Source organism: Neovison vison, chromosome 1 (genome assembly GCF_020171115.1).
Source record: "Neovison vison isolate M4711 chromosome 1, ASM_NN_V1, whole genome shotgun sequence".
Classification (NCBI taxonomy): Eukaryota; Metazoa; Chordata; class Mammalia; order Carnivora; family Mustelidae; genus Neogale; species Neogale vison.
Window position 1 is genome coordinate 150,042,926 of NC_058091.1, and position 128,488 is coordinate 150,171,413.

Here is a 128,488-nt window from a genome sequence, read left to right on the forward strand (position 1 = left end):
GGGGGCTCCAGCGGCTGAGCAGTGAACTCTTGGTCTTGGCTCAGGTGGTGACCCCAGAGTCGCGGGACCCATCCCTGCGGGGGCTCCGCGCTCAGTGGGCGTCTGCTTCTCCCTCTCCCCCTCCCCACGCTCATGCTCTCTCAAATAAAGTAACAAATCTTTTAAAATAAATAAATAAACTAAGCACAGCAAATACAAACATAGCATATGTTGGAAAATAAGCATCGTGGACCTAAAACACGATGGTTGCTTTTTGAAATATCTTTGTGCCGAGAGAGAAGGAAGCCGCGAGTCCGGGAGAGGGGACGCGGGGGGTGAATCTGCGGAGTGAGGGCTGTGTAGACCGAGGCCGCAGAAGGGGCGCATGCGAGGGTGCACAAACGCGATCTGCCATTAGGCCAACAGCCCCAGGTCTGGGGTTCGGGCGAGGCAGCCTCACGACGGCTGGGCCTGGTTGGGGAGTCAGGCTTGGGGTCACTGGCATTGCTTCTGAGAGGTGTGTCTGCAGCCGAATGGAGAGCTCTCCCGGGTGAAGGGCTGTCAGAGTCAGGGCCAAGCCAGAGACTTGGGAGTCGGAAGTACACGGGCCAGCTAAGGCCCTGGGGCAGGTGTGGAGATCACACTAAGGGGGCTGTGCTGACCCCCGGGCGCTCGGCGTCTGTCCACGGCCGAGGAGGAGCCGGCAGAGACGCGAGCAGCAGCCAGTAGGGAAGAGGCCCAGCGCGGCCCAGATGACCCTCAAGAGGTGGTGGGGGAGGGGGCTGCCCAGGCAGTCATGGAGCTGCGCTGACCTGGGACTCCCCACTTCGCCCTTGCAGCCCAGGGGTGCTTCACACCCCGCACGCATCTTTGTAAACTGTCCCTCTGCTAAGCTGGGCTCAGTCCCCCCTGCTGGTAGAAAACCAGCTCTGGGCGGGGGTGGGGGGTGCGGAGAGAAGGAGAGGAAGGGGTGAGGTGGCCGCAAGCTGGGGCAGGCCTGGGACCCGCACGTTTCCAGGCATGGCCGCAGGAGGCCCAACACACCTGGCTTGAGCTGTTGGCGTGAAGTTCCAGGCCCTTGACTGTAGTACGGAGGGATAAGCTGGTGATGACTCAGGTAGTCTCCCAAGGGGTGTGACAGAGAAAAATCAGGGGCCCCCAGGGACTCAGATCCTGATGCCCGGGGTCCTGGGATGGAGCCCCACACTGGGCTCCCTGCTCAGCGGGGCACCTGCTTCTCCCTCTGAGGCTTCTCCCCGCTTGTGCTCACTCTCTGTGTCCAATAATCAAAGACTATGTTTACCCTTAAGTTCGGGGTTCTTTGTATAATCGTTGAATGAATTATATTTTGTTATTCAAATATGCTCTATCTTTATTAGAAGAAACTTATTTTGTGGCTCCATTATTCTAGATCCTAATCATTTTCTGTGTCTTTGAGTATCAGTGACTGAAAGAAATATCTTTTAAAATCTGCTGTTCTGTTCTTTTTGTAACTGATCCTGAATTGTTAGATGTATGAGAGCTTAGAATTGTTACAGTTTCCAGATAAATTGTTCCTTTTACCAAAATGTACTATCCCTGTTTCTCCAGCTAATAATACTTCTTGCATTGAAATATGTCTTCTCTGACATTGATACAGTTACACCGACTTTCCCTTCACTATCACTGCCCAGTATGTTATGTTTAATCTTTCAGGGTCATTGTTTTATCTCTTGTTTTGTAAACAGCATAGCTGGATTTTTTTTTTTTCCAGTCTAGAAACTGGTCTTTCAGCAATAGGAGTTATTCTGTTTATATTTATTGTGATTATTGAAAAACCAATAAAATTTTATGATCATGTTTTATGATTTCTATTTGTCGTTCTTTTCTGTGCTTTTTTTTTTTTTTTTCTTTGTTGGGTTAAGTTTTCTTAATCCCCATGTTTCTCTGCTCCTGGTTGGGAAGTTACATATTTTCCTTCTCTCCACCCATAAAGTCTTACATGCATGCTTGGATCAACAGAACGTAGGGTGTCGCAGTGTCCCTCTGTCCTTCCAGACGGCGCAGCCGAGGAACTCCTCCCGGTCTGGCTGACGGCGATCCGTCTCACGGCCGCTGTCATTCGCCTGCCCCGTGCTTGCTAAGGACGGTGGCTCTCGGATTCCTCCCTGGGTAGGGCCTACTCTGGTCCTCTGAATTTTTCTCCGAGGTTTTCTTGCGTCTGGATCTGCAGTTTTTGTAGTGTCTGGATTCTAGTCTTTCGTCAGTTCTACGTATTGTCAGTGTCTTTCCCCAGTTGGTAACTTACCTCTTCACTCTGTTCTGGTGTCTTAGTAATCAGAAGTCCTTAACTTTAATGCTGGGGGACTTGCGGTGGGTGCTGTGCTTATTCCTTAACTTACCCACCAGTCTTACTGAAGCGGTCCTCCATTACTGCACGGTCATGGGGTAACCCCCACAGCACCTTCCATGTCCAGTGTTTCCCTCGTGTTTTGATGTTCACCTTATCCGAATCCACCATGCGCCCGCTTTGTTTTCGTGTGCCTGCCCGTGGGCCCTGCTACTGTTGGTCTGTAGGATTTGATGTCTGCACCCCTGTTTGCCGCTGTTATCAGCAGCGACCGGGAGCCTCCCACCGTGCCAGGCGATGTCTGCGTGTCCCCCTGTCGTGAGATAGCGCAACGTGCGTCCGTGGGTCTTGGCCCTGGTTCCTGGCACAGAGCTCCCAAACCCTCGTACTGTCCTCCGTGATAATGGCTCCATGAGTGTCCCCCGTTCAGTGTGGTGCCTCTGGGCAGGCTCCTGGACAGGGGCTGGTCCCCAGAGACCCAGCCACCGCAAGCCGAGCCGTTTGGGAGAGGGGCAGGGAATTGAGCTAATGACGCACGTGCCCTTGTGAGGGCGCCCCCATGAGATCCCAATCACACGAAGTTGGGGGGCTTCCAGGCGGCTGAGCACCTCCACACCCAGAGGCAACACCCCAACTCCAGGGGACAGAAGCCAATGCGCCTGGGACCCTCCTGTAGGATCCTGGGTGCCTCTTCATCTGGCTGTCATCTGCACCCTTTATCAGTTCTTCAGTCACCCAGAGACAGCTAGTCAGCACGTCTCTGCCCACCGGAAGTGCTCCTGACAGGTCAGTGGAGCCCAGGGAGCCCCCACGGGGACCTCTGGTCCACCGTTGATCATCAGAAGCACAGGGGATGCTGTGGGCTGGCGACCGGCATCTGTGAGGCAGCGGGCACTGTCTTGGGACTGAGCCCTTCACCTATGTGATCAGACGCTGTCTCCAGGGGGACAGGGTCAGAAGAGACATGAAGAACAGAACGTCCTCCTGGTGTCGCCGAGAATGGCTTGATGCAGGGAAAACTGTGCACCCGGTGACCAGAGGGAGGTGCCGCCTGCACACAGGACAGGAGGCTCGGCAGCAGCACACAGCAGGAGGAGCTGCGTGGCTCCCCACAGAGGTGGAAATCCCTGCTTCTCCTTACATGGGTGGTGTCTCCTTCACTCCGTACAACAATCCCAAGGTAGGTGCTGGTTCTCGGTTTTCAGACCGGACTAGACGGTTAGGAAGGTTCAGTAAGCCTCTGGAAGCTCACAGAACATGAGCCCATGCTTTCCGCTGAGCACAAGGGGCTGGAGAGACCACGCACGACCTTGGCGCGCAGCCCTGTGGGAAACAAGGTGACGCGCCAGCGGGTAGAAGCCCATACTTGGGGCCGGGAATGGACGGCTCTGTGAGGACAGGTGTAAAGTCGCAAGGTCTGGAAGGTGGGAGGGATCCTCTGTGCCCTTGGGCCCTGGGCAGAGGGGAGGGTTTCCCAAGGCTGAGTCAGGCGCCCAGAGGGAGCCCTCGTTCCCTAGGGCATTCACCCGACTTCTCCAACACCCAGCACACCCTTCTCCCACACCCTTCTGCAGGGTTCTCGGGCCCCACCCAGCCAGTCTCTGGAGCCCTCTACAAAGAGACGCCTGTGAGCCAAGGATCCTGGTGGCAATGGCCTCATTGTCACCATGAAGATAATTAGCTCTGTGTCCTCTTTCAGAAGGAGGTGGACAGGGAGACTGTACAAAGGTAACATTCACTGCTGATAGCCACCTCGTCCCAAACTAAAGGTAGTCTACACTGCGCTTCACTGTTTAGTTTTTTTTTTTTTTTTTTTTTCACTCTTCTGTGGATTTGAATACTTTTTTTTAACTCCCTACTGTGACCCTCCGGCAAGGAAGCTGCAGTGTTCTTTGAATTCAGGACGCCCCCAGCCCTGGACGTGCAGTAAAGCCACTCACGACCAGAACCTGTCCCACCCCCTCTCCCTTCTTCACCCGGGGGCTGTGTGTGAGCTCTGGGCCTCGGTCATCTCTGTCCCGAGTGTGGTACTGGACGTAGCCCAGATTTCTCACTAGATCACAGGCTTTTCAGTTGTATGTGAGAGAAAGAATGGGTAAGTGGAGGTGACCCGGCTTCTAAATAGGGCTTTTTTTTTCCCTTTTCTGGCAGATGAATGGATAATGAAGAAGTGGTATATAAACACACACACACACACACAATGCAATATGACTCAACCATCAAAAGGAATGAAATCTTGCCATTTGCAATGATGTGGATGGAACTAGAGGGTATTATGCAAGTGAACTAAGTCCGAGAAAAACAATTATCATATGATCTCACTCATATGTGGAATTTCACAAACAAAACAGATGAACACAGAGGAAGGGAAGGAAAAATAAAATAAGACAAAACTAGAGAGGGAAGACAAACCATGGGAGACTCTTAATCACCGGAAACAAGCTGAGGGCTGCTCGGCGAGGGCGGGGGATGAGGTCGCTGGGGGATGGGCATTAAGGAGGGCAGCTCATGTGACGAGCTCTCGGTGTTGTAAGCGATTGATGAGTCACTGACCTCTCCCTCTGAAACCAGTAATACATTATATTAATTATCTTATGTTAATTAATTAAATTTGTTAAAAATAAAAATTTAAAAATAATAATAAATAGGTCCTCTTTGGTGCACATTTCAAGGGTCCAGAGCAGTTTGATTCCCGCTCTGCAGACCACACGCTGGGCCTCCTGCGAGGGTCTCCATCTGAGCGTCTGCCCCAAGTCTTGGGCACAGCCGAACAGCATCACCTGTGGAGCCAACGCCACACTCTGCACCAAGCCCGTTGCACGCCGTGGCACTGTGATGTATAGGAACTATGCGTTTGACCAAAATATATTTCTCGTGTATTTTTGGTCTTTGTCCACGGTTCTGGCTCACGGCTTCTAAAACCTTGGAATTTCCCAAACCATCTCTTGTTACAATTTTCAGTCTCTTGTTCGAAATCTCTTCAGATCCGTGAGGGCGATGGGTGTTTTGTTATTGAAAACAGGCTCCCTTTACCCCAAGTGGGTTTATGTTAACAAGGCAACTTCCATGACTGATTAGAAGGTTGAAACTCAGTCCCACACCCTGATTTCTGGGGAGGGGAGAGTGGCTTGAAGTTGAATCCGTCACCGATGACCACTGATTTAATCATTACCCTACGTAATGAAGCCTCCGTGAGAACTCGAGAGGAGGGCGTACAGAGAACTCCCAGCCAGCCACCAGGACGCTTCCCCCGCGCTGCCGTGCTGGTCTTCAAGCTTCACGAAGACAGAAGTCCCTTTGCTGACCACCCCCCTTATGTATCTCTTCATCTGGCTGTTGATTCAGATCCTTAATATCTGCAATAGGTCAATAATACAGTTAGTAAACAAGTTTCCTGAGTTCTGTGAGTCACTCCAGAAAATTAGTGGAACCCAAGGAGAGGGACATGGGAACTTCTGATTTATAGCCAGCGGGTGAGGCATCTGACGTGGACGGCAGTCTGGGGGGCCTGAGCCGATAACCCGGGAAATCCGACGCCGTCCCTGTGTAGGTGGTGCCAGAATGGAGTGGCATCTGCGGGACACCTAGCTGGTGTCCACATCATTGGCGTCAGGGTCAGGAAAACCCATCTACCCCACACTGGGGTTGGGTTCCAGAACTGCATTACACCTATTAATCCATTTAAGCCACAGAAGACTAAGACTCTGAGAAATTAAGTAACTTCGTCTGGCAGAGCATAGGGTTTGACCCCATCACAACCAAGCCAAAGGGCTACGAGCCGTAGCAGGAACCGTCGGCCACAGTGATCGGCCCCACGGAGGTTATCAAGGGTCCCCAGACACACATGGGCAGTCTGGCAGTCTTGCAGTCTGGCACACAAGCCAGTACCAAAGCAATCAAAAGCCTTTCTCAGGAGTCTGGGATTGAAGGTCCACAGTCGGGTGTGCGGGGTGGGGGCAGCCATGTAGATCCCTGCTTGGAGGGGTCTGGTTGCAGCCCTCGCATCTCCCGGGAACTTTCAGAAAATCTCCAGTCCCTCCCTACACCTTTGTAGTCAGAACTTGATTTGAATAAAACTCTCAGAAGGTGTTTAATTGCTACGGTTTGTAAAGCACTGAGGTAGATGGTGGCTCAGCCAAGAGGGTCCTGGGCAGGTTAAAGAATCTGTATGTGATTGTGAAATACGTCAACAGTGAACTGCGTCGTTATCAGGTAAAGTCATCGGAAAAGTCGGGGCGCCTGGGGGCCTCGCAGTGAAACGTCTGCCTTCGGCTCGGGTCATGATCTCGGGGTCCTGGGATCGAGCCCCAACATCAGGCTCCCCGCTCAGTGGGGCAGAAGACAGTAACTACATGTTCTTTGCTGAAAGGAAGTATAATGAGACGTAGTTGACGTGTTCTGTAGAACACTCTGGCAATTAGAAGCCATAAACTAGGGGCTCCTGGGTGGCTCAGTGGGTTAAGCCGCTGCCTTCGGCTCAGGTCATGATCTCAGGGTCCTGGGATCCAGTCCCGCATCGGACTCTCTGGTCAGCAGGGAGCCTGCTTCCTCCTCTCTCTCTCTCTGCCTGCCTCTCCGTCTACTTGTGATTTCTCTCTGTCAAGTAAATAAATAAAATCTTTAAAAAAAAAAAAAAAAGCCATAAACTAGATGTATGTACAGCAACATGCCTGGATCTTAAACCCAAGATCGTAGCTAAAAAAAGGTAGAAACAGTCCTGTACTAGGTATCTGTTCAGAGCTCCCCCTGTAGCCGAGGACGTGTGAAAACACGAGAGTCGCGCCCGTGGGGGTGAGGAGAATGGGAAAGAGAATCCAGGGAGATGGGGGCAAGTGTAGGGAACACGAGGGGACCTGGCCTGGGGTGCTGCGGATTGCTCACCAGGACCCGTGGAATATGACTGAGACAGTTCTCGGCCCTGAAGTCCGAGGAAAAGGGGGGAATTGGCAGGAGTGGGAAATAAAGGGCACAAGGGAAGCCAGCAAGACTGCCCACAGACAGGAAGGCCACCCTGCGTGCAGAGCAAAGCAAGGAGAGGGAGACCCGACTGGGGCTCGCAGGCTGCTGTAATCACGGTTCTTGGGCTGTGGACCGAGTCCTCCTACACACCCCACCTGGGTCGTCACAACCACTGCTCTGGTTCTCTGAGGCACCCCAAGGGCATGGCGGCCCCTCACATAAGCCAGCAGCCCAGTGCTCTGGCCGGAAGCGGACAGAGCTCAGCGCTCTCCCAGTCCCAAGACCAGCAATGCTTACAGAAGCACCGAGCCCAGGGTTCACCCGCCGAGGCTACCCCGCGGGAGATAGAGGGTGGTTTACATCACAAACCCTGAGTTTCACATTGCCCTGTGGGATCACCAGTGGGTGATTTTCCCCCCAGGCAGCTCCCCATCCTCCTACTCCTTAAGCTTTCAAATTCCATTTTCTTTCTTATGCAGAGCAGTTTAATTTTGGCCCGGAGCCTCCATCTGTGCCTACCCACACCCCTAAATTACCGGAGCCACTCACCTTAAATTTAGTCACACTTGGAAATACAGTGTAGGTGGCTCATTCGCTTTTTCAAAAAAAAAAAAAAAAAAGTCTTGGTTGTCCAAAGCACTAGGTCAGAGCGCAAGAAGTGAACCCAAGCCCCATCATCCAGTAATAATAATGGTAATAACCGTGACTATCCGGGAGGTTCCTTAGACCTGAACAGCATGTCATCTTGGGGAAGAGTGCCATCAGGGACGGGACTGCGTCCCGGTCGCCGAGATCCCACGGACCTGCGCAGATGAGACCCAGGCCGTGCAGAAGTGTGACGGTTCCTACACTTTATTAGACACTCTCTACCAGAAAGAAACGTGACCTAGTGTCAGAAAGGAGGGGACGTGGGCGTCCCGGGGCAGGAGGAAGAGGCCTGCGCCTGCAGCGTCTCCAAGCGCGGCGGACAGGAACCCACCAGTCCGCTCTATCAACTAGAGCTCGCCCGGCTCAGCTTCGCTTCCCCGCGGTGATTGTTCCTGAAGCTCCGGCAGTTTTCGGCGTGGTGTTTTGTTCTCTTTTTCAAAAGCGCGCGGGCTCCCCAGCTTTGCCCGTGTGCCCAGGCAGCCCCCTGGTCTCCGCGGCAGCGCCCCTTGGACGCCGCCCCCCGCCACGCAGGCCGACCGGAGCCCGTTTCCCCGACGGCCGAAGCCGGGCACTGAGCGGGCGAGCGGGCGCCGAAGGCGGGGTGCCCTCTGCGGCGGGGCGCGGCCGGGCGGGGCGCAGCGGGAGCAGCAGGTGCGAGGGCCTCGGGTCTGCGCTCAGGCCCCGCCCCCTCACCCGCCCCGCCCCCCCGCCTCCCCAAGGGCTCAGGGCGGCACCTACCTGCGGGGGCGCCTTGAGAAGCAGCCGGGGGGTGCCCAGCGCCGCCGGGACACCCTCGGAGCGCAGGGGGCCGTGCGGCAGGTCCTGCTCATCCCGGATGAACGTCGCCGGCTTCCTGTCCTCGGTGAGGGCCCGGCTTCGGCTGAGGGCGCGCGGGTCCGGCGGGGCAGGCCCTGCGGGAAGAGAGCCGGGCTCGAGGGACGCGCCCCGGGGCGCACGCGGCGCTGGGGAGGCCGCGGTCTGTGCCCGGACGCAGGACCGCGGCCTCGCGCCCGGCGGGCCAGTGCAGCGCCCCCAGGGTTTGCGTCTCCGAGCGCGGCCGGCCCGGCAGGCCAGGGGCCGGTGGATCGGAGTCTGCCTTGGAACAAGATGCCCCGGGTTCCTCCGGCACGTAAGTCAGGTCGTCCAGGAGGGCAGACGCTGTGTTTTAGAAACCATGCATTTGTTCCAGTCGAAGAGTCTGGCGCAGTGCTGGGCAGAACACGCGCAGCCCAGAGTTTCGTGACCCTTTTTGGGGAGATAACATCCGTACAAGGACAAGCATGGACAGCACTAAGCCCTGTACGTGTGTGCGCTCCCCTAGGTCCTGGCCGCCCATGGGGTCCGAGCCAGTGCGTGCTCCATTTTAAGGAGAAGAACCAGAACCGGGAGGCCCACTGGCTTGCCATGTCTCATAACCAGCAGAAGCGAGAGCAGAGCACCCAGTGGTCAGGCTCCAGACTTCGTGGAGGGAACTGCTCTGGACTGACTGGACGGAGGAGAGAAGGAAGCCCCAACCCCCCAGCTGTTTACCTGAGTCTGTTTCCAGATGATGCGCCAGGTTTTCTGAGAGAAACAGAAACAAAAAGCTGTGTGACTTGTGATTTCCCACGAGCATTCCCGAGAGCAGAGCCGGGAACCGTGGGAGCCCAGGGACGGGGGCTGGCCCTCCGCTCTGTGCCCTCTGCTGTGGTCTACTGAGACACAAGCTGCCGCCACCTGCCTGGACACTCGGCCCAGTGCGGGTCCCAGGGGAGAGAAGATGCTCTCGGGACCGGTCCCACTGAGCAGACCACCAAGGGAAGGCTTAAGGGAGGGAAGACACCGAGAGCCGGACTTGGCAGGCAGGGGGAAGGTGGTGATGGGAGGAGGACACGGCTGTCCCACCAGTAGGGAATGGGGAAAGCTGCCGCCCCTCCCCTTTACCTGAGAAGGCCCTCAGCATCTCTGGGAGGAAGAGTGTTTTCCAGTGGAGATCTCGGATCTTCTTGACAAGGTCTGGAGAAATTGTCTCTGGACTCACAAAAGTCCTTGTCTCATACCTACAGACAACCAGCCCTTAGGAATTGGAGGTACGGGCGCCTGAAGGGTTCAGGGGGTTAAAGCTTCTGCCTCCGGCTCAGGTCACGATCCCAGGGTCCTAGGATCGAGCCCTGCATTGGGCTCTCTGCTCAGTGGGGCGTCTGCTTCCCCCTCTCTCTCTGCCTGCCTCTCTGCCTACTTGTGATCTCTGGCAAATAAATAAAATCATTTTAAAAATTTAAAAAAAAAAAAAAAAAGAGTTAGAGGTAGGTCCTCTAAGAGAATGTCTGGGTCTTTGGAGGCTGGAAGACACAGAGGTCATTACCCTGTTTGCCTCTAGAGGACAGTACAGTGTTGGTGGAAAAACGACCTTAAACTGCTCTTTCCGATCTGGGGCTGTTCATTACTAGGGGAAAGGGGGTGAGAGAAAACAGGTTAACAGCTCCGTCCTTGCCTGTCCCCGACAGCAGGAACACGAGCAGGCTCGGCGCCCTCATCAGACCAGCTAAAGGACTGCACAGCCCTTTAGCCTCTATACCCCAAACACTGAAAGTGTGGGAGACACGGTACGCCTGGGTGGCTCAGTGGGTTAAGCGGCTGCCTTTGCTGGGATCGAGTCCCACATCGGGCTTCTTGCTTGCTCAGAGGGGAACCTGCTTCTCCGTCTGCCTCTGCTGCCACTCAGCCTGCCTGTACTCGCTCTCTCTCTCTCTGTAACAAATAAATAAATAAAATCTTAAAAAAAAAAAAAAAAAAGAAAGTTTGGGAGACCCTTCCCAAGCCTCGGACCCCAGGTCCAGACCCTGTGGCTGAATACCAGGTGCCCTTCGCAGAGCACGGAGAAGGCACAAGTGCAAACAGCAGAGGACAGCACGGAGCCAGGGGCTGCCCTTTGCAGTGGGTCTGCAGACCCTGAAGGACATGGGGGAGCCGGGAAAGGACTGGAAGCACATGCCAGTCTCCCACGCACCGTGCCACCGCCGTTCATAGGCAATCTCTCTGCTCAGAGTTACAGTTTACGTGCTGTTCTATTTTTTTTTATTTATTTTATTTTATTTATTTGAGAGAGAGAGACAGTGAGAGAGAGAATGAGCGAGGAGAAGGTCAGAGAGCGAAGCAGACTCCCCATGGAGCTGGGAGCCCGATGTGGGACTCGATCCCGGGACTCCAGGATCACGCCCTGAGCCGGAGGCAGTCGTTTAACCAACTGCGCCACCCAGGCGTCCCTTACATGCTGTTCAATGCTGACTCGAGTACCAGTAGTTTTGAGAGCTAAACAGGTGTTCCTACATCAGCCTAAAAACACGATTATGGCTTATAATTTCACCTCCAGGGGAAAGCCGTATCCCTGATACCAAACAACTAGTTTAAAAACGGACTCTCGGGGGTGCCTGGGTGGCTCAGTGGGTTAAAGCCTCTGTCTTGGCTCAGGTCATGATCCCAGGGTTCTGGGATCGAGTCCCGCATCGGGGCTCTCTGCTCAGTGGGGAGCCTGCTTCCCCCCCTCTCTCTGCCTGCGTCTCTGCCTGCTTGTGATCTCTTCTCTGTCAAATAAAATCTTTTTTAAAAATAAATAAATAAATAAAAAACGGACTCTTGGAGCACAGCCCTTTAGGTGGAGACTGTGTGTCTGTCTGTCTGTCAAAGTGAATTTGCATTTCTGTGGGGGGCAGGGTAGAGAGGGCCCCCCTCGGTCTGTGTCCAGGGGAACAGAGGTGAGAGGAACAGAGTGAACAGCCGGGTGTCGAGGAGGCAGGACTGGGGAGAAGCCCTACCTGCTCTGGTCGGCCTTGACATCCTATAAAAGAGAAGGAACATGCACTCAGCGTCCACACGTCCTTCCCACCGGGGGCTCCACACAGCCTGTTCTCCTTATTGTCCGGCCTCAGAGCTCTCTTCCTGAGCCCTGTGTCTGCTCCCTTCCCTACTCCTCACACATCCTGCGTCCCGCCTCATCCAGGACCCTGCTCAGGTCATTAGAGCTGGCTTCTTTGACTTAGCCTTCTCTGGGGACCGTGTTCTGCCTCCAGGGCTTGAGGGCTGCTGGGGAACAGGGTCCAGGTGCCAGTTACCCGCTGGACCCGATGTGAAATGGGATAGAAGAATGATAATCTGTGTGAGCCAGGGACCATGCTAAGCATTTCGTATGGACTGTTTCCTACCATCTTCGCAGGAGCTCTGTGAGGGAGGTGCTATTGTTATCCCCACATTTAAGGGGGCTCATGAGGCTCGCCCCGGTCACATGGTGGCTGGAAGAGCCTGTCCTCAAACCCAAGGCCCCCTGACTGCAAAGTCCCTGACGCGACCACAGTGGGTGGACAAGTCAGCCAGCCTCCCTGGGTCTGCAGTCTGTAAGCTCTCTGGGCCGGTGCAACCCGAGACCTGGCAGTCCCTTCCAGTGGAACCAACGGCCGCTTGCCCTTCCCGCCTGTCCCAGCATCCCCGGCCCTCCGCCCATCCCCCTCCTGGTTGGCCCCTCTCCTAGCCCACGGGGTGGGCACGGCCTCACTTGCAGCAGGACGCTGGCCGGCTGCTGACTCTGCTCCTCCAGCTCCTGGGCCTGGGCTCCGAGCCTGGTGATCTCCTCGGAGAACTTGGAGTTGTACTGGTCCCTCTCCAAGCAGGTCTGCACCTCCAGCTCCCGCAGCCTGGCCTGCAGGAGACTGTGCTGGTCTGCCAGCTCCCGCTGAAGTTTCCCAAACGCCGCGTCCACCTGCTGCTTCTTGCTTTCAATGTGAGTCTGCGTGGGGTAAACAGAGAAACAGGCCAGGAGGAAGATGGAGAGGCTGGTCTCTAGGAGGGTCACCTGTATGTCACGACCCAGAGACACAGGGAGTCCCGAGCTCTCTCAGCACTGTGGCGGAACGGGTCTCAGAACAGACTTGCCAGCGGTGAGGGCTGTGCCCCTGTCTTACCGGAGAGTCTAAGAACAACGCCCCAGAACGCCCTCAGCGCTGTGTTGAGCTTCTGAAGCACCCTTCCCCATCTGCCACACGGCTCTCTCCTCACCATGCCTTCCCTCGAGTCAGGGGGAGCCGGTGGGAGTCGTCTGTCCGAGAGCCACTGAAGGAACCAGGTGGTTCGAGTGTGTGGCATCGCTCTTGTCCCCTGACATCGCCCTCCGCACGGCATGCTTGGAAGGGAGCCGAGGAGAGCTGCGGGTCTCTTCTGCCCCACAACTCTGTTCCCTTGGTCAGGGCACCCGAAATTCTCAGACTGCGGCTTTCCTCCTGGATGACTGTGCAGCTCAGAGAGGTTGCCCTACAGCTCACCCGACGTGCTCAGGCCAGCCCCGAGGTCAGCGACGCTGACACCGCACACACCTACCCACCCCTTCCTATCTGAAGGCAGTGCTTTAGGGCACACAGAACGGGGTGGGAAGAGTGGCTCTGGGCCAAGGCATCTGGCTTCTAGGGACACCTGCTGGCTTGGTCGCGGAAGCGTCTGACTCGATTTCAGCTCAGGTCGTGATCTCAGGGTCCTGAGAGCCAGCTCCGTGGGCAGGCTCTGAGCTCAGCCGGGAGTCTGCTGCAGTTTCTCTCCTTCTGCCCTTCCCATTCTCTCTCTCTCTCAAATAAGTAAGTGCTGAGGGAGAGAGAGAGATCCGGACTGTAGCCACGTCATCTCGACCGTGGGCTTGGCCCTTCGGGACGTCCCGCTCCCAGACCTGTTCTCTCTGTCAAGCGCTGAGAAGATGGGTCCTGGGCCAGGTCTCAGAACCGTCTCCAGCCGTGAAGTTCTGGGATTCCGCAGCCTTGACCCCGAATGCCCGCGCAGAGAGTCAAGGACGTGAATGAGGACAGCCCAAGAGGACCTGACAGGAGGCTTCCCCAAGCCCCCGAAGACCAGGTATCAGAAGCTCTTACCAGAAGCTTTTGGAGCTTCCTGTCTTCCCGCTGCCACGTGGCCTCCATCTCGCTCTTGTCCAGGCGCAGAGCTCTCGACTGGCTCCAGAGACAGTCCTGCGGGGAGAAGAACGGGCAGGGAGCGGCGGCTTCGTTCACAGGGAGCATCTGCGGAGTCCCAGGTGCGCCGATGGGGAGAGACTCAAAGGTGAACAGGGCGGTCCTCGTCCTGCAGACATCACCTGGAGATCACCGCCCGCCCGAAGTACAGGGAAGGCGGAGTCCCGGGTGGCAGCAGCTGGTGGGAACAGGCGGGCGGCGGGGCAAGGGGCAAGGGGAGGCTGCAGAGACAGGAGGTGCTTACAGTGGGTCTGGAGAGGGGCTGTGCGTGCCGCACGCGCCTGGACCGTCCCTCAGGTGGCCCCGGGGCCCAGTGACCATGCCGAGCTTTCCTGGCGCCGGGGACCCACAGGAGGGTTTGGCGCAGGGGAACAACATGGTCTACGGCGTGTTTTGGCAGACTGGAGGATGCTTGGAGAGAAGGGACACAGGGGGAGCGTTCGAGGCGGAGCGAGTCTGGGCGCGGACGGCGGGAGCCATCATTGGAGTGGCCGCGGGGGTAAGGCCGAGTCCAAGGCTCAAGAGCTGCTTCAGAGAAGATCACTTGTAGACCCAGACGCCGGATGGACAGAGCGAGCGGGGGGTGGGCCAGGTGGGCCGTGTCATGCCCCCCCCACAAGGAAGGGGGCGCCTGCAGGCCGCCCTTGCTCGCCCCTCGCATCCCGCTCAGCCCAGCGGTCTCGGCCTTGGCAAGTCCCATACCCTGTGTGGGTCCTGGGAGGCCAAGGTCACCTGCCCACAGTGGGCAGAAGACTGTCCCATGCACTCGTTCACGGATGCAACTCTCTGTGCCCGGTGGCCGTGGGGCCCCGTGAGGCTGAGGTCCCCCGGAGCCTGTGAACGGCCACACGTCCACGGGGAACCATGATCCTTCATCCAGATCCCTCCCCGTTCCCTCCACGGCGGACGACAGGACGCTGTCCCAGCCCACACAGGCCCCCAAAAAGCCGTCCATCTTACCCGGTAGGGCTGAACGGCCCCGTCGAGGACGGCCACAGGGTGGGTGCGGTGGGAGGGACCCTCCCGACAGACCACACAGAGCAACTCAGCATCGGTCTCGCAGAAGAAGTAAATCTCCTCACCGTGCTCCTCACAGCGCATCTGCCCCAGAGGGCCCAGAGGCACCGGGACCACGAGAGGCTGGACGGGCTCCTTCTCCTTGCAGGGCACACAAGGCAGCACCTGGCAGGAGAGCTGGGCCCCCATCCGGGAAGGTGGGGGTAGGCGCAGCCTGGAAGAAGGTGCGTCCACGGCGCGGATTACCACATCCCCCAGGGTTTCCTTGCGGGCTGGACGGAGGCTCCTCACAGGAAGGCCCAGAGGGCATCCCGCTGCCGTCCACAGCCTGTCCGCAGAGGCCTCTGCCTCAGGCCACACAAATCCCCGTCCCTGATATTTGTCACTCCTGTGTGAGTCATGGAGGGAACACAATAGGACGCTTCAAGAAAGCAGGAGGGTTCGGCCTGGGAAGCCACCGGCCACCACCCATCAGCTGAGGGGGTTCAAACTCCAGGGCACTGGAAGTGACCCAGCATTTCCCAGCAGGGGCCTGGTCAGCCTGTCCTCCACTCCTGCTGCGTCCTTCTGTCCCTGGGGTGGGGAGCCCAGCATGCATGCACTCACAGGGAGATGGGTTTCCTGGAACCCCACCCTTGACTGCTGTGGGGTGGAGAGTTCCAGGAGGAAACACAGGGAGGTGACATTGCTTCCTGTCCACTGAGCAGGTGGGAGCCACCAGCTTCCACTCTCAGGTGTGCGCTCAGTGTCAAAGTCCAGACTGCGGAGGGAGGGGTTCTCCGGCCCCTCCTCTGCCTCTTCCCCGCTCACCTTACCCACCCAGGCAGGCCTCCTCACCTGGGCCGCCACCAGCCGGGGAGCCAGTGTCCCCAGACCGCCCACTTCCGTTGTTAACAGCCCTTGCGTACAGGTGTGATACCTTCGTTTGACAGCACGTGAACGGACTTCCCTGCGGTCGTAGAGGTGGAGGCTGCGATGCGGGGGTCAGTCCGAGCCTCCTGGCTCAGGGCACGTGCCCCCAGCCCCTGCGCTGCCCCCATCTGATGGTCCAGGCCACGGTTTGTCCACTCCTTGCATCTGTGCATAAAACCCAGGGGAACCCCATTCTGACGCTAGCCATCCGCCCTGCGCTGTTTCCCTTGCTCTGCCCCTGAGCTGCTGTGTGTACCCCATTTCCTTCCCAACCGCCCTGGCCCTCCCGGTGGGGGGGGGCAGCCACCCCCACCCAGAGCCCGCAGCTCCGCGCCGCCAGGAGCACGAGAATGCGGCGGGTCCCAGCGAAGATGCGCAGCTCGCCAAACGATACACCTGTTAGAAGGGACGGAAAATACCTCTTTCCTAATTCTTAGACTGGTTACACGTGGGAATGATTGTACTGGGGGCTAAATAACATACTAAAATTAACTTCCCTTTTTAAAATACGGCCAGGTGGAAACTTGAATTGCACCGGAGGCTCCCGTGGTGTTTGTGTGGGGGCACAGCTCTGGGACGCTCAGATCTGAGCACGGATGGAGACCCGCACCTCCCCACGCACACGCGGGGCCCCGTGGTCTCAGCGCCAGGCTCGCTCCAGAGCGGCGGGGGGCTCCAGGCTCCCCGCGGACAGACACCGGCGTGAGCGGTGGGTCCTGCACCAGTGCCGGTGGTTGCCGGTTTCCTTCCTGCTCCCCACGCAGGGCTGACTCTCGCCTCCGTGGAAGCCGCCGCAGGCCGGGGGCATGTCTCTGAGCGCAGCCAGCTTATCTGCGCCCTCCCACTCGCTGGGCCGGCCGATACCATATCTCCCTGGGGGCAGCTGGTCCTACTGCAGGAGGCTGGTGTGGCCTCTCTGGTCCCCGACCTGGTCCGCCTCCCACCCCAAACAAGGACTATCTCTGCCAGCTGTGGACGGCGAAGATACGACCAGCGCGGGCTCAGTGACAGGTCAGACGCCGCGGCCTGGGCTGTGGGCTGCAGCCCAGACGGTGCCTGAGGACGGCTCTGGAATGTGGGCCCCTCCTTCCTCCCTCTCCTGGAGCGGGGCGTCTGCTCCTGTGGGAGGAGGACGAGAGGACCGCGGCATCAGGTGGGTGCCCTGTCCTTGGGGGCGCGTGTGTGCGCATGTCTGTGTGTGTGCCTGCGCGTCCACGACCACCAGGGCGTCTGCGCATCTACGACGTGGCCGTGTCTGGCCGTGTGAGGACGAGTGTGTGACCTTGCTGTTTTCCCAGATCCTTCCAGCTCAGCCCCGCACAGAGAGTGACCTTGAGGTGCCAGCGGGCACAGCGGGTCCATGGCCGCAGCTGCCTCCGTGACCAGCCTGGCGGACGAGGTCAACTGCCCCATCTGCCAGGGCACCCTGAGGGAGCCGGTCACCATCGACTGTGGCCACAACTTCTGCCGGGGCTGCCTCACACGCTACTGCGAGATCCCAGGCACAGACCCCGGGGACGCCCTCCACGGGGACGCCCTCCCCTGCCCCCTCTGCAAGGAGCCCTTCCGCCCGGGGGGCTTCCGGCCCAACTGGCAGTTGGCCAGCGTGGTGGAGAGCATCGAACACCTCCAGCTGGTGTCTTCGCCGGACTCCGAGGCAGAGGACATCTGCAGGGAGCACGGGGAGAAGGTCTACTTCTTCTGTGAGGACGACGAGACGCAGCTGTGCGTGCTGTGCCGGGAGGCCTGGGAGCACCGGGCCCACACCGTGCACTTCCTGGACGAGGCAGCAGGGCCCTACAGGGTAGGAGAGGGCACGCGGGGGTCCGGGGCACAGCCTGCCTCCCTCTCCCTGTCCTCCCTCGGGCAGGAGCCCCAGGCGAGCTGCAGCACGTTCCGTGTTGCTCACCTGTGGCACAGTTTCCGGGGCTCCACAAGGCCACGTGGACTGTCTGGGTGGCCACGTGGGTCCGCCCCGCACGTCTGAGGGTGTCTGCGTTTGGGGGACGATCGTGCAGACAGTGTGATGTGCACAGACGCGCCGGTGGTGCGTGCAGGGAGGCCCGTGTGCTCGTGTTGGTGAATAAACCAGTGTTTGCGTGCAGGGGGGCGCACGGGTGCGCAGTCCTCCCCGTCCCCCATGGCGCGTCGATGTCCACGAGCTCACCGGCGTGACGGGAAGCATCATCTGTCTTTCTCAGTGTCCCTGCGTGGATGTTTGTGTGTGGGGACCTGTTCCCACTCTACCCCAGACCAAGCCGTTTTTACAGCGGTGTGTCGGCTATTTTTATATTATCCAAGTGTCTTCTCCCGTCTGGAATCAGACACAGAAAATGGGTTCTATTCACAACAAGGGACTGTGTGTACGCGTTCCCTCTGACAGAGACGGGAGCAAGTCAGAACACGTTCAAGAAGGGCATATCAGGCTCGGGACAGATCCCAGGCCTAGCTTACCAGAGACAAAACAAATTAGGGTTGTTGTTTTTTAAAGATTTTATTTATTGGGTGCCTGGGTGGCTCAGTGGGTTAAGCCTCTGCCTTCGGCTCGGGTCATGATCTCAGGGTCCTGGGATTGAGCCCCCGATTGGACTCTCTGCTCGGCGGGGAGCCTGCTTCCCCCTCTCTCTCTTTGCCTCTCTGTCTACTTGTGATCTCTCTTTAAATAAATAAATAAATAAATAAAATCTTAAAAAAAAAAAAGATTTTATTTGCCTGTCTCTCTGCCTACTTATGATCTCTCTTTAAATAAATAAATAAATAAATAAATAAAATCTTTAAAAAAAAAGATTTTATTTATTTACTTGACAGACAGAGATCACAAGTAGGCAGAGAGGCAGGCAGAGATGGGGGGTTGGGGGAAGCAGGCTCTCCGCCGAGCAGAGAGTCCAATCGGGGGCTCAATCCCAGGACCCTGAGATCATGACCCGAGCCGAAGGCAGAGGCTTAACCCACTGAGCCACCCAGGCGCCCCAACAAATTAGGGTTTTTAAGCTGAAGACAGCCAGCCTCAGATAGGGAAACTGAGTTATGGGCTGTGTTGGCACAGGGAGAGGTTCCTGGAGAGCACAGCGAGAAGGAAAGGGCCTGGAGAGAGCCAGATGCTGTGGACAGTTGGGACACAGGTGTTGTCAGCCAGGGGGTGCTCCCTCCGTCGGGTCATGTCCTCTTCACGAGTCATTGCTTCTGTGTAACATACCACATACTTTTTCTCTCCAGGAACAAATACAGAAGTGTCTTGAGTGTCTAAGAAAAGAGAGAGAGGAGATTCAAAGAATCCAGTCGAGAGAAAACGAAAGGATACAAGTCCTCCTGGTAGGTCTCCGTCTGCTCCTGGACCTTGTCCTCCCCTCCCCGCCGGGATCCAGTGGCCCCTGAAGCAGGGCCACGTAGCACGGGGGCTGGGAGGTCACTCGAGTGACCGCTCTAGCTGACTCCCACCCAAACGAGCGCATCTCTGCCCGGCGTGAGGTGGGAGTAGGAGTTGGCAGGACCTCCCAGACCTGCTTTAAGGCTGTAAGGACCACAGGCGATTCGGCCCAGGACACAGCCTTGTGCTGAGGGGAGAGCGCGCCCTGTGAGAGGCAGGAGGCAGGCTGTCCCACCTCCTCCCCGGCTAGGCTCCTAGAAGCCCAAACGGAAGGGGCAGACGCCGGCTGGGCCGTCAGCTCCCAGAAACCGCCCGGCAGGAGGGAAGGAGGCCACAGCAGTTCCCGCTCCACCGAGGGACCTGGGGCAGGGGTTCCAATTCTCCATCCAAGGAGGAGGCCGTGGATCAGGGCCGGAGGGAGACGGGGCTGAACTAACTGGGGAAGCCTAAGAAAGGGAGGGGGAGGAGGACGAGGAGGAGGCCTCACCCCTCCCGGCCCCCCCTCCTGCCCCGTCAGTGTCAGGTTGCCACCAGGAGACAGAAAGTGGTCTTCGAGTTTGCACACCTGACCCAGTTCCTGGAGGAGCAGCAGAGCGTCCTCCTGGCCCAGCTGGAGAAGCTGGATGGGGACATCCTGAGGCAACGGGACGCCTTCGACGTCCTGGTCAGCGAGGAGATCTGCCGGTTCAGCAGCCTGATCTCGGAGCTGGAGGAGAAGAACAGGAGGCCCGCCCGGGAGCTGCTGACGGTGAGCCCCCCCCACCCGCGGCCGCCTCCGACCTCCGGCGCCCGCCCACGTCCGGGCCACCTCCCCTTCACCCCGAGGGCAAGAGAGGTCCTGAATTCCAGAGCCTGCTGCCCACACAGGCCCCGGTCACTCTGCATCCTGGCTTCTCACTGTCCATGTCCATCGACCTGGGGTGGGGCCCTTTCCTTACCTGCCTCTCGGGGTGCTGTGAGACGCCAACGGGAAGATGCAGTGGAAACGAGCAGTTTGAAAAGCATCTCGTGCTCTGCAAAGACATGTCCCGGGCTGTTTCCGAGGCTGGGGGTGCTGTGGGGACACCCAGCACTCAGGAAGCTCTTCCCGAAATAGCGGGGGCGCCCAGCGAGGCATCAGATGGGCAGCGTGATTGGGGGCCACACTCCCGGTTTACGGGACTGAGAGGAGGGGCCTTAGCCTCCAGCTGGCTGCCAGGTCCCTCTGCTGTGTGGATGCGTGGGATCAGGAGGCGGCCTCTGTGACCCCGGACGCCTCACTAGCCCCAGAACTCAGCGGCTGCAGGATCTTGGGTGCTTTTCCTTTGTGGCAACATGGTGTTTGTCTGAACTCCTGCCCTCCCCTCTTTCTCCTAGGACATCAGAAGTACTCTGATAAGGTAAGCTGCTGTTCCCTTGTCTCCCGCAGAGCACGCACATCGTCTCCCATGGGCGTGCACACACGGCGTCACACGCCTGACTCTTGCATGCCCACAGCCTTGTCCCGTCAATGGCACAACTTCATACACACGCGGGCCTTTGCACGTGCCGCTGCCCAGCAGTGGGCAGTGGGGTGGGTCCCCGAGGCAGTGTGTCTGCCTGTGGGACCTGCTTCCCCTGCGCCTGGTTCACAGGTGGCTAGCCGAGTCTGGAGAGACCCCACTCTTTCCGTGCCCCTAGATGTGAAACCAGAAAGTGCCGGAAACCAGAGGCTGTGTCCCCTGAGCTGGGCCAGAGGATTCGGGACTTCCCCCAGCAGGCTGTCCCACTGAGGAGGGAGATGGAGATGTTTCTGGGTAAGAGGACCCCAGGGTTCCCCCAGGCACGGGGGTCCATGAAGCCCAGACTGGGAACGCCCCCCACAATCCACCATTGAGCGCCCTTTGGCTCATACCCTTCCGGTGCTTTCCTGGACTGTCCTTCTTTGCACGTGTTGGTAAAATCTGCCGGTCGGGATAACGTAACGCTGGAGAGCAGTAATAGAGATGAAGATCTCTGGAAAAAAATTAACTGATCTGAAAAATAATTACACAAGTAAATCTGATCTGCTGACCTTGAATAATATAAAAAATAATGATTAACAAACCCGTCATTTTTGATAATTTAAAAAGTCTGCAGAGGCACTTGTCATACATGGTAAGTTTCTGATGATGAACACGGCTAATTAATAACCAGGCAGAGTGTTTCTTCGTGCTGTGGGGCTGCTGACTCTCTCGCGTCCCCCCTCCCCCCCGTCTGGCCGGCGCTCCAGGCCCCTGTGGGGACTGGGCCCGTGTTCCTGGAACAGGCCGTGCTGGTGGGAACAGGCGTGATGCCGGGCGTGACTCAGGTGTGCGGCTCTGGCAGCGCCCTGTCCCTGACGTCAGGGGCGACGCTGCCCTTTTCCATGTGGCCCGCCCACAGCAGCGTCCCCTGGATGGGCCCACACTGGAACCTGGCAGCAAGCACGCCCAGTGGCCAGGCCGTGAGGGATGCCGTCCGCTAATCAAATCTGACCTTTGTTCCAAAAATTTCCCAGGAGAGTGAGAACTCAATTCGCCCCTTTATCCGTTCTTCTGGTTGATGTCTCTGGCGCACGTGCTCTGCCCCACGTGAGAGGCTGCTCAAGGCAGACACAGCCCCCCAGGGCCAGGCGGCCGCCCCCAGACCCCAGAGTCAGATGCACGCTGTCGCTGCTTCTCCAGACGCTGATGTTCAGAAGCACGGGTCTGGGGGTCCGCCTGCTGTCCCTGTCCCGTCTCCCCCCCGCTGGGGCCAGTCTCCTCACCACTGAGCAGGGTGTGGTTTCACGAGACAAACGAGAGCTCATCCTGGTTTGTTCCTCTTCACAGAGAAGCTGTGCTGTGAGCTGGATTCTGAGCCAGGTAGGCGGCCTGCGCCAGGATGGGCGGGGGCGGGGAAGCCGTGGGTCATCGGGTTCCCTGCCAGGCGCTCCGGAGTCCCCCGCCGCGCGCACACATGTGCACACACACACACACACACACACACACCCTGTCAAGAAGCGCGTGTTCTCCTCTGCACCGGGCGGGCGGGGACAAAGGTCACACCAGCCGGACCAGGGTCATCAAGAAGGGCTTCCTGGGCGAGGGGACTCTGATCTGGGTTTGGAATCCCACGGTTGGAATCACTGCACAGCGCACTCGGTCTCCGTGGAGTTTAACGGCACAGTTAGCGGGAAGGCAGCCCGCGCAGGAGCCACCCAAGGCACCTGTCGGCCAGAGACCGGCGCCTCGTGCCGCTGGGCCCACGGCCACACCTGCATCTAGAACCGTCCCACCTGTGGGCCACACCGTGCAGGGTCTGTGCTGTGTTTCATGCTGGGAAGCGCCCTCTGACTCGGACGGATTTAAAATCACGGAGGCAGCGGGAATAAGCTTCAGGCGAGCCCGAGCACTCGTGGGGGGCAGACCAAGAGTGGGCCTGCCCTCGGGACGGAGCCGAGGTCCTCTCGGCCCTGGAGATCTCGGAGGCGGGAGGGGTGGGGGCCGGCGGCAGCAGGGCAGGCACAGCCTCGGGAGGCCACGCGTTTGCAGGGTCAGGGCTGCCCTCCGAGGCTGGCACAAGCCGAGGACAGCGGGGGTGGAGCCCGGGCATCTGTGGGCAGGCGGAGCACGCACCGTCACCGGTCCGGCTGCTCAAAGCCCCGCCTCTGTCCCGGGTGGTCTGCGGGGAAGTCGGAGCAGCGGGACTCCCGCATGGTCCTTGGGAGACACGCGTGCCGCAGGCATGGTGACGCGGAGAATGACGCCAGCAGGCGGGGGCGGGGCGTCAGCCGCTCCCACAGGTGCTCCACGGTGCTGCCGTCTCTGTCCCCTGCAGCGGACATCTGCCTGGACCCCCAGACCTCCCACCCCAAGCTGCTCATATCTGAGGACCGGCGGCGCGCGCAGTTCTCCTACAAGTGGCAGAGCTCGCCGGACAGCCCCCAGCGCTTTGACCGGGCCACCTGTGTCCTGGCCCTCGGCGGCTTCACGGCGGGGAGACACACGTGGCTGGTGAAGGTGGACCTGGCCCACGGGGGCAGCTGCACGGTGGGCGTGGTGAGCGAGGCCGTGAGGCGGAAGGGGGAGCTGCGGCTGCGGCCGGAGGAGGGGGTGTGGGCCGTGCGGCTGGCCTGGGGCTTCGTGTCGGCGCTGGGCTCCTTCCCCACGCGGCTGGCGCTGCAGGAGCAGCCCCGGCAGGTGCGCGTGTCCCTGGACTACGAGGTGGGCTGGGTGACCTTCGTCAACGCGGTCAGCCAGGAGCCCATCTACACCTTCACGGCCTCCTTCACCCAGAAGGTCTTTCCCTTCTTTGGGCTCTGGGGCCGAGGGTCCAGCTTCTCCGTGAGTTCCTGAGAGAGGCGGTCCCCCTCTGCCGGGACCAGCTCCCTGGAGGATGGTGCGAACGCCAGCCCTGACAGCTCCCCGGGGGACGGGGTGGAAGTCCGGCAGGGTGAGGACTTGGAGGGCAAGGTGGGTGACCCCCATGTGCTGTTCAGGCCTCTTCCTTGACACCGGTGGATGGCCTGAGGCTCCAGGGACACAGGAGTCCTGGGCTGGGGCCAGAAGACTGGGCTGGAGACCAGCCTGTGGCCCCCACTGTGTGATCTGGGACAAGGCACCTCTCTTCATTCCGTCTTCTTCCAGAGAAATGAGGGTTCGTATATGTGTGCCTTCGGGAAACATTTCTTGTGTGGTACCGGTGAGCCAGGCAGGATGGGGCCACTGCTGGTGTGAAAATGAAAAAAGTCTGGCATCTGCAGGAGCTCACAGACCGGACAGAGGCGGCAAGAGGACGTCACAGCGGGGGCGGCGGGAGAGCGCAGGGCACGGGGCCCAGCCCAGCCGGAAGGCTTCCTGGGAAGGGGTGCTGTAGACGCGTGTGCCCAGGGAGGGGAGAAGGTCGGCAGAGGCCGGACTGGCTGGCCCTGCAGCCCTCGGACGCTGGGTGACCAGACCCTGACCCTGCCCGCGGCCTCCCGCCCCCGACACACGTCAAGTGAGGTGCAAGGCCGGACATGGTAACCGGCGGCCCTCACTGTCCCTTACGGCGGCAGTCACAGTCTGGGCTCCAGAACGGGCTGGTGGGAAGGATGAGGCCCAGAGAGCTGCGCTGTGGGGCAGAGACGCGCCCGCGCACAAGGCTGTGGATTCCCCGCAGGGGTGACCGGCAGCAGCGTGGACGAGGCTCCAGGCCCGGACTCACTGGTGTCCAGGGGTCAGCGTGCGGAAGGGAGAGAGCCAGGGTCGCGGGGCATGGAAAGGGAGGGACGTCAGCCGCCCCGGGGTCGGGGTCGGGGGGACTGAGAGGCTGTGTGCAGAGTATGGTTCTCACGCCCTCTGTGGTCTGAGGCTCGTCTTCCGCTCTGTGCAAACGTGCCGCTCCCTGCCAACCTCGTCAGCACTGTTTGCTCTCCTTAAACACAAACTGAAGTGGGGTCACCTCCCCACGGGCCCGGGAGCCCGTGCAGGCCAAGGCCCGTGCCTGGGGCTCTGCTTGTCCTCCTTGGGGCGCAGGCAGAGGACACGTGGGCCCGGGAGCGGCGGCTGCACGGGGCTGAGCGCATCCGCTGGGCGCGTTCACGATGTCTATAAAATATATTCGGGGAAGGCTTGGTGAGTTAAGCGTCTGTCTTCGACCCAGGTCATGATCCCGGGGTCCTGATCCAGCACCGTGTCGGGCTCCCTGCTCAGCGGGAAGCCTGCTTCTCCCCCTCCCACGGCCCCTGCTGTGTTCCTTCTCTCGCTGTCAAATAGATACATATTAAAATATATATATATTCCCAGAAAACGTTCTATTCAAAACTGTAGATGCGTGTAAGTCTCTGAGTGATGGTAATACACACCCGAAGCCCCACACCTGGGTCCACAGAGAACTGGCCTGTGTTTCTGTTGTTGGCGGGCCTGGTAAGACACCAGCGGCCCGGTCCACAGCTGCGAGAGGATGCTGTGTGGTGCGTCCCTAAAGCTGCCCCTGAGGAGTCCTGTCTCACAGGCGGGGTGAGGTGTGTGCAGCCAAGGTCACGCAGTGAGGGCCGGAGTGCCCATCTGGCCCACGGGCCTGAACCACTGTGGGGTGGGCAGGTCCCGGGGAGCTAGCTCACACAGCCACACTCCCCACGCAGGGCCTGCATCTGTTCCCCTCGCTGAGAACAGATGACTCGGTGACTCGGGGCAGCTGTGGGGGCTGCTTGTCCTGGACCGTCCCCGCCTGCCCCACAAGAGCTCGGGTCTGAGCCGCCTTCCTGGCTGTCACCCTCTCCAGGCCCCATGGGAGGGCCTCAGCCTGTCTTGTGGGCCGTGGGTTCCCCTGAGGCTCTTGTTCCCCTGCCCCTCCCAGGAGCAGCACCTTCGTTCACCAAGACTGAGATCGTTCCAAGGAAGAGCTTTGTTAGAACTGACCGGTAAAGAAGGAAAAGGGGTTTTCTGCCACAACCAGGCCTCACGGGGAAGCGATGGCCCCACGGTGGGGAGGGGCCAGGCTCAGAGGGAGAGCTCGCGCGCGCGGAGTGTTCTAGGTGTTCCCTCATTTAATCCTCCGACACCCGTGCGGTGGTGCCCGCGGGAGCAGCCGCACCGTGCACGTGCGAGAACAAGGCCCGTGCGGCTGAGCCCCTACCAGGTTCCCGCAGAGCCAAGGGCAAGGGCGCACAAGACTCGTCGCACACGTGGGGGTTCGGGTCCAAGCCCGGCCAGGGACCACCGCCGGCCTCCGAGTGTCCGGGCCAGCAGGACGCTGCCGCGGGCAGGAGCGGGCACCGCCGTCTCGGTGTCGGGGTCCGAGTGCCTGGGACGGGCTCATACCGTAGGCAGAGCTCATGCTTCTGCAGCCGGCCTGAGGGCGCTGCTCCCTGTGGGCCGAGGCCGGAGGCTGTGGCCTGTTGAGTGGCCGCCTGCGGGTCCCCGGCCCGGCCCTCGTGCTTCATCGGCCCAGCGCGGATGGTGTCCGAGGAGTCCTGCCTGCCATGACCACACAGGGTAGCGCAGCGACCAGAGGGACACTCCACGCCCTTTGCAGTTGCGCAGTCCAGCCACAGTCCTGCTCATGGGTAGGGGTCATGGAGCCCTGGAGCGCGTGTGGGGGACTGGGCGCTCCTGCCCTAGCACGACATGGGGAGAGGCAGGCCCTGCCGTCTGCTCGCGGGCAGCATGGCGGGCTCAGGTCTGACGTGTGCGGGGTCAGCGGCGAGCGTGAGCAAGTCTCGGGAAGGAGGCTCAGGCATCTGGTCCGACTGGCGGGGACGAGCCCAGGGCGTCCTGCTCCGGAGATGCGGGGGCCCAGAACCTCCTGGGCTAGCCTCCTGGGGGACTGGCCCAGCAGAAGGAGGGGGAGTTGGGAGGCGGGGGTGGGGGCTGGGGTGAGCCTGGGCGGTCCAGGAAGCAGCCGGTGGCAGCCAGGCAGGACGGCAGCAGGGGGCTGGGCGTCCTCTTCCGCTGCAGGTGCTCTCTGTTCTGCGGAGCGTTCCTAGAAACCAGGAAACCTCAGCCGTCCTGGGGCCTCGGCCCCGGCGTGCTGCAGGGGGGCCCGAGGCGGCGGGGCAGGGACCCCCCAGACCCCGGGGAGGCCAAGCGCAGGCACGTGTCTGTGGTGTGGATGTGTGGGCGCACAAGGGGGACGGGCGGTCCCTACCTGTCCAGGAAGTCGCCGACCTGCCAGCATAGAGGGCGAGAGAGCGTCAGTCAGTGTGGGCTGGGCACCCAGCTTCCGCCACCTCCAACCCCCTGCGGCCCGTCCCAGACCTCGCAGATCCCAGGGGCGCCTCCTGGCCCCCTGCTCTGTCCCGCGTGTCACCAGGAAGCAGGGCTCTGTCACCATGGCCAGCAGGGACCCCCGCCACGGAGGAGGAGCACTGTCTCCATCCTCGCCGTCCACACCTGCAGCAGGTGGGCGCCCAGGCCCCGGGGGCCTTCTCCAGAGTTCTGCTCACCTTCATGAACTCTCTGAGCTTCAAGTCCTGCAGGCACAGGGCCACCAGGATCAGCATGTCGTCCAGCAGGAGCGGCCTGTTCTTGGGCTGCTCTGGCCGCTGCCCGAGGGGGGCTTCCTGCTGCAGGCTCTCCCGCTCAGCCTCCGCCTGAACCTGTGGGATGGATCCCCAGAGACTCAGCTTCGTGGGGGCCCCTCCACCCCTGGGCCTTGGGTCCCTCCCGAGGCAACACCAGCGCCCTCCCCTCCCCCGCTCCCCTCACGCCATGTGCAGAGCCCACCGCACAGGTGTGTCGTCCATCACCAGCCTGGCGGTGCCCACCTGTCTGGTGCACAGAGCCACAAGGGACAGACTGGTCCCCCCACAGGGACAAAAGCCTGCGGTTTGTGTGTTCCAGGGATGAGCAGCTCACGGGCCCTGACAGTACCTGGGAGCCGGTGAGTGGGACTGGCCTCCGCCGCGGGTCTGAACCCCACGAGGAGCACAGGGCTGGGCTGGAGCCGAGTCCCTGGGCCGGCGGACCCCGGGGCCGAACCCAGCACCCAGCTCCTGGCTCCCAGGACCCCTCCCGACACACCCATCAGGCTGCCCCAGACACACAGGGGTCAGAGCACAGCAACCGGCCACCAGGACCCTCGCAGGCGGCCCCTCCGGGACCCCGCGCCTCCCCCCAGCGTGGCTGGAGGTTTCTGCCCTCCTGCGCCCTGAGCCGGCAGGGCTCTCTCCTGTGTCTCAGCAACCTCCCCAATCTGTTGGTCAGCGATTCCTAGAGGGACACACAGTGGTCTATCCGCCTGGGGCCTGGGCGGCGGGAGGGCCTGATCCCGGACCTGTTACGGGACCGTTCTGCCGAAGACTGAAGGCACGGTGCCTGGGGTCTTGGGCACGGAGCTCTCCGGATGGAGGACGACGGGAAAGCAAAGGCAAAGGCCTAACTACGGAAAATGACAGAGTAGCAGGACTTTGTCCCTGGACTCGGGGCGTTTCCTCCCAACACCCAAACGCTGCGTGTGGACCGCCGTGACCGCCGGCACAGCGGACTGACCCCGCGGAGCCGCACAGCCCCGGCACCCCTTCCCCTTCCTGGACACGAGCCTCGTGGCTCGCAGCCCCACAGCCCCAGGAAGCACAGCCTCTCGGTCTCAGATCAGTGTCTCCCTGGGTCCCTGGGTACCCCCTGAAGCTGTAGACACAGTAAAGGGTTTCAGTGTCCCGAACAGTCTGCTTTCAGGGAAGCAAAGCTAAACAAAGCTGGTGCTGCCACAGACACAGGATTTCATGGTTTACGTGCACGGGAAGGGGGTGTCCCCAAGGGCAGCCCCAGGTGGGATCAGCTACAGGTGCCGGCTCACCTGCGGGGTGACAGGCCCACGAAGCCACACTGGGGACACGGCACAGTCCTGGGGACAAGATCCCACAGAAAGTGGGAGAAGTGAGAGCTCGGGGACAGACCCAGGTCACAAGGAGATTAGAAAGAAAAGGAGGACATAATTGGTGAGAGAAGGGACAGGGTCTGGAGAAGACCACGTTGTGAAAACTGACTCCCAGCACAGAGAAGACCTTCCTGGATCCAAACAGGAAGAAGGCTCTAGACGAAGGAAGACCCCACCGTGAAGGTAAAACAGCAACGTCAGCAGAAAATATCACTTAGAGAACCCGTCGTGACCTGTGGGGTCTGAAAACAAATCTTCATCAACATTCACTATTGCGGTTTGGTGACGACACCGTGCACAAAATTAATGTGAAATGCCAGGTTGAGAGAGGACAGCCCAGGGTCCGAAAGCAACGGAAGACTCAGCTGTGGGATGTAGAGAGGGGAGCTGATGCATCAGGACGAGGACAGGAACCCAAGAGAAGGTTTGCGAAGAACATCAGCCGTTAATTCACAGAAGAGGGCGCGCGAAGGGCTCTCGTGTGCATGAACTGACCCCAAGCTCACCAGGGACCTCGGAAACGGATGGTTACACGGCATCGAAACCTTGTTTGACGCCCGTCAGACTAACACAAATCTCACACCCGGTAACGCCAGGTGAGGGCAGGGGTACGTCTGACCCGCAGGCTGGCCACAGGCGCCCGGGCTGGGCCCCCAGAGCGTGCCCGCCTCAGGGAGCCTCGGATCCTGTCTCCGGGTCGGTGCCCCGGGGGGGCCCTTCCTCACGTCGGGGCTAAGAGGCTCGTGGCAGCACCGCCGGCCACAGAGAGCGGGGGTCCCGTCCATCTGCTCCTGGGAACGCGCAAGGGCAGTGCGGCAGGCAGGAAAAGCGGGAAACAGGAGGCCTACCGTCATGTCGTGTTCTCTCAGCCCGTAAGCACGCAAGGCAGCGTATGTTCCACCAAACCCTCCACAAATAAAGACCCAACAGAGACTTGCAAAGGTCGCCCTGGAGGGAGAGGGACGGTGATTAAGTGGAAAACCAAGCAAGCCCAGAAGGGCGCGTGTGGGCCCAAGATAAGGACGTGCTGCCCGCTGGAGAGCGGGGGCTTCATCCATTAGGTCCCTCCCGCAGGGTCAGGAAAATATTTTCAGATTTTGTCGCAGCTGTTGGCTGTTTATTAAACTTACTGCTTTGCCAGAGGAGAAGTGCACAGGGAGAGGTGGCGTTCGGAGGACGCGACTTGGGAAGCGCTTCCTCACCCCAGGGGTCTGCGGAGGACAGCAGCCAGAGGGCCTCACCTCGGTCCCCGGCCTGCTCTTTGTCCACCCTCCCCGCCACCTTCCAGGCCCCACGTCCTCGGGGCCCTGGCACAGCCCCGGCCCGGGCTGGCTTCTCTTCGGAAGCTGCTCCCTCCGGGTCCGGGGAGCTCTGGGAATGAAATCCACCTGGACGGGCCTCTTTTAAGGCCTCCTCTTCTCTGAGGTGACTGTCCCCATGTCCCTCCCCACCCCCACCCCCGCCCACCCTTGCTTGTCCTGGTCCTCTCTAGACTCAGTCCTGAGGACATTACATCCATCTCCTTGGATGGAAACACCTTTATCCAGGGGATCCCGTAGCTGGATTCTAGGGATCCTACCCCAGGCTCTCCGTGGAGATCCACACGTCTCATCCTGCCGCATGTCTAGGACCCTAAATGTGCCCCAACGTGGACTCAACTTGTCCTAAATGAAGCGATGCTTCCTTCAGACCTGCCCTCCCTTCCATTTCCCACCCAGGTTCTCAACCCGGAAACTCAGGAAGTCCCTCGCGTCCCCTCCATTCCCCGGGCGGTATATCCTGCCGAGGGCTGTCATCATAAACTCCTCGGATGTGACCAGGCTTCTGGGGACTGGGTCTGTGTGCACCGTCGCTCTTCCTCGGTCCCCACACTGGCCAGCTTCTCTGCTAGGTCCCCGCCGGGCGCCACTGGCTCCACGAGGCCCACCCCGGCCCCACACACACGGGCCACTGTGACTCCCATCTCAGAGCCTTGCCGGTCTCCCTCCCTCTGCTGCAGAAGCCTGGCAGCAGGGACGGCGCCTGCCTGTCCGTCGTTTGCCAGCAAACACGGCCTTTCCTAACACACTCCAGGAGCTTACTGGAGTCTTTTGCAAGGAACGAACATTGTTACTTATTGTAGTCTTCCTGTCCTATTAAAAGCGGACCCGAGGACGAGGATTCTGAATCACCTCTGGGCTTCCTTCGAGACCGTGCAGCGTCCCACACAGAGCAGAGCTGGAGAAGCCTCGCCGAGACTGTGCCGGCCTCTTCGGCTGTGGGACACCTCTCCCCGGGGCCCTGCACGGAGACAGCCGGCCTCCCTGGCTTTCTCGATCGTATCTCCACCTGCCCATCGTCCCCTCCGATCTGGACTCCCCCTCCTCATCCTATACCATAACACATCCTCAAAGAGTCAATATCTAAATGAAGATTTTGAATCCTCATCTTTCATACTGAACAGAAAGAAACCCTGGTGAAAATATGTCCATTTTCCACCCAGTCGAATACTAACTGGACTGGGGCTGAAGGGCGGGCAGGTCTGTAACGACAATCTTAAGGCCAAGGGGCAAAATAAACATAGTGGATACCCACAAAAAATCTAACACGTAAGAGGACTGGGAGGGTCCTGAGACCCGCCAACATTAACACACAGTGCCAAGGTGTGCGTTCCGACTGGCCAGGCACCAGGCAGAAATAAACAGAAGGATGGGGCACCTGGGTGGCTCAGTGGGTTAAGCGTCTGCCTTCGGCTCAGGTCATGATCTCAGGGTCCTGGGATCGAGCCCCGAATAGGGCTCTCTGCTCAGCAGGGAGCCTGCTTCCTCCTCTCTCTCTGCCTGCCTCTCTGCCTGCTTGTGATCTCTGTCTGTGAAATAAATAAATAAAATCTTAAGAAAGAAAGAAAGAAACAGAAAAACAGGAGTCAAGAAAATAGACAAGTGTATGTGCGGACACAGCGGATTACAAGGCTGGGATCCAAATCCGTGGGGCCACTCTGGATTATTCAATAAAAAAGGTCGGGAAAAACCAATCCGAATTTGGAAGGTACCTCACACTGTCCCCAAAGTATTCTCTTGGAGACCCTAAGTCCTCTAGAACATGTGTTGAAGGATATTCACCCAGACAGTCTATGCGATCTCAAAACAAAACAATAACCTTGAAACAACCCCACGTCTGCTGCTCATGGCACCCTCACAGAGGGCCGTGCGGTGGCTGAAGAATTCGTAAGAATCCATCTGGACACACTGATGGGAAAATGGGTAAATGTCCAAGGTGTACTTTTAGATGACAAAAAGGAATTACCCAAAAAATGGAGAATCCTTGGGCTAGGTGGGTGTGGGGCGTTCACACACAGTGTTCTGAAAGAAGGATACGCAGAAACCTACCAATGGCTACCTCCGGGAAGCAGCAAGATTCTCATTTTGAGCTCGTTCCTTACAGTGTTGACTGAATGTATTACCAAGAGTCTGTAACTTTTATGATAAAAATTAATTAAGATAAAAATAACCACTGTAAGAAGGAAGGAAAGAAGGAAGGCAGGCAAAGGAAGAGGGAAAAGAGAGGATCATGGACCCATTTCCAGGCTTTAGTACATTTGCAGGATCGACAAATACCATCTGGTTTCATTCATGTGTGATATTTAAGAAACAAAACGAACAAGCAAAGGAGAGAGAGAGAGAGAGAGAACCACAGAACAGCCCCTAACTCTAGAGCACACCCTGACGGCCACCAGAGGGGCGGGGAGGGGGTGGGCCAGCGGGTGCTGGGGAGCAGGGGTCCCGCAGGGAGGTGATGGATGCCTGAGCTACGTTGCACTGCGAGCTCACTACACCCCACGGATTGAAAGACCATAGTTCCAAAGCCTCATGAAATACACGTAGACAGCCGGGTCCTCACCAGCATATGCAAAAGCTGATCCCATTCTCACCAAATATCTGGTTGTATCAAGCAGGGGACCCTAGGGTCTGGTCCTGGAAGAGCTGTGCGTCCTCAGGCCCACGCCCATCCCCCAGATGAGCAAACTGAGGGCCCTAGACCCCGTCAGCGCACAGACGTAGGGGCACCCGCTGCGGGGCAGAGTCTGAGGAAGGTCCGAAGCAGGGGAAGCGGAAGGTCGGAGAAGCGCCCAGTTTCCAAGCGTGTGCGCGGGCGGGGCGGGAGGGGGCCTTACCTCGCAGAGGCCGACTGCGCCATCTGCGGCCGGCTCCCAGCGCCCCCGGTGTTCAGGGGGCCGCGGGGTCGCCCCGCGCAGGAGAGGCCTGCGCTCCTCGCGGACACCACGCACCTTCTCTCGCTGGCCGGGGCGGAGCTGGCCGGTGCCCAGAAGCCCCTCGGAACAAGGCTGCGGGTGCAGGGGGCGGCGGAGGACTCCGGAGGCCGAGCCCTCGGCAGTGGGCAGAAGCAGGGGGTCGGGACAGAAGAGGGGTGCGCCCTCCGCGCTCAGGGCACCCCGCAGGGGCTGCTGGCAGGTGGGGCAGCCGCGCTCTCCCTCGAGGTCCTTCCACAGAGGCACCATGGCCCAGGCGGTCTTCCTGTCCACAGGCCCCCCTTCTCCTGCGTGGTTCTGGAGGGGCCTGTGCACAGACCACCGGGACAAGAAGGCCCTGCTGGACGGGGACAGTCCATGGGCAGCAGAGGAGGCGTGGCTCGGCCCCCCGGGATCCGACAACTGCCCACTGTCTGCAACCAGGGCCGCAGCCCAGTCATGCACCCCATGGGTCTGCACCTGGTGGAGGTCTCCGCTGGGCCCTGACGCACACCCTCCAGCCTCTGAAAACCTCTCTTTATCTGTCCCGCGTGGGGCGCCATCAGATGATTCGCAGCCACTTCTGGTGTCCTCTCCAGAGCCTTCTGTATTTGCAGAGCTCAGAGTGCCTGGAAGGCAAGACACCCTCGGTCTCAAAGCTGACCGTCTCCGACAGGAGGGCAGCGGAGAGAAGGGGACAGTTTCGTGCATCCTGTCCCACCCGGGGCTGCAGGAGCCTGGGGGCCATGGTGGCAGAGCGTGGCTGCGGCCATCGGCATCCATGTCTCCCTCCCTCTCAGTCAATATCCTTTCCTGGGCAACATGGGTTCCACGATGAAACAATGAAAGAGAAAGAGAAAGAGGACAGGGCGTGGAGATCCAACCCCGGGCCGGGCAAAGTCTCAAGGCCTCTTCCCTTCCTTTCAGAGCGTCTCCAAAGAGGAGCCCAAGACGGCCGCCCTGGTCTTAAACATTCTCACCGCCCCATCTCCAGACCACTGGCCTCCCCTTGTGCTGCCCCTCCGTGTCCCAGCTGCCCCTCCAGGTCGTCCCCTGGGCTGGCCAGGCAGAAGGCCTTCGGTGAAGGCTTCTCCCTGGCGCGTGTCGGGAGCCCTGGGGGAAGGGAGGGGCCCCTCCTTCCTGGAAACGTGGGACTGCTGGGAAGGTGAAGCCCGAACCGCCCCGGGGTGGGGTCTAGGGCCCCCGAGCGAGGTGAACTTTGGCTGGGGAGGGTGTGGCTGGTTTGCACCTGGGGAGGGAGAAGGCCTTGGTGCGTTTGGTGTAAACTAACTCCCCAGAGCCCCACCTGCGCAGCCCCTGCCCGGTGTCCCGAAGCTGCCTCTCCCTGCGACCCCGGGACGGCCCCGCCCACTGTCCTGGGGCTGACCCCCGCCCTGACCCCAGGCATCCCCGACACCCGTCCGGAAGGCTCTGTCGCGGGCTGTGACTCTGGACCCTGAGTCCAAACCCCACAGGGAGTGGAGAAGTGACTAAATAATAAAATCTTTCAAAAACAGGAAGAGGCTGGAAACGTCTGAGGTACTTGGGAGGGCCTCACTCCACGGCCCCGAGCTGCCCCCCCCCGCCCCGCCCCGGCCGCAGCCAGTCACTGTCCCCAAGCCCAGGTCCCTGCCTTCCCCTCGTGGCACGAGGGAGTTGGCGTCCTTCGCAGTGTCCGCACCACCTCATCGAGCCGGGGAGCTCGAGCCCTCTCCACCTCCATGCCAGTCCCCGCAGAGCTGCCTCCCCAAACCCATCCGCTTGGGGGCTGTGTGCACCCCGCTTCTCCCCATCCCCCCGAACACCCAGTCCGGAGCCCCCTCAGCTCCGTGACTTGCTCGGTCCAGCACCTCCCTCTGAACCGTGGTAAACCTGGGGTTTTGCCTCCTGAAATCAGCAGCCCCGGCCAGGACCCGAGCTCCTGTGCCCGCATCTGTTCCTGTCTTTAGCCGTGACCCTGCCACGTTCCTGTCCTGTTTCATGATGCCAGGTGGGGAGCCTGCCCACGGCCACACAGGGAACACAGAGAGCCGGGACCCAGATCCCAACATGTGTCGTGCTGACCACATGCTTCCTCACCCAGGAGGTCCCATCCTAGAGCTCAGCAGAGGCTTGGTAAGTGGACCAGGCATCAGTAGCTGGATTCTGGACAGACGGGGGCAGAACAGCACCTGACACCATCCAGCCGTGTAGAGTCACTCGGTCCTATTCTTGGGTTTCCCACTGGCTAACTGAAGGACTACAAGGCAGGCGTCCGCCCTACCCACCTTCACACGAGCTCAAGAACACGTCGGCATGGACATCGTTCAGGGAAAGACAGAGTCGACCCCATTCAGAAAGACGTGCACGGAGGGAGCTCAGCCAGTGACACCTCGATGGCGCTGCACAGTGACTGTCCTCCAGACGGCGCACGTCACACACCGGAGACTACATAACATTCTTGTCCACTCTGTGTCAGTAAGAAACATCTTCAGGCTCTCTGTGGAAAAAAGCCACCATCACAACATCAAGAGACAAATGATCAAATGAAGCTGTAAAAACAAACATGTTTACAACGCTCGTCAAATTCAGAGGGCTGCTTTGCCGACACAGGGAGACACAGGGAGCCTCCGAATACAAAAGCAGTATTAGCTGTCAGCGGGAAAATTGGGCAGCGTATGTGGACGCTTCATAGAAAAACCACAGAATATCTCTACCTCATAAACGATGCTCAACATCGCTCACACGAAGAAAACCCCATTAAAGTGACACTGAAATCAAACGTCCCGACGACTAGAAGACAGGGTGGGGGCTTTTCCCGGGGACCCCCACCTGCACATTTTAACCTGGGACAAAGTTTAAACCATTACTTAAGTTTTCACATATTTTAGAAGAGGGACCATCACGGGCTAGAATGATAGGATTCTAGACTCAGCAAAACGTCTGGGTGTCAGGACTCCCAGTGGGTGAAGCTTCCGGCTCAGGTCATGACCCCAGGGTCCGGGGACCAAGTCCTGCCTCCGGCTCCCTGCTCTGTCTGGAGTCGGCTTCTCCCTCTGTCCCTCGCCCCCGCTTGTGCACTCTCTCGCTCTCTCTCAAATAAACAAAATCTTAAAAAAAAAAAAAAAAAAAAAAAGGAAGAGTGTGACTCAGGTCCTCACTCCGGAGCTGGAGAGCTCCTGTTCCGGGCCCATGACCCTGGCAGGCGACCACGCGTCGCAGCTGGAAGTGGAGGGTGCGATTACCCCCGCCGCACGGGCCACGCAGCGTAGCCCCGCACAGAGCGCGTGCTCCGGGAGGTCTTGAGCGAGTTTAGCTGCTGTGACATATTGCAGTCGGGAGTCCAGTTGGGTGATTTGCCTCGTTTCCGCCTGCTGGGACCCCTGGTTGCCACCTCGCTGGGAGGGAAGGCCCGCGTCCTCCTTGCGGCCGCTCTGAACTACTCACATTAGTGTGAGCCCCGCTGGCCGGTGTCCTGCTCACCCTCGGGGGCCCCGCCCACAGCAGGGCAGGCTGTCCACTGCATGACCGCTGCCTCCCCCGAGGACGGCCGGCGGAGACCCGGCCCCAGGCCCGTCCAGGAGCAGCTCCGAGCCCAGAACCCCTCTGATCTGCACTCAGGCGTGCGGGGCGGGGGGGGGGGGCGCTCCCTTTCTGCCCCACCACCTCACTTACTACCCTGGGACCTTTGCCCAACCCACGACTTCAGCTCCTGCCTCGCTCCCTGAGCGATGGGATTAAGTCTCCCCTTCTTTGAACGCTCTCCTCTACCTAACACAGGGGTGGGCATCTCAAATGCTCCTTCTGAAAGTCTCCAATTAAATCCTAACCGGGAATCCTTGGACGTGTCCTCAGCCTGCCTCCAAACTGACCACTCAGAAACGTTCCCTCGTTGGGAGTTCCACACTGGAAACTGCCTTCTCTGCCGGCGCCTAGGTTCCCTTTCCCCCGCTGTGGCCGCCCCTGGAAGGATAGCTCCCCGTGCAGGGACGTTGGGGTAAAGGCCACAGCCAGCCGTCCCCTTTGTCCCTTGGCAGTGGTGCTGATACGGGGCCGTGGCCTCCCTGAGCCCCAGAGCCAGCCAGATCCTTCCCCCTGCCCCTTGGAGACATCATCAGCACCCCAAATTCAAGGTACCTTCTGAATTATTCTTACCTGGATTCCCTGCCCCCCAGTCTGGCACAGGTGAAGGAGGGGTCCTTCAGCGGTGCGGGGCCCCGTCTCTCTGTGAGAGGCAATTGGTGCTGTCCCAACACATGACGCAGATCCGCGCACCTCTCTGGAGGGGACCACGCTCCACGCTGCCCAGACCCGGGGCGCTGTGACGTTCCTTTCAAGAAGGATGGTTTCCAGAGGTGGGGGATGGTTGGAAATAGGTGATGGGCGCCTGGGCGGCTCAGTCCTTGGAGCATCCAACTCTTGATCTCGGCTCAGGTCATGATCTCAGGATCCTGAGTTCGAGCCCCACGTGGGCTCCATGCTGGGTGCGCAGCCTACTTTAAAAATAAGTAAAATTAAAAACTTAACTAAAAAATAAAGAAAATAAAAAGGATAGCTTTAAAGCTGGCATTGTGGGGGGCCTGGTGGCTCAGTGGGTTAAAGCCTCTGCCTTCGGCTCAGGTCATGATCCCGGGGTCCTGGGATCGAGCCCCACATCGGGCTCTCTGCTCGGCGGGGAGCCTGCTTCCTCCTCTCTCTCTGTCTGCCTCTCTGCCTACTTGTGATCTCTGTCAAATAAATAAAAATATAAATATTTAAAAAAATAAATAAATAAAGCTGGCATTGTAATTCCTCAGGGCAAGAGATTCCCGGCTGAGGCAAGTTAACTCAGTGTGTAGGTTTGGGGAGGAGGAGGGGCACACAGCCGAGCAAGCCAAGCGGAAGAAGGGTCCGGCCCAGGAGAGACAGTCGGCTGGGTGGCCAGAGCCAGGGGCCAAGGCAGGAGGCTCGCGGGTAAAATGTCAAAGAAGTGAGAACAGAGCCTCAAGTTTTCTGCTCTGGAATTAGGAAACGGAAGGTCAGGGGCGCAGGGACTGGAGCCGCGAGACTCAGGAGATACCTCAGGACTGTGGCCCAAGCCTGTCTCCTGGAGGCCCCGGGACTCTACCCGACGGCACGGAGGCCGCGGCCTGAAGGGAAGGCGAGAGTCCTCCTCCAGGTGGTTAAAGGGTCCTGGAGTCCCCAACTCCGTGTGATCCCACTCGTGTGGAGCACATGCACAGCGGGAGGACCACAGGGGAAGGAGGGAAAACTGAAGGGGGGAATCACAGAGGGAGCCGGACCATGAGAGACTCTGGACTCTGGGAACCAAACCGAGGGTCACAGGGGGGCGGGGGTGGGGTGGCCGGGGGATGGGCACGAAGCAGAGCGTGAGCGGTGACGGGCCTTGGAGATACCCGCAAGTGATGAAAGACTGACCTCTACCGGCGAGACCCACAATACACTGCGCGTTAATTTAACTGACTTTAAATTAAAAATAAACAAACAAAATTAGCTGAAGCTGGGGGAAAAGAACCTGCAGAGTAGCTGCTCCCGGGAATCCCAGACAGACCAACCTTGGTGGGTACTTTGACAGTCACGGTTGTAGGAAGGGCTGAGCGCCCCCAGGGGCACCTGTGTGCGGTGTGTGTGTGTGTGTGTGTGTGTGTGTGTGTGTGTGTATGACTGTCAGCTCTGGTTGGAAACACCTGTTTCAAACAAAGGACGGAACTACGCAACTAGCCCCTTCCCTGGAACTGGGGACCTTGTGAACCTCCAGTTCCAGACTTCACGGAGGGAGGCATGCAGTGTTGGGAGGTGAGGCGGGTGAGGGCGGGCAGTGCGGCGGCCAGGGTGCACAGCGGGGGAGCGCACGGGACGGTCCTCCACCAAGCTCCTCATTCCCACTGGCCCTTCCCAAGCCCCACCCCGCGATGTACCCCAGCCACGTGTCCATATGGTCCCGCTCGTTTATGCAACGTGCAGAACATATTAGAACCACAGTGCAGATTGCTACGTCTTCTATTTATTTTCCTTTGTGTCAGGTGGCATTTTGGGGGGCCATCCAGCTGGAGAGAAACAGAGGCTTACGTGGTTTGGCGGTGCTGAGATCAGTTCCTGCTGGGTGTCTTTGTGTAGAAAGGGCTTCAAGGAACACCTCTGCCATCCACTGACACAACTCAGCCGGCTTCAGGGGCGGAAGTGCCGGGCCCAGTGGATGCGTCATGGTAAGACTATGTCCTGTGCCTCCGCGCGCCAGCAAATCCTCCTCACCCCAGACACAGACGACTGAAAGTGCACGATTCAGGCCATCAGCGTCTGGTCAAAGCAGACGTTCCCTTCTTCAGGAATATATTTATCCCGATTTGTATTACTCTATACAATTATCTACAGCATAAAATAAAATTACATTTCACATATTTTTGTATGAAATCAACAGAAGTTGTTCTGATATCAGAAAGTAAACAAAACGGAAAATCAACAGCTGAGGAGGAGATAAATTTTTAACTAGAAGAAGACACTCCTAGAGCCCTTAAAAATCAATTGAGGAAAAAGAATAAACCTACAAGCACACTGAAATTTTTAAAATTTCATGTTGATTTAGCATGAAGTACTGGCATCCACAATCTAGAACTCATAAAACACTTTCGCAACAAGGAATTAAAAACAAACACATCAATGACCTTCAGCAATTTAAGGTTTGTCACTGCTCAAGAAAACTTGAAATGCCCTGAAATCATAGAGCTCATGTAACAATTTCTTTTTTTTTTTAAAAGATATTATTTATTTCAATCTCAAGTAGGCAGAGAGGCAGGCAGAGTGAGAGAGAGAGGGAGGAGGAAGCAGGCTCCCCACTGAGCAGAGAGCCCGATGCGGGGCTTGATCCCAGGACCCTGAGATCATGACCTGAGCCAAAGGCAGAGGTTTAACCCACTGAGCCACCCAGGTGCCCCTCATAAGAATTTCTTGACAGAAGTTTTCCCCAAGTTAACAATACTGAATCGACATTACCAATAACCACTATAAAATTTAAATTAACTTTTCTAAACTTTCCATTTGAAAACCTGTTAACCATGCTAGAGGAAATACCAAGTTATTCACTCTTGTTGGAGAAAATGTATTAAAAAATTGCTGTCAAATAAAGATGGAATCAAAGTTACTAAGCTAAAAATATAGGGAAAATATACAAGTGGTCAGACAGTTTAAAATGTGTCCTTGTTTTGGTATTTGTGGTCAGCTTTTTCACATTTTTAATTTGTCATCATTACAAGTAAATGTTTCCTTTGGCTCGTTTACATTTTCTCATTTTGAGATCCTTTTATCTTTTTATTTTTTTCCATTTTATTTTGCGGGACTTCAACTCACCCCTGAGATCAAGGGTCACATGCTCTCTCCCCTGGGCCAGCCAGGGAGCCCTGTCCTCTTTCTTGACGGGGGTGTAGCCATGCGTCTGCTTCAAGCCCCACCAACCTGGGGCCGCCCCCAGTGCCCCGGCCCCGGGCAGTCTGGGACCCTGAGTGGGCCGCAGCAGGTGCGGGCAGCTGCGGGTGGGGTGGCGCGGCGGGCGGGGCAGTTAGGGCCGCGCGGGTGCAAATCAGGGCGCGCGCCCCGCCAGTGAGCCCAGCGGCCCCGCCCTCAGGAGCCCGCGCTCAGGCGTTTTCCGTCCCCCCGCGCGGCCGCCGACTTCCAGGCAGGGCTCCCCTGCATCGAAAGTGGGGCAGTACTATCGGGATTGCCCCCAAATCCGTTGATTTTTATAACGTCCTGAGTCCCCCGGGCGCGGGGGCGCGCGCCTGGCTCCTTCCCGAGCACGCCCAGCGGCCGCCCGCGCCCCAACCACCCCACGTTCCTAACGGCCACCGACCGCCGTCACCCAACGACAGACAGTCCCCGACCAGGGCCACTCGGCCCCCACACGCAGCCACCCTCCGCCCAGGGGACAGTGCCCCGAGTGTCCGCGCCCGCCTGGCCCGTCGGACCCGCGCACTGCTCTGCGCACCCGGCCCTGCCCGGAGCTGCCGTCTCCGCCCTACAGATGCAGCGGCGCGCCCCCGGGGCCCCGAAAGGCTGGTCACCAAGGCCGGTCCCGTAATGGACTCTGGCAAAGACCAACACCGGCTTTCCCGCAGAGAGGCAGCCTCGGAAAACCGCCTCGGAGCTGGTTCGCGGCGGGACCCTCAGCCCTTCCAACACCCTGCCGCGGTCCACTTAGCAAGAGCTCTCGGAGCGGTTCAGCCCACACCAGTGGACGGAAGAAGCGGCGTCTAGACGCGGAGGCCGCCGAAATCTTTGCTCACTTACAGGTTTTTAATGCATCATTAGCACCACGGGGCGCTTTCTGTTTGGCTCCTCTTTCTGCCTCTAGAGCGGACTCCGCTCCAACCTCCTGTCACATCCTGGTCTGCAAACTGAGACCTATCAGGGGCCCTAATGTCACAGCGCTGCTCCTGATGCCGGTGCTGCACGAAGCTAGAATCCGGGGGCCCCCACCTGCGCGCCCGCGGGCTTCCTGGTCCTGAGCCTGGCCAGGAGGGCTGATCCGACCCCAGCTGTTCTGGACGCAAGATTCCGGGTGCGGGGGCTGTGTGCGAGCTCAAGACTGGCCTGCTAAGGGAAGCAAAGACTAGCAGGTGTTCTGAAGCCAGCCCCCCGGGAAACCAGAGCCTGCGTCAGAAGGGTTTCCGTCTCCACGGTGCGCTGAGGAATTGCGACTTCCTGCAAGTGAAGACAACTAAAAAGTCTGGATAAAATATTTTTAAAGTGTCTGAAAAATTAAAATTCGGGAGAGGAAAGGGTGCTGTAGAGGGGAGCCTGGCCCCTGGGGTTGCTTCTGTGTGGGGACATTTGCTGATTTCTGCAGGCTGCTGAGATCCCACGCTGTATTTCGGGCAGCCTTTAAAGGAGCTAGAAATGAAGTCCCAGGCCCCTAAATGTCGTGCTGACCTCGTTTAAGGTGACTCTTGGCTTGTGTCAAAAAAACGAAAATCGTCCTGGGAAGAAACTAACATCATTGTAGGCTTTGAATGACTTTTTCATATACTTTTCCAAATATCTCGCTCACAGGCAAAGATAAGTGGGCTCCAGAGGGAGGACGAAAGCAGACAGACAACAGGATGGGACCATGGGGGCTTCAGAAATCAGGCTGCTGGACACAGACCGTGCGGCAAACATGCTGATGCTGCACTCAGGGAAATCAAAGTCGAGCTGGCAAGACGTGGCGGACAGCCAGGAATTATAACAAGTGGCAGAGCAGAATTGGAGAAAAATTTTTAAAAAGACTGACACAGTGTTGAGCCCCAAAGTCCTGAAGTCATGGGAATGGATTCTGGTGGGCTCGCTGGCTCTTGGTGAGCCCAGGGAGTGGGAAGATCTCAGCATCTGGAGAGCAGCTCCCCGCTTCTCGACTGGCTTCCTTCAGGACAAAATGACAGAGCCAGAAAATAAAATAGGTAATATCATTCTTATGATGTAATTCAATTTTTTTTTAAAGATTTCATTTATTTGAGAGAAAGTGAGAGAGAGAGAGCATAAGAGGGGGAGGGGCGGAGGGAGAAGCAGACCCCTGCTGAGCAGGGAGCCTGATGAGGGACTCCATCCCAGACTCCAGGATCGTGCCCTGAGCTGAAGAAGTCGCTCAACCCACTGAGCCACCCAGGTACCCCTGATGTAATTTAGTTTTTAAAGAGTTATACACTTACACACTTTTTTAAAGATTTTATTATTTGCGAGAGAGCACGAGGTGGGGAGGGGCAGAGGGAGAGAGAGAAGCAGACCCGTGCTGAGCAGGGAGCCCGATGCGGGACTGGAGCCCAGTACTCTGGGATCATGGTATGAACCTGATCCCAGGACCCCAAGATCATGACCTGAACTCGATTCCAGGACCGAGATCCTGACTGGAACATGATCCCAGGACGCTGGGATCACTACCTGAGCCAAAGGCAGACGCTTGACCAACTGAGCCTCCCAGATGCCTCACACTTAAATTCACTTAGTTCAATAATTAAGACATAAAAACATGTCCGTCGAGAAGATTTACAAGCACCCCGCCTCTACTCACCCCTCGGCCACGACCCCATCCCTGCCACACGGGAAACTCTCTTCTTTTCTGTGTGTCCTTCCAGTGTTTCTTTAGCAGTAAATCAAGTATATTATTTGTGTTTCTCCCTTTTACTAGCAAAATTTTGCACCCTGAGCGTTGTTTGTATTTTCAGTTAACAAGGCAGCCTGAAGATCTTTGTCACCTCAGCACAAAGGCCTCTATAAAATCCTCAGTTAACATAGCAACAAGAATCACTATTTCGCCCCAGGAGCCGGGGTGGGTGCCGAGGACAGCAAGATGGAGAGACGTGGTCATGGGGGAGAGCCTTGACTCTCCCAGTCTTAGAGGGGAAGCCTGCCTGGGATTCAGCTTCGACAGGACGACGCCGCGTCCCCGTGCCACCGTGGACTCATGGCAACAGTCAGCCGAGGTCCCGCACATGGTCCGCTCGTTGGGCTGGCTGGCAGGAGACTGTCGGCCTTGCCCCGCAGACGGGGCCTGTGCAGCTAAAGAAGGGGGGTCAGGGGCCCCTGTCTGTGAAGCCACCAGGAAAGCAGACAGACAGAAAAACTGTTTGTTTTAACAGCTTCTTTTCTGTCTTCATCTAAAACCAATAAAATGTCTTTTTTTTGACAAGTTAAAAACATGACTAAGAACATTTTAGCACAACTAAAAGAAGGAAATCTTGGAAGATTGGAAGATTGAAGTAACTATCCCGTAGATGAGAATAGAGTTTCTTTTCTGCGGGAAAAGTTCAGAGCCCTTGGACATTCACCTTTTTACCCAAGGCCAGGGTCAGAAGCCTCTGATCAAAGGCCATTCTTTTTTTTTTTTTTTTAAGAATCTCTACACCGAACACGGGGCTCAAACTCACAACCCCGAGATCAAGGTCCACGCTCCACCTGCTGAGCCAGCCAGGGTTGTGCGGTCTCCAGGAAAGCCTCCACCATCCCAGGCATACCTTCCAGGGGAGCTGACGGGCTTGGCCTTCTGTACCCCCCAAGCCAACCCCCGTCTAAGTAGAAAGATTGGGAAACATGCAAAAGATTATTCCAGCCGACGGCCAAGGAAACTCACATGTGGTGTCGTCAGATAAAACATGGAGAGGAAGCTCAGCAAAACTTGAATTTCAGATAGATAATTTTGTTAGAATGTCTCAAATAACTGCATTATTCATTCTCTGACATTCAGACTTAACTGCGTGTCCCGTACTTTTTCTCTGCCAAGTCTGGCATCTGACTTGACACATGTGGGTGACAGAGAATCCATCCGCGGGGACAAAACAGTTTGTCCTGAGAGGAGCAAAAGATGAGTCTGGGCAGAGGTGGGGAGGCCGCCGGGGCCGTTAGTGCCAGACGCTGTCCTGCAGACACGGCGAGGGGACGGCAGCCTTGGTGTGTAAGATTTGTTGTGTTATTTTCTAATTGTAAAAGCAAGTACATTAACTGCAGTACATCCAGAGCACGAAGGGAAGATGATAATTAGCCTAATTCCACGGCCCGCCGTGACCGGGTGGACACGTTGCTGTAAAGCGCCCTCCAGCACTGCCGGCCCACCCGCCGGGGCCTGTTTCGGCGCCCTGCCGAAGATGGAACCCTTCCCTCCTGCTCCCCGGCCCCTTCCTGCTTTCCCTTGCCTCCAACATAGTCTCGTCTGGGTGGCTGACGCGTCTGGCTGTCCCCGATGGCCGAGGTCACCGGCGCCCAGAGCTGTGTCCAGCGGGTAGAATGCCGTCCAGAGGGGTGCGTGGTGGGGTTGGCGCGGGAGGAAGCAGCCGGCCCGGAACAAGACTGTGGCGGGGACACGGAGGCGGGAAGCATGACTGTGGGGGGTGGTGCACGGAGCAGGAAGCCCCTCCCTCAGCTCCTCGAGGAGCTGGGCACTGAGAGCTGAGGGGGAGACGCAGGCCGGCCCGCAGACCCATGGATAGGGGAGTCAGTCTGGACGCCCGTTAGAGCTGCCTCACTGCGTGGTGTACGGAACGCACTTATTTGCTCAGGGATCTAGAGGTTAGAAGTCCAAGATCAACGTGGTTTGGGGCCTGTCCCCTTAGCTGGCCACCGGCCAGCTTCTTGCTCTGTCCCCACACGGCCGTTGCCGCGTGCAGAATACGGCTGGTATCTCTGTGCTCACAAGGACACCAGCCAGACTAGATTAGAGCCAGCCTCCGCGGCCCGCTCCTTCCCAATCCTGCAGTTTAGGACTTTGACATGTGGGCCTCGCCCCTGCACCCGGGTCCCCCCTGCAAACACCAGCTCGTCATGCGCCCCTCCAGCTGTGGGATTCCTCCCGAAGGCGGTCCGTCCATCCGTGGGGGCCTTTATGAAAAGGGCTGCGAGCTGGGCTCCGCGAGCTGCCCTGACGGGCTCTGACAGGCTCTGCTGAGATCCTCAGCGGCAGGACAGGCTCTGCTGAGATCCTCAGCGGCAGTGCCACTTCCGGCCGGCCTGCTCGGACGCCATGGACTGCGCAAGTCGTGCGGTGCCTGGGCCGGCGGGGGGGGGGGCGGGCAGGCCAGCAGGTAGAGAGCCCAGGACGACTTGATGCTGCAGCTGGAGAATTCTCAACCCCCACTCCCGGAGGGTCACCTCCCGTACTCCGAGTCCACTGCTTTACGTGTTAATCATCCTCACGGCAGCACCTGGACCAGCATGAATCGGACACCTGGGTCCTGAAGCACGGCTAAATTCGCGGTGAAATTACCCAGTCCAGTGATTTAAACAAATCTGTTCAAGTCTTCTGCCCACATTTAATTGGATTATTTGTTTTTGGAGTGTTGAGTTGTAGAAGTCCTTTATGGAGTTTGGATAGTAACCCTTAGGATTTCATTCATAGGTGGAATTTAAGAAACAAAACAAATGAGCAAAAGGGAAAAAAAGAGAGAGAGGCAGATCCAGAAACAGACTCTGAACTACAGAGAACACACTGATGGTCACCAGAGGCGGGGGGGCAGGGTGGGGGGCAGTAGGTGATGGGGATGAAGGAGGGCACCTGTCCTGACGAGCAGAGGGGGCATATACAGAAGTACCGAACTGCTGTATTTACACCTGAAATCAATACTACACTGTATGTTCATGAACAAATTCACTAATAAAAAGTAAATTTTGGGGCGCCTGCATGGCTCAGTAGGTTAAGCCTCTGCCTTTGGCTCAGGTGATGATCCCAGGGTCCTGGGATCGAGCCCCACATGGGGGGGTGGTCTCTGCTCAGCAGGGGGCCTGCTTTCCTCTCTCTCTGCCTGCCTCTCTGCCTACTTGTGATCTCTCTGTCAAATAAGTAAAATCTTTTTTAAAAAACTAAAAAAATTTATGGGGCACCTGGGTGGCTCCCTGGGTTAAAGCCTCTGCCTTCGGCTCGGGTCGTGATCCCAGAGTCCTGGGATCGAGCCCCGCATCGGGCTCTCTGCTTAGCGGAAGGCCTGCTTCCTCCTCTCTCTGCCTGCCTCTGCCTACTTGTGATCTCTGTCTGTCAAATAAATAAAATCTTTAAAAAAAAATAAAAATAAAAAAAAATTTTAAATGAACCATCCTTTTAGATAACTGAGTCGAGCGAGGACCAGGTCTTTCTGGGCTTCTCCCCCGACCCTGCTAGCAGCTAGGTTGGAGCTGGGGTGTTGGGCAGCCTGCGATTTCCCCTGGCAGAGGGCGACAGGTGAGGCTGCCGTGGAACCCGCCCCCCCATCTGCACTGGGACAGCGGCCTCTACACAATGCTCATGTCTTTTATTTATTTATTAAGTAGGTCCCACACCTAAGGTGGAGCCTAACACAAGGCTTGAACTCACAACCCGGGGCCCAAGACCCGAGATCAAGACCTGAGCTGAGATCCAGGGTCAGGTGCTTACTCGACACAGCCACCCAAGTGCCTCTCCTGATGCGTCTCTCCAGGGAAGAAAAGCAACCACACAGGTGTTGGTTTTTGAATCCCATGACCGTTCTGGTTTTGAGCAGTTCAGACCCTGTTATATTGCACTAACTATTACTTACAAACGGACTTTATGAGCCATGTGTTGACTTTTACGGTTGGTTTTCTCCGGTCTTGGTTTGCATGTGTCGGATTCTGCAGAGGACTTTCGACTCTGCAGTCCCTGTGCGTGGGGTCAGATGAGAACCTCACCCAGTCCACCAACTCCGCACACATTTCAGCCACCAAGGTAGTTCAAACAGAGCTGTTTTTATTTCAGTTTCTAATTCTTGTTTTTTAAAAGATTTTAGTTGTCAGAGAGAGCGAGTGCATACGCACAAGCGGGCAGAACAGGCGGAGAAGCAGACTCCCTGCCCAGCAAGGAGCCCCATGCGGGGACTCTGGGATCATGACCCAAGCCGAAGGCCGCAGTTCAACCGACTGAGTCACCCAGGCGTCTCTAATTCCTGTTTCTAATGAAGCAAAATCTGTCTCTCCTCGGGGAACCAGGGACAGGAGTCCTCTGTGCAGGCCTCCGTTTACCTAACTGCTACTCCACAGTCCTATCCCGAGTCTGGAAACATTCTGCTTCCTGTCCCCACTCGCTTACCCCTTCCATCATTCCCTTGACGCCTTCTGACCGAAGACTGTGACCATTCACATTCCTACCAGCAACGTGCTAAGGGTCTGATTTGTCCCCATCCTTATCAGCTTTTACTTAAAAAAAAAACCACAAATCTGGCAAGTACAAAGTTTTTCCTCATTATTGTGTTTCTATCGCCTTATTTGTATTTTCCTGAGTTCTAGGGAGTTTGAACATTTTAATTTCAGAATTACTTTGAATTTACTTTTATCCTTTATTCATTTTTTAATATTTTTCCCTTTTTAACTGAACTGTTTTATTTTGAAAAAGTTAATATGGTAAAGAATAGAAAATCATATAATAAGCATCCTTGTAACCGCAGCCCAGAATTAACAGATGTGAATATTTCGCCATATTTGCCTCAGGTTTTTGTCAAATAAAATTAGATGCTAGACATGCACTGGAGGCTCTACACCTTTCCCTGTCTCTCCCAGAACAAATGCAGTCACATGTCCAGTGTGTGCCCCAGGCCTTGTGTTTGTGTTTCCATCTCATATATATGGGGCCATGAACCCTATGGAGTATTTGCTGTGTTTCTAAATGTGCGTAAATGAGGGGTGCCTGGGTGGCTCAGTGGGTTAAGCCTCTGCCTTCAGCTCAGGTCACGATCTCAGAGTCCTAGGATCGAGCCCCGCATTGGGCTCTCTGCTCAGCGGAGAGCCTGCTTCCCCCTCTCTCCGTGACTGCTTATGATCTCTCTCTCTGTCAAATAGATAAATAAGGTCTTTTTAAAAAAGTGTGTGTGAATGATGTCATGCTCATTATTGTGCTGAGACCAAGCCATAGGAACAAACACAAATCCATGGTTTTCCAGCTCGGGTTCTGCCCCCCAGGGCAGACATGAAGGGCACAGGAAGAAACGCTGCAACGTGGTCTTTAAGCGGAGATGAAAGACCACTAATTCGTAAAATGAAAACCTATGAAAATAGCACACTGGTAAAGTGTGCTCTGAGTCCGACTCAGAACTCTGTAACACAACTGCTTAACACTCGCGTAAAGGTTAAAGGACGAAAGTATTAACAATGACCGTAACTACAATAACTTGTTCATGGATGCTCAATACAAATAATGTAAATCGTGACATCAAAAAGCATAAAAGGGGGAGTAAAGGGTAGTCTTCTGTACGTGATCAAAAGTAAGTTGTTACCAGTTTGAAGCAGACCGTTACACCTATCAGATGCTTCAAGAAAGCCTCAAGTGACACAAGGCTTGTCACCTCTGGTAGACGCGCACGCCGTAGAGGGGAAGGAATCAGAGCTTGGCGCCACAGAAGATCACCAGTTCACAAAGGGAGGGAGCAACACGGGGAAAAGGGAGCTACCAAACATCCGGAAAACAATGAACAAGATGGGAACACTGAGTCCTTACCTATCAACAATTACTTTACATGGAAACGGGATCAAATTATTCGATCAAGAGGTACAGCGTGGCTTACTGGGTGGACAAGACCCAGGGGTCAGTGCCACCTGCGGGAGACTCCCGCGTTGGTGGGAATGTCAGTGGGTGCAGCCAGTGTGGAAAGAAGTATGGGGGTTCCTCACAAAGTCAAAAGTAGAACTACCGTACAATCCAATAATTCTATTGCTGAATATTTCCCCAAAGCAAATGAAAACGTTCATCTGAAGGGACAGACGTGGTCCTGTGTTTATGGCAGCACTACATGCCACGGCGGAGAGAGGGGCCCCGCCCACGCGTCCGTCTGTTCACAAATGCACGTACCCATCAAGGTGGTACACACACACAATGGAACATTCCTCAGCCACGAAAAAGGAGACCTTGCCACTTGCCACAACAGGGATGAACCTAGAGGTATCACGCTAACTGAAGGAAGTCAGACAGAGAAAGGATTTCACGTACATGTGGTAGAAAAAACCCAAACACACAAAGAAACAGAAACATACTCATAAGTGCGGAGAACAAACCAGTATTTGGCGTGAGGAGGGAGGTGCAGGGTGGGCACAACCAGGGAAGGGGCTGGGGAGGCACAGATCTCCGGGGTTACAGTACGGACGTCACCGGGACGGAAAGTCCAGCGCAGGGAGCACCGTGAGGACCGATGTCACAACGGTGCGGTGACAGACGGTGACCGTACTTGCGATGGCGGGCACAGTGCCATGCGTAGAATCCAGACAAAGGAAACAGTATTTACATGTGTGTGTGAGCCCATGAACGCCTTCAGCCATCTGAGGGAAGGAAACCCTGCCATCTGCAGCAGCACGGCTGGTCTTGAGGGCATGGCGCGGAGCCAGTTCCAGGTGAGGACAGACATCGTGTGCTCCCTGTCTCTGGGGGCTAACGACAGGGCACTCATGGAGACGGAGACAGTGGTCCACCGGCTGGGAGAAGCGGCGACCTGCTGGTCAGAAGGCACATGCTTCCCGTTAGACCGCGGATCTGTTCGCGTGGGGACTACAGTTAACAACACCGACCCTATACTGGGAAGTGACTGCACGCGTACATGGCTGGTGTCCTTACCAGAACAACAGCAAAATGGTAATTACGTGGGGTGAAGGGTGTGTTTACTGATCTCACCGTAGTAGACATTTCACAGCACGGAGGCGCATCAAATCATCATGTTGTGCACCATAAACCTTCACGATGTCCCACGTTCATTATCTCTCAGTAAAGCTGGGGAGGAAAAGGCCCAGCGCCTCCAGGGACTGGGCAGACGAGGTAACAGGGAGCAGCGGGGACGGTAGCCACTGTCTCCAAAGGCATTTACGTTGCCATTATTTTTAAAATCACCAAGTCAGTTAAGCAAAATCTATATAAAAGGTGAATTCTGGGGGTGCCTGGGGGGCTCAGTCGGGCCCAACTCTAGACCAGTTCTGTTCCTTTTAGCGTTTGTTCTTCTCGGACAGGCAACACCTGGGGAGAGAACACTCCTTGACCCCTTGTCGCCTTGATAAGCAGAAGCCGCAGGTTAAGGCACACACCACGCCCCGGGCGGCAGGAACAGCTGTCTGAGGACAGGTCCCGGAGGCCTGCGGGAGGACAGGGCGCGAGGCAGGCAGCCGGGTGCAGACCGACGGCGGGTGCAGACCGACGGGGCGCGGGGCCGGCAGCTCCGCCGGGTCCTGGGGCCCGTCTTCCCGGAAACGAGCTTCCGCTTCTCGGTGGACCGGCCCAGGGGTGAACTGAGAGGCCGTGGAGGGCCTGGGGGTGGGAGGAGGGAGGGACGGGCGGCAGCGTCTGCACGCGGTACTCAGGCCCGCACAGAGGCGGAGGGGACGCGGCCTCTCGGCCGCCCCCGCGGCTCTTCCTCCCGCGCGCAGTTCCGCGCCCGCCCCCGGGCAGCGCCCCACCCTGTGCCTCCACCCCTCCCGCTCTGTCCCGCGCCCAGCAGCGCTTTCCGGCGGGGTTTCCGCGGCTTTGCTCTCGTCTCCTGCCCTCCCCCAAAGATGCAGAACGACTACACCGGTGTCACCGAGCCCCGCCTCGCAGCTCCCCGGCGCCCTCCTACTGCGGGCCTCGCGGGCTGGGAAAACCACCCTCCAGCGCTGCTCTAGGGAAGGTTTCCCTAAACCCAGCAGCTCTGAGAGCGCAGGCCTGGCGGAGAGGGAACCCGCCGGGGAGAGCAGCGCGTAGAGGGGCAGGGGGGCTGGTGGATGGGTGCGGCCCGTGGGGGGGACAGGCGGAGGGGTGCAGCGCGTCGGGGGAGCGGGGGCGGCGTGTGAACCAATGAGCGCGGCGGGGCGGGGCGGGGGCGGGGGCCGGGCGGGGGCAGAAGGGACGCGGGTGTGCCCGGCACCGCGGGGAAGGAGGAGCGGGGGCGCCCAGCGCCCCGCCCCATACTCGGCTCCTGACTGGGCCGCGGTGCGCGTTGTGGGCCAAGTGCGCCCTGAGAGCCGAGGCCTCCGTGTCCCACTCTTTCCTTTTTCGCTATTAGCCGAGGCACCACTTTCGCCCGGCGAGGGGACCCGAGATGAGTAAACCCTGGCCTAGCCCATCCCCAACCCGACCAGCGGCTTCCTCACACCCTCCTCCTCCATCTCCCCCAGCCCCTCACAAGCCGCAGAGTGAGGGGTGTGCCATAACCGGGAGACGGCGAGGCCCCAGTCCTAAGTGTCCAGCAGAGCCTGTAACCACCGCTGCCGTCGGGTCGGGGGAGGCCCCTCTAGTCTGGGTAGACTAGGACTCCAACCCAAATAACAGTCCACGCATCCCTGTCTTTGCGGGGCTCCGGTGGAAAACGACCCGCGTTCAGAAAGTCGGAGCCTCGACACCTCTTACGTCCGCCCCAATCTTGCTTTAGATGTGAGAATCAGGGACCCCAGGAAAGGGGGAGGAAGAGGAGACCCCTTCACCCGTGAGGCGCTCCCGCTCTGCACCCCCACAGCAGCACGGGGTGAGATTTAGGGATCAATTACAAGGAGGCTAGGACATCTCTGGGGACAAGGAGGGCGTGACTGGGAAGAGAACGCCTCGGTCCGGCAGCATCCGGCGTGGAGATCGGAGGTAGGGGGCTGGACAGCCTGACCCGGGGCTTCCCCTTCCTCCTCACCTTCCCGCAGCCCCCAGGACTCTGGAAGAGGCCTCGGCCCACCCGGACCTCGTCATTTTCCACGGTCCGAAGACGTGAGCTCTGGACGCCCCTCCTCCGGGCGGCTCGGACGCACCCACGGATCCAGCGCGTGCGCGGAGCGGTATGGTGCGCGGGGTTCCCTAAGCCTCTCCGCAGGCTCCTGGCCTGGGAGGCGGAGCTCCGGGGGGCCTGGGGCGGGACCTGGCTGGAGGGCCTGGCCTTGAGCTGAGTGTGGGCGAGGAGCCGGGCGGGCCGCCGGGCTAGGCGCCCGGCAGGACCACGCTCGGGGGTATGCCCCCGTGCGTCCTCGAGGATCCCGAGTGCGGGATGCGGTCTCCCACGACCACCACCAGCAACCGCCGCTACACCGTCCACGCCTCCTTCCCTTGGCAGGTGCCTGTTTCACGTCGCTCAGACGGTCCTGAGCCCTGGAATTGTTCCTCTGCCTTCCTCTCCGCCTCCTTCCCGTTATCCCCACACTTTGCGTTGTGCTGACGCTGGCACCGTTGAAGCGAGGCGTCCAGGACCCCTTGAAAAATGTTACCTCTAAGTGCTAACTAGGCCAGGCGCGAAGTCTCTGACCCCGCCCTAAATGTCCCTTCTTTCTTCCGGTCTCCTTCTCCCCACCACGCCTGTGTCCGCCAGGATGCCCGAAATACGGGAACAGACTCCCTCCCACACGGCTGTTCACTGCCGCACAATGTGCAATAGGACAGACCAGACTGGACACAGAGCGAGCAGGTTGTGATGGAAGCACTGCATTGGGAAGGACCTAGCTGCATCCTGTGGCCGCGCAGACAGAGGAGGGACAGCAACACCGGGCCACCCCATTCTCCTCCCGCACCTCCTTTCCCCAGGCCCCCAGCGGACACTGGATGTAGCCTTGGCCCATCTGGATCTCATCCTTCCTGAGGATCTGAAAAACCTCACCTTGGGCATTAGTTCTCCAAGAGACTCAGCCAGGTCCGCCCCTCGCCTCCATTTTGCAGATGAGGAGTATAGGATGTCCTCCAGGATCTATTAACTTAAAAAGGGGGGGGGGGAGGAAAACAACAAGGTGGGAACAGACACCTCAGAGAAATGTAAAATACATATTTGTTTGCTTACTTACAGTTTTATAAGCGGAAGTATAAACAAAAGGCTAACAAAAACAGTTACCTATGGGGAGAGGAAAACCAGGGGAAAGAGACGGAAATTGGTCTTTTCTGTGTGCAGCCTGTCTTGTAGCTTTGAGTTTGGAAACATGTAATGTTTTACATCATTACAAAGTAAAATGAAACAAGACAAACCGAACCTGTGTATGTAATTGGTAACTTAAACACCCAGAGAGGCATTACTTAAAAGTGACTTTAAAATGCAGTAGGGGAAAAAAAAAATAAAATAAAAAAATAAAATGCAGTAGGGGTGCCTGGGCGGCTGGGAGGGTTAAGGGTCTGGCTTCAGTTCAAGTCTTGATCTCAGGGTCCTGGCACTGAGCCCTCCTCAGCAGGAAGTCTGCTAGTCCCTCCCCTCTGCCCTTTCCCAATCCTACCGCCCCTCCCCCTGCTCATGCTCTCTCAGTCTCTCAAATGAATAAAATCTTCAAAAACAAATAATTAAAATTAGTGATATACATTCAAACAGAATTGCAAATAAAACACTTTTTTCATTTATCATCTTGGTAATAAAAAACAAAATTGGTGGGTCCCTGGGTGGCTTAACGACTTGGTTTAACGACTGCCTTCAGCTAAGGTCATGGTCTTGGAGCCCTGGGACAGAGTCCCACACGGGGCTTCCTGCTCATCCGGGAGCTTGCCTCTCCCTCTCGTCCTCCCTCCTCTCATGCTCCTTCTCTCTCAAATAAATAAATAAAATCTTTACCAAAAAAAAAAAAAAAAAAAGTCTTGAGTCCATGGTCACCGCTGAAGGGGGTATTGGATGTAGGAGAGTTCACCATGTAATTCTGTTTGTCATTTTGCTTAAGAAAACAGTTGACACGTTTAAAAAAGTGAAAACATTCTCCAAGTGTGGTCTGCCAAGTGTGGTCAATATTTGGAAGTGAACCCGACTCAAAGCCCGGACGTTCTTCGGCAGGTGCTGAAAGGTGCTGGAAGGATTCGAATCTCACTTGAGACCGGTTCAACCCGGAGCGGGGGTGCGCGTCGTTCCCCTTTCAAAAACAAACCCGTCTGCTCCCTCATACTCAGAAACCGAAATGAATCTCGGGTCCGGACGCTTCTTCCCCAGGAACCCTCGCCGCCACCCACAGCAAAAATCTCCATTTACCGAGCCGCCCCGCGCCGCCCTGGGGAGGCGCCGGCCAGCTGCGCGCCTAGGTGGAGCCCTCCTGGGCAGCGGGTCCGCGGGGGCGGGGTGAGGCGGCGGCGGTGCGGGGTCCTGCAGACGGAGGTGGTGCTCCGCGGAGGTGGGGGGGTCCCGCGACGGTCGGGATTCCCGCGGAGGTGGGTGTCCTGCGGGGTTGGGGAGACCCACGGACGGGGGGTCCGGGGTGGGGGTGGGGTCACCGCGGAGGTGGGGGGTCCCGGCGGCGGTGGGACCGGTGTGCAGAGCCGCCCGAGCGCGCGCAGACCCCGGAGCCGCTCGGCTGGGCAGGCTCCCCTCGCCGCGCGCCAGGCCGCGCCCTCTCCTGCCCATAGGGACATAGGTGAGGACTGGGGACACGCACCCCTGTGCGCGCTCATTCAGAATCGTTCCCCAGTCCAAATGCCCCGCTTGTTGACCTTGCTGTTTCACCGACCCAGGCTATCCTGCGCGGTCTCCCCCTGTCCTAACCCCTGACACTTGGCGCAGACTCCAGAACGGGGTGGTTGACTAATTGACTAAATTGAAGCCAACCCCCAGTGTCTCTTTCCCGCAAAGGACTGATGTCTTGGAAATCTCACTCAAATTTTGTGCACCAGCTTCAGCCCACCTCCTCCAGGACGCCTCCCCCAGGCAGGCTTCCTGGGTGTTCCTGTCGGGAGGGTGCACACTCCCAAAGACGATGCCCAAAGACGTTGCGGAGCGTCCGCACTGACCACACTGTGCGCAGCCGGAGACAGAAGCAGGATTTACTGCCGCAGTTCACTTCTCACCGCCCTCCAGGGCTCTAGGCTGAGGGGGAGGGTTTCAGTCTGAAGGAGGGGAGGGTCTTCCACCGGGTGGGCCCGGAGCTCTGACCTTTCCCTCAGACATCCCTGAGCCCCCGCCGCTAGGATGCTTTTCGGAAGCCAAGGCCTGGATGTCTCTCCTCGGTCCAGGGTAGGTCCTGCTAACAACCTGTGGACAGACCTCGGCCCTCTCCTACACAGTTTCCTCAATTCCGACATCCCAGATAGGACACCAATGCCATCTTGAAGACAGGAGATCCCCCTACAATGCATGACAGAACGGCTGTAAGGGACAGACCCTGCTTCCACGACGCTGCATCCACCTCGACTTTCGCGGAGAAATGCATGTCGCAAGCCCTGGAGCTCCACGCGCCCTCCGGAGGGCCTGGCAGCAGACCCTCCCTTGCGCCGTCTGCTTGCTGGTGCTTGCTGGTAGTTCAGGGGCTTCTTCCCACGCATGCGCCCCAGCGGTGTACACCTGCAGCTTCCGAGGGCCTGCTCCTGTGTCCGTGTGTCCAGGGTTGTCTCTTCTCCAGAGCCCAGCTGCACTGCACCCGTGTCCAGTCCCCCAGAACCCTTGCTCCGGAAGGCCCTACTGCCAAACAGGGACACAGTCGGAGGCGCCGGAAGTCAGGACCTCCGCACAGCTTTCCAGCACACACAATCCGGTCTGTGACTCCTCCTGCCACCCTCTGGAAAGTGTCCTATGAACAGGAGGGAGATGATGGCCTTGGAAAGAGGGCCAAAGCCAAGATTTGTAGGAGGCTGAGATGAGGGATGACAAAGCATGGGACAGGACAGAGGATGCCTTCCCCAGGAGGAGCCAGGGTTGGAGGCCCGTATGAGGGGATTGGAGGGAGGGCAGGCACAGTCTTCAAACACTGGAAGAGGAAGCAGCATCCTGGGGGTCCACACAGCACCCGGGGGCTGAAGGGCCCCTTTCCGGGGAGGGAGGGAGAGTGAGCAAGAGAAAACTGGGGTAAGTGTGAGGGAGGGACCAAGTGCTGAGCCCCTTTCCCCATCATCCAGGGGTGAGGAGGGGGTGTGGCAAGGCATGTTCCTGATGATGGTTCAAGTTCATCTGGTCCTCTTGTGCCCCACCCCATCCCCAGATCTGTGCCATTGCACTGCCCTGTCTGGGTCTTGTCCTGGGGCTCCAAGCTGGGAGGGGGGTGCCTGCCGCAGGGTTCCACACCGCCCCCCCCCACCCTCTAGACACCTGGCCCAGGCCACCATCCCACCATTGCCTGGAGCAGGCCCTCTGCCCTCATCTGTAGCAGCCTCACCCCAGGCCCAGTCCCTCCTCTGTGAGTCAAGCCAAGGTCACACCGTCCCCCACATCTTCTGACGGAGAGATCAAAGGGCTTTCTGGAGACCACACACAGACCCATCACCACTGGGTCACAACTGCCCTGTCAGCTGTTCCTGTTTCTCCATGTCTCCATCCATCAGTCCGTCTTGTGATTTTACTCATTCTAAAGTGAGCTGCAGACAAACGTTGTTTTAAATCTCTCTTTTTTAAAGATTTTATTTATTTATTTGACAGACAGAGATCACAAGCAGGCAGAGAGGCAGGCAGAGAGAGGGAGGGAAGCAGGCTCCCCGCTGAGCAGAGAGCCCGATGTGGGGCTCGATCCCAGGACCCTGAGATCATGACCTGAGCCAAAGACAGAGGCCTAACCCACTGAGCCCCCCAGGCGCCGCTCCAATGATCTTTTAAAGGATAATCTGCACCACATCAAAAACGAATGTACTATATGTCGGCTAACTAAACATTCTAAAAAATTTTTTAAAAATAAAATGTTCGAGGGGCGCCTGGGTGGCTCAGGTCGTGGATTGAGCCCCATGTCAAGCTCTCTGCTCAGCGGGGAGCCTGCTTCCTCCTCTCTCTCTCTCTGCCTGCTTGTGATCTCTGTCTGTCAAATAAATAAATAAAATCTTTTAAAAAAATAAAATGTTCAAGCTTTTTCCAATAAACAGCAAATCTTGTCAACAACAAGAAGAATAAAAAGAAGGTCATCGGTGAGGGTCTTTGGACAGATAGATGCTCCAGGCCCTTTTTGCTGAAGGGTAAAGCCAGACTCTGAGCGCCTCCGCAGGTGCCCCAGCCCCACCCCTCCCCCAGCCAGCTTCCTGTTTTTTCTCCGGGAAGATCCAAGGCTGTGCTCTCTCCCCAGCCAGCTCTGGTCCCTTCTCATGGGACTGTCCCCACTCCAGACATCCTACTAGTGTTCCTGAGCATCCTCGTGAGCTGCCCCCAGGCCAGGCCTCAACCACCATGTACTTCCGTGACTCAGGACCACCTATTTTATATGTCTTCCCACTCTGGTCCCCAACGGACAGCTTCCCCAAGAATCAGGGATCCCACTTCATTTGCCAATTGTCCTTGGCACCTGCGACAGGCTGGCGTGTGTGCGTGGCCAATAAATATTTGTTGGATGAATCCACAACTGGTTCCAGGCCTCCTGCCGGCTCCCCGGCCTTGGTGCCATCTGTGCCCACACGGCCTGGGTTCAGGGCCTCAACGTGGGTCCAGAGGGTCGGAAGGAAGACGAGAACAGAGCAGGCCCGGCAGCAAGAGCGAGTGGGCACCGCAGGGAACGGTGCAAGGGAGCCACAAAAATCAGTCCAGGGCCCCAAGACGGAGCTGTATTTTGAGTTAGAAGTAATCAAAATGCAGCAGATGCAGGAAAAACTGTCTTCCAGGTCCTCCCTGCCTAAATTTCCGTTGGAAAGGAAAGGCTGTGCCTGGAAGAAAGTGGTTCACAGAGGCTCCCCTTGACCTAAGAAACGTACCTGCTTAAGGCGCCACCTTAGTTTTCAAAACACCTCCTCTCACCTTCCTGCCAAAGGCCCTCCTCCCCTTTGCAGCCTCAGACCCTCCCCGCTCCGTGGTGCTATAAGCCCCCTGTGGTCTCATTGCCTTTGGGACTTCCAGGTCTGCACGGAGCCCCCATGCCTTAGCTGTTACATTTGGTTTTCTCCTGTTAATCTGTCTCCTGTCGATTCAGTTCTTAGTCCAGCCGGTGGGACCTTGACGGTAAGAGGAAGGTCCCTGGCGGGGTTACAGGGCTTGGGCGTGGCTAGGCTTCGTCAGACCAGCTTCTGGTCGACAGAGGTGCTCTTCCGTTCTTGGGGGTGGGGGTGGGGGGTGGGGAGGAGCTGGGAAAAGGATGAATAAGGGGTTGAGGCGTGTGTCTGCGTAGAAACCAGTTCCGTGTAAACACCTTCTCCAATACAGCAACTCTCAGGTTAACCTTAACCTCCCAGTGCCCAACGCCCAGCGGCCATACAGTCCCGGGTCTCCCTGGTGCTTTCAGCCCTCGTGGTCACCACCCCCTCAGTCACGGCAGGGGCGGTGACCCTGGGCAGTGGGGAAGCTGCCTTGGGTCGCCTTGGCGGCAAGCCCCTCCCTCTGGGCTTCTGGCCTGCGGTCCTGGCCAGGCTGTTTCTGTTTGTCACCCTCCCCGGTATCACAGCCTCCCAGGGACTCCAGAGCTACTCATTTGAGCCCCGAGGAAAACCTATTAGATACGAATTCTTTGTTGGCTTTGTGACAGAGACCTCTGACTGGACAGGTTCAGCTCCCTGGACCCCAAGGGCCTTGTTGTCTCTGCTCCCTGCCTTTTGGGGTGATGACCTCACCCCTGCCATCAGTTTCTGGGATCCAGTGACTCACCGCAGATCCCTGGCACCTGAATTCCCTGGGGATGCTTTCTAAGGACATGGGGCCATGACCTTTCCTCCTCAGCCCAGTGCTTCTGTCTGTCCATGAGTCCCCTCCTGCACCCACGGCCCCTATCCCTGCCTCCAAATCCATCTTCCCACCCTCGGTCTGCACAGTCCCTCTGCCAGAGGCCGCTTCCCTCCCATCCCAGTTTCTCGCTCCAGCCCCACCCCCAACGCCGTCCTTCCTGCCCCTCTCCCTGTCTGCTTGTCTGGGTTCTGCCTGCTGGGCTCACCTGCAGACCTCAGACGAGTTACTTAAGTCTCTGGGCTTCAGGCTGGGCATCTGTCAGCCGTGGGTGGTGGTCATTACCTCTTCCTGTGGTCCCGCAGATGAGCTCTCCATTTTTGTTTGTTTGCTGCTGAGTAATTAGCACGCGCATTCCCTGGTGAAGAATGTAAAGGGGACAGGTAGAATGAACGTCCCCGGAGCCCTAATCTGACGGGGCCCCCCAGGACATCTGTGCATGTTTACACGGCTGTTTATGCACACGTGCAACTACATGTGTGCAAATGGGTATGTGTACGTGTTTGCGAAACCGCTGTGCCATGAGGGGGCTGGTGAAGGGGTCTGTGGCTACCAAACAAAGCTGACCAGCAGGCGGGCCTAAGGGTGCCAGTGCGCAATAGTGGTAATGTTTGCGACGGAGGCCGCCGCCACCAGCAAGTCTTCGAAGAACAGGTGGAGGCCGGGCTGCAGCCGCGCGAGCTTCTCCTCGACCTGCCTCACTGCCTTTCTACGAGCCCGTGTGTAGAACCGACTGCAATCCTGAAAAAACAACCGCGGCTCTGAGTTCCCTTCTTCCCCATCAGCTGCCCACGCCCTCCGCAGACCAGTTCCCCACAGGGCCCCCTCCTCCTCTCCTTTCCTACAACTGCCTCCCGCCCCTCCCACCCCTGCAGCCAGGACCACCTGTGGAACGAGCTCAGTCAGTGTCTCTTCCCACTTACAAGCTCTCTGAGCCTCGCTGCCCCCCAGAGCAGGGTTGGCTTGAAGTCCTAAGAACGGCCAGCCCCAGGGAGGACCCCGGGTCCCCACCACACCTGGGATCCCCTCAGCTCCAGCCCCAGGCAGGACCCTGCTGCCCCCAGCACAACCGGGATCCCCAGGCAGGGCTCCACCACCGTCCCCACCGCACCTGGGACCCCCGACTGCTGAGTCCCCAGGCTGCCCCCCGGCCTGTCACTCTGCAGACACACCTTGCTGCTTTTTCCTCTGACGAACCCCTCACTGTGTGTGGGTTTCTTTAATGTGGATCAGAACTCACAGCACAAAATAATTCTGCATTGCTTCTTCTTTTAAACATGGGTCTCAGATGGGGCGCCTGAGTGGCTCAAGTGGGTTGGGCCTCTGCCTTAGGCTCGGGTCATGATCTTGGGGTCCTGGGATCGAGCCCCGCATTGGGCTCTCTGCTCAGCAGGGAGCCTGCTTCCTCCTCTCTCTCTGCCTGCCTCTCTGCCTACTTGTGATCTCTGTCTGTCAAATAAATAAATAAATAATCTTTTAAAAAATCGGGTCTCAGAGAGATTTCATGTCAACCCAAATAGGTCTTCTTCGCTCTTTTTTCTTTTTCTTCATTCTTTGTAACTGCTACGGGAACTAAATTCCCTACTGTCTGTAAGAGCATTTGCCTGGCCCCTGGTACCTGGGAACACTCCACGTTTGTCTGCTTCACTTCAGTGCCTACCACTCCAACACAATGGGGAAACATGCAGAACACTTCTCAGCAGGTGACAGGTTCAGTGTCCCCCATCCCTGCATAGATGACACACTCAGGGTCCTGTCCCCCAGCCAGTGGTAGAGGACATGCTTGGTGCCCCTGTTCCCCATCCCACACAACACGTCTGGTGTCCTTGTCCCCTGTCCAGCGGTAGAGGACACTCCTGGTATCCCTGTCCTCCATCCCACCATAGGTGACACACTCGGTGTCTCTGTCCCTGGCCAGCAGTAGAGGACATGCTTGGTGTCCCTATCCCCCGTCCCACATAGATGACACATCTGGTGTCTTTGTCCCATGTCCAGCAGTAGAGGACACTCCTGGTGTCCCTGTCCTCTGTCCCACCGTAGGTGACATGCCTGGTGTCCCTGGCCCCTGTCCAGCGGTAGAGGACACACTGGTGTCCCTGTCCCCATCCCACATAGATGACATGCTCGGTGTCCTTGTCCTCTGTCCCGCCATAGATGACATGCCCAGTGTCCCTGTCTGCCACCCAGCAGAACTCTCCCACGCTCCCCAAAGCCCTGCCATGCACGGGAGAAGTAGCTCCTTCCTTCAAGACCAGACGGGTCACTTCCCGAGTGAAAGCTGCCCTCCCCCAGAATTGAGCCCTCCGCCGTCTGGTTCCCCTCCCTGTGCCGTCCCTGTGCTCACATCACCCCTGTCAGAGGCTTGGCTGGTCCTAACACGGTCAGTGCTCAGCACACCACGAGGAACAGCCACACTGCCCCATGTACGTGTGTCGGACAAAACCTTAACTGCCCACAGACGGACCCTCTCTTCCAGCTCCCATGTTACCAACAGAGGCAGCAGCAGGTGTGGTGTGAGCGCAGAACATTCAGGCTCTGGGTCACGTCCGGCCACCTCTCTGGGCCTCAGTTTCTTACTCCAAAATTCCTACTTCATAGGAATGAAAAATCAAAATGTACGAAGGTGCACAAAAAATGTAACCAGTATCGGGGCCTTGGGGGGGCTCAGGTCATCATCTCAGGACCCTGGGATCTCTGGAGCCAGGTGCCCTGCCCAGCGGGGTGTCTGCTTCTTCCTCTGCCCCTGCCCCACTCTCCCTCTAATCCATCAATAGTCTTTTTGAAGACTGTGGCAAGTATTCCTAGACCGTCTGCAAACCCGCCCTGACACCATCTTTCCCCAAGTCCCTGCGCAGGCCTCACTGTCCGCTCCTAGCTGCCCACCCCCCCCACCCCTCCAGAGGCCCGGAGGTGTCCCAGAGCCCCTCCCTCTAGCGCGGTGGGCTCTGCTCTCCCGGGTCCTCGACAGTGTCCACTTCTCTGCTCCCCCATCTCTCGGGGCGGCGCAGCCCCGGTTTCATGGGCGCGCAGGTGCTCAGAGACCGCAGGGAGGAGGCGCGGGGGCCGCGGCTCCCGGGCGGGGCTGGGGCGGCAGGACCGCGTGCGGGCCGTGGGGGCGCCGCCCAGGCTCGGGAGGAAGTCGGAGGGAGAGGCTCCCGGCTCCCCGTCGGGCCGGATGCCAGCAGCATGCCAGTGATGCTTGGGCGACAGATCACGGGGAAGAGGAGGGACCGGCGGGACGCGCGGGTTCCTCTCAGCTCACCTCCGGCGCAGGAGGCTTTTCCAGGTCAGTCTCTGCTGTGCCTTCACGGGCTCCCTGTTCTGCCCCAGCTTCCTTTCATGTTCCTGCCTGGGTTTCTCTGACTCACAGTCCTTGCCCCTGACTGTCTTTGTGCCTCGTGGCCCTGAGGGGAGTGGGGCGGGCGGGGGGGCACAAAGCACTGGCGTCCCCGCCCAACTCTGCCCCTGCAGCCTCTGACCCGGACAAGCAGGCAGGCCCAGCCTCTCCCTGTCACCAGGCTGTGCACTGTTCACCAGGCTGTGCACTGTTCTGGACTGGCGAGTGAAAGGCAGAAGATCCACGAAGAGGCTCTGACGATGGTGGGTCGCTACACACACAGGAACACGAGATCAGTGCTCGCTGGGGGCCCGGGCTCCCCTGGGGCTGTACAGTTCCCGGAGCTGCAGGGTGCCGGACTGTCAGACTGTCGGAGTGTTGGACAGGCCCTCCCTCCCCACCAAACCCACCCCGCATCTTACCCTCCCTCCCTGGAGCCCCTGCTTTGCTCATATCCCAGGGCCAGCCCGGCGGGCAGCAGGCCTTCAGTTCCCCATGGCCCGGCGTCCCACAGTCCCCCTCTCCTTGCCGCCTGCATCCCACAGCAGGCCCCCCGCCATGGACCAGAGCCCTTGGTGGAACCAGAGCCCTCCGGTCCCTGCAGACCCTGCCCCCTCCGCTGCCCCCTCCCAGGGCTCTTGATGCTAGCCCTCTCCCTCAGTCGGACCACAGCTGCCTTCCCCTTCTTCACGTCCCGGCTCAGGTGTCACCTGCTGACATTGTCGCGCTGACCGACCTACCCCATGCCGCAGCTCCGGCATGTCCACGGAACCTGCCATCGGCTCCCACTTTACGTCTCTGTCCCCCCAGGACAATGTGATTCCCACGGGGGCGGATTCCTGTCTGCTTCCTCCTCCTCAGGGCCGCCGGCTCCCAGCAGAGTGTCCCTCACATAGCAGGGGCCTCGTCCTGTCTGCTGGGTAAATGCATATGAACATCTCCTCTGGCCACTCAACAAGTCTTTGACACAAGTATACATGTTCCCACTCTGTAGTCACAAAGCCAACAAGAGTTGAGTCAAATCTTGGAAGTCCTGAGTAGGGTGTGCGTTCCTTCATTCTGGGCAGGTAATTCCTGGTTTAGTCACCTGGGGCAAGGATGTACAATGAGGTTCCCCCTTGCTGCTCCCTCCTCCAGCCTCAGCCCTCCCTGGGACCAGGAGGGGGGTGACGGTTCCCCGGTCCTCTGGGAGACTGCAGACCATACCACCATGGGAGTCCAGTCCGCACACCGCACCCCCACACGGATGAGTTCCGACCGCAGGAAATGGGACAAGGACCGAGCCACGGGAGGGTAAGCCTGGCACAGATGCAACCGAGGAGGCAGGGAGAGAAGGAGCCAGCAGGTGAGCGCAGGGCAGGGGGTCTGCTGTCCTGCTGAGGGCGGTGTCACATTGTCCTTACCTCCTCCCCTGTGGTCCCAGGCCAACACCCAGTGTTCCTCAAGGGCTTTGCAGGAGCCCAGTCCATTCTGGGAGCTTGGAGTCACCCTGGATGTCTGCCTTTGCCCAGGGACCCTGTGGGTGGCCTCCCATCTACAAAATGGACCTGGAGACAGCCTGCTCCTCTCCAGCTCTACCAGCTGTCATCGCCTGTCCCCTGACCCATGGCAGCAGAGCCTGCCTGAGTCTGGGGGATGCCCCTGGGCCATGCTGCTTCTCACTGGAGACCCTGTGTGACCCGGTCTCTGCTGACTCCCTTGACTTCCTGCTCACCATGACCCAGCTGCTGTACATCGGCCCAAACTCTTCCTTTCTTGTGAGTCAATGCTGTTCCCTCTGACTGGAATGCCCTTCCCTCCCTGCTGTGCCTGATAAATATTCATTAAAAGTGGCCTCCCCAGAAAGCCCTTCCTCAAGGCCCCTGTCTCTACTGGGGCCCCGCGCTGGCCTCCCTCAAGGCCCCCATCCATACTAGTGCCAAGCGCTGGACCCTTGTGGGGTGGCCAGCCTCAGCAAATAAAAACACAATGCAGCTCCTTAAATCTGAATCCCGGACAGAGAATGAACCGTCTTTTGCAAGGATATTCCCCATATGACACTTGGGGGATACTTATACTTACTGTTTATCTGAACCTCAGGTTTGACTGAGTGTCCTGTGTTTTATCTGAGGAGCCTACAGTGTGGTCGGCTTCATTCCCTGCTCTCTGGAGAGGCTGGAGACAAGAGGAACCTCTCCTTCTCAGCTAGGGGTCTGCAGGATAGAATTCATACGAGATCCGAGAGGCGAGGTCCTCTTCCCACCCCGGGAGGGGTCTGTGGGAGCGATGGCTCCGATGACGGCCCTTGAGGCCGAGGGTCACGTTAGAAGCTCGTGCGTTCTCACGGTCCAGGCCTCGCAGTGATGTTCCCTGCAGGAAATCCTCACTGCCTGTGCCCTGAGGGCGGAGTCTGCCTCCCCCTTGGGGCCTGGGTCTTTGGTTCCCAGCAACCCCCCCCCCAACCATGCACTGCCCTGCGTGGATAGGCGGGGACCGGTCCGTGTCCTCGCTGCCCGCGGGCTGTGGCCAAGGAGCTCAGCGCTGGCGAGCCTGGGCATCCCCGTCCGCTGCTGCTGCTCCTGGCCAGACAGGGCCTCCGTCTGCTCACACACGAGGGTGCAGTGCGCCGGCCGTAACCGGCTGTGCAAGGGACAAGAAGCAGCCCGCGGCTGCGTGGGGACGAGGACCAGGAGGGTGGCCCCACGCCCAGGCACGCTCCCAGGACCAGCTCGGTCCCCCGCGAACCTCCGTTTTCCATCTGCCACGTGAAGACTCTGGCTCCAGCACATGGTGTGAATGTCCCTCTCGCCTCGCACGTTCTGCAAACCCGCGGTTCTCGAACGTGGTGGTGGGAGTGGGACCGGCACCCAGCGAGCTGCGTCCGCCGCGCAGCCCAGGGTAACAGAGGCTGGCTCTGGAAGGCTCGCTCTCCCTGACGGGCCGGTGCCCACGGACACGGGTGTTCTCCTGGTGCGTGTGCCGGCAGAGGAGGACCCGACTCGCCGCAGAGAAGGGGGCGAGGGCTGCTGGGGCCGAGCGGGGGTCTGGCCGCCCTGACCGGGCCACAGAAGCCAGTGCCTGGCCCGCTTGGTACCCGGCCACCTCACAGGAGACGAGGGTCCTCATCCCTCTTCAGCAAGATCCGCTCCCCACGCTGGGGTTTGGGGGAGGAAGCTCTGCTCAAACCTCCCCTCCTCCGAGAAGCGCTTGCTAACCTGTAAAGGTGGTGCGCCCCTCCTCTGCTTCATTCCCCTCATATCAGCCACTTCAGCGCTGCGGAGCACTTACACATCTGTAATTACCTTGTCCAGGTACCTGTTTACTTGCTGATGGTTAGTCTTTCGTGGCAGAATCTAATTTGCCGGCTTGGTCACTGCCAGCTCCTACGGCAGGGCTCAGCATGGGAGGCGCTCAGGGAGAGGGCACGGGGCGAACGGGGCTCCCGGAGGGGAAGGACAGAGAGTGCGGGCATGGCGACCCAAGGGGGCGGTGTGGGGGGGGACAGCGCACAGGAGCTGAAGGAGGAGCGCCATCTGCGTGGAGCGTACAGGGAGAGGGAGCACCGATGCTCCCAGCAGGACAGGACAGAGAAAGTCAGTCTCCGGAGAGAGGGAGCAGTGTTTCAGGGAAGGAGGCAGTGGGTCTGAAACTCAGCCCGGGTCCTGCCTCGGACCAGCATGGGAGCCAAGCACAACCCTCACGCCACGACTCCCGAAGCCGGGCCTTGGCTCTGGGCAGGTGGACGGTCTGGTGAGTCTAGTCGCATCTCCGTCCTCCGGGGAAGTTGTCGACCCGGGCAGCAGGGGCTGCCCCAAGGAAGGCTGCCTGCACTGACAGGTTACCACTATGTGAAAACACAGCACAGGCAGCAGTCTTTTTTTGAAGAAAAATGAGTCTTTAGAGAAGCAGCCAAGGTTGAAGACCATCTTTGGGAAGGGGCATGGGGAGTGGACGCCGAGAAAGGAGCATGGTCTCCTTCACTCACACTTCTTATCCCCTGAGCTTTCTTTTCCCACATCCAGTTCTCTCCCCAAAGATGCTTCACATTTTTTGTGCAGGCTCTTCCATCTCTTTCCCACCTCATTTACAAGTCACCTCCTCCAGGAAGCCTTCCCGAAATCATTGGCACTCTTTCTCCAATCTGTCAACATAATCCTCAACCCACTCTTCCCCACTCAACGAGCCTTTAAGACGCGGAAATGACAGACCTCGGGCGATGATGGGCGCACCTGTGTGCATGACCTCACTCCCTAATTCAGTCGTGGTGGATTCTGTACCTGCCTTGTCACACTCCCTAAGGACAAGGACCATGCCTGCCCTGTCCCCCAGTCTCTCAAACATCTCTTTGTACCTATCTCTCCCCCTCGAAGGCTCCTGAAGACTTGTGGACTCTGAAAGGACGGGGGTGTCCCTGAAATGGCGGAGAGACAGACTGAAGGAGAAACAAAAATAGAAAGAAGGAGGAAGAGGAGGAAAGAGCCCAGCACTGGGCCGAGGCCACACGCCCAGCACGCCCCAGTCTGTGCCTGGGTAGGCACTCCCCCAGCACCCAGCACCCCGAGGAGACACCCTGAAGGGCTGGGGACAGGTGTACAGGAGAAACCTGCATCGGCGTGGCGCCAACGGAGGCAGGATCCAGGCACGGCAAGCCAAGCCCACACACAGGCAGTCACCTCCCCCCACCCCACTCTCTGGGACAGGAGGAGCCCCAAATGGGGATGAGAAGGTCAGGGGCAGAGTTGTTAGGGCTTCTGTGAGGGGAGGTGATGGCCTTGAGAAGGGGACATTTCCTGGCCGTGTCCACCCCTCCTGTTCCCCACTGTACTCCGTGTCCTGCAGTAAGTGCCACAGAAAGGCTGCCGGAAGCTGTGACACGTGTTTGTAGCAGGGGGTGAGGGGGACAACCAGACCGTGGGCCCAAGCCAGGCTGAAGGCTGTGTCCCATCACACAGGAGTGTCCCCTGCCCCCCTCTGGCCTCTGCCAGTGAGGAAGGACTGTGACTGGGGAGAGCAAGAAGCCTGGGCACATTTGAAAGTCTAAGCAGAGTCTGTCAGAAGAGCCTCTCTCCCTGCCCAAGGGGTGGCGGGCAGTTCAGCGACCGGGCACATGTTCACCAAGACCTGCCGTGTGCAAGCACTGTTCTAGGTTCAGGCCAGCAATGGGAAGCCAGGTTCCCGTTCCCACAAAACTACCTACTGGTAGATAGAAACAGCTCAAAACATAGAAACAGATCATTTCAGATGGTGAGAAAATCCACGAAGAGAGTAAATCCGGGTAAAGAGATAGTGAGTGTCTTTGAGAAAAACTACTGGAGATACAGTCCTGAAAGACATCCCCTGGTGGCTATGTCCCATCTGGGCTGAGCCCTGAAGGACGAGATGGACCCAGTCACGCCCAGCTCCGGAGCCAGAGGGGCCCGCCAGAAGCAGCCACAAGAGCAAAGGCCTGGCTGTGACATCAGCCTTCTATGCTCAAGCACCAAAAACAGACCAGTGAGCCCAGTGAGATGGGGAGGGCAGGTTCACTTGCCCCGCGGGTGAACACTGGAACCTGGAAAGCTTTTAAAACTCCCGATGCTGGGGCACCTGGTGGCTCAATGGGTTGAAGCCTCTGCCTTTGGCTCAGGTCATGATCCTGGAGTCCTCAGATGGAGCCCCATGTCGAGCCCCATATCGGGCTCTCTGCTCAGCGGGGAGGCTGCTTCCCCAACCCCCCCACCCTGCCTGCCTCTCTGCCTACTTGTGATCTGTCTGTCAAATGAATAAATAAAATCTTTAAAACAAAAACAAAACAACTCCCCATGCCTCACACATCCCGAGGTTCTGTTTCTTTGATCTGAGGTGTGTCCTGGACACGGGGAGTTGAAAAGTTCCCCAGACCATGCTACTGCACGGCCCAGAACAGGTACCACAGCAAGGCCCGGGGACCCCCCGACAATGTGGGTATCCGCGGACGCCTGGAGGCCTTCCCCATGCTTCAGGCCCGATCTAGAAAGGACCCAACGTATAACAGGACTTGAGTTGGGGACGGAACCAAGAAAACGAAGCAATCCAAAGGAAGAGAAACAAAGAGAAGGGACCAGGGAAATACAGAAAACATGATGAAGCAGACGGTCCCAAAGGATGAGAGACGGAGGGAAAAGGGAAAGCACCCGTATTCCTTTGCTGCTTGTGGCTTCAGCATGGTCACGGACTTGTGTCTGAACTTTGAAGTCTAAGATGGGTCCCTCTGTGCTGAAGTCAAGATGTGGGCAGGCCTGGGCTCCTCCCGGAAAACACTGCCTTCCTCCTCCAGCTTCTGGAGACCACCCACTCCCTGTGCTCACGGCTCCTCCCTCAGCCCTCCAAGCCCACTGGGGGACTGAGGACCTACCACACTTCTCTCCCCTGCTGTCCTCCCCTTCAGGGGTGCTTGTGATCACGCTGGACCCACTTGGATAATCTCATGATTCCAGACTCAGCAGATCAGCAGCCCAAATGCCACGGGCAAGCTTTATCCCTCTCTGCCCTGAGAAGGAACGCATTCACAGGTTCCAGGAATTAAGACGTGGACGTCTTTGGGGGACCGGAACTCTGGCTAGCACAACATGAAAGCCATTTAGCCCATAGGTCTGGGTCAGGTTTACTGTGTTTTGCTTGTGTAGCTGTGGGTTTTATGAGCGCTGGGCTGGGAGGTTCGTTCTGGGATAAGGATACACAGGTTTATTTGTGTTGGGTTATCAGGGTGTCCAATTTGAGTGTCTCCCCAGTATGGAGCGGAGGGAAGGACAAGGATGCCCGAAGGCTGCCTGATCTTTATTGTGTTTTATCTTTATGACGTTTATCTCCATGCGGCTGCCCCATAAAGGCTTACTGCTGGAGGACTGTTGTTCTCATTGACAAGAAAGCTAATGACAGGCTGTCTCTTTGCGTGTTTTCTTTAAGTACGTCTCTCTGTCCCTGAGTAATACTGGCTGTCGGTCCGGGTGACATTCAGCGTGCACAGGAGTATCGGGGCATATCCGTGGCGCCGGCAGAGTGTGAGTGCCTCTGTCCCTAGGCGTGGGCGCCGTGGGGAATGTGCAGGGGCGCGTTTGCTCAGCGGCGCCTGCGATCGCAGTCCTGGGCATCTGGATGTTTACTTCTTCACAAGGCCTCCAGGGGATCCTCACAGAGAGGCCTACCGTGAGGCGGGCCTGGCGGAGGAATTAGGGAGAGGGGCGAGATGGAGGTGAGGGGCCGGGAAAACACTGAGAAAGCATCTGGAATGGAAGAGGCAGAGGGCGGAGTCACAGCAAGGGCACAGATCAGATCTGGTCTGGCTGCACTCCTGCTTACTCCCTTGCTGTGGGAGCTTGGCCACGCCAGCTCTCCCCACGGCTGTTTACCAAGAGATTTGAAATAGATAACCCCTGGGTACGTCCCAAAGACGGAGAGAGAGAGAGACCCGTGGAAATGAAAACATACACCAGGAAAAATGGGAAGAAAGAACTAGAAAGAGAGACGTAGGAAGAGAGTCCTAAGAGCCGCGCTGGGAGCCAGCCAGAGGCAGGAGTGTGGGCGCCTGCTCCCCACCCCTTACCCCAAAGCTTCAGGCTGTTCCTAAGCCCTTAATAGGGAAGGCAGGAAGACGGAGAGAGCCGCCTGGATGACAGCACACACCAACACTGAGGCCTGCGAAGCCACAGGAGCCAGGATCCCGGCGTCCGCCCCCAGCCCCCAGATGTAGGTGTGCCGGCCACCTGTTATGACTCACACCCTGGCGATGTGGGCACCCATGCCAACAGCGAGACTGGGCCCCTTGCCCACCCGCACAGCACAGGCCCGGGGGAAGGGGAGATTCAGGCCCCGGGAGGGATGACGAGGGGCTGCCCTCCCCACGGGGCGCCGCCTTGCCCCAGGAGCGCCCCCTCCCGACCACCCCCTGGCCTCGAGGGCCCACGAGTCCTCTCCTCCCGCCCTCCTCCCCCAAACCTTACCCGGGAAGCGGGAGAACCAGATGAGCTGTTACGCAAGGCCTGTTTACCCGCCGCGGGGGCCTCCTCCTCCCTATAAAGCCCGACGCGGCGGCGAGCGCGGCGGAGCTCGAGCCTGGTGGGAGGGAGCGAGGCTGTCCCTGGAGGGCGTCAGGGCAGCGTCCGAAAGTTCATGCGCCGGCCGGAGAGAGGGTCCCCCAATCCGCCAGCAGCAGGCGTGGTTCGCCGAGCGCGCGCTGGGAGGCGGCCGCGGGGGTCGCGGAAGGGTGGGCGCCCGGACGCGCGCTCCCCATGGAGGCGCCCGAGCTGGGCCCGGGGCTGGTGGAGCGTCTGGAGCAGCTGGCGACGTGCCCGCTGTGCGGGGGCCCCTTCGAGGACCCGGTGCTGCTGGCGTGCGAGCACAGCTTCTGCCGCGCGTGCCTGGCCCGCTGCTGGGGCGCCCCGCCGGCCGCAGGCGCCCCGGCGCCCCCCACCGCCTGCCCCTGCTGCGGCCAGCCGTGTCCCCGCCGCAGCCTGAGGTCCAACGTGCGGCTGGCGGTGGAGGTGCGCATCAGCCGGGGGCTGCGGGAGAAGCTGGCTGAGCCAGGGGCCCGCGCGGGGAGGCGCAGAGGGGGCCGCATCCCCACCATGGGCTGCCTGGATCCGCACGGAGAGGTAAGGCAGGGTCGCGCGTCGCGGATCCGCTGCGGCTGATGAAGGGGGAGACAGGGGTTTCCGGGGGCGGGGCCCTTATGGACGTTTAGGCAAAGAATGGATCTAAGAAAAGCAAAGAACGAGGGGTCGCGGGCCTGGCCCCAAACCCCTGTAGTGCCGCGAGAGTTTCCAGGAAGGACAAGGGGAAGGAGTTTGATACACTACCCAGATGTCGGAGGGCTGGACGGCACTCAGGGCCTCCGGAGCCCTCGGCAGAGCGCGGGAGCTGCGGGGGACGCGGAGGGACGCCGCTGCGCGCGGGGGAGGTGGGGACCCGGAGAGAGTCCGGGTGGGCGCGGGGCCTGCGCGGACAGCGGGGTCAGAACCAGCGAGGGCAGAGCGAGAACCAGCCGGGGTGCAGGGGCAGGGAAGAAGGGTCTGTCAGGAGCGCGCGAGGGAGGGAAAGCAGATCCAAACACCCCGGGAGCGCAGAGGGGTCAGCCGCGCCGGGCGCTCGTTGTTATTGCCGTCCTCCGCTCCTCCCAGGGCCCCTGGCGGGGGCGGCGACCGGTGAAGGCCTGGTCCACGCGCCGCGGGGACCTCTGGCTCCTGCCCCTCATCCCAACCCGCACCACCCCTCGCCCCCGCCGCGCCCCTCTTGGCCCCTACTCCTTGGCCATCAACCAGCCCCATTCCCTTGCCCGGCCCCCCAGGCGTCCCGGATTCCTGAGCTGCTTCTCCCCAGCAGCCTAGCCGGTCTCAGGTGTTGCTTGCACACTTTGAAGTCTACACAGACCTAATTAGTCCAGGTGTAATTGGCATAATTAGGCAAATTGCCTTTCCTCTCTTCCCTTCACCACCACCCCGGTCTGCTCCAGTCATCCCCAAGGGACCGTGACACGGGGGGGGGGGGGGCAGGTGGACCCTGGTATTTGGGGTGGGGGGAGCATGCGCTGCTCCTCTGGTTCCCACGGTATCCTGCAGATCCGCAGGACCTCTGGGACACATCCAAGTCCAGCTGCCTCTTTGGCCAGGGTGACGGACACAAAGCAAAGGGCCCAATAAACGCCACCGGGCTTTTATGGCAACAGGGGAAGCAGCTTTGTTAGAAGGCTTTTATGTACCAACTCTTAGCCCCAGGCTCTGGGTGTTTGGTCTGTCTGATGGATTGATGGACAGGAGGACACCCTCTGGAAGGTAGACAAGGGCAGGGGACCACGGAAAGAGACAGAGTGAGGCTGAGGGAGGCATTAGGAAAGGTAATGACTCTGGAAGCTAAGTGGGGACAGAAAAAAGGCCTGGACCAGGCTGGGGAAGGGAAAGGGGGGCCTTAAGGAGGAGGGGCAAGAAAGGCAGTAGATGATGATGGACGGGAAGGATGGGCCATGAAAGGGGACAAAGAGGCAGCGAGATCACTTTGAGAGGTGACAGGGAGCTCACCAATGGAGATCGAGCTGCCTGGGGAAGGGGAAGAGGGGGAGGGGTCCTGAGGACAAAGCCCAGGGCTCACATCGTGTTTTCTTCTGCCCATGCCAGGATATAAGGAAGACATGGAGAAGGTGAGTTCCATCTTACCGCCCCTTCCTTTCCACTACTGGCCAGCACATCCATCACCTTTTCCATGGGCTCACAGCCCCACTCACGGACAGGTTTCTCGCTCCAGAGAAGTGAGTGGGGTGAGGGGAGGGCAACAGAGGGCAGAGGGTGTCACCTGATTGCCTGACCTTTCTCCCTCATCTGTGCAGACTCGATGCCCCAAGACCCAAGTCATCTAACTCAGATGATGATCTCCCCGAAGATTATCCGGTGGTGAAAAACATGCTCCACAGACTGACGGGTGAGGAGGGCCGAAGGGACCCCACCGAGGGATGGTCTGTCTCAGGCTTGCTTCCTTTTCTCTCTCAAACCTGCTCAGGTCTTTTCTGATGTCTGTATTAGTGTCCTAGGGCCGCTTAGCAGAGCACCCCATACCGAGTGGCTTAAACATCAGAAACTTGCTGTCGTGGTTTTGGGAGGAGAAGTTGGCGGGACTGCTTCCTTTGAAGGCCAGGAGGGTGAATCTGTTCCCTGCCTCCCTCCTAGCATCTGGGAGCCTCAGGGGTTCCGTGGCCCAAAGATGGCTTTCTTCCTGTGTCTTCTTTACATGGTGTCTCCCGGTCCTCATTTGTCTCTGGGCCCAAAGTTCCTCTTCTTATAAAGACTGCAGTCATATTGGTCTATGGCCTCCCCTAATGACCTCATTGTAACTTAATTACCTCTGTAAAGACCCGATTTCCAACGAAGTTCACATCGTGAAGTACTGGGGGACTGCAGCACACCTTCCGGGGGGGAACACAACTGGGCACATAATGATGTCCTCAGTACCCACAGCCCAGCATCCTACTCTCCCAACAAAGCATCAGCCACTTCTGCCCTGTCCCATTACTCCTCTCCAGAAGACTTGCCATCTCTCTGAAGCTCCTGGGGAGTTCCCTCTCTGCCCACTACCAAAGCTGCCCTCTGCCTTTTTTCAGCTGCCAGAGGGGCGCCTGTCTGGCTCCATCTGTGGAGCCTGTGACTCTTGATCGCAGGGCTGTGAGTTCAAGCCCCATGCTGGATGTCGGGATGATTTAAACATAAAATCTTAAAAGTCAACCAAAAAACCTGCCAAAGACACTCCACCATCTTGATCACCCACCCTCTCCCCTAACCCAGATTGCTTCTTGCACCCCCAACTCAGAAACCTTACCTCAAAAGCAAACCCCACACACGGCCACGAATACTCTGGTCCCTCTGGCTATCATCACTGCCCCTCTCCTCCTCTGTCCCATCTTCCCAAAGCAACAAGCTGGTCCATTCCCACCTGCCCTTGAGGTCCCAGTGTCTGTCTGTCCTTCCCTTCCCAGCCACCTTCCCCACCCCGCAGACCCAGCTCCAGGCCCACCCCAGATAGAGCAGAGAAAGGTACCAGTCCTTAGACCTCCCTGCAAGTTGGACCGGCTTGGCTTCCCCCCACCCCACAAACGAAGGAGAGGCAAGCTTGCCTTCCACCTTTGCACCCTACCCACCCCACGCTCACCACAATCCTTGTCCAAACCCAGATCAACACAAGTGGAGCATGGGTGCAGGCTGAGAGCTGCCCACGCCCTCCCTCTTCTAGACCTTGCCCCATTTAGGCTTCTGTGGCCTTGGGCGCTGCCGCGAGGCCTCCTTGGTACCCTCTGCTGCGCATCTGTCTCCTCCGGCCTCTGAGTTGGAAGGCCCCTCCAGCCCTCATTTCCTGCCTTTCCCCACACAGCCGACCTGACCCTGGACCCTGGCACAGCTCACCGCCGCCTGCTCATCTCGGCGGACCGCCGCAGCGTCCGGCTGGCCCCCCCAGGGACACCCGCACCCCCCGACGGCCCCGCGCGCTTCGATCAGCTCCCCGCGGTGCTGGGCGCACAGGGCTTCGGGGCCGGCCGGCACTGCTGGGAGGTGGAGACTGCCGAGGCGGCCTCTGGCCCGGACTCCTCCGGGGAGGACCAGGACGATGACAGCGAGAGCCGCTACGCCGTAGGCGCGGCCGGAGAGTCTGTGCGTCGCAAGGGCCGCGTGGGGCTGTGCCCCGCGGGGGCTGTGTGGGCCGTGGAGGGCCGCGGCGGCCGCCTGTGGGCCCTCACAGCTCCCGAGCCCACTCCGCTGGGCGGCGCTGGGCCCCCGCCGCGCCGCATCCGCGTGGACTTGGACTGGGAACGTGGCCGCGTGGCCTTCTATGACGGCCGCTCGCTGGACCTGCTCTTCGCTTTCCAGGCGCCCGGGCCCCTGGGGGAGCGTGTCTTCCCGCTGCTCTGCACTCGCGATGCCCGCGCCCCGCTCCGCATCGTGCCGGCCGAAGGCTGAGACCCGCCCACACCCGCCGCCAGCAGCCTCGGAGGCGCCGGCCAGGCCGTCCGCGCTCATCCACACGGCCTCAGGGTCCACATCCACAGCCAGAGCCGAGTTCGGACGCGGGGCCACCGCCACCTCGGGCTACTTCCCGTCTCACCTCTCCCCTCCCGCTTATGCTCGTCCGCACCCGGAGGCTGCGGCAGGACGGATACAAAGGGCCTTCCTGCCTGCTCAGGCCTCTCCCTGTCCGGAGGACACGCACAGTCCTTCTCCACAGCTCGAAGCCTCAGGCTTCCCTGTCCTGTCCAATCTGAGCTCCCTCTTCAAGACTCTGGCCTGGGTCCCAGGGCCTCCTAGGGCGCTTACTAAGCTTTCTGAGCAGGGGGCAGGCCGCTCTACTCCATGAGGCCTGCTTTCCACGCTCACAGCCTTTCCCCCTTTGGAACCTTCTCAAGACCCCCCTATAAGGAACCAGTGGTGCTACCGCTCTCTCCTCTACCTGGGAATGTCCTGGACACCCAAGCTGCTCCTCATCTACGGCTTCACATCTTTCTCCATATGTATAAATGGGCCCATATTTAACACGTTTTGTGATGCTGGGTTATTTATTTTGTGCATCTGTGGCAATAAATGAGATCTCAGTGGTGGTACGTTTTTGACTCATCTTTGTAACTGTGCATGGCAAGAAGCCGAGAAAATGATGGCAAGATCCCAGTAAGGAGTGGGGAGGGCTGAGAGCTGGACATCTGGGCTGGCAGAAACATCAAAGCCGAGGAAGGAAGGGGTAAGAGTGTTGTATAGGGGACATATCCCCATCTCTTTGCTCCCTCTCTTTTCCTTCCTCTCCTAGGGACCCAGGGCCCTAACACTAAGCTGGATCTGTCTCTGAAGCCAGAAGACGGAGGAGACAGTGGGCTCTAAGTGACCCGTTTTCAAGATGGCTTTGTTGGAAATCCTGTATCCCATGAGAAGCGTGAGAAGAGGCCACGACTGTTTCCTTTTCCATGTCCCATGAACAGGGAGAAGCAAAGACCCCTTTCCCAACTCCTCCGAAGGGCAGGAGAAGGGAAGGGCTGGGAGCTCCCTGAGGTCTCCCACGAGGCCTCCCATCCCACAAGCAAGGACTACAAGTTCCAATTACAGAAGTCCATTCCTGGAAGAGCTCGGAGCCAGGATTAACAGGCACAGCTGGGACAAGACTGCCCCCAATCTGACTGGGACCCCTGGCAGTGGAAGCTAGGGCTGCTGAAAACCCAAGTTAAGTGTTTGGGACTCAAGGGGAGAATGCAAGGGGCCAAGATAACTGCATCCCAGGACAGACGGTTTGGCAGTGAGAACAAGGGGGACAGACCGGGACCCAGGTGCCCGGATCCCTGGAGAACAGAGGATGAGTACTGCAAGGAGAAATGAGTGCTGGGGGAACCCAGAAGTCTGGGTTCTGGAGTAGCAGCAAGTCAGAATTCCAGGGTCTCTGTCTACCCTCCTCTCCCCCTTCCCTCCATCAGGCAGAGGAGAGAGGAGGAGGGGCTGGAGGAGGGATCAAACCATGGGTTTAGTCCCCAGGTAGCCACATGAATACATTCAGGGCCAGACAGACACAGGAATGGTGGGGGACAGAGGAATTTAGTGCTGCATTGGCCCTGGAGGGGGCTGGGAGGGGTCAGGAGGCTGGGGAGGGGTGCTGGGGCTCGGTCCTGGGGTTGCACGACGCCGTCCTTTGCGGTGGCCCCGTACACAGTGTGTATGACCACAGCCCTCCTCTTCCTCCTCATCACTCTCCGTGGAGCTCTCGCCAAAGGCCCGAGGTTTCTCGTAAATACAGCAGCCTGGATTTGGAAGGAGGAGCCCGGTAAAAAAGGAGCAAAAGTTAGGACGGATGTACAGTTGCTTCCACTCCCACGGATCTCAGTAAAAACTCCTACTGCCACCATTGGCTCCTTCTCCCTTCCAGGATCCAGCGTCCCCAGGCCCACCCCCTGGGGCTGAGGCGCCCAAACCCCTGTCCTTTCTGCCAGGAACCCAACGCTCCACTTCTCCCTGGCTCTGATACCTCCTGCCTTCGGGCCTCGGCATATTCCCACCTCACTCCCTCTACGTGAACCTTGTCTCCCTGAAGCCCGGACCAGGACCGCAGGCTGCGCCAGAGCACAGTGGCTGCTGGTGGCCAGCGACCACTCACATTTTGATGAGCGGCGGCCCATGTGTTCGTTGTCCACAGTGTCACTCGTCCATTCTACCTTTTTCTCTGGCTTCCGTTTCCGGAGCTTGATGGTCAGGCTCCGGTTCTCCTGGAAGGTGAAGAGGGACAGGCATACCTATCTAGTTCCCGGAGGCTGATCTTCCCCACTCCCTCCCGGGGGCCTCCTCTCTTCCAGGCCCCAGTTCAAGCAGGGGCACAGACATGGCAGGAGAGGGGCTGCATGCTGGGAGGGGACAGAACACAACAGGTCTTTGCGAAGACACAATTCCTAACCCAAGGAAGGTCCCAGCCACTCTTCAAAAGAAAACATAATCCTCCCTGTTTCTCTGTCTTCCTCCCCAAACCATCCTTGGTGGTCTCAATACTTGAACATTATTCACTCAGTCCCCCATACCCACTCTTTGGTCTCCTTTTTCCAGACCTCTCTCAAGCCTGGGCCCCCCTTCCTGCCCACCTACTCCCTAGCACCCTGGCATCTCTATCATGTAAACGCCCTTAACCCAGGGGCTCTGAAGCCCAAGACACCTCCGCCCTTTGAGAGCAACTTAACCTGTTTTTTGCAAAAATGCTACTCCTTTCTCTATTTTCATCTCTTCTGATTTCTCAAAATACTATCTCCACCTCCTCCGTCTGGTTCGCTCATTTCTTCTGTTTCCTTCTGGAGTCACCCGTTCAACAAATACTTATCGACAAGTGTGCTTCTGGGCAAACTGCCCTCCAGCGGGCCTCCAGCCATGCTTTCTCACAGAACCCTTCATCGTCCCCCAGCACCCCCCGCGCTCCTCAGTCCCCTACGTCCCATCCCTGGGTCTCCCCACCACCCTGGGCAGCATCCCCCACCCCCGCATCCCCACTCGGACCCTGCTCCATGTCCCCTCGCTGACTCCCTATTCGCTGCCCCCACCCCGGGCAGCATCCCCCGCAGCCCCAGTCTGGTCCTGCTCCGCGCCCCCACCCCGGGCAGCATCCCCCGCAGCCCCAGTCCGACCCTATTCCACGCCGCCTGGCCGGCCTCCTGCACCATCCCGGCCACTGCGCAAGTCCCGCACACCGTGCACGTCTCCCGACCCCAGGGGTCAGCCCGCTCCTCCCAGAGCCCCAGCCGCTCCCTCCCGGCCTCTCCCGACGACCCCGAGGAGCACCGCCCCCCCGCCTTTCTCACGGGCTCGGTTGTCACGGTAACCGTTGTCTCAGTGACGGTCTCACTCAGCCCGGCCCCTGCCTCGGCCATGGCTAAGGCTGAGGAGAGGGAGGAGGGGAGGAAGGGGGAGGAGACGCCCTTCCCTGTCTGCGGGTCTCTGGGGTCTAAGACAATCGTGATCGGGTTCAGAGTGGCAGCCAGGATCCTCCACCTTCTTTTTCACCCCCTCCTCCTGGGCCTTCGCCTCCCCACCCCAGGGGATAACCTGTCCAACCCCACTTCCGGCTCTCTGCTTCCGGGTGTGACGCACTCTATAGGTCCCCTTTTCCCTTCCCGGGCACTAAAGGCGCCTAAGCGCACGCGTCGCCAGATTAGTTCCGCCGTCACGTGACGGTCGGTGCGCAGGCGCCGCAAGAGGCAGCCCCAGACTTGGCGGAAGCGGCGGCACTGCGGCTGTGGAGCGCCGGCAACAGGCGCACGCGCAGCGGAGGCGCTGCGGGAGGGGGCGGTCCGGAGGGGCTGTAGGCGGGGCTGCAGGGCTGGGGCGGGGCGCGCGTCCGACGCCCCGCGCCCCGCCGCTGCTGTGAGGCTCTTGCAGCGCCTGCTTGGGTTTCCCGGCTTCGGGTGGGAACGGGGCTCCGACCCCAGCGGCGGGTGCCCGCGCCTGATCCGGGGAGGGCTCTGGTCCCGCGGGGGTCTGCGGGCGCCGGGGCGGGTGCTTTTTGCGCCTTCTGCTCGGGCCGTCCCCAGACCGCGCCGAGGAACCCCCACCCGGTCTGCTGGGGCCCGGCGGACAGGACACTGGACTGCCCACTTCGTCGGGCGGTGGGACGGGGGTCCGTGAGCACAGGGCACTGTGCTCCCGTAGGAGCACCTGCCAGTACCCCAGAGGCAAGGAGGGGGTGGGTGCTGGGGGCCGGCAGGGCGCACCGGCTGCCGAGGCGGCTGGGCTGGGGGCCCCGGACCGCACGCGGGCGGCGCTAGGGCCGGGGAAGGCTGGACGTGCGCTGGACACACGCGCAGCTTTGCTCGGGATTTCGGACCCCAAATCCGGCGGCGGCAGAGTCCCGCCTGCCCACGCGTCCCCGCGGCCGGGGACCAAACCCACACGGTGAGTCCGAGAGTCTGAGCACGTCAGGGGCATCACAGCGAAGCAAGGAAACACAGACTCCCAGAGTACATCCGAGTGTGTTTATTGTGCCGGACTACAAAGTGTTTCCCTTTCAAGTTTGTGGGCAAACTGATAAAAGGATACACCTCAGCATGTATAGCAAAACCCATTAAAAAAAACAAGTATCTCTCCGAAGTGGGATTCCTTGTATCTTTTACTCTCCCCCGCATCTTTCTACATATGAATCTATCACAACGAATATATATTACATTTATCTCAACAGCAATAAAAAAATTTTTTCCAAAATATCCAACTGTAGTAGTAAGCACATACTGGTATCCCTTAGTATCAGATTTTTTGTTGTCTAAGCTCACATCAAAGAGATCTGGTTAAATTATTTGTTCAATCTTCCAATATCCAGATTCCTACATTTTGTTTCTCTAAACTCAGGAAACAAATAGATTTAGTGGTGGAATACTTAAAATTACTTTTTCTATTAGTCTCATTCCTGCCTCCATTTTTTATACTTTTTTTTCTTTTTCCTTCTCGTATACTAATTTATATATATTTTTTGTAGCTGATATACTTACTGAAAGAACAAATATATCTCTGTAAACTCATTTAAATTCCTTTTGGAATAAGACAGATTATAATAATATACATATGTCTGGCATATACAGAAAAATAGAACTTTGATAAGAAACTCAACTAGAGTAGATGTACTCTAGGGACAATGGTAATCCCCACATGATAACTTCCTTCTATGGGAGCAAAACATTGCAACTAGGATGGACAAAGGATCTTAAGAACCCAATATCCCTCACCATCCGAGGGAGAATTGTTGCGTTGCCTGGGAAAAAAATCAAGAGTCTTCCTTCTCCTGGAACCTACAGAGAAAGAAAGGACTCATTATATTTAAATAAGCATAGAGGTCCGAGCAGTGTAAGAGAAGACATTCATTTGAAGAATCAAGGAGGGAGTTTTATTTATGACATTGTGGAAGACTAGCTCCCCTAAACAATGCTTCATATTCAAGACAACTAAAAATGCCATATTAAAAATATATCTAATGAACCATAATGAAATACCACCTTACACCAGTCAGAATGGCTAGAATTAACAAGTCAGGAAACGACAGATGCTGGCGAGGATGCGGAGAAAAGGGAACCCTCCTACACTGCTGGTGGGAATGCAAGTTGGTGCAACCTCTCTGGAAAACAGCATGGAAGTTCCTCAAAAAGTTGAAAATAGAGCTGCCCTATGACCCAGCAATTGCACTTCTCAGTATCTACCCTAAAGATACAAATGTAGGGATCTGAAGGGGCATGTGTATCTGAATGTTTACAGCAGCAATGTCCACAATAGCCAAACTGCGGAAGGAGCTGAGATGTCCTTCAACAGAGGAATGGATAAAGAAGATGTAGTTCAGTGCTTGCTTCGGCAGCACATATACTAAAAATAGAAGATGTAGTTCATATATACAGTGGACTACTACTCAGCCATCAGAAAGGATGAACACCCACCATTTGCATCAGACACGGACGGGACTGGAGGGGATTGTGCTGAGTGAAATAAGTCAAGCAGAGAAACACAAATACCACACAATTTCACTCAAATGTGAAATGTAAGAAACAAAACATGAACATATGGGAAGAGAAGGAAAAACAAAATGAGATGAAAACAGAGGCACACAAACCATAAGAGACTCTTAACTACAGGAAACAAACTGAGGCTGCTGGAGGGGAGGGGGTTGGGGGGATGGGAGAACTGAGTGATGGACATTAAGGAGGGCATGTGAGGTAATCAGGACTGGTCAATGACTGATGAATCACTGAGCTGTGTGAAACTAAAAATACACTATACGTTCATTAATTGAATTTAAATAAAAAGTGAAAATATATATAAGCATTCCAAAATATATCTAATGAAATATAAAGTATATGCAAATGATATCTTAGGACACAAAGAGCCACGTGCCATTAGACAAAGAATGAAAAAAGAAAAGGGATAAACTGGACTTCATAAAAATTAAAAACTTCTGTTCATTTAAAAAAAAAAAAAAAAGCTGGACACCTGGGTAGCCCAGCGGGTTAAGCTGCCTAATCTTGATTTCAGCTCAGGTCATATTCTCGGGGTCGTGAGACGATCAGGCTCCATGCTCAGGAGGGAGTCAGCAGGGAGAGATCTCTCTCCCGTCTGCACCCTGCCCACCCCCACTCTCTCAAATAAATAAATCTTAAAAAAACAAACAAACAAACAGAACTATTCAGTGTAGAGATTACATACAGACATACAGGCTTTAACCCACTGAGCCACCCAGGTGCCCCTGCATCTGACTCTTGATCTCAGCTCAGGTCTTGATCTCAGGGTCCTGAGTAGGCGCCATGTGGAGCCTACTTAAAAAAATAAATAAATAAAAGGATGAATTTATTTATTTACTTTTAAGATTTTATTTATTTGAGAGAGAACGAGTGGGGAGAGGGAGAGAGAAAAAGGAAGAAGGCTTCCTGCTGAGCAGGAAGCCTGAGGCAGGGCTGGGTCCCAGGACCCCTGATCAGGACCTGAGCTGAAGGCAGATGCTTAACTGACTGAACCCCCCAGGTGCCCCAAGACAAAGCGTTCTTGAACCCATTTGGAGCTGCCCGAGTCTTGAAGTGACATGTGATTAATTCTCAGGAAAGGACTACCTTGAACCAGTGAGAGATTCCAAACATGACATGCTGACCACTGAGCAGTACTTGCCTTCTGTAGGATTTCATTTCCTTTTAAGCACTTTAAAAGGCTTAGTTCATTGGCTATACACAGATTGAGAAAACTGTTCATTTTACAGGCCCCAAAGCTCCCTGTCAGCTGAACTGTGGAGAGGGATGGGGCCAAAGGAAATACCCGCTTCTTCGGTACGCAGAGGAAATCAGGGGAGACGCTCAGAGAACAACAGCTCACAAAGGGCGTGGGGGCAGGGAAGGGGTGCACCTGCAGCGGGTACAGGTGTAGAAGGGGCGTGGGGGCGGGGAAGGGGGTGCACCTGCAGCGGGTACAGGTGTAGAAGACCGTCTGCCCCTCGTCGGCGGAGCGCATCTGTCGGGTGTGGTAGGCCATTCCTTCGTGGCCACATCGAGGGCAGCGCCTGTCAACCTGGCCGGGAACGGGCGCGGGGAGGGAGTATCAGCGAGGCCCCCGCCCATCCCTGCCCGGGGCTGCCCGCGGGTCACACTCCACCTGCTGCTTCCCGCCGGCCAGCACCCCTGCACGGCCTCGCCGCCCTCCCGAAGGGGTCATCAGCTCACCACGGGTCCCTGGAACTCGGGCCCTTCGTCCGCCGGCGCAGGCGCGGCCGTCCCCGGCTGGCTGAAGGCGACGCAGCTGTGCACGACCTTCCCCTCGAAGTCTGCGCGGGCGGGAAGCACGGCCGTGGGCACCGCGCCGTCCTCCCCGCAGGCTCCCACCCGGGGCCCCCGGCGTCAGGCCCCCCGCCGCCCCCGCCACCCTCCGGGGCCGCTCACCTCGCACCGGGACGCGGAAGGCGCAGCGAACACAGGTGACCGTGTCCTGCGCCCCGGGCAGCGGCAGGACGGAGCCGCAGTCCGGGCAGAAGTCCAGGTCCGACTGGAACCTGGAGCCGGAGCGCGCGCCGTCCATGCCGTACCGGCTGCGGAGGGACGGAGAGCGGCCGCTCCGCGGGACCGAGCGAGCCGCCGCAGCGCGAGCCCCGCTGCCTGCACGCGCGGGGCTCGGTGTGCAGACCCGCAGGCCGCGTGCTGTCCTCCAGAGCAGACGAGCGCGCCGGCTCCGCGCCGGGCGGGCCAGAGCGTCCGCCGCGCCGGCTCGCCGTTGGCCGTGACGTCATAGTCCGTCGCCGTGCGCCGCGGAGCCTGGTGGGTCGCAGAGCGCCGCCTATGGTGGCGGCGGAGGCCGGCCGGGAGCACGGCAGTGGGCGCGCGGCCTCGGGTCCTGCCCCTCCGGGAGGAGTTCTCTGCTGGAGCGTTGACGTTCCCTCAGCCGCGGGGCGTTGGCCCTAGAAATCCTGCGGCCCCTTCCGGCTCCCGGGGCCGGGTTCTGTCGGCGGCGGCGCCCCGGGGCCTCCGAGGCCGAGCAGGGGCTCTCCGCCTCCTCTCGGGGGCCCCCCGTGCTCCGCGGGCCGGGTCCATCGGGGCCTCCTCCGGGGAGGAAGCGGGGTGGGCGGGGGTGGAGTACGGGCCGGGCCTGGAGCTCCACTCCCGGGAGGAAGCTCCCAGGACGGAGTCGAGGACTGGGTCGAGGACAGGGCGGGCCGGCCGGCGTCCGTCGGGGGCAGCCCTGGTGCATGTCCCGGGACCGGCTCGGCCTTGGGCTCGCGGATCCACCTGGTCCCCCGGCTCTGGCGCAGCCGTCCGTGAATTCTGGTCGTCACGCGGACACTTGGCGTTTCCCTAACCCGAGAGTTAGGAGACACGAGGGCCGGTATCGTCGGGAAGTCACGCTGTTGTCGCTGGCCTGGGGCTCCCAACGGAGCCGACCTCGTCCCCGAGTTCCCCAGTCCCGTGCCCCCGCCAGCGCCGGCCGACCGGGGAGCTGGGCGAAGCCGCTCCCTGCAGGGGAAGGTTCTGGAGCCGTCCCCGCCCTCCTCGAAGACCAGCCGTGGCCTCTGCTGGGCGGACGCCCCGCTCTGCCTCTTCGGCAGGGGTGGCCAGACCGTAGTGGGGCTGGAGCGCCCAGCAAGCTCCTGAGAGGTCGCAGCGTCCCTTCGCCGGGCGTCCTTGTGTCTGTGAGAAAGGGAGGCGGCTGTCCGGCCCGTGAGGCCGGCGGTTTGTACCCTGTGAGTCTCCTTTGGAAATGGAAGTGGAAATGAGCTTGTCCCCCTCTAACCTTCCCTCTTCCGTTGGACGGGCGGCCAGAGCCTGTCCACCTGGTTGAACAGGGCCCTACTGGGCCGCCTGCTACGAGGCACGGCCGCTTCCCAGCACAGACTCCGTCCAGCTGTATTTGTTAAGCTGGGCTGGGGCTGAAACGTTGAAAAATGTGAGGGGACCGTAAGGAGACCGGATGAGGAGGGTGCGGCAAGACCAAGTGCGGGAGCCCAGGACAGGCCAATGACAGAAACCTGTGCCTCGGGGTGAATGCAAACCTTTCAGCAAAAAGATGGATACAGGGACGCCTGGGTGGCTCAGTCGGTTGGACGACGGCCTTCGGCTCAGGTCATGGTCCCAGAGTCTCGGGATCGAGTCCCGCTTTGGGCTCCCAGCTTCATGGGGAGTCTGCTTCTCCCTCTGACCTCCTCGCTCATGCTCTCTCTCAGTCTCTCTCTCAAATACATAAATAAAATCTTTAAAAAAAAATAAAGATGGGTACAGTGTTATGGGGAATGTAGCAGAGAGAGATGCTCAAATTTGTGATAAGGGTAATCAGCAAATCGTGAACTTTGGGAACTTGGGTCACGCACTCTGATGTTCAGTACTGTGCTAGGTTCTCCACTCTGAGAAAAGTAAGACGGTTGTATTCTTTAAATATCAAAATAGACTTACATAGACAAATAAGAATGTGCCTAAGAAGTCTGTGAGGTCCAATGTTTGGTATCAGATTCATTCTGATACATTTGTAGATGTAAATTTTTTTCTTAAAGATTTTGTTTATTTGACAGAGATCACAAGTAGGCAGAGAGGCAGGCGGAGAGAGAGGAATGGAAGCAGACTCCCCGCAGAGCAGAGAGCCTGATGGGGGCTCGATCCCAGGACCCTGGGACCATGACCTGAGCCGAAGGCAGCAGCTTAACCCACTGAGCCACCCAGGCGCCCTGTAGATGTAAATTTTAAGTTACATCCTTTTAGAGTCTACATTTCAGTGTCAAAATTTTAAAGATGATAGAGGAATACAGGTATACCAGTGTAACCCCTGATTATTTTCCAGTGAGTTTTAGAGGTAATGGTTAAAAAAAAAAGTTTTCAGAAGAAGACAGAAATCATTGTTACAGAGACTGTTTCAGAAAGACTTGGTAGTCAGGAGCTTGACTTGTGGAGGGGAATTACCTGCCATTTACTGAGAACTTACCACATGTCAAGCATTGTGCCAGGTGCTTTCATCTAATGTGTGTGTGTTCTGTATTACCCTGGGAAGCAGATTTTTGTTTTCTGTGTCCATTTTATAGATGAGGGAGCCGACTGAGATTGTTATCTGCCCGGAGTCACACACCTCAGAGGCAGTTCGATTAGGATTCAGATGTAGCCCTGTCAGGCTTCAAAGCCCATGCTCTTTGCCATAAACAGTACAAAAGGCACAGAGATGAAATGCCAGTCATCCCCAGTGGCTTCAACATGACCTCACAGTAAACTCAGATTAGACCAGGGATGACACACAGAAAGTTGGCAGTCTTCACTTGTGTTGCCATCAGCCTGGCCCATAATAAAAGGGGGGTAACCACAAATTTCCACCCTAAGGTGCTGAGCAGGGTACAGTTTCACAATGGATTTAGGATGAAGGATAAGTGGGCAGTATAAGGCAGGGAAGCAGAGGGGCAGGTGATCACATAATCTCAGAACCAAACACTGGAAGGCAGAGATGCTGTATGTGCTGATAGAGGCGGAGAGGGCCAGGGCCAAGAAGCTGCAGAGAGAGGAGGGACCGAGAGCGCTGGACTCTGGAAGTCTCTCGGAAGACAGAGGAGGCCAGGAGACAGAGCAGTCCAGCCCAGCCGAGCTTGCCCAGCGTCACACCCAGGGGCCTGCGTCTTCCCTCTCCCAGGCCCAGATTCCAGATTCCGAATGGTTCCCCTTGAGTCCACGGGAGATGTGCGTGCCTACTTTCTGTGAAAGGATTAGATGCTGTTGTTAAGTTCCCTGGAGGAGGAGATCCTCACAGCAGGATCTCTCTTCCCGAGGGGACATACCCTTGGCGTTGACCAAAACAGTGGCTTACCCTGGTTCAGTCGGTATGTGAGTAGGTAGTTTCTGACACCTCCTGCACTCTGACCTACCTCTGTTTTTTCTGTCTTCCAGTCTGGCCTGGGCGAAAACCTCTACAGACCCTAGGATTGCCGTAGGTCAGCAGTCCCCACTGGAGAAAAAAATCTTGGTAAATAATCTTTACGTTGTACAGTTGGAGCTACTAGGAGAAGGGGCCTTAGGCTTAAAATCCTGCCCAGGTGACCCCTCCCCAGAGGGTGTCTACCCTGGCACATGTGTTTAGCTATATCCATACTTGCAAAACAGAGTATTATGTTCAAAATGCCCAATACTCTTTTTTAAAGATTCTATCCATCTATTTGACAGAGATCCAAGTAGGCAGAGAGGCAGGCAGACGGAGAGAAGGAAGCAGGCTCCCCACAGAGCAGAGAGCCCGATGCGGGGCTCGATCCCAGGACCCTGGAATCATGACCCGAGCCGAAGGCAGAGGCTTTAACCCACTGAGCCACCCAGGCGCCCCCCAATACTCTCTTTTTTAAAAAGTAGTTACTGATGTTGGTGGTGGGTGATTCAACTCTGAGAGCTCAGAGTTTCGCCTGGGGTGATGGAAATAAAAATCACAATTGTTAACACCAAAGTAAACGAGACTGCAAATCTTCTCAGTGTCACTGATGAGGTGCAGCTCCTGTTTAAGTGTGTTTAAAAAGACAGTCACCTTATAAAATTCTGTGCCTCGCTTTGACAGAATCTGGGTGGCGTGCATACAGCAGCGGCAAGACAGCTGATAACTCAGAAGTACCACGAGGAGTATGACACACTGTGCAGGGAGCAAGCTCTTTCTCTTGACCACTGGCTGGCCAAAGCGGAGTCTTATTATAATAAGAGAATAATGGACATGATGAAGGAGCAAGGGATGGGCCATGAAGTCAAGAAGAGATTGGAGGGGAAGACGACCCACAGGCTAGAGAGACCAAAGCAGTATTACTTGGTTCCGGAGAGAGAGGTGAGACACATAGAAAGGCACATTCAGAGAGTGGGTCGGGTCAGAGAGTCTAAGAACAAACCAGGTAAACAATTACCACGGCCCCCTAGTGAGACAACGTTCCCCAAAATTGTGCCAGAAGAACATGGTGTCCTGAGTGCCCAGAGAAGAAAGCAGGTAAGCGAGAGGGAACAGACACAAATCGAAGGTCACCAGGAACGCATGCTTCGGGGGAGAGAGCTCACGGAGCAGAGGTGCAAGGAGAGAGTCTTGAGGAAAACCCAGAGCCCGCTGCCGACCCGAGCGTGGCGCGGGAGATCAGGGAGAGAGAAGAAAGAGCTGGAAAGTGTGACCACGTATCCCCTTCTCCAGCCGCGCGGTAGAAGCCGGATTCGAGTGAATATCCTTATGGAAAAGAATAGAGAAGAAGTGCCTGCCGTCATAAAACCACATCAAAGAAAATTCTTAACCATGCCACCCTTTCTGAGAAGCCAGATAGGAAAAATGAAAGACTAGTCAAGATTCAGTGCTTTGAGAATAAAACCCCGTGTCTTCAGTGAACTCCTGTTTTTGGTCCTAGTTCCCAACTGCCCGCGGAGTGTCTGCATCAGATAGGGAAGTCTCGGATAGCTCTGGGCTAGAAACTTGGCGGACTGTCTCGGTTCCCTCGTGTTCCTGCACCTGGCGAATCCTTGACGTCCGGTGTCACCAGCCGGAATGGGGTTGAGCAATGACGCTGAGGAAGGAACTGGGATCCACCGCTGTGCAGGCCCTGCTCCCAGCCCACTGCGGCTGTCTTGAGGTTGCTGTAGGTCAGTCTGTGGTCTTTCAGTTCCTGTTCGTACGTCTCTGGGGACTCCTGACCGGGTCTTCCGCGTCTGGCTTGTGCCCTACAGTTCTGTCTGTGTGAGGGGCTTTGAGAGCCGCCTGTGGGCCAGGTCTTGTGAGTGAATCAGAGGTCCCGGCCCTTGACTGGGCCACAAGTAATGGCATAGATAGACCCAAACACAGAGTGTGCTCAGGGTTAGGATGGAGGCCGGTGTGGTGCTGTGCCAAGGAGGAGCCCCGAGCCCCGCCCGGCAGAGCGAGGAGGGCAGCCACAGGACACACAGCCCATGTAAGCAGTGTCTTCCCAAGGTTTGGGTCCTCTCAGATGCAAACTGGACTCACCCTCTCGAGCAGATGTCCCCCAACCCTCACTGATGACTCAGAAGACAAACGTGTGCACTGAGCGAGAATTTTCATCCCAAGCAGAAAGAAATTGATGGATTTCCTTTCATTTCCAGTTCATTTCCTTACCAGATAGCAAAACTTTGGGAAGGTAGGGGTGAGCGTTGGTGCGTAGAGAATACGGAGTGGGGGCTGCCCAAAGAGCATTCTCCGTCCGTCGTGGTCCCCACGCCCACCCCCAGACCAGCAGTTCACTTGCGACGTCGGCCGTGTGCCGCGGAACGTTCCTCGGTGATGGGGCTCTTCTGTGCTCGCCCTCCACTCGCTGTGCCTCCTGCAGACTGTGTCTCTGGCCTTCCGTCTCCGTGTCCCGTGGGAGAGCCTCTGCCCTGCATGGTTCTATCGCCTGAGTGCAGGGGGCAGGGGATGTGGAAACCCAAACCAGCAGGGCAAGGATAAGTCCCACATAACTGGGGAGGCCCCTGACTCTTCCTCTTGGGGTCCTGAGTTCGAGTGCTGCACTGGGTGTGGATACAACTTAAGTGGTTGTTTACCACGAGGATTTTCAGTGCTGGACACATTAGTGAGGTCAGCTGCCCCCTCTTTCTCCTCCAAATCTAGTAGAAAAGCAACTGCTGTTTGCAACGCCGTTTCCCAGCTCCTACGGCTATGGAGTAAAACTCTGGGGCTTTTGACTCAGTTCAGCTAACCCTGATTCCGTCATCTCTGCCTGACACACAGCTCACCCTTTATCTCCCGGACCGTGTATGAGCAACACCGTAATTACCCCAAGCCAAGCACCCTTAAAGCCTGAGTCACACTTGACGCTTTTCTTTTGTCTTGTATTCTTTTAAGATTTTATTTACTTACTTGAGAGAGAGCGAGCACAAGCAGGGGGAGCGGCCGAGGGAGAGGGAGAAACAGGGTCCCCGCCGAGCAGGGAGCCCCGTGTGGGACTCCACGCACGGAGCCGAAGGTCAGGTGAGCCCGGAGCTGGTGCGGTTCTCACGGCGCTGGGGTGGCGCCCTGAGCCCATGTGTGAGGCCTGTTGAAAGGACGAAGGACGTTTGCTGACTGCGGGGAGCAGAGCAGCGTCCAGGAGAGCCCGGCCCCAGAGCGCAAACTCAGCTGGTTCTACCACTTCTTACCTCCCGTGTGCACAGTCAGCCTCTTTCTTCTTGTATTTCAGTGGAGGCACTGACACATCATTGTTTACTTGTTTTCTGATGCCCTCAGTAAAATTCAGGACTTGATGCATCCCCTTTCCAGAACTTTCTCTGGTGCCTTCCGGACACGTCACCCTGTGCCTTCCTCTCAAGGCACCTGGCAGCATCATGAACTGAAGTGTCATTCAAGTCCGAATAAAGGGTTCCCGGAGGAGGAGGTCAGGGAGCGAAGGTCTGCAGGGACGCTCGGTGAGGCGGCTGTGATGCTTCTCTGTTACCTGCTGACGGAGAGTCGGTCGTCAGCCCTGAGCACGCTATGACTTAGCCCCACAGAGTGTAGAGTTGTGGGGTTGGTTCAGGCCCGAGCGCGGCCACATATCAGCCGGTGTGAGGAAGGTAAGTTTGGGTCTAGAACGGAGACAACAAAACTTTGCTCACCAGTTGTTCCAGTGGATAAGTGAGAGGCTTTGTAGCATGGAAGGCCATAACATCACAAAATGTCCTTCTACTGGTTTTCTTCCCCTTCTGAGCTAAGAAGTGGAGTTTGTAGAAGTTGAAAATGGATCAGGAAATGCCACAAAGTATAAAGCCCCTGGTACCGAAGGTGTGAGACGAGCTCTCGTCCAGCCAGAACCGTTCAAACAAGTCGCCAGAAAATGGGCTGGAGCCTAAAGAAATCTTTAGGGCTATATTGGGAAAGGTCTCCGACGGTGACCAGCCCTGCCTGATGGAGTGTGTGGCTGACCGCCAGCCCATGCAGCCCCGTCCACAGCACCCCACGCCGCTGGCCTTGGGGGTGACCCCCACAGATTGATGTTCACTCGACCCTGCTCTCACGCAGAGCACAGGCCTCCCCACCCGCTCTCTGAAGGAAGAGCTTCCTGTGAAACCTAGCATGAGCCCACCGGACATCCACCAAAGCCCGACCCATTTCCCATATGCACCTGCCGCCCCACTTTGTTTCTGCGCCAGCTCACATGACTACCTGCTTTTCCTAACACAAGGACATCTGCAGAGGGTTTTCGCTCTTCCGAGAGAAGCCCCAGCCATGCTGACAGGTCTTCTGTACGCGTGCAGTGGGCTGACGCAAACTCTCGGAAAGCAGGGACATGAGGCCGCTGGGTGCAGTCAAATCGTGAGGCGGCAGCCTTGGGTAGCTGCACTTAACGGCTTAAGTTTGTAACTTAGCTTCCAAGTGTGTGAGCAGTTGCCGAGAGAGGACAGTTGTGAACGTTGGCCTCCTTAAGTATTTGGGTAGGTTTAACGCAGGCAGCGAGCTTGGTGGCTGTGTGCGGGGTGGTTGGTTTTCTCTTTGATCATGTTTTTACAGTGGTAAGTTCTGTCCCAAACGAGCCCTGCCTCACAAACCATCACACAGATTGATAAGGTGTAGCTCGAGAAGGCAAGAAAACTGGGAAACGTGTGGGAGGAGCACACGGCTGATCGTGTTTGCCCAGAGCGTTCCCACGTGAATGTAGCAGAAACTCCCAGCACTAAGGTACAAGGGAAAATACACAGCTACTGAGGGAAGGAGCTTCCTTCCTGTGGCTTCCTTTCTGTGGGTAGCAGGAGGCCAGGTCATCTGTTTCGAGGGAAGACAAGTCTTGAGTACTGGGTTCCAAATGGACCAGGGATCTGGAGTTTCTTGTAACAGACTCTAGGCAAGAGTCGGCCCCACAGGGATAATGCTGGTCATGGGGACGAAAGCACAGGGAGGCCAGTCGAGGGTATCGGGATAGCATTGTGCGGGGACAGCGTAGCTACCCCTGCGGTGAGCGCCGCACTGCCTGCCAGGCGTGGGGTTGGTGTCAGGTGACCGCTGTCCTGGGTCAGCTATGCTCACGTTTAAAAAAATAATGCTGGAAAGTGTGATGAGTTGAAGTGTAGCAACGTCATGGTCACATTTCTTGTTTGCAAGCCTTAGAAACTTGCTTGGGTGAGTATAAAGAAAAAAAGAAAATCCGTAGAAAGTATCTGAAAATATTTTACCTAGTGGGCCTCCCAGGGGATCGGAACCAAGGCAGTAAGGACACCCTCTCACTCTCGTTTCCGCATCTTTCCTTTTGTCTGCTCACTCCCGTTCCCTCTTTGTGCTCATAGTGGGGAAGGGCCCCTCTCCGTCTTCTCAGAACCCTGTGCCACGGCTGTTCTCTCTCCTCTCCACCCAACGGCTTCAGCTGGAAGAGTTTGCTGCTGTTGAACTCGAAGTGTCCGCCGGTCTCTCCCGGCTAAACACGCGACTGTGCTATTCCTTTGCGGTCCTCCCAAGCCAGATCTCCTAGGAGGTCTGTAGACGCCACCTGCCTTCTGGCCCCAGTGCCCATCAGTCCCCCCAACCCCCCTTCACCGGGTTGTCAGAGAGCTCCAGGCAGCTAAATCCAAAGGACTCTACGGGTAGAATGGAGCAAGGCAGAACCTGACAGGTACGGGGCACATGGGCAGCATAAAAGAGACTTGGACAGCTGGAGGGTAGGAATCCGGTCCCTGGAAAACAGAAGAGCAAGGACATCAGGAGCCCTGATGGGGAGGGAACCGATGGAGCCCATTCAAAGAACTGCAGCAGGGCACCGAGGGTACAAAAGAAGCAAACAGAACACTCAGGATAAAAGACTGGACCAGGAGTTTCAAAAGATGCACAAAACTGACCTGCTGACTTGGGGTTCACTAGGGATGGGCAGCCACCAGCCGAGAGTGAAGAAAAGCCCAAAATAGAAGCAGGAGACAGAGCGGACAATTACTATATCCCTCACGCTGAGTCAAGTATGGGAAACAGGACTTTGAAGTCCTTAAAGCATGTCTGATAGTATCTTTAACCATGAAAGTTGAAATGCTTGGAAATGGAGCCTCGGGATGTACAGTTTACAAGACTGGTGCGTGGTTTTATGTAGATCTAATTATACGGCCTTCCCCTGGGTTAGCCTCACAGATTAGAATAAGGGTCAACAGCGTCAGCAATGCTGGGACAGCGTAGGCTTCTAAAATTCACCTGCTACCTACTGTCAGTTCAAATAGTGAATCATCTGTACCTCATCTGTCATAAATCATATTTTTGTTCGTAAGCTCCTAGCAGAGTAGAAGGGTGTGTAGAGGAAAATAAGACATATTAAGAGTCTGCCATGCATCAGATACAATTAACTTCTTTGTGTCATCAGTACGTCTCGATTCCAGGGCAATCAGTATATCCTGACTCAGGAGAGAATGAACTGTCTAAAGCTTCCCATATAGACATAACATTTTGTTGAGAGGAATAAGCAATTTAGCCAATAATTTCCTCAAACTTTCTGTGATGTGCATGTCATATACCCAGATATTCTTTTCTGTTTATATCTATCTTTTGTAGATGTAAAGTTGTGTTCTATAAATTGGGGGTCTAGCTTTTTCTGCTTGCCCAAGGTCTCTTTCTGGCAAGCGAATGCCCACCCCCCTCCCCTTAGAGAATTGCTAGCCCCCCAAGTCACAGCCAACCACAGCACGCCATCTTCTTGGCACAGTGACGGACATCAGTGTAGCTGGTGGTCGGCGTGTGTGTGTCCCATGACACCAATCAGAATCCTTCCCGTTTCAACAGCAGGGACAAGAACCTTTTTACAAAATACACAAAAAGCCATTACATACCCTGCTTTGGGCTGCGAGGGACTTGGGACTTAGTGGGCAGTGTCCTTAATCAGGTGGTCATTCCCCTTACAATCTAGGACCAAGTAAATCTGGGAATCCAGGTAGCTGGGGCCGAATTAAGTTCGACTTTCTTAACACCGCCCCCTCCCATTTTGGCTGGATGGCTCCCAACAGGAGGTACCAGTCAGGCCAGCCTGGGGGTATTATTAAGCTATTAGGGAAAAGAAAGAAACACTATGTCCAGGAATTTCCAAAATAGGTCCATATGATCTGCTATCTCGATCATTAGGAGGTAGCCAAGAGATGATCTTTTGGCAGCGGGGAGTGGTGGTGGGGGGCAGGGTTTAGCATCCAAGGGCGGCCAGGCTGTCTCACAAAGGTGTGTGGGCTGTTCAGTCTCTGAACGGTGGTAGGAAGCATGAAAGATCCAGTAATTACCTTGACTGTCAGCCCATTGTTGAGAGGCTTTGCAACGGAAGCCATGCCGTCGTCAGACCAGAACGGTCTGGAAAGCCAGAAGCACCGCACAGGTTAGTTTCCAGGGCCACTGTGCTATTGCAGGGGTTGGCTGATTGGACCAGGATAGCCGCACCGTGCCCTCAAAGTGTCAGCACTCACAGGTCCTAGCGAGGGTGGGAGGTCCCACGCCATCCGTCCACCGGAGCAGGTGTGCCCGGGGCCCCTTGCTATGGGGCTTCCCTCCCTGTACGACAAGCAGGTCGGGAGTCCAGATCAGAGACCGAACCCTTCCTTGTGTGCCCATCTGTGGTGGTGAATGTCCTGCCCACAGCAGGCTCCCTCAGCAGACCGGCTCCCGTCTGGCTTGGAGGAGAGCAGGCTGCTCCGAGGCACCCACCCAAGGGACACACGGCAGGTCAGCAGCTGGATTTATTTCCACAGTTCGCAGCTCCAGAGAGAGGTGTCTGTGCAGCCTAGTTTTCCAAGTGGAGACCAAACAGCTGGGACAGCCCAGGAGTCCATAAAATGACAGGAAGGTTGACCAAGGGGAGGGTTGGGAGAGCCCTGAAAACCGCCCTGGGTTCTGCCCAGCAAGGAGCATGGCAGCCTCCATTTTTGGTTCTGACAGCGGCCTCTGGGACTCATGTTGGCTTGGGCCCGAGACAGCACTCAGCCTGCTGGCCCACAGTGATCCAGGACCAGGGCCCGGGGAGCCCGGCTGAACCAGCCGCTTTGCTCCAGACGGCAAAGTGGGGGTTAACACCGTCCCCAAAGGGACAGCTACCACTTCTCCCTGTGAACAGAGATGCCGGGGCCAGCTGCATCCTTAAGGGTGCCCTTTCCACGTCACAAGCAAGGCCTGTTGGCTCCCCCCACTTTGTGAGATGTGGAGTCCAAGCTGACCCGCCCTTCTCTGTGGCTGTGCGGCCAGAATGTCCAAAGGTTCGTTGGGTCGGGAGCCCGGGAACAAGCTAAAGCTGCTTTCCAAAGACACCCAGCAACCGTTTCCGGAAGGTGGTGGGTCTAGAACCGCGGGTGCCAGCGAGCTCAGGCTGCCTCCCTCCGTCAGCGGCTCTCACCAGCAAAACCGGCCGCAGCCACTTGCAGCTGCTGCTTTGGAACTGCAGGAGATGCCCCAGGGGAAACCTCAAACCGGCGGGTACGTGGAGGGCAAGGAGAGACTCAAGAGAAAGGCAGACCGTTCCTGATCGGTACGTGGCAGTTTTAATACGCGAGGAAGCTCACGTATTGCCCTCGTTGTGGGTGGTCATGAGACACGTGTCTGCACCTGCCCACCACAATCCTAAAAGTTTATGGAGAGGCCCTGCCTGGGTTGAGTTGGGTGTTCAATCCAGAGGGTCTCCACGGCAGCTTACTCTCTCAAGGCCGTGTCCTTGAAACACCTCTCACTGTGAAAATGGTGGGTGCAGTGTACACTCCGAGGACAGGGAGGGAGGGCGGAGGACCTCCAGGGGCCTGCTCTCGGGTCAGCGGGTGGTCATGTCCTCTAGATGCGCTCCTCCAACGGTGGCCCCAGAGACCGAGTGCTTGCCACAGCCGGGCACACTGTTCAACGGAGCAGGCGTCTTCCATTTTGTAGCCTCTGAACGAGAAAGACTTGGGGCAATGGTTCTAGATCAAGGACCAGGCAACTGGCATGGGGTTTTACAATTCACAAAATACTTTCATTGGAGCACCTGGGTGGCTCTGTTGGTTGGGTGTCTGCCTTTGGCTCAGGTCATGATCTCAGGGTGCTGGGATGGAGCCTGCATCGGGCTCCCCACTCATGGAGCCTGCTTCTCCCTCGGCCTGCGGCTCCCCCTGCGCGTGCTCTCTCTCTCTCTGCCAAAAGGATAAATAAAGTCTTAATGAAAGACAAAGGAAGGAAGGAAAGACGGAGGGAGGGAGGAAATACTTTGTAAACATGGCTCCCATTAAATCCTCCAAGACGACTGCCAAAGTGGTGCCCTGGTTGTTGCTGAGTTCCAGACCTGGACTGGGAAGGCTCAGCATCCCAGGGACTGTTTCCTACTTGCACAGACAGAATAACAAGTCTCAACATAAGGCATGTTTGCAAACATATTTTGTAAATTGTAAAACCCCATGCCATTGTGGAACATAAAGGGTGATCATAACACAGAGTGGAATGTGGGGAAGTCCTGAGCTGCGAATGCCGTGGTTTGGAGCCAATGGGCAGGAGAGAATTCTTGAGACGTTGTCGTGCAAAAAAAGTGATTTTATTAAAGCCCGGGGACAGGACCCGTGGGCAGAAAGAGCTGCCCTGGGACAGTGGCCCATCACATATTTTCAAGTTGGGAGGGCGCCAGGGACAGCCACAAGCCTCCAAGGTGATTCTGAAGCAAGTTTTCCAGGACTCTGAGGGAGCTAGCTATTGTTAGGAAGGGGCGCTTATTACTGTTTAGTGAAAACTCCATCATGAGACCCTTCAGATGTATATCAGGGTCCACAGGCTTGGGGGATGATGGCTACCATACATTTTGGGGGCAGAGATAAAGGAACTTACCAAAGGAACTTCCGTATAAAGTAGAGTCACAGGATCCTGGGGTCGGGCTAAGGCTGCCTTTTACCCTTAGCGAAGTGTCCCAGTGGAAGTTCCCTTGACTGTTTCAAGGTCAGGTCACTGGGCTGTAGGCAGTAAGGAAATTCAGGTTTTTTTCTTTTGTTTCTCACATCAACTGCAAATTACATGGAAAACAATAAACGTGGTACCCATTGGACTGATTAAAGATCAATGTACGTGGCCGAGCCTGGGCGCCAGGGTGGCTCATTGGGGAAGCTGCTGCCTTCGGCTCAGTCGTGACCCAGGGTCCCAGGACGGAGCCCCACGCCGGGCTCCTGCTCAGGGAGGGCTGCATCGGCCTCTGCCTGCTGCTCTGCCCGCGTGCGCTCTGCTCCCCACCGCGTGTCAAATTAATAAAAAAAAAAAAAAAATCACTGAGCCAGGTTGAACTGAGTGAGGGTAAGGGGCCGGGCCCTCCCCGCCCTCCCTCACCTGCAGTATTTCGGTCAAGGGGTGGAGTCTCCCCCTTGCCTTCGCTTTCTAAGATGCTGAGCGCCTCCACCTCCCCTCTGGGGCCCCGCGGGTCCTGTTTTGGCTCTAGATGCTGTGGTTGGAGGTTGTGAGTTTTTAATCGGAGATAATCCTCTTTTTTCTAGAGCAAATAACGATTGGGAGTAAATCCAGATCCTGGCGCTGGGTGGGACCTGCGGTTACCATGGGTGGGAGGGCGGGCTGGTGAGGGGCGGGGCTCTCTTCCTTTCTGACGCGCGGATTGAGCTCTTTTGACCTTGGTGGGTCCACAGCGGTGGCTGGGCCCCGGGCAGGGAGCGCGACGGTGAAACCGGGCTGGGAGACGGGGCCGCCGGCGCTGGGCACGTGGGCACTGCCCCCCCACCCCACAGGCCCTGTCCTCAGTGCACCGCGGGTGAGTGGGGCAGCTGGGTGTCGAGCTTGCAGGGACGGAGGCAAACGCAGGGTGTTGGTTCCGCACTCCCCAAGCCTGAAGCAGGCCGGCAGGCATTGAACTGGGGGAAAACCTGGGTGTCCGGGGTGTGGCCCGGGGCACCCACCTCTCTGGCCACCGTGGGGGTGGCCTCTGGCCAGTGTTGAGAAAGCGGGGATCCCAGAGGAGACGCTTCGGGGCCAAGGGGCTTCAGGCCTCCGCAACCCAGGCCCAGTGGATGGGAACCCCTCGGCCCCAGCCCGCGGGAGTGAACCGTCTCTGCGACGGTGCCCAGTCCTGCTCCTGCCTGCCTGCGGGAGGCCTCAGTGGCCCGGCCGGAGGGCCCCAGACGCCGGCAGTGGGAGCCCGGGCTGCTGGCTGCTCCGCAAAGCCTGGCAGGGTGTTGGGGCTCTTGGTCCCAGGACTGCTGTGCGGAGCTGCGGACAGTGGATTTGGGTCCCAGACACTGGGTGCTCCACGAGGATGGGAAGATGGCGACAGGCTCCCTCGGGGCATTCGCCTTTGGGAAGGGCGGGTCGCCGGGGCCACCACCTTCCCCGCGGAGGGGTGTGGGTGTGCCAAGTGCGCTGGGAGGTTCCAGGAGCCTGCGGCAGCGGCACTTCCGTCCCCAGACCAGACGGTGGTTTAACAATCTGGACCAGGGCATTTTCTGAGCACCCCAGCAATGCTGTGTGGGGGACCGGCAGGCTGCAGGGTAGGGGATGGTCCCCACCCGACATCTCGTACAGCGGCTGTGTTGTGCCTCCTTTTCAGCTAAGGCCACCGTCTGGTGCCCCTTCTCTGTTCACCACCAGTCCAGGGAGAGTGGAAAAAAAAAAAAAAAGGCCAGTGGGTTTTCTGTGCTGTTCAAGGGACTGCACCTTGAGAAGGAGACGTGAGATGAGGGCTGTCCCCCAAGGAGACGGGGTTCGGCCGGAGCTCCCCGAGTGGCCCCAGTGCAGGGCTCACCAGAGCCTCGGTGTTCGCTGTGGGCTGCTTCTCCTGTCCGTCTTCCCGAGGACCTTTCTGATTCCTTCACAGAAGCGCGTGTGAAAGTCCGTAGAATCCCATGGTTTTTGGCACTAGATGGGGTCTAGAGGTTTGTCCTTTCCCGTTGTCTTGTAAGACGCGATCGAAGTGATGCAGCCTGCATGAGGGGTTTGCACTGTCTGTGCAGAATCCCGCACGGCGGCCCGAGGGAGTGCCGGGGACACGGCCGCCCTGTCCTCAGGGGTAGAGCTGGGCTTTGACACGGACTCTGCTGCGGACAAGCTTCTCGGCGTCTCCGCACTTGAAGTGCCATGAAGTGGGGTCCGTTACTCCGACCTTCCTGGCCGGACCGACACACAGCAGGGCCTCCGTCGTTCTTGGTGTCCCTGACCCGCTAAGGGAGCCGTGCCGCTCTCTCCTGCCTGGTGACGCATTTTGTTTCTCTCTGACCTCAGGTCGGGAGCGGTGGGCACTGGCCAGAGGCTGAGGCAGGGCGGGCAGAAGCCCCACACCGGCTGCGGAGCCCCGGTGACGAGTCCCTGAACCCTGTAGCCTGCCCTTTGAGGGACCAGAGGGTGACCGCAAACCAAACCAGGAAGAGCAGGTACATCCGCCCCGGGAAGCCATGCCAAACCTCCCCGAGGCCTCTGCATGGCCTCTCCATCTGCACAGTGACCAGGACCCAGAGAGCCCCAGGAGGGGGTCCCGTCCGCCCTGGGGGCCAGGCGGCCCGTGGACAACGCCGGAAGCAGACCGCGTGGAGGAGAAGCTGCCCCTGCGGGTGGCGGAGCAGGCGGAGCGGGCAGCCGCAGCCGCAGCCGCAGCCGCAGCCGGAGCGCGCTGCTGGGAGATGTGGCTGCAGGTGAGCAGAGCCGGCCAGAGCGAGTGCCGACCGGCTGCCGGGCTCCGGAGCTCCGTCCTCTGTCCTCGGTCTGTCTGGCCCGTGGTCACACGGGGTTTCAGCCGTTTCCAGGCTGAACAGCCCCCCCCCCCGCCCCGAGAGCAGGGGTGGTCGAGGCTTTTCTCAGCCCCCACCTCCACCCCGCCCACCCTGCAGCGCTCCGTGGAGTGGCCCCCCTTACCAGTGCACACCCCCCCTCACCTCTCGTCTTCCTTCCTCTCCTTTTTGTAGATAACATCCCTGGCTTTGTGCCTGTCCTTTCCTGTTCCTTCCCTCCTTCCCCCGTTTATTTTTCAGTCGGTTTTGTAAACCTTGTGCTTGGGTAACTCGAGTCCCCCCTGCTCTCCCAGGAGCCAGTCACCTTTGACGATGTGGCTGTGAATTTCACGCAGGAAGAGTGGGTGTGTCTAGACACCAGTCAGAGGCTCCTGTACCAGAACGTCATGGCCGAGACCTTCAGAAACCTGCTGTCCGTGGGTAAGGGGCCGGGGTTCCCTCAGCATGCCCCCTGCCCAGGACACCCCCCAGGACCCTGGGACGGCCAGCTTCCCTGAGCAGGTAGATTGGCTCACAGCTCGCTTTCCTGACCCTGTACCTCCTCTGCCTTCCAGCTGTGAAGGGCCTAGGTCACTAAGCTCAGGGTAAGAAGAGAAGAGATGTAAGCCCGCACAAAGGCAAAGATCATACTCGGCACGTGAGGGTACACTGACATTGTAGCTCTTCACGCGGGCTCGCGGCCGGGAGCCAGCGACTCCGTTAGGAGGGGGCCTCCTTGCTCCCAAGTGTCCCACGTTAAGTCCTTAAAACAACGCTGTGGGAGAAGTTAGCCAAGCCTGGGATCTCACTGTCTCCTTCCTGCTCCTGTCAGAATCTTTCTGTCTACCCCAGATCTGGTCATCAAGCTTGAGCAAGAAGAAAAGCAGTGGAGAGCCGAGCTCCCGCTCCGTCTCCCAAGTGGAAAAGGCCTCCCTTCCGGTAAGCATGGCCAAGGAGGGGGGCAGGTGAGGGTCCAGGCCAGGCCCTGGGCGGGTAGAAGGCTGCCTCCGAGCCCCGGGGCCGAGCACGTCCTCGCCCAGCCTGCATCCTTCACACCCGGCCCCACTCGGCGCCACAGGAGGGCTTGAGACCATGTGCTCGCGTCCCTTGGCCCTATGGGAATGTGTAACTGTTGAGGACAAGCCGATGTCTGCAGCCGCAGGGATTGGGGTGCCTCTACGTTGCCTATGTCCCCTTCAGGAGAACAGAATAGGAAGGGACTTGAGCTTATGCTGAGCCCCAGTAGAGACCTGTTGCTGAGCTGGAACAGGGAGGGGAGAGGTTTCCAGTGGGGCTGACGGTTCTGCGTGATTCAAGGCACTGCCCTTCCCTCGGGTGTCCCCATTTCTACGACCTAGGAGGGCCCCTGTGGGTGTCATGGGAGCGGGAGATACTGAAAGTGAGAGGAAATGGATTTCAAGAAACGGGGTTGTAGGCCAAAGTTGTCATCTCCGCTCTCACTGGAAGACTTTGACATTAAATGTTGATTAACTTTTAACTGGGAAACACGGAGGTCTGTCCTGCCTGCCGCCGGTGAGGTGCTCTAGGGAGAGCCAGCGTGTTGGGGGGGGTGCAAGAGGGCGCGGGGGGCTGGGGCTGATGTGGCCAGTCCCTGTCCCTCCTCCACCGCAGGCAGTGGGAAGAAGGCGCTCGAGGAAGAGACGCAGAGGACGCCAGACGACAAGGAGGCCCTGGCCTGTGGAGGGACAGGCCCAGCCTCTGTGGCCCCGGCGCCCACACCCAGGACACCTGCGCTGCCCGCGCCCCAGGCCGGGCCGCCCTTCCTGTGCCCGCCGTGTGGCCGGAGTCCCAGCAAGTGCGCCAGCCGGCCCAGCCACCCGTGCGTGCACAGTCCCCACGCGGCCAGCAGGTGCGGCCAGTGTGGCAAGTGCTTCCGAAACCCGAGGGAGCTCGGCCACCACAGGCGCACACACCTCGGGGACAGGCCCTTCTGCTGCCCACTGTGCGACAAGACCTACTGCGACGCGTCAGGGCTGAGTCGTCACCGCCGCGTCCACCTGGGCTACCGGCCCCACTCCTGCCCCTGCTGTGGGAAGTGCTTCCGGGACCGGTCCGAGCTCAGACGCCACCAGAAGACACACCAGAACCAGGATCGGGTGGCCGGAGACCAGAAGCCCATCGGGACCGTCCCGGGCGCCGGAGCTCAGGAGCGCAGCGACGGGAGCCAGGGGTCCAGCCAGAAGCTTGGGGCCGTGACTCACGCCCTGGTGGCCAGGGCCCGAGAAGCCACGATGGGAACCCAGGGTCTGGTGGCCAGGACGCAGCCAGGGACTGACGGGAAGCCCGTGACCACTGTGAGACTGTGGGCAGCAGCCCCGGGACCTGGGACCAGGATGCACACGCCCAGCCCGAGAGCCCCCTGCCTGGACCCCAGGCCCCACGGTCCCCCAGTGAAGCCCTCGAGACTCAAGGTGTTCTCTTGCCCCCATTGTCCTTTGACTTTCGGCAAGAAAGCGTGTCTCGCCAGCCACCAGCAGGCCCATGTCCCAGGGCCGCCCCGCAGCTGCTTCCGCTGTGGCAAGTCGTTCAGCTCATCGTTGGCGCTGGTCAGACACCAGCAGACGCACTGGAGGCAGAAGACTTACCGCTGCCCAGTGTGTGATGTCTGCTTTGGGGACAGGGACAGCCTCCTGGGTCACTGGGGGGACTCCAGAAGCCGGGACCTGTGTCTGGGCAACCTTCAGGTGTGCTGGGCCATCCTGGGCCAGTGGCTTAGCTTCTTTCATGATGCCCCCCCTTTGTCAGGGAAGGAGATGGACCTGCCCCGGGACTCAGGCTCCCCGGAGAGGGTGAGAAGGGCTGGGGGGGGACACCGGAGGGGGGAGAGCAGGTGAGCCCAGGCCTAACCGAGGTCTCCTTCGTGTTTGCTTCTACTGATGCACTTGCAGGGTCCGGGGGCCCCGGAAGAGGAGAGGGGAGGGGTGACCAGGGAAATGCTGAAAAGACGGGATGAGAAGTGGCACACGGAAGCTCCTGTACGTTAATTAGCACCTGCCATTTTCTTTGTGTCTGACAGACCATCAAGTGGTCCTTGATGAGAAGACAGTGGCGGCTGTGATAGGGATAGAGGGGAGCGCAAGGGGGGGGTGGGTCGGGGGTCCCATCCATGCAAGATGGGAAGTCCAGCCGGTGTTCGGATACGGCCCTTGCTGCTGCCCGTGGGGCGGGGATGGGGGCAGATGTGGGGGCTCCAGGGTTCTCGCTCCCCCTGCTCCTCCCCGGCAGCCTCCACACCCCTCAGCTCTGCCCCTCAGGATTGACGCTGGGGAAGAAACAACCCCCATCGGCGATGTTGGCGGACAGGAATCGGCAGCAGGAGGCGGCTGGTCTCAGTCCTGCCTGCGTGACTGAGCAGCACAGGTGTCGTCCGTCGGAGAGAGGAATGCCTGCTTGGCCACAGCCAACAGCGGCTTCCAGATGGAGGGCGAGGCGAGTGGCCGGGGTGGGCAGCCCGAGGCGGGGCAGGGGGGAAAGGTAGATGGGTGAAGAGGACACAGCCTTCCTGGAAATGCAGATTGGATGTCCCTGTGGCGAGGAGGCCGGTGAGTGTGCGGTGGGTGGTTGCCACACCCTGGGAGCCCATGCAGGGCCACCAGGCTGCCCTCCAGGCTGGCCAGGATGCAGCATCGCTCAGAAGGGGTTTCCTGGAAGGAGGAGGAAACACCCTGACAGATCTGTGTTTACCAAGCCTTGATCAGCGGAGAGGAAAAGCCCCCAAGAATCCCCTGGCCTCTAGGCCCTCCGCAGCTCCTCTGGCTGGCAGGAGGGAAGGACCTTCAGGCTGCCACCCCGACCCCCACCCCCTTCCTTCCTGCCTTCCTGGTGTTCCCTTCTCAGCTTATAATATAAAGGGAGAAAAAAACTTACTTAGCTCCTCAAGAAACTGCCCTGGAAAAAAAAAAAATCCATGACTGGTGGAAGATGACCAGCCCCTCCCCACACAGCCCCCTGCCCCCCCCACACACCACACAGCACCCCCCCACCCCCGCTCTGTAGCGGCCCCACACCACCCAGAGCCCGTCCCCCCGCCCCCACACCTGCAAGTCTCCGGTGCAGCCAGTTGTAGCAGATGACCAAGGCCAGCAGGGGTCCGAGCACTGGCACCAGCACAAACAGGGTTATCTTCCAGCAGGGCACCCTCAGGAAGTGGGGGTCTGCGCGTGGCCACAGAACAAACTGGGTTAGAAGGTGTCCCCTGCCCCCTCCCCCCAGTCTGCGTATTGTTGGGCTCCTTAACTGGCTGAATGAGCCCAAGAACACAGCTCTGTGCAGAGTTCAGGCATCTGGGGACTCCAGTGACAACGGTGCGGGATCCCGGTTCTCACCAACCTTTAATTGAATTTAGCATTTCTTCCATTAAAAATGGAGGCCACAAACCAGTCGTCAACAGTACCTATGACCCTGTTACCAACAGAAACCACAGATAAACTCTCATTCCCACTGGAGTTGTTGCTGAAATCTGGAAATATCTATCAATATTTGGACAAAATTATTGGACCTGCTGCTATGTTATTTAGTGCGGTTTTGTTGTTTGAAGAAGCATCTGTCACTATATGACAGATGGGTTTATGTTTTGATGCCTGTACTTCAGTGGTTTTCTCAGCAACTGTACGTGTTATCTGTGACCCTTTTAAAAACATTATTCTGGAGAAGGAACCATTAGGTCTCACCAGAATGCCCAGGAGATTCATGGTACCGAAAGGTAGTACCTTTGCTTTGAATCCACCAAACAGAGATCACTTTCCTCCCTTTGCGGGGTGTGTGGTCTGCACGCTGATGGGAGTCCTAAGTGCTAGGGGGGTGCCCCCTGTTCAGGAAGGCTGCTCAGGGCAGCGACTGACCCTCTGTGCTCTGCATTAAGGCATCTTAGAATTTCTGTAACATCCATGCAGCGGGGATGTGGGTGCCCCTCTGTTGTAGGCACTGTCCTTCAGCATTGGGGACACTGCAGTGAACAAAAAGGACAGGGATTGTAGTCTTGAAGGGCCAACATTGTAAAGGGGCTTGGTGTGTCTTCCTCCAGGAAGCCTTCCCTGATCAGCCCCGTAGAGTCACTTGTTCTGTGCTCCTGAGGACACTCCACCATGTGGGTTTCATGAGCGATGCATAAGTAGTCGGTCCTCCATGATGTTGGTGTCATGTCCCCAACTGGATGGCCAGCATGCCTGGGAGGGCCTGGGTACCTCCCCTCCATAATTTCTGCACAAGACACCTTGGTCTCCTTGCTGCAGGGGTCAGCCGGCCAGGCTACCGGTACAGTGCCTGGCACGGAGAGGTGTCCCAGGAGTGCTTGCTAGCAACATCTCATCGTGACTTACTCAAAAAGGCAGCGGGAAGGGAAGAGGCAGGAGGCCAACTGGGAGCGAGGGTTCTTATTACCCCGCGGACTGGGGCCCACCAACACCGGGCTGACCGGGTCCTGGCACTTACCAAATGTCCGGTGCAGGTTCTCTGAAAGAGAACACAGGGAGGGACTCAGTGGGGCACTCAGAGGAGAACCCTTCCCCTCGGAGCCTCTGCGATCCGGTCACTTAAAACTCAGGAGTGAGGAACACCCGTGGAGGAAGGGGAGCTGACGGACTCTGCCCCGGCTGCGGCAGAGGAAGGAGTCTGGCCACAGCTCCTGGCTGGCCGCGGGGTCCGAAATACTAGCAGAGTTCCGTCGGAAGGAAGCGCGGGGCGTGGGGACAGGCGGAGACGGTCATGACCGAGGGCATGTTGGAGATGCCGAAGGGGAGGCAGGGAACGCGGAGGGAGGGCGATGGAAACTCACCGATCTCCGCGCGGAGCTTTCCTATAGTAGAGAAAGGCAGCACCGTTAGTCCAGCCCTGGCCGGAGATGGGGTCCCTCCCACCGCCGGCGCCCGGGGCCTTGCGCAGGCAGCGGGTGGACGGGAGAGGCCGGGCCTTGCGCAGGCAGCGGGTGGACCGCAGAGCAGAGGCTCCGCGGGCGGCAGGAAGCACAGGAATGCAGAACGCAGGGAGCCGGGGCGGGGGGCGGGCAGCAGTGACCCGACCTGCTGAAGCAGGTGCCCTCACCTGAACTGCGGCCGCTCTGCGCCTCCGCCCCAGGGTCTCGGTTCCCTTGGCGCCCCCCCCCCCCACTGGGCTGCACTTAGTACCTGTAAAGCCGCGAGCGTGGGGATGCTGGAGGAGACGGGTCTGCCGAGACTCGAGACGTAACAACACCCCCTCCCCGACGGCTGCCCTCGCGAGCCCGGGGTTCCACCCGTCCCGCGCCCCCTCGGCTCAGCCAGGGGGACTGACAGCCTTTCTCCCGCGGGCGGAGTAGGGCGCCGGGACCCGGGGCCGGTTCAAGGCGGGGAGGACCCCGACGCCCGCTCGCACACCCCGGCCCTCCCCTGTGGTTTCTGCTCTCAGGACCGGGCGGGGGCGGGGGAGAGAAGACCCCCAGGGCCCGGGAGCCGTGGCTCCGAACAGCTGGGAGAGAAGGGGCAGGACGACGCCCTGCGCTCACTCTGGCGCGGCGTGAAGCGCCCAGGTGCGGTCCCGAGGCCGCGGGGACAGCCCCGCGCCCGGCCCCTGGCAGGTGTGTCCGCCCGCGGGAATGCTGACCCTCGCCCGCCTGGCGGGGGGGCCCGCCGTGAAACGGGGCTGTTGCAGGTCGGCCCCGCCGCGCAGGGAACGCGGGGACCCGCTGCAGACGTGAGAGCGCGCGGTAAGGCGTAGACTCGGCTTCCGCAGCTTTGACCCGATGCCCCTCGGAACTCCGCACCAGGCAGCCCAGCTCCGAGCGCGTTCCCGGCGGTGGGGGGCGGCGGCCCGCCCTCCAGCCCTTACCTCTCAGTCTGTGCTGCAGGCAGAGGTAGACGAGGCCCGCGGCGATCTGCAGCAGCAGCACCGGGAGCACGGCGAGGAGGACCAGCACGCCGGGGGTGACCCAGTAGAAGGGGTCTGGAAGGCAGAAGGAGCGCTGCAGCCCTGGCCCCGCACTGATCCTGAGACCGTGGCACAGCCCGAGGGAGAAGCGGGTCTGCTTCCGGGAAGGCTCCCCGCGAGGCCCGTCTTACGGAGTTTAGGAACCGGCTAAGAGACTTGGGTCAGGTCCTCACAGGGCACCGGGCTGGGGTGGGGGGGCTGGGGTGGGGGGGCAGAGGGTGACCGCACTGACCCACGACCAGCCCTCTGGAGGAGGGGGCCACAGTCCCACGAGACTAGAGCACGGCCTGAGCCTGAGCTGGGACGGGATGGGGGTTAGGGAGTCAGGATCTGTGCAGTTAGAGGGGAAAAGCAAATGGAGTTATTTTTAGTCATCTTTGAACTGAAATTTAGCATTTCTTCCCATTAGCAGGTCTGTAGGCAACGTGCCACAATAGTATGAAGAGAATCTGACTTTGTCATCAAGAAAAATCACAAATATTTTCATGTATGTTAGAGTGGTTTGCAGAAACCTCAAAATGTATCACTTTGGTTCATCACTGCTTTGAAATTACAGTAGTTCTCAGGGCCACTTCATATCTTGTAACATTCTGATAGCTGTGCTTCAGTACAAATATGTTTTATTTCATGCATTTGAAAGATCCCTCTGGGAAGGGTCAAAAAAGAAGGGCCGAGGCGGGGGAGGCCCCTGGCTGGCTCCTCAGTAGAGAACAGGAGTCTTCATCTTAGGATTGTGAGTTCAAGCCCCACATTGGGAACAGAGTTTACCTAAAAAAAGAGAGAGCACAGGGGTCTGTTGACGTCCCCGGAGCAGTTATGAACCCTCCTAGGTGGTTTGATGACTGAGAGGATGTGGTGTGGGACCACGGATGGGGGTGGTCTCCGGCTCTGGCTCTGCCCCCACCTGGAACTGGTCATTCCAGAATCTTGTTCATCCACGCCCAAGAGCTCTGCCTAAGCTCAGTGTGTCCGGCTGGCTCAGCCCACCTCACCTTGCTCTCTCCTATCCTGGGGACAGATAAAGACAGGGCCATCAAGGGCACGGACCAAGAGACAGCAAGGGACAGCACACAACTGGACCGAGAGGGTTTCTTTTTTTTTTTAAAGATTTTTTTTTTTTTTTGACAGACAGAGATCACAAATAGGCAGAAAGGCAAGCAGAGAGAGAGAGGAGGAAGCAGGCTTGATGTGGGACTCGATCCCAGGACCCTGAGATCCTGACCTGAGCCAAAGGCAGCGGCTTAACCCACTGAGCCACCCAGGCGCCCCCGAGAGGGTTTCTTAGGTAGGAACCAAATCCTTCGAGCTGCCGGTTAAGGCTCTTATCTGTTATGTGCCCCGGAAGAAAATGTAGCCAATTCTGCTCTCCAAGTTCTTATCCCAAGTTCCCTGCAGGTACAGACTTGCACACTTGCACACCTTCACAAAGTGCTAGAATCAACAAAGCAGGAGAGAAGGAGCCATTAGGGGCCTGCTGATGGGAAGTAACAGGAGCCAGCATCACCTACGAATGCTTAGAAAAGGAAGTTAAACCTGGTTGTACTTCTCTCTCAGTTTACAAGAAATACAAAGATGGGGCACTGTGTAGAACAGAATGGGAATGGAACCAGCAAAGCTAGACCGTGGGAAACTCCACAGGGCAAACAGCAGCCTGCGGATCTCGGTTAGACCTACCTGACTCAAACTGAACAGCTCTAGAAATATATTTGGGGAGCAGGCAGGGGAATTTGAACAGAGAGTGGCATTGAGGATATTAGAGAATTTTTGTTAATTTTAAGACAGGTTGACAATATTGTGTTTATGGTTTTTAATTTTTTTATTCTTATTTATTTTTTTAAAATATTTTATTTATTTATTTGACAGATCACAAGTAGGCAGGGAGGCAGGCAGAGAAAGAGGAGGAAGCAGGCTCTCTGCTGAGCAGAGAGCCCGATGTGGGACTCAATCCCAGGACCCTGAGATCATGACCTGAGCTGAAGGCAGAGGCTTTAACCCACTGAGCCACCCAGGCACCCGTGTTTATGTTTTTTTTTAAAGAGTTCTTCCCTTTTAAAAGAAGTGGTACATTCTTTTTGTTTGTTTTCCAAGTAAACTCACCCCCCATTGTGACCTTGAGATCAAGAGTCGCTGAGATCACCCCAGATGACCTTGAGATGGCGAGTCACGTGCCCCACGGATTGAGTCAGCCAGGTGCCCTTGAGTGACCCATTCTTGCACATTTAGTGATTTAATGATAATAATGCCTAGGATTTGCCCTGGTAATTCAGTGGGGGAGGGTGGAGACGAGCGGGTCAGGGGAACTGGCAGTCTGTCTGTCCACCTGGGTGACTGCCGCAGAAAGGGGGTGGGACCCTCGAGGCTCCATGTGATGGTCTCTCTGCTTCTGTGATGCTTTTAAGTTTCATAATGAAGCGTAGGAAGAAAGGATTAGAGAAAATAGGTAGTAAAATCACAAAAATGCAAGAAAAAAAGTTGGAAAGAAAGAGAAAGGACTCTGGAGAGAAGGTGGGGAGGTAATTATCTGCTCTAACAGCCACTGCAGTTCAGTCCTCGACCTGCCTCGGATTCCAGCTCCCCAGGCGAGGGGGCGGCCCCTTGTTTACTTGTAAAACACTTTCCTTAGACTCTGAGCTGGGAGGAACGCGGTTGGAACGTTGAAAATCAACCCAAGGAACAACGTACCCTGAGGCGGTTTTGTTTCTCCCTCTCTCTTTTCTTCTTCCTTCCTTCCTTTTCTTTCCTTTTCCTTTTCCCTTTCCCTTCCTTTCCTTTATGTTCCTGTTCCTTTTCTTTCCTTTTCCTTCCTCCCCTTCTTCCTTCCTCCCTGCCTTGCCTTTTTTCCTTTCCTTCTCTCTTTCTCTTTTCCTTCCTTCCTTTTTTCCTTTCTCTTTCCCTCCCTTGCTCCCTCTTCCTTCTGTCTTTGGGGATGGGGGTTGTGCTGGGGGAGGCAGACTCGGAATGGGAAGGCAGGAACGCCACCCGACCGACCTCGCGAGCACACGGCCGCGCACGTCCAAGCCCCCAGCAGAGCCCGCTGTGGGCACAACATTGCAGGGCGCACAAAGCCACTTTCACATCGCGGACGCCCTCCTCCAGACACGGGGCTTTGTTACCGCGCACACAATGCCGTCTTCTGGCCGCGACACACAGAAGCGACGGATTGTCTGATGAGCGTGTGCGGAGCCGTGGAAGGACCCTGAGACACTGTTCTTCAGTCAACAGCAGTGGCAGTCGGGGCTCCCTCCCTCCACCTCACCCGAGGGGACCGAACAACAAATGCCCAAACCCCCATCCTAAAAAGACGGCCGAGAGCGAACTCGGAAGGTAGCGTCTCTCTTTCACACGTTTGCTCGTTTGTGCAGTTACTTGGAGCACGTTTTCCGGGCACGTCCCTCGCCCAATAAAACAACCACACCCACCGGGGGAGGCTGGGGTAGTTCGGCTCCTTCGGAATCACGCCTCCCTTTAGAACCAACAAACAAGAAGACATTCCAGAGCCAGACTTGGAAGGAAGAAAGTCCGATTGACCCTGGAATTCACTCTCCGGTTATTTGCATCCCCTCTAGCGGCAAAAAAAAAACCCCAACCAGGAATGGACGGTTCTGGGTTGTGCTGCTTCTGTTTCTCGGTTTCTTCATTTTATTTTTTAAAATCTTTGTCTCTGTGTGTGCTCGCACTCCCTTAACTGTCCTACGGGACCGTCTCACAGTCTCCTCTCCGTATCCGCTATAGCTGCGCCAGGACCGAGAAGTCTGTGCTTGGTCCCCACCTCCAGCAGCCCCCACACAGCCCCCAGCCGGGCGCACGGCCCTCACGCCATCACGCCATTCCGGGGTCCAGGCCGTTTGCCTCCTCCTCGCCCTGCCTCCAGCCCGGCTTCCCCGGCCGGCCGTGAGTGTACGCACCCCCTGTCCCACAGCGCGGGTGTGAGCCGTAGGGTGGCGTCTCCGCTGAGAAGGTCCAGGCTCCCAGGGAGGTGGCGCCCCCTCAAACACTCACCTTCCACTCTCAGTTCCATGGCCGCCTCCTCCTGGTAGGAATGATCTCGGAAGAAGCAGGTGAACCCGCCTTCGTCGGAGAACCTCACGTTGCGGATCCTGAGGGTCACCTTCCCCTCGCCCATGGCTTCTTTCAGCAGTTCGGTCCGTCCCCGATACTCGGGCGCCTGCTCTGCATCCTGGTCCTTGCCGTTTCGGTAGAGATGGACCACCCTGGAGAAGGGGGGCCGGTACCAGCCCACCTCCATGCCCGTGGCGTTCTTCCCTGGGTAGATGCGGCAGGGCAGCTCGGCCTCATCGCCCACCAGCGCCCGGATGGGGTGGCCCGGTCCTGTGACCCTGAACTGACCTGTCCAAGACACCAAAGGAAAGAAACCGAGTCACGGGACCTCAACACAGAAGGGAAGGGCTGGGAAGGGCGGCTGTCCTAGAGCCAAGGAAGAAGACACTGATTTGAATACGGAGTTCTTGAACCGGGGAGGGGGATCCCTGGTTTCAGAGGTGCAAGCGCCCTGGATGGGAGGAACGTTCTAGTATGTGGTCACCCGGCAGAGCTGCTCCTGCTGGCTGTCTCCATTGCTGACTCTCTAGCCCAGCTGTTAGGTCCCATCACGGGATGTGGTCCTGGCGTCTTGCAGTTTAATTTTGGGGACGGGGGATGGGGTGGGCCCTGTCTGAACCCAACCAAGCCGCTCCCGACTTTCCCCTGGTGGGTTTGCTTTTGTCCTTGTTCACACCCTGTTCCCTAAATGTCCCGCACTGGGGCTGGCTCTACTTCCCTCCTCTCCTCTGTGCCTTCAGCCCAGGCTCCCAAACTTTTCGCCGTATGGAGTGTGTCTGTCAGCCAGACGCAGAGCTTCTAGAAGGGAAGACTGGTTTCCCATGACACCTGCTAGGATTTCTCAAGGGGTAAGTGGGGCTGGGCCTCCCCTATTGGGAGGGGAGAATCTCCCTGAGGCGGAGAACCTGTCTTCTGGTTGTTTCTCCTTTATTTCCCCCCAGCACCCGACAGCACATGGCAGCAGGCTCCTCTGAAAACTCTGAGCGCCCGGTCCTGTGGGAGAGAGCTCTCCGACACGATGGGATGCGGCCGGTGAGCACTGATCGTGACCTTTCAGGGGACGGGCACCCACTCATCCCGTTCCACCCTGACGGCCGCTCCCGTCCGCAGTCATCAGTCTGAGGAGGCAACGCGGAAAAGGTCGGTCAGGATAAGCTCAAGGAGACCTGGGCCAGGGCTGCGTTATGGGTGCGTTGTGGAGCTCGAGCTGATCTGAAGCTCGCAGGGAGCCTGTCAGCACACCCAGGGTTTGGACAGATAATGTGCACCTTGAGGATGAATTGAAGGTGAACCCAGGGTCGCCTCAAGGCAGAAATCAAGATCAGTCTTACCTGCGGAGCTGCAGCATAGCTGGAGGAGGAGGACGAGGGAGGGGAGGCAGCCGGGTAAGCAGGACCTCCACGAACTAGCCATCTCCGCGAGGACTGGGGCCAGAGCGTCCCTGCAGCAGGGTCAGGCCAAGCAGAGGCCCTCGGGGTGCATGTCCCCTGCCTCTGACGAAGCCTGAGGGAGGATCCAGGAGGCCGGCCTCCTCCAGGCTGTGCCACAGCTGTGCTCCCACGGACGGCCGAGTCAGCCCCACCAGGCACTTACACAAAAGGGCTACTGACCCAGGGGATGACCAGGGCCTGGAGCAGAGGCCGCCTGGTACTGGCTCCCCCCAGCCCCTCCTGCAGCCCAGCATTCCTGGGGCTTCTGGGGGTGACCACTCGCTGGGCCTCAGGAAGGGCTGTCCTATGGTCTGTGAGGTTCCTTCAAGCCCTCTCTTCCTGCTCTCTGCCAAGGGGGAAGAATTATTGTGGGTTTTAGGGAGGGGAAGGCCGGCAATCTCCCTGACCTCTAGCTGCCCTCTCTCTGACACACGGCCGAGCTGCCTTCCTTCCGTTCTGATGTGTGCGGGATCGCTTGGGCCTGTTCCCCGAGAACACATTTGGGAAGGGCGTGAGCTGAGCGTTGCCTGTGCTCCGAGAGGCCAGTGTGGAGGAGGGAGACCCCGGCAGGGCCCATCTCCCGGCCTTGGCGTCAGGCTTTGAGTTCCTCACTGTCACAGGGAAAAGTGAGACCTGGATGGAAATAGGACCTTTTTCCTGCCCGTAGACTCAGTAGCTCCATGAAGAATAAGACCAGCGGCATCGCTGACGGGGAGAACGAGGGCAAAGGAAAAAAAAATTAAACTTCCTTACAGCCTACAGTCCACTGACAAGTCCTTGGAATGGGCAGTGACCTTCCTCTGGGAGCTCCGCTGCCTCGACGTTAATACCCTGCTAAGAGCAGAGGGTGACCTTCGCTTAACATTATCCTGACCCCCAGGATCCTATAAGTCTACCTTAACATAAAAATTCCTTCAGAAATTTCCTTTCTCTCCAAACCTCCAGGATTCCATCTGGCAATCGGCCCCCCAGCATATGGCCCACCGATACACATCTGAAGGGTCTCATGACTCAGGTTCTATTGGACGGTAATAAATGACCCTTCCCAACAATAGCGAGCCCCCTCAAGGTCCTGGAAACCTTGCTTCCAAATTCCTTAGTGACTTATGCTCTCTTGGACCCCTCACAACTTGGAAGTATATAAGGGGTAACCCTCCTGACCCCGGTGTGGCTCTCTCTGTCCACAGATCCTGTCCCGCTGCTTCAATAAACCACCCTCTTGCACCAAAAATGTCTCAAGAATTCTTTCTTGGCTGTTTGCTCTTGGGCCCTAACATTTTCACATCAGTCACCAAATTTGAAAAGCGCATTTGCCAATCTTAAAGTAAGGCTGTCTCAAAAATAAGAGAAAAGGGTCAGGATGGACAGTTTAAAACCGTGTCATCCCACACAACCATCACTAGCCACAGTGGTCGTTCAGATTAAAATTAAATAAAATTTGAAGTTCAGTTCCCTGATCAGCAGCCGTGTTTCAAATGCTCAGCAGCACACGCAGCTAGTGGTTAACACGCGGGACAGCACACACAGGGGCCATTGTCGTCATCGCAAGAGCTTACACTGGGCAGCACTGTTCAAGGGCCAGGAACTCCACTGGGGTGTACATTTTCTGCTTTTGTCTGAGGTGAGCCTGAGGAGCTGGGAGAACAGACTGGTCAGCTGAGCCCGGAATGGCTTGTCACTCCTTCCCGCAAGGCGGCTGGAGCTGGGCACACGCAGGCTGGCCACTCTGGAGCCGTGAAGGTGACCGCCAAGGTCGGGAGGGGTCAATCGGGTGGGAGGGCAGGCTCTGCGCTTGCCTGAGTGTCTCCCCAGGGGCAAGATACTTCCCTGGACAGGGCTGGAAGTCGTCCAGTTGTCCTCCAGTTGTCAAAGCTGGATGGGAGACAGGTGGGGTGCAGGGCTGGGAGAGCAGAGGGCCAAGAGCTGGCCGATTGGGGGCACCTGGGGCGCTCAGTCAGTTAAACCTCTGCCTTCGTTTCAGGTCATGATCTGAGGGTCCTGGGATCGAGCTCTGCATCGGGCTCCCTGCTCAGTGAGGAGCCTGCTTCCCTCTCTGCTTCTGCCTGCTGCTCCCCCAGCTTACATGTTCTCTCTCCCTCTGTTGAGTAAATAAATAAAATATTAAAAAAAAAAAAGAAGTTAGCCAATCAAAGCCACTTTGGAGAACTCACAGTATTTCTGAAAACAAACACCAAAGAAACACCTTACTGGGTGCTTCCCTGTGGTGCTGTCCTAACCGATTTGCTTGTATTGATTCATTTAATCCTACAACAGTGAAACCAATGTTAAACTATTTCCATTCTTATGTTACAGATGAGGAAACAGAAGCACGCGAATGAAGTCACGTGCCACAGGTCACACCACCACAGAGCAGCCGGGATGGAATTTGAGCAGGTTTTCCCTCCGCAGTCTGGCACCCATGGGCACCTGTGGGGACCACACCAGTCCTGAGCCACACTCACCTTCGGGTCCTCCCCCGTCTCAGGTCTCTGGAAAGCAGGGGCCCCTGAAGTCGGAGGAGCTGTCCCAGGGATGACGTGGTCTCCGCGCAAAGGCGATGTGAACAAGAGGAGGGGGCCACCGGGTAAAAGAAGCCGGTGGCACCACCATTTACAGAATTCCGGGTGCTGGAGCGTCGGTTTTTGCAGGTGGGCAGAGGAGGGGGTGAGCGGATGGGGTGAAGCTGCCCTGCGTTGTTCAGAGCTGGGCGTTTCCCTCGGTGCTCGAGTGTGGCTTTACCTGACTTTGTGCGGCAGGTGACGTGATCGCACAGGCCTTCTTGGGCTGTTCTTGTGTGCCCTTCTCTCCTCGGTCGCTTCTGTCTTATCTGCACCTCTCACCCACCACGTTGGGGGGCAGCCCAGGCCCCCAGTCATGCCGGGGAACCGGGATGCTGTACACAGCGACCGTGGGCTCCTAACTGACTGTCCTTGTGCTGGTAGGAAGCACGCAGGGAGAGACAGCCACTCGGGGGCTTACGCGGTCAGAGCGCCGTGTGAGCCTCCGGACACTGCGCCCGGCTCTCATCTCACACCAAGGAGACACCCTGTTCTGCTTCTTGTGTCCACTTAACAAGGCGTCTTTCCACAGTAGCACATGATGTAGCTCCCTTGCACTTCCAAAAAATTAATTTTTGTGGTTATTCATATGCTTTGTTTCAAAATCCAAAAGGCATAAAATAATGTCCCTTGAAAACCTCCCTCCCAGCCATCCAGCGCCTTCTTTCTCTGAATCTTTCCACGTATTGGCCACTAGAGGAGGCTCCAGGAGAAATCATTCCCCTCACCTTGCAGTTTTTAAAACATGAATGGTAATAATTTTTCTTTTTAAAGTAAGCCCTACACCCAACCTGGGGCTTAAACTCACAACTCCAAGATCAACAGCACCTGCTTGACCCACTGAGGCAGCGAGGTGCCCCATAAATGGCAATAATTCTTCTTAGAGACCGTTCCGTATTAGTACCTAATGAACATACTCATTAATTATTTTATACAGCGACACAGTATTTTATTACATGAATGTATCAAACTTACTTAACTGGTTTCCAAGAACATTTAGGTTGCTTCCATTTTTTAAGTGTCTGTTTTACCGGCTTAAATGAAAATGTATTTAATTAATTTAAATAAATACATATTTCAAAGAAATCTTATGTGTTAAGCTTTGTATTAGGCTTTGATAATTAAAGTTTCAGGAACACAGATAGGTTCTTGCCTTCATGTAAATTATATTCCAATTACATTGCAGCTATATACTTAAAAAAAAAAGATTTTATCTATTTGAGAGGGAGAAAGAGCAGAAGTGGGGTGGGGGCAAGAGTGGAGGGAGAGAGAGAAGCAGACACCCCCCCCCCCATCCCGCTGAGCAGGGAGTGGGTGGGGGAGCCCTCCTACCTGATGGGGGGCTTGATACCAGCACCCTGTGATCATGACCTGAGCCGGAAGAGAGAGATTCTAGTTATGTGTCGTCTAAGGGCAGAAGTCACAGAGTGTCAGGCCACCATTTTCAACCTTTTGCTCTTCCATATAATTTGCTAATGAGTATTGGTCTGCTCCGGTCAGTTATACAATGTGAGGCGCCTGGTACTAGGTAAAACTCTGAGGCCCCTTGTCCAAACAGCATGAAAGAAGCCTTTCTTTTCTTGTATGGGTTCATTCGTGCTCTGTCTTGGTGACACGTTCTCATTTTTGCTATTTAATGTCACATTCCTTCAGGGACACCGATACTTGCCCGGAGCTTGTCTAGACAGGGGTGCATGCCTGACCCTTTCTTTCCCTCTGCCCTGACCCCTCCTGGGAAAACAGAGTGCGGAGTGGGGCGGCCTCCCCTGGGGGCAGTGGGAGGCAGCTGAAAACCAGTCCCGCAGATGGGGGCAGATGGGGGAAGTGTGACCAGGGAGACCAAGCTTGAGCCTGGGCTCCAAGGCCCTGGGGCAGTCTCTCCAGACCTCACTTACAAAGGACACACTGGAAGGTGAGGTGGCTGAGAATTTCCAGGTGAGGACACAGCATGAGAAGTCCACACCCCAGCACCACAGTGCCTGGCTCCTCCTCGGCCTAAGCAGAGGGCGGTGTCTGTCCTGGCCGAGCGCCCAGGAGGTTCACTGCCTTCCACGTGAGGGGAGTAGCTAGTCCCAGGAGCGTGTGCATTTGTCATATTACTAAGTTCCGCTGAATCGCGGTGCACCAAGGTGTACCCTTTGTTGCAGTGCCGAGAACCAGGGGCGTGGCTGCCCGTGAGCTGTGATCCTGCTCTACGCACACTCCGGGCTGTGTTCACGCCCCGCCGCCCTGATTTGTCGTCTGGGACAGCCTCTCAAGAGGAATTTGACTTTTCCACTTTCCACTTTCGTGGCTCTATTTCTGTAGCACGTGTGTTTAAGTTGGTCCGGACAGTCCCGGAGGCCAGTGACTGAGGGGCTGTGCAGGGTCTGATTTCCGTCCGTTTGACCAGGTGTTCCATAGGTGGGCGGGCCCGGACCAACCCGTGGCAGGTGACCAGCGGGGAGCGCGTGTCGCAGTGGTCAGGGGCCTTGGTGCACCCTGCTGGGTTTGCCTAAGTGACACCCACAGGGCAGAAGGGGGCAACAGTGTCCGCCGAAGGTTTACCTCGTACCCATCAACATTTCCGCCAGCGTCGGGTCTTCCCCGTTCCTATTCCGAAATTCAACTGTATTTTCCTGCTTTACAAAGAAAAGCCTCCACCTCGTTCGAAGGCGGGTCAGGCACTTCGGCGAAATGGGCTGCTCCGCGGAAGCGGCAGCGAGCGGTTCTGTGGGCCCTGGTGGGGGGAGCGGTCAGGTGCAGCCCTGGGAGGCCGTGCAGACCCGCGCACCCCGGGCCTCCCGTCCTTCGGGTTGCTGGACCGTCAGGCCGACGCCCATCAGGACGTCAGGCCAGGTAACGCTATTCCCAGCTGGACGAGCCTGCAGGAACAGAACTCGTCTCCCCATCTTTCTCCCCCGGGCCAGTTCGCCTCCTTTTCGCCTTCGCTGCTCGGCACTAGCCGGCAGGATCCACAGGTGGAGGCCCCAGCGCGCCCCGGTTCGCCCGGCAACAGTGACGTCATGACCCCGCCCCCGAGAATTGGCTGCGGGAGCCTCCGGGGGCGGAGAAGAGGCGGCAGCATCCGCACCCACTGTCTGCCCGGCAACAGTGACGTCATGACTGCGCCGCCGAGAATTGGCTGCGGGAGTCTCCGGGGGCGGAGAAGAGGCGGCAGCATCCGCACCCACTGTCTGCCCGGCAACAGTGACGTCATGACTGCGCCGCCGAGAATTGGCTGCCGGAGTCTCCGGGTGCGGAGAAGAGGCGGCAGCATCCGCAGGCGGAGGCCCGAGCGCTCCCGGGGTTTGCGTGGCATCACGTCCCCCAGCTGAGAACCGGCTGCCGAGGCTCCTCGGGCGGAGGAGAAGCGGCGCGCCGGCAGGTGAGAGCCGCGCGGGGTCCGGTCCGGGTCGGCACCCCCTCCCGGTCTCCGCGCCGCGGCTCGGCCAGGACGCCGCGCACCCACTGGGCAGCGCCCCCTAACCCGGGCCCCGCTGGTCTCCACCGGACTGCCCGACGCTGCGGAACGTTTTGGATCCGGGCAGCTGTCCTTCTGCCTGTCCTGTCGCCGCCTGGCAGAGAACACTGCGTGGGGGACCGTCGTCCTCCTGATGAGGGAGCAGGAGGCTGGCTGAGGAGGGAGCAGGGGCTGGCGCCTTGCACCCCCTCTTAGTAATATGTGTGACATTCCTCAGGCACCCCGACTGCCCTGAAAGAAGAACAAATGGTTATATTGCAGAGATCACAGTCCTGCAAGGCAGGAGTCTCCCTTTGTTTGCAAATGTCCTTGAGATTTACAACAAAGAAGTTACCTTATCAATAGCCCAATTTCCAAGGACACATAACTCCGTTCCTCAAGCCCTAAATAAAGTTAAATTTCTTCTAAACCCAAATCTCACTAACAAGGACACTTGATAGGAGAAATGTGAAGCTTTATCTCTAGATCTCTAAGATAGTGTGAGAATCATTCCCAAGCATATGGCCCATTGATACACATCTGAAAGGTCTCCCAAGAAGATTTTTATTACTAGTAATAAATAACCTTTCTCCCAACAATAGCTAGCTCCTCAAGGTCCTGCAGACCTTGCTTCCAAAATTCCTTAGAGACTAACATCACCCCCTTTGTCCTCACCTACCCAACTCCTGTGTATATAACCAGACACTCCTCACAGGCTCGGGGCAGCCGCATCTCTGCCTGCCCGCGGGTCCTGTCCCCGTGCTCTAATAAACCACCTTTTTGCACCAGAGACGTCTTAAGAATTCTTTCTTTAGCCGTGGGCTCCGAACCTCACCCCACCGAACCTCACCTAGGTTTGAGAACTTCATCACTCCTGCAGCTCTGGCCGGGAGTCCCGGTCCGGCACCTGGACGACCCTGCGTCCACACCCGGACGGTGCACAGAAGCTTGCACCTGAGTGTCCGATGCAAATTCCAGCCTCGGTCTCGCTGTGGCCTGGGGTCTGTCTCCCCACCCCCACCCGTGGGCTTGACGTGCGCAGTAACGGAGACCCGGGGCATGGGGTGCTCGGCCGTGCCCGTCCTGCCTCTGCACCCTTGGGGACCATCCCAGCGGCCGCTGTGCACAAAAAGTGGGGTCGGGGAGCAGGACTTTGTCTCCAGGCGGGTACGTGATAGAGGAAGTGTGCAGGAGGAGCGAGGGGCGGGTGCACCCCAGCCTGGTGCTCGCCCTGTCGGGCTGTGGGCAGCTTCCTGCACTGTAGCCCCAGAGGTCAGTACTTCCACTTGAACTTGATCTAGACCACGCCAATCTGCTGACTCAGACATCAGTGGTTCTGAACTCTGGATCAAGGGCCTGTGTGCTGATGAGGCCCTTCAGGGTCCTGGCTGGCCTGCGGTGGGGCGTGACTGTCTTGAATGGGCAGGGAGTGGCTTTGTTGCTTTTCTGGGCCAGACACAAAGGTAGATCACTGGGGCCAGTGTCCCCTCCCTCCTCTCGCTGCTCCCTTTTCTCCCTGTTACTAGCTGGACTCATAGATCCAGGAAAAGTGTCCATCCTGTGCACCATTCACCCCCCTGCTCCCCAAAGGAGACAGGTCTTTGCCTCTAGGCCAGGGTGTACATGGGGACAGTGAACAAGCCTGGGGACCACTCAGGGATCCTTTGAGTACAAATTGGGAAGCTGAAGTCCACATTTTAAAACCTGAACCAAGCCAGGGGCACCTCTGACTCTTCATTTCGGTTCAGGTCCTGGTCTTAGGGTCCTGAAATCAGTCCCGTGTTGGGCTCTGCCCTGAGTGGGGATTTGTCCTGAGATTCTCCCTCTCTCCCTTTCTCCCTCTGCTCCTCTCCACCCCTTCTCTCTCAAATAAATGAGTACATCTTTAAAAAAATTAAAATTAAAACTTGAGCCAAATCAAATTGAACTAAACTGAGTCCTTTCGTTGAACCTTCTTTTGAACATAGTAATAACTTTATTTTCAAAGAAATGTGGAATGTTTAGTTTTAAACCTAAAAAATGTTTATTTTTGTGTATTTGTTTTCCTTCTTCCTTATTTAAAAATGTAAATTCAGTTAATTAACATATAACGTATTATTAGTTTGAATGACCCTTTTGAGAGCCATTCTGACCGACAAGGGACTTGGTTCCCATTTGCAGTTGATTCTCAGCAGCAGGGGAAATGGTCTTACTAAGTTACCCCATGAAGAAGGCAAACGTACTTATGGTTTTACCGCAGAAGAACTACTGTGGGTGTCTGTGGTTGGGGGGGCAACTATGTTAATATGTTTGTAAGATTTTTAATATGCTTCTTGAAGCTGTTGATTCAGTTACTGACTTGCTGGCACCCCACAAGCCTAAGCAGCTCAGTTAGCCCGCTGCTGTCATGCCTTCTGATGGGGGAGCAGGAGGCTGGCTGAGGACAAAGCAAAAGCTGTCACCTTGCACCCCCTCTCCACCTGCTCCCCTCAGTCATATGTGTAACATTCCTCAGGCACCCCTGACCGCCAGGAACGAGAAACAAAGAGTTAACTTGCAGAATCACAATGCTGCAGGATGGAAGTCTCCAACTATCTTGATGTTAATAGCTTGCTAAAAGACAATGTTGGTCTCCCGGCACCTCGTAGGCCCTCTTTAGCATATGAAAGCTCTGTTGAAACCTCCCTTCCCCTCCCCTTCCCCCAACCGCAGGTACACAACCTGCCACCCCCCACAACCCCTGGGCAGCAGCTCTGCCTGCCCACGGGTCCTGTCCTCGTGCTTTAATAAACCACCATTTTGCACCAAAGAGGTCTCAAGAATTCTTTCTTGGTCATCGGCTCCGGACCTCAGCCCACCGAACCTCACCTAGGTTCTAGAACTTCATCACCTCCACCGGGTTCGGGCTTCCTAAGAAGCCAGTAAGAGCTGACGGGGACTGGGGAGTGTGGGATTGAATGTGGGCGTGTGTGTGTGGGGGGTGTGGGGGGGGATGTGGACGCAATAGCTTTGGGTTGCTATGGTTCTATTTTTAAAAAATGGTCTTTTTTTTGTTTTGTTTTGTTTTTAAGTTATGAAACAAAGCAGCAGGACCGGCTTCTTTGGGGAAATGCTCGATGTTGGACGGGACCGCAGGCTTGCCTGGTCACTGGTGCCATCTCCTGGTTACACTGACTTACTGCTCCGACGATGGACCGTGGCCGGCGCAGGGTCCCCCGACCTGCCTGAAGGTCAGCCGTAGGGGCGGCCGGTGAGAGCGCGCAGGGGCCGTCCCTGAACTTTGCCCACGGCCTACACCACTTACTGGCCTGTCGGCCCACCGATGAAGTCTTGTTCGAGGACCCTCTGCTGTGTAGCATCCTGAAGCAAGTGCCAGTCGGGGGAGGAAATACTGTTTTGCCCTCGTGTGGTTTTTAACGTCCTCAAAACAGCTTTCCATGGTTGCCCCTGTCCCTTACAGTAATGTGCCATCCATAAGTGGATCCGATAGTTGTACTAGGAGGAGGGTACTGAGGCCAGCGGAGCTGAGAGGAGCCCAAGGTGGGCCAGACGCAGCGGCCCAGGCTGCAGGTGCAGATGCGCCCTCTGCCAGGCATGCGAGCTGGGCGGGGCAGAGGGGCGCAGGCTTGCTTTATTCCTGGTGTTTCGGGAACCATGACCTAGTGGTTCCCTAGCCTTCCTCTAGCATTTCTTTACCTTTTGTTGTGGGTTCTAGACCTTCTTATTTCTTGCCCCAGCTTGAACTCTGTTTGGAGATGTGATTTTTAGCAACAAAGCTAAATTTATGCACAATTCATTTGTTATTAATTGAACATATTTTTAAAAATTTTTTTATAAAGATTTTATTTATTTATTTGACAGACAGAGATCATAGGTAGGCAGGGAGGCAGGCAGAGAGAGAGGGGGAAGCAGGCTCCCTGCTGAGCAGAGAGCCCGATGTAGGGCTCGATCCCAGGACCCTGAGATCATGACCAGAACAGAAGGCAGAGGCTTAACCCACTGAGCCACCCAGGCGCCCCTGAAACAGCTTTTTTTTTTTTTTTTTTTAATTATTTACTCATTTGTCAGAGAGAGAAAGCACAAGCAGGGAGAGCCGGCGAGCAAGAAGCAGACTCCCCGCTGAGCCGGGACCCTGACGTAGGACTTATCCCAGACCCTGAGATCATGATCTGAGCTGAAGGCATACACTCAACCAGCTGAGCTGCCCAGGTGACCCTGAAGTGATTCAATGCAGTGTGTTTGTAACTGCAGATTACAAACGTTTCAGGGTCTATTGAATGTGGACTGATTAGGTAAACTATGAGACCCCCACGCAGTGGAGACTGTATTGAAGTCATCCCTGCCCCCCACGTGGGGCTCGAATTCATGACCCTGAGATCAAGGGTCACTGGTTCCTCCAACCAAGCCAGCGAGGGGCCCCTAGGACGTCTCTTCTGGGTCCACTGTGAAGCGTCTGAGCTGAGACGTGCCCAGGGTGAAGTTAGGGGCCTGCCGGCAGCTGCCTGTTTCTGAGAGCCTCCGTGGGCCAGCGACTCTCACATGCTGACTGGTCGGTCAGTCCCTATGACCCCAGCAGGAGGGACACAGTATCGTCCCCACTCTAAGAATGAGGAAGGCGAGGGGTACAGAGGGGCCAAGCAGTGTTGTGCGAATCTCGGAGAGGTGGCTTCTGGGGAACTTGCTGGCCAGTTTGGACCTGGGTGCAGGAGCTGTGCCCGGACAGGAAAGATCTGAGAGTCTGGGCGTAGCACTCGGAGAGGAGGCTCACGGCCTCCCTGGGCTTCTGCTTCCCACACTGGGGCGTTCCGAGTGGCACCCGGCAGAGCATGTGGTGAAGTGTGCATCCTGGGCTGGGAAATTGGGAAAACCCCAGGATTCTCTTTGTAAGTCGACCACACATTCAGTGAGTGCCTGCTCCCTTCGTCCCCCGACACAAAGACCCTTCCTCTCTGGAGGATGGGATCCTCGCTGAGAACGGAGCAGGGGCTGGCGCCTTGCACCCCCTCTCCACCCATTCCCCTTGGTAATATGTGTGACATTTCACAGGCACCCCTGACTGCCCTGAAAGAAGAGCAAATGGTTATATTGCAGAGATCATAGTCCTGTAAGACAGGAGTCTCTCTTGGTTTACAAATGTCCTTGAGATTTACAACAAAGAAGTTACCTTATCAGTAGCCCAATTTCCAAAGACACATAACTCAGTTCCTCAGGCCCTAACGTCACCCTCCCCTCCATAAAAAACCGAAGGAGACAGAGGTAGAAGGAAAAGTAAATAAAGTTAAATTTCTTCTAAACCTAAATCTCACTCACAAGGACTCTTGATAGCAGGAATGTCACATTCCACCAGGAGACTCCCAATTGTCTTTATGTTAATGCCTCATTAGAGGGGAAGTGGCCTTGGCTTGATAGTAACCAGGCCTTCAATATCCTGACAGTCTTCTTTACCTCAATAGCCCTTCTGAACACCCTTTGTCCTTACCTACCCAACTCCTGTGTATATAACCAGACACTCCTCACAGGCCCTGGGCAGCCGCATCTCTGCCTGCCCGCGGGTCCTGTCCCCGTGCTCTAATAAACCACCTTTTTGCACCAGAGACGTCTTAAGAATTCTTTCTTTAGCCGTCGGCTCCGAACCTCACCCCACTGAACCTCACCTAGGTTTGAGAACTTCATCACTAGCAGACCCAGAGAGGCTGGGAAGGTTTAAGATGGATGATGTGAGTGGCTCCTAAGTCACGCACTGGGAAGGTGTGTTGGGGCCGATGGAGGGTTACAGAGGCCGAAAGCATCCGGAGGTGTGTATGAGTCATGCTGGCTTTCTGAGTTTCAGAGGGACAGGGAAGGAGGAGTTAAAACCTGCAGGTGTTGGTTTGCTCCAGATCGCTAGATCGAGACCTGCTTGCGCCTGCCTCAGGCTGTCCTCTCTGCTCAGATTAGGATTGTCCATTTGGGTTCCTGGACAGGTCCTGCCCTGTCCAGGGACCCACCCACAGCAATAGGGTCACAGTTTTCCATACAGGCCATCACGAGGGATCCTGTCTGGTGTTTTTATGGCTTTTCCATGAGTAGAATCTCTAGTCTGTTGCCTCAGATTTGTTCACTTGACTCCCAAAACCGCCTTCGTAAATCTTTGCTCGTGTTTGTACACTCAGTTCCACACACCCTCTTCTGTAATTCCAAAACCCGCAGTGCTCTGAAAATCAAAAATGTTGTTTCTGACTCATGTGGTGGCAAGACCAGATGTGAAGATATTCATGGTCTTTGCTAACTGCACCTAATGTCAATAATCATGTATTTCAGGGTGCCTGGGCGACAGTCAGGCGAGTGACTGACTCTTGGTTTTGGCTCCTGTCTCGAGCTCAGGGTCCTGAGGTTGAGCCCCGCATGGGGCTCCAGACTCCGGGAAGAATCTGCTTGAAGTTGTCTCCCCCTCCCTCTGCCCCTTCCACTCATGCTCTCTCTCAAATGAATGAATAAGCTTAAAAAAAAAAATCCTGTATTTTATTGCAGAAATGTGACTCTGTCCTTACAGATGTCATACCTGTACACACACGTCACAGTGGAGTGCTCAGCATTCCGTGGTTTCTATTAGGAAAATGTGGTGATGTGTCTTTTTTCTCTGAGTATTTGGCTAGTACGCTGGTGTGGTCTGAATAAGTGAAAAATCATGATCAGTTCTTTCTCTCTCTCTCTCTCTCTTTTTTTTTTTTTCAGAAAAATACAGTTTCTTTTCTTTTTCTTTTCTTTCCTTTTTTTTTTAAAGAACAGGATTTTTTTTTTTTTTTAAAGATTTTATTTATTTATTTGACAGATAGAGATCACAAGCAGGCAGAGAAGCAGGCAGAGAGAAAGGAGGAAGCAGGCTCCCTGCTGAGCAGAGAGCCCAATGTGGGGCTTGATCCCAGTGAAGAGACCCCTCTTCCCTTCCCCCTACTTGGACAATCCTCCCTTATCTCAGCACAGCCCTGGAGCTAGGAGGGGCAACGGCATGTTGCGGGGGAGATAGGTACGCTTGCCGCGCGCGGCTTGTAACGCGCAGATAGTCACGTGGGCAAGGGGGGGGTCGCCTAGGTATGTGGGCAAGGGGGGTCGCCTAAGTATGTGGACCTAGTCACGTAGGCAGGATGTTTCTCTGCTAAGTAATAAGGTCCACTCCCCCTCCTCACTCCCCCTCCCCACCTTTCTCTTCGCGCGCCGGGGTCCTTCAAAGCCAATCTACAAACACCGAGTATGCCTTACATTCAAACCAGCCAATAAGAACCTTGTAACTATGTTTCTGCTTCTGTACGTATGCTTTCGCTTCCCCAAACCCCATAAAAAGGCCCTGAACAAAGGGCTGGCGCGCGAGTCCTCCTAAGACTTGACCGCCCGCAGGTACCTGTGTCAACTCAATAAACCTCGTGCTGTTTGCATCTGATCAGTGGACTCGGCTTGGTTTTTGGGTCCGGGGGTCTCCTCCTGAGAAGGGGTCCATTCCGGGGTGCTTGGAGCCCCGGGGGGGATCTTTCACCAGGACCCTGGGATCATGACCTGAGCCAAAGGCAGAGGCTTAACCCACTGAGCCACCCAGGCACCCCAGTTCTTTCTCTTTTTTTAAAGAAAGATTGTTTTTATTTGACAGAGAGAGTGCACGTGCACAAAAGACAGGAGTGGGGCAGAGGGACGGGGCGAAGCAGGCTTCCCGCTGAGCAGGGAGCCCGATGCAGGACTCAATCCCAGGACCTTGGGATCACGACCTAAGCCGAAGGTCAGCGCCTTACTGACTGAGGCCCCAGGTGCCCTCACTGCCACTCCTTGAACTGGACATAGGGAGAGAGAAATTTGTTGCAGCCAAATGCACAAGCACAGACCTTGCGAACGCGACCTCCAAGTGCACACGTGACCGATGGCCTGTAGGGTCTGTGGACCGGCGCCTGATGGCCCGTAGGGCCTGTGGACCGGTGTCACTATTCATACCTGCTCGAGACTTCGTTATGGGTATCTAACTAAATGTAAGATGGGTTGGTTTTGAAATCTTAAACATCCAATCCTCTTGTTCCAGGAATAGAAACATTCACTACATTTGTCTATGAGAACTGACTCCTTTCTCCATCTGTTGCCCTGGCCTCCCCTGCCCTTCAGGAGGGATGCACAAGCTCTTTTCCTTTCTGTTGTGTAGGTCAGCCTAGCATCTCGGGACACTGTTGCTTCCTTACCACAGAAGGCCTCCCTTACAGAGAAGTTAGTCACAGAAGCGCCGACTCTGAAATCCGGCGATGGACGCGGTGCTGACCCTGATCCCGAGCATCTGGTGGGAGGAGGCGGCGCGAGGGCCGGAACTGCCCTGTGGCTCCTGCATCTCCCTGAGGTTTCTGATCGCACCGTGGGTTTCCCTGTGTGTGCCAGGGAAGGTACGCTAGGGCTGACAGTCACTCTGCCGGCTCCTCTCCGAGCACAAAGCCCCAAGGCGGGCCCAGTTGAGAGCGCAGAACAGGACTAGAGCTGGGCACGGGGAGCAGTTGCGAGCATTTGCCGAAGAACGGTTTCCCTTACCCCTGGACCCCCTCCTGGCAGTGCGGCAGCAAGGGTTCCAGGCCTCAGGAGAAGGCCAAGTTGAGGCGTGGCTTGTAATTAACTCCATGTCTGAAGTTTAAGCTTTTGTCCCGTAGAGTTTTCTCCACTGCACGAGCTGTGTAGGACAGAAGACAGCCCTTGAAGATGCTACTCTCACCTGAATACGCCCCCCACCACAGACCACTCCCCACTAATTTGGATGGGAAGCACTGGGATGCTCCTTGAGCTCTGACAATGCCTCAGGGTTGGGTCAGGGAAGGGCCTTCAGACTCAATCTCGGAATACAGGGGAAGAATTTGGGAATGGACTAAGAGGCTTGAGTTCAAATATTGGCTAAGTCAGTTTCATAGCTGGGTGGCCTCTGACTTGTACTTCATTTCCCCAGATCACAGCTCACCGGTTTCCAAACTAAGGACCTCCTATCTACTTTGCTTGGCTGGGTAAGAATGATGTGAGCTGTCCTCTGAAAGGACCCAGCACAGCATCCTTAGTTCCTTAGTTCAGCTACCTTGGTTCATGTTACCAGGGCACGTGGGGTGTTAAAGTTCTGGGTTCTACTCTCTACATGTCGGCAGAAGACAGGAAAGGCAGAAGAAGGTTGGGAGATAAAAGGAACAGGAAGACAGGTCCTGTTCTCAGGGAATCCGAGCAGGAATGCTACCATCTCTGAAACGTATCCCAAACTGTAAAAGGTTGTGTCACCAAAGGCACAAGGACTAGGGGGTGGCATGGAGCGGGTCCTTCCCAGAGGAGAGCGTTTGCTGCTCGGTGTGGAAGGCGAAGGAGTGGATTGGCCCTGGGAGAGCGGGGTTGGGGTACTGATGAGGGAAGGCTTCAGCGAGTGTCCCGAGGGACGAGGGCCTGGGTCTGAGACGGACACTGGAGGAGGAAACTGTGTCAAAGGAGGAAATGGCAGGTATCCAGCAGTTTCGAACTGCTTAGGACAGTTAAAAAGAAAATGTAAATGATTAGAAAGGTAACATTTGTAAAACATCTGAGCAGAAGCTAACACCACCACCAGGAAGGAGGCCAGTAATTCATGGCCCGCGGGGCGATTACTGTTATTCTGACGTGTTGTCTTCCAGCTTTAAAAACCTATTTGTACCGCAGTTGTACGCATTTTGTATTCTGCTTTTCCCTCCTCAAACTGTCGTATTTTCCCCTGGTCATGTCATTAGCTCCTCTCTTACGCGTGTTTTCGTATCTCTTCCTTTGAATGGATACGTTCCAATGTATGAAACCAATACTCTGTGATTTGGACAGGACGGTGGTTTCCTTTTCTGCTTTAGCACTGCAGCGTGGCCAGAAATACCACCAGAATAATATTCAATTTCACAGAACCACAGATTCCTCTGCCAGGGGGCATTCCATCCTCCTAGCCCTCACTTCAGCATGGCAAAGCAGCCAGGACTTGGGGGAGGCCAGAGACGAGTGGCCAGAATGAAGATGCGACGGGACCTCGAGAACTCATTTGCAGGCTCATGAGAGGGCGTCTGTACAGAGCCTCCGTACAGAAAGGCCATTCTGGGTCTGGGAAGGGCGTCCTCTGGGCCAGCAGCCAGGACCACACAGTAGCCAGAGAGATGGTGTTCTCCAGGCCAGACAGCTGAACGAGCCCCTGACTGGGCACAGGCAGGAAACGGCTTCTTTTCAGAGCAGTCTGGGAAATCTCTCACCCTGGTGCTGAGAACTTTATTTTCCTTGGCACACACATTTTTTGGTCCTGCCGAGAGGGCAGCCGGTCACTCAGAGGAGGGTGGCTGTTGCTTTGAGTGGTTAGAAATCCTGCCCTAGTCTCTTCTGCCCATTTTCTAGCTCAGTGGGTCTCAACCACTCTCTCGGGAATGTTTTTAAAAAGCTGTGAGCTCTTCTTGTGTAATTACAGAGATGAGGGGAGCCACTGTTGCCATTGAGGAGAAGAAATTCTTCGAGCATAGCCTGCACAGTGAATCGTCCCCCATCCAGAATCTCAAGTGTCCCCTAGGGCCTTCATGTAGGTGAAAACCTGTGTTTAATTATCTGAGCCTAGAAATTAATACTGTTTGAAAGATGGTATTAATATACAATGAACTTTCTAGGAATGCAATTACAGTTCGGTGTAAATTTAGGGAAGAATGACTTGGCTACCAAGAGTTGTTCAACATTTTGTGACATCACATAACGGACGGCAGCGGGCCAAGCACCTGCAGAGTTGCACACCTGCGAGTCTGCCTCCTTCCTGATACCATCTCCAGCATAGTCACAGCCACACGGTAGAACGAGGCTCACGTTCTTGTAGTACAAATTTTTGCTTTCCATTGCCCCCTTATGGCACAGGTAGGGAATCACGGTGACCTTCAGTAGTTACGGGCGTAGCTCGGTTGTATCATTTATGAATTTCAATTCAGTGTACAAAGGATTTCCTGGGAAGGCTGAAGGCCGAGACCCTCCGTTCCCATCAGCCTCACGCTCTCAGCCTTTCCCCACCTCTTTTGCGACCCGCCGGAGGTGAGCTCCCCCCGGCCCCAGGGAGTCCCCGGTCTCCTCTGGCAGCCCAGACTCACTCCCAGGAACACACACACAAACACACGCCCTTCCCTCCCATGAACGCACACACTCGTGCACAGCCGCACCACCGCACAAAGGCCAGGAGCCCCAGGGAACCGTCCAGAGGCCTGCACGTCCCGCAGGCTCCCGGCTCCGGCCCCCCACTACCCAGAAATCCTGACAGGCCCGGCCGGAGTGAAGAAAGACCCGGTCGGCTCCAGCCCGCCGCAGGCTCCTTTGTCTCCCTTTCCCCCTTCTGCTACTTCCATTTCTCTGCCCACGCTCCCCTCCCCGGCTTTCGCCTCCGGTCCTCCCCCGAGCTGCCCGCCCAGGGCAGCTAGGCAGCGCGGCTGGGCCGCGGGAGGCGCTCGAGGCGGCCGGCCTTCACCCGCCTCCTCCGCCCTTCGCCGTCTGACCTCAGCTTCTCTCCCTCCCACCTGCCTCGCTCCCCTCGTGGCCCCGGCCCCCGCCTCCCTGCTCTCACCCCGGTCCGGAGCGGCCTC

The 128,488-nt window shown here is 57.2% G+C and overlaps 9 protein-coding genes and 4 long non-coding RNA genes across 20 annotated transcripts; 6 read left to right on the forward strand and 7 right to left on the reverse strand.

Annotated features, from left to right (window-relative positions):
- Positions 1–8,262: 8,262 nt before the first annotated feature.
- LOC122910756 (tripartite motif-containing protein 15-like) lies at positions 8,263–16,636 on the reverse strand. Its single transcript, XM_044255418.1, has 9 exons — positions 16,551–16,636; positions 14,860–15,130; positions 13,801–13,896; positions 12,444–12,674; positions 11,710–11,732; positions 9,839–9,954; positions 9,311–9,478; positions 8,654–8,826; positions 8,263–8,523 (listed from the first exon to the last, which is right to left on the reverse strand). The coding sequence occupies exons 1-9, from the start codon at positions 16,634–16,636 to the stop codon at positions 8,263–8,265; spliced, it is 1,425 nt and encodes a 474-aa protein (XP_044111353.1).
- A 552-nt stretch (positions 16,637–17,188) lies between these two features.
- LOC122900441 (tripartite motif-containing protein 10-like) lies at positions 17,189–23,511 on the forward strand. The gene is made up of 7 exons (XM_044239125.1): positions 17,189–17,632; positions 19,045–19,140; positions 19,713–19,943; positions 20,552–20,574; positions 20,855–20,970; positions 22,006–22,038; positions 22,994–23,511. Exons 1-7 carry the CDS (start codon positions 17,189–17,191, stop codon positions 23,509–23,511), a joined length of 1,461 nt encoding a protein of 486 aa, XP_044095060.1.
- Positions 19,822–22,028, reverse strand: LOC122900446. 2 transcript variants are annotated; one of them, XR_006383226.1, is made up of 4 exons: positions 21,942–22,028; positions 21,069–21,169; positions 20,134–20,208; positions 19,822–19,901 (listed from the first exon to the last, which is right to left on the reverse strand). It is a non-coding gene; the product is annotated as an uncharacterized LOC122900446 (long non-coding RNA). The 2 variants fall into 2 exon arrangements; XR_006383230.1 differs by lacking the exon at positions 21,942–22,028 and adding an exon at positions 21,671–21,812 and having other exon boundaries at positions 21,069–21,189.
- A 2,913-nt stretch (positions 23,512–26,424) lies between the features above and the next one.
- Positions 26,425–36,979, reverse strand: TRIM40 (tripartite motif containing 40). Its single transcript, XM_044261386.1, has 7 exons — positions 36,879–36,979; positions 35,012–35,223; positions 33,225–33,373; positions 32,670–33,105; positions 27,084–27,236; positions 26,786–26,805; positions 26,425–26,620 (listed from the first exon to the last, which is right to left on the reverse strand). The coding sequence occupies exons 3-7, from the start codon at positions 33,305–33,307 to the stop codon at positions 26,449–26,451; spliced, it is 864 nt and encodes a 287-aa protein (XP_044117321.1). The 5' UTR covers positions 33,308–33,373; positions 35,012–35,223; positions 36,879–36,979; the 3' UTR covers positions 26,425–26,448.
- Positions 36,980–51,871: 14,892 nt separating this feature from the next.
- On the forward strand, positions 51,872–52,861 carry LOC122900454. Its single transcript, XR_006383234.1, has 2 exons — positions 51,872–51,932; positions 52,205–52,861. It is a non-coding gene; the product is annotated as an uncharacterized LOC122900454 (long non-coding RNA).
- Positions 52,862–61,862: 9,001 nt separating this feature from the next.
- Positions 61,863–63,836, forward strand: LOC122900460. The gene is made up of 3 exons (XR_006383235.1): positions 61,863–61,940; positions 63,129–63,284; positions 63,503–63,836. It is a non-coding gene; the product is annotated as an uncharacterized LOC122900460 (long non-coding RNA).
- A 6,187-nt stretch (positions 63,837–70,023) lies between these two features.
- Positions 70,024–75,057, forward strand: RNF39 (ring finger protein 39). 2 transcript variants are annotated; one of them, XM_044261410.1, is made up of 5 exons: positions 70,024–70,579; positions 72,095–72,117; positions 72,304–72,395; positions 73,836–74,131; positions 74,330–75,057. In XM_044261410.1, exons 1-5 carry the CDS (start codon positions 70,217–70,219, stop codon positions 74,417–74,419), a joined length of 864 nt encoding a protein of 287 aa, XP_044117345.1. In that variant the 5' UTR covers positions 70,024–70,216; the 3' UTR covers positions 74,420–75,057. The 2 variants fall into 2 exon arrangements, with proteins under 2 accessions (XP_044117345.1, XP_044117337.1); XM_044261402.1 differs by having other exon boundaries at positions 73,836–75,057.
- Positions 74,994–78,080, reverse strand: PPP1R11 (protein phosphatase 1 regulatory inhibitor subunit 11). 2 transcript variants are annotated; one of them, XM_044261425.1, is made up of 3 exons: positions 77,770–78,080; positions 76,587–76,695; positions 74,994–76,233 (listed from the first exon to the last, which is right to left on the reverse strand). In XM_044261425.1, exons 1-3 carry the CDS (start codon positions 77,836–77,838, stop codon positions 76,031–76,033), a joined length of 381 nt encoding a protein of 126 aa, XP_044117360.1. In that variant the 5' UTR covers positions 77,839–78,080; the 3' UTR covers positions 74,994–76,030. The 2 variants fall into 2 exon arrangements, with proteins under 2 accessions (XP_044117360.1, XP_044117370.1); XM_044261435.1 differs by lacking the exon at positions 77,770–78,080 and adding an exon at positions 77,596–77,682.
- An 8-nt stretch (positions 78,081–78,088) lies between these two features.
- On the reverse strand, positions 78,089–78,892 carry LOC122910864 (translation initiation factor IF-2-like). The gene has a single exon (XM_044255479.1). It carries the CDS (start codon positions 78,890–78,892, stop codon positions 78,089–78,091), a length of 804 nt encoding a protein of 267 aa, XP_044111414.1.
- A 33-nt stretch (positions 78,893–78,925) lies between these two features.
- POLR1H (RNA polymerase I subunit H) lies at positions 78,926–82,638 on the reverse strand. The gene is made up of 4 exons (XM_044261450.1): positions 82,363–82,638; positions 82,147–82,247; positions 81,885–81,994; positions 78,926–79,746 (listed from the first exon to the last, which is right to left on the reverse strand). Exons 1-4 carry the CDS (start codon positions 82,496–82,498, stop codon positions 79,722–79,724), a joined length of 372 nt encoding a protein of 123 aa, XP_044117385.1. The 5' UTR covers positions 82,499–82,638; the 3' UTR covers positions 78,926–79,721.
- A 597-nt stretch (positions 82,639–83,235) lies between these two features.
- On the forward strand, positions 83,236–87,277 carry LOC122915008. Its single transcript, XR_006385989.1, has 3 exons — positions 83,236–83,654; positions 85,828–85,903; positions 86,480–87,277. It is a non-coding gene; the product is annotated as an uncharacterized LOC122915008 (long non-coding RNA).
- Positions 87,278–96,456: 9,179 nt separating this feature from the next.
- On the forward strand, positions 96,457–101,453 carry ZFP57 (ZFP57 zinc finger protein). Its single transcript, XM_044261471.1, has 5 exons — positions 96,457–96,572; positions 98,036–98,442; positions 98,832–98,958; positions 99,370–99,456; positions 100,150–101,453. The coding sequence occupies exons 2-5, from the start codon at positions 98,206–98,208 to the stop codon at positions 101,370–101,372; spliced, it is 1,674 nt and encodes a 557-aa protein (XP_044117406.1). The 5' UTR covers positions 96,457–96,572; positions 98,036–98,205; the 3' UTR covers positions 101,373–101,453.
- A 61-nt stretch (positions 101,454–101,514) lies between these two features.
- MOG (myelin oligodendrocyte glycoprotein) lies at positions 101,515–112,502 on the reverse strand. Of its 5 annotated transcripts, none has more exons than XM_044261492.1 (8): positions 112,484–112,502; positions 110,829–111,632; positions 109,438–109,785; positions 105,340–105,453; positions 104,312–104,332; positions 103,969–103,989; positions 102,576–102,692; positions 101,515–102,426 (listed from the first exon to the last, which is right to left on the reverse strand). In XM_044261492.1, the coding sequence occupies exons 2-8, from the start codon at positions 110,908–110,910 to the stop codon at positions 102,377–102,379; spliced, it is 753 nt and encodes a 250-aa protein (XP_044117427.1). In that variant the 5' UTR covers positions 110,911–111,632; positions 112,484–112,502; the 3' UTR covers positions 101,515–102,376. The 5 variants fall into 5 exon arrangements, with proteins under 5 accessions (XP_044117427.1, XP_044117446.1, XP_044117436.1 ...); XM_044261511.1 differs by lacking the exon at positions 112,484–112,502 and having other exon boundaries at positions 101,515–102,182; positions 102,406–102,421; positions 110,829–112,404; XM_044261501.1 differs by lacking the exon at positions 112,484–112,502 and having other exon boundaries at positions 101,515–102,182; positions 102,406–102,426; positions 110,829–112,271.
- Between the last annotated feature and the right edge of the window lie 15,986 nt (positions 112,503–128,488).

What these genes read in the sequence shown, in the direction of transcription:
- LOC122910756 (XM_044255418.1), bottom strand. Translation starts at nt 16,636, where the DNA reads ATGCCCCCGGCCTGCGGCGGCTTCCACGGAGGCGAGAGTCAGCCCTGC. An exon ending in GGAAGCTCCAAAAGCTTCTG is followed by an intron (nt 12,675 to 13,800) that starts GTAAGAGCTTCT and finishes TACCCCACGCAG; the next exon opens with ACTCACATTGAAAGCAAGAA. An exon ending in GTCAAGGCCGACCAGAGCAG is followed by an intron (nt 9,955 to 11,709) that starts GTAGGGCTTCTC and finishes GGTTGTCTGTAG; the next exon opens with GTATGAGACAAGGACTTTTG.
- LOC122900441 (XM_044239125.1), top strand. Translation starts at nt 17,189, where the DNA reads ATGGCCGCAGCTGCCTCCGTGACCAGCCTGGCGGACGAGGTCAACTGC. An exon ending in ATCAGAAGTACTCTGATAAG is followed by an intron (nt 20,575 to 20,854) that starts GTAAGCTGCTGT and finishes CCGTGCCCCTAG; the next exon opens with ATGTGAAACCAGAAAGTGCC. An exon ending in GGAGATGGAGATGTTTCTGG is followed by an intron (nt 20,971 to 22,005) that starts GTAAGAGGACCC and finishes TCCTCTTCACAG; the next exon opens with AGAAGCTGTGCTGTGAGCTG.
- TRIM40 (XM_044261386.1), bottom strand. Translation starts at nt 33,307, where the DNA reads ATGGCGCCCCACGCGGGACAGATAAAGAGAGGTTTTCAGAGGCTGGAG. An exon ending in AGCTCAGAGAGTTCATGAAG is followed by an intron (nt 26,806 to 27,083) that starts GTGAGCAGAACT and finishes CTATGCTGGCAG; the next exon opens with GTCGGCGACTTCCTGGACAG. An exon ending in GTCGGCGACTTCCTGGACAG is followed by an intron (nt 26,621 to 26,785) that starts GTAGGGACCGCC and finishes CCTGGTTTCTAG; the next exon opens with GAACGCTCCGCAGAACAGAG.
- RNF39 (XM_044261402.1), top strand. Translation starts at nt 70,217, where the DNA reads ATGGAGGCGCCCGAGCTGGGCCCGGGGCTGGTGGAGCGTCTGGAGCAG. An exon ending in GCCTGGATCCGCACGGAGAG is followed by an intron (nt 70,580 to 72,094) that starts GTAAGGCAGGGT and finishes TGCCCATGCCAG; the next exon opens with GATATAAGGAAGACATGGAG. An exon ending in CATGCTCCACAGACTGACGG is followed by an intron (nt 72,396 to 73,835) that starts GTGAGGAGGGCC and finishes TTCCCCACACAG; the next exon opens with CCGACCTGACCCTGGACCCT.
- PPP1R11 (XM_044261425.1), bottom strand. Translation starts at nt 77,838, where the DNA reads ATGGCCGAGGCAGGGGCCGGGCTGAGTGAGACCGTCACTGAGACAACG. An exon ending in TTACCGTGACAACCGAGCCC is followed by an intron (nt 76,696 to 77,769) that starts GTGAGAAAGGCG and finishes TTCACCTTCCAG; the next exon opens with GAGAACCGGAGCCTGACCAT. An exon ending in GGGCCGCCGCTCATCAAAAT is followed by an intron (nt 76,234 to 76,586) that starts GTGAGTGGTCGC and finishes TTCCAAATCCAG; the next exon opens with GCTGCTGTATTTACGAGAAA.
- LOC122910864 (XM_044255479.1), bottom strand. Translation starts at nt 78,892, where the DNA reads ATGCCCCTGACGTGCTCAGACTCTCGGACTCACCGTGTGGGTTTGGTC.
- POLR1H (XM_044261450.1), bottom strand. Translation starts at nt 82,498, where the DNA reads ATGGACGGCGCGCGCTCCGGCTCCAGGTTCCAGTCGGACCTGGACTTC. An exon ending in CCGAGTTCCAGGGACCCGTG is followed by an intron (nt 81,995 to 82,146) that starts GTGAGCTGATGA and finishes GTTCCCGGCCAG; the next exon opens with GTTGACAGGCGCTGCCCTCG. An exon ending in TACACCTGTACCCGCTGCAG is followed by an intron (nt 79,747 to 81,884) that starts GTGCACCCCCTT and finishes CTTTCTCTGTAG; the next exon opens with GTTCCAGGAGAAGGAAGACT.
- ZFP57 (XM_044261471.1), top strand. Translation starts at nt 98,206, where the DNA reads ATGCCAAACCTCCCCGAGGCCTCTGCATGGCCTCTCCATCTGCACAGT. An exon ending in GCTGGGAGATGTGGCTGCAG is followed by an intron (nt 98,443 to 98,831) that starts GTGAGCAGAGCC and finishes CTGCTCTCCCAG; the next exon opens with GAGCCAGTCACCTTTGACGA. An exon ending in CAGAAACCTGCTGTCCGTGG is followed by an intron (nt 98,959 to 99,369) that starts GTAAGGGGCCGG and finishes TGTCTACCCCAG; the next exon opens with ATCTGGTCATCAAGCTTGAG.
- MOG (XM_044261521.1), bottom strand. Translation starts at nt 110,910, where the DNA reads ATGGCTAGTTCGTGGAGGTCCTGCTTACCCGGCTGCCTCCCCTCCCTC. An exon ending in AAAGCTCCGCGCGGAGATCG is followed by an intron (nt 103,990 to 104,311) that starts GTGAGTTTCCAT and finishes GTTCTCTTTCAG; the next exon opens with AGAACCTGCACCGGACATTT. An exon ending in GCTGCACCGGAGACTTGCAG is followed by an intron (nt 102,427 to 102,575) that starts GTGTGGGGGCGG and finishes TTTTTTTTCCAG; the next exon opens with GGCAGTTTCTTGAGGAGCTA.